The sequence below is a fragment of the Manis pentadactyla genome, chromosome 18 (genome assembly GCF_030020395.1).
Source record: "Manis pentadactyla isolate mManPen7 chromosome 18, mManPen7.hap1, whole genome shotgun sequence".
NCBI lineage: Eukaryota > Metazoa > Chordata > Mammalia > Pholidota > Manidae > Manis > Manis pentadactyla.
Genome location: NC_080036.1, coordinates 376,492 through 520,670, shown reverse-complemented (window position 1 = coordinate 520,670; position 144,179 = coordinate 376,492). Strand labels below are relative to the sequence as shown.

The window sequence follows — 144,179 nt, the reverse complement described above, 5'->3', positions numbered from 1 at the left end:
AAGTGGCATTACAATGGGACTTTGGGTCCTTGACAACCCAGCACCAATATCATTCTGTTACAGTCCTGGTCTCCTGACCTCTCTGCTCTTAAATTCACAATGAGCACTTTTCCTTTCATGACGCCAATGACCCAGGGTCCTGCCTGGGAGGGTAGGAAGTGTAGCGAGTGATCAGGAGTGGTGGTGGGTGTGGGGGCTGGAAAAGGAGACCAAACATTCATGTTACCACGTAATAATACATGCTTCTTATGATTAGAAAAAGTGTAAGCCTTCTAAATAGTAACTGTGGTTTCTTTTATTTCTCTTGGAAGAAGTACCAGGAAACTTTGAAAAAAAATGAAGAAGTACAGACTTGGCTCCTTGACAGAGAAGTGTAAGTTTTGGCAAAAAAAGGAACTTCTTGGTTTTAGTGGTAACTCCAACTCAGCCTGGATCAGAGCAAACATTTCTCTGACCAATTCGTACTTGGGATTGAGTGAGCCTCAATGCCACATCTCTCTCCCTTCTGTTAGTGATTGTTTGACTCCCACTAAACCACAACAACTTTAAAATGCAGGTCCTTCTCACATCCATCTTAAGAAACCACAGAAACACATCTCCCTTCATGCTTTATCACATTTTCAATTATTCAGGTTTATATTAAGGGCAGGAACATCTGATTTTAAAAGGGCTGGTGGTCAGGCACTCTGATGAGTAGGACATTCCTGCTTTCACAGAAAAGCCCTTTAAACTAATACCAGCCTCATTTCCCCAAAAACATAGAGACTCAGCCACAAAAGAGGCATGAAACTAACCTCTAGACACACGAAGGCTATCATATTACAAAACTCAAACTGTACACTGTATTAACTACTAAACTATGACCATTAAAGGTTAGAAATGGTAAGACAAAAGCCCCTCCTTTATGAGTTTTTCTAGAATTGAAACGGTGAGAAAACAAAGTCAAAAATCTCACTCCTATTTCTTGGCCCCTTTTTAGAAGTTAAATCTTAACTTAGTCAAGAAGTACTTACATTTATTAAATATTTTAGAATCTTGGGATCAAGGTAAAGAGACCCAAATTTCATACCACCTCTAAATAGCCCTGGTATGCATTGTGGCCTGGGAGGGGCCACAGGGTACCAGGACTTGGAATTCTGAAGGATACCTTCAAGTTTCCTGAGAACCTTCTTGAACATTAAGTATGGCTTCACTGCTAAGTTTCTAGAACAGAGCTGCCCAGTAAAACTTTGTGCCATCCAATAAGTAGCCACTGGCCACCTACTGAGTACCTGAAACATGGTTAGTGTGACTGAGGAACTGATTTTTTTTATTTTAATTAATTTTAATGTTCATAGCTACATGCAGCCACTGGCTTCCATAGTGGACAGCACAGCTTTAGAATATAAAACTTTTTAAATAATCATTATGTGGTATGAATATTTGAGTGTACTTTCTTCAATCCCTATCTTGGTTCATTTCCCCCTAGATCAAAAGTCTTGAGCATGAACTCCACAAGAAAAGAACATAACAGCCAAAATAATAAGGTGAGCGTTCCACCCTGTGTCCTCTCAGGGCCACTGCCTGTCAGAGTTTCCAAAATACTATAAGCCATGAAACATACACAAATCTTCCCATGTGCATTTTCCAAGAACAATACTAGATATAATTTCAAAGCATTCCAACCTGAAACAAAAAAGACAACTGTCTTCTCTCTCTTACAGCCATGTAAATGACATGTCCTCGTAGAAACTAGTCTAAGACCTAAAAGGTTCAGAATGCAAGCAAGAAGGAACATTAACTGAGGGTATGCTCTACAGGGAAGAGGCTAATATATGACACACACACCACACCGCCCACCTCCTGCAATCACAGAACTCTTTCCAGCTGATCCCAACATGGTCCCGAATCTTTCAAAATACAGAGCACCAGGGTTATCTGTCACTATCTGATCAGCGTTGCCCCATGAGTTAACATAAGTGTTGTCCCACGTGTTAACATAAGAAGTCAAAATCTGTTCATGTTTAACATCGTTACGTCACCAGTACATATGCAAAGGTCAAAAGGACATAGAATTGGATGCAGAGCATCACAGCTCTTTGCCTGTTTGGCATTTTGTGGCAGCAAGTTCACAGGGCTAAAAGATAAACTTTTATTTAGCTTTATTTTTGTAATGTATATTGGTTTTAGAGGCAAGGTTGACATTCACCAGAAATTTTTTGGCATGAAATATATGGTCTTGATAATCTCAGGAAAAAAAGAAGTCTTCTTTTCCTAAAAAGCAAACATCAATTATCCACCTTTGTCCCTAGGGTCATCCAGATGTTTGGGTATATGTCAGACATGCCCACAGTGACCATGACTCTGATTGTCCTGAGCAAGTTATTCTGGCCCCTCTCTTGCATATTCCACTCAGCGAAAAAATTAACTGGACTCCCCCTCTCTAGGACGAGGATTAGCATATTTTCTGACATGTCCCATCATCTATCCCCAGTGGTTCATCAAAGTATTCATATGACTACCCATCAGAGGAAAAACAGAGTGTCTTCATCAAGATTATCAGTCCCATGATGGTCCCGTGCTGTGAATTTGAGCCGTCTTTACAGAGACGCTCCCTGAGCACTGATTAGAGGACACTTCACCTCATCTGACTCAAGCTATAGAACCAAATTTGTAAAACACAAAGTTTCTCATGATTCCAATTCTATGAGCCTTATTTACACAATTTTAAAATGTGATCTTAATTCCTCTGTCTTTTTATCTCCCAAGGAAGTTAAAAGGAAAATGAAATAACCAAGAAAATATTTTGTAAAAGAAATGCCACAGAAATTCAGGATATATCTTCATCTTTACATTTTTATACCTTTTAAAACATCTCAGAATATATTTGTGTGGTTTCCATAGCTTGTTCATTCCTCTAAAGGTTGCTGGCTGAGCAGAAGGTAAGCAAAGAGTTGTGAGAGCCCAGAATGTAGATTCCCAGAGGTCCCAGGCTTCAGGCCTGGCCCTACCACTTACTAGCTACATAACCTTGGGCAACATACTTTACATTTCTATGCCTTCCTTTATTCCTATCAGTATATAAGAAGGTGATACAAAATTATATATAAATATGTAAGTGTATATATATATATGTATATATAAATAATGCACACATACATATATGCATATATATGTATATATACATTGTCTTTGAAAATTTCATCTGTTTATGCTTATGAAAAAATTTGTATGGTATCTAAACATAACATATAACTAAATGGCTCGCTGAATATTACTTGACAGTGATGACAGCTTCCAGAAATTGCTTATTTATCAATGTCCTTTCTTCTTCTCCCAGAACAATTCTCTCTAAAAGAAGGGAATATGGCTCTGTAAAAGGCAAGTAAATATCTTTGAGCAAACCTCCTAAAAACTGGGAGATCTACTAGCCATCCTGCAGACAACAAGGAGAACCTTGTATACACACTCACACACTCTCTCTCTCTCTCTCTCTCTCTCTCTCTCTCTCTCTCACACACACACACACACACACACACACAAAGTCAACAAACTAGTGTCATCAGTGACCACATTTCTCAGTTCTAATGCTATGACTTCTTGCCGAAAGGCAATTACTAATCTCATTTTCCAGTATTAGCAGCCAACAGCCTAGTAGTAATCAGAAACAGCAATCTTATCACCTAAAAGAGATGTGGCAAATCTCATACTTACACTCTCTTCCCTTCACAATCTGAATTCATTTGATGTATCTGGATCCCCAGTAGAATCAGTAGATTAGAAATGGGGTTCATAAGCATAGTGATTGGGTTTTCACCCTATTGTATGAGACATGCCTCCCTCAAACCTTGTTACAATGTCAGCTCTCTACCCCCGACATGAAAAATATATACATACATAGGGAGAGAACTTCTAAATGCAAGTATACTGCTGCCTAATAACAAATAAAAGAGGAAATGATTGTGAAAAAGAGATAAAGCACCTAACAGTATCCAGCACATCATAATTGCTCAAAGATATTTATTAACCTGAGTAAGAACTCAAGATTCCAAGAACCGAGTGCATATTAGTACTGAAGGAATCACTGTGACAGCAAAAATTTGTATTCATGTAGCCGTTGCTTTTTCAAGAAAAGGTCAAATTATGTTCAATACAATCTGTTTATGAAGGCATACAGAAACATGTATTCAAAGTGGTATAAAATATGATTTAGAAAGTATTCCATCAAAATGATTAACATAAAATTATTGGTGTTTAAAGGTAATTTCCAATTGTCTAGAATATTGGCTTAAGGGGGATATCCCTTCATACAAGGTAAATGAAGTACTACATATTTTGATATCCCTAAATATATCAAAATTGTTGATATATTCTCCTGGAACAACAAGGAGAATTTTTCCTAGAACTCCTAGGACTGCCTTCACCTATACTTCTAACACCAGTGCCCAGCATGGAATCGCCATGTGGACTCCCCAGGACTGTCTGCCTAAATGAGAGTTGGTAATCTGGAGGAGAATGTACAAGTTTAGTTCAGCAAACTACAAATACCTTCCCTCTTGTTTTACTCGACCATTCTGTGGGGCACCGGTATGCTGGTCGTTAACTCAAGAGATTAAAAAGTTGGTTATTCCTAAAATTTTCCCTGGGAATGTCATCCAGAACCTCCTTATGAATACTGTATCCAGCTTCAAGGAGATTTGCAGGAAGGAGGTTTGTAAAGGGCCTCTGATTCTAATTCTAAGATACTTTACTAGAATGGATCCTGCATCCTGGCCCTAAGATCAACTCTAGAGAAAGACTTCAGAGAACTGGTGGGGAAGGGGTTCTCTCTGACTAGTGAGTGCAGGTGGTAATGAATTTGTCCTGGGGCTGGAGGCAGCCCAGAACAGCTGGATAAGGTTAATGTAGGAAGGAAACAGTGGCGGTTTTCTCATGCAAATCATAGTAATACAAAAAGGGCAAAAAAAATCATCATTTAAAGAAGGATAGGTAGCCTTATTATTAGAAATATATCAGTTGTCTCCAGTTGATAGTCAATTCAATTCCAATCAGAGTACCCAAAAGATTTTTCATGGAATTGAATGAAATGATTCTAAAATATACTATATTTGGAGGAGTAAAGGGTCAGAGATAACCTGGAAATTTTAAAGAAAAGCAAGAGGTGAGGAATATGCCATTTCAGATATCAGAACTTACTATGAAGCCACAATAAGTATGATAGTGTGCTACTGGGACCAGACTAGGAAAACTGAACAATGAAACATAACAAAAAAAGAGCTTAGAAACAGTGTCCATTTAGACCTTTGATTTGTAACACTAATTATATGTCATAGGGGAAAGGAAGAATTGTTCAAAAATATGGTAGGGAAAAACATTATCCAAATAAGACAAAAAATGGTATCAGATCACTAACATTCAGCATATATAAAAATCAAGCCCAATGTGTTAAAGACTTAAATGTCCACAAAAAGAAAGGAATCTTTAAAATTCAGCATGAGTTATCTATTCCCAATTAACAAATTACCCCAAAACTTACTAGTTTCAAATAATAAACATTTATCATCCCATAGTTTCTGTGAGCCAGGAATCTTTGAGTCATTTAGCTGGGTAGTTCTAGATGAAGGTCTGTAGTGAGGCCACAGATAAGATGCAGGCCAAAGTTACAGTCATCAGAAGGCTTGGCTGGGGCTAGAGGATCTATTTTCACAATGGCTTTTTTGCTGGGTTTTGGCCAGAGGTCTCAGTTCCTTATCACGTGCCATCTCCACAGGGCTGGTTGTGAATCCTCCCAGTATGACAGCTGGTCTTCTCCTGAGAGTAAGGAAGGAGCTGCAGTGTCTTTAGTCCTAGTCTAGGGCGTCACACACCGTCACTCCCACAATATTGTATTCTTTAGAAATGAGCCGTTACGTCCAGTCCACATCCAATGAAGGGAAATCTCATAATGAGAGGAGTATCAAAGAATTTGTGAACGTATTTTTTTTAAATGCTACAAACTCTCAATGAAGATAGAAGTAACTTTCAGGCCTTGGGATAGGGCATGGATTTTTAACATGACATAAAAAGGATTGATTCTAATTAAAGGAAAGTTTGACAAACTAGACTTTATTAACTTTTGCTCTTCAACACTTAGAGCAAGTGAAAGGTAGAAAGTACAGGGAAGTTATTCAAAGTACACATGGAAAAGGATTCATATCAAGAACATATAAAGAACTTTTACCATTTAGTAAGAAAAGCTCAAACAACCTAGAAGATAAATGTGTAAAAGGAACACATCAGACCAATAAACCTATGCACAGATATTCAGCATCACTGTTCATCAGGGAAATACAAATCAAGACTGTAATGAGATATTACTTTACACCCATTTGATTAGTGAAACTTTAAAAATCTGATGCTAAGTGTTGGAGAGGGTGTAGATCCATAGAAATGTATACTGTTAGTGGGGTATAAATTGGTGTGACTACTTCACAAGATAATTTCAGATAATGAAAAATACTAAAAGAAAATAAAACACAGTGATGGAAGATAGTAACTAGCAAGCCAGCACAAGGGAAGGACCACATTTACAAGGGGTTGCTGGGAATGGAGACAAGATTTAGTGGGAGACATTTGAATATCAAGATGGAACCAGGTGTGCATTTAGGTATGACTTACTATTTTGTTCCTGGTTTTCTAACATCTGGCTAACAGTTTCTTGGCTTTCTCTTTTCAGGATTTTTCAATTTCTCTTTTTCATACCCTATTTTTCATCACACTGCTGGGCTACTTGTTTTTCCACATAAGCTTTATAAATCCAGATCTCCTAATCAACATACTACCCAAGATACTGAACAGGAGCACCTGGTGGAGGCTAAGAAGCTTCCTCTCTGCATCTCTCACACTTCAGACTGAGGACTTGTTGCCCCACTAATCCCCAAGAAACATCCTTGGAAAAAGAAGGTAAGTGGTACCTGACTGTGTACACTAGGAGATGGTGGAACTTGTAGAGGGAAGATGTTTTCTTCAGTTTTTCCCTTGAGGTTTGCCTACTGATTACCTTTCCTCCCATGTTGTCTTTCCAAGATCGACCTTGCCCAGTAAACAGCTCTGTCAATAGATCTCAGTGGCTATAGGATAAGCTAAAAAGTATGAAATAGTAAACAAAGTAGACCATTTTCAGAATAATGTCATAGATGCTAAGCAAAGTTAGAGTCCATCAATACTTCTAGTTTATCTTAAAAATGTAAGAGACTGGATCTCTGCAATGCAGATGGCTCACTACTGATAATTAGAACTCTATAGCAGCAAGTGACCTTAACTTAAACTAATTTACAAATTAAAGCAAAATTTAAAAAAAGATATTGCCTTATGGAACTAAAAAAATGAGGTTTCAGGCATGGCTGAATGCAGAAGTTTCACCAGTGTCCTCAGGACTTCATCTCTCTCCCTCCTTTCTCTGAATGGGCATTGCTCCTTTAAGTGGCAATATTCTGCCAATAACCAGATTAGCAACTTCAGCACAATCAGTCTGTTCCAATAGCTACAGCAGGAAAGACCAAAGAGTCTGTATTGGCTGAGGTCAATTGCCTATCCCTGTCCCATAATGAGCTGATCATGTGTCAGCAAAGTCATCCTTTAATGAAAGGCTTAAAGGTATCTTGTACCACAGATAAATATTTCAAACAGAAGTAACCAAATGGAAAGAAATTAAGCAACTTTCTTAATCTGGTTAATTGCCTAGAATGAGTAAATTCTTTCTTAACGCCAGGCCTCAGAGAAAACAAAATCCTCTTCTCCTGGCAATTACTAGAGTAATGTGCAAATATGCATCATCTGACAACACAAGTCACGGAGTTTTTACCTGGCACCCTAAATGGAAACACCCTCCACCATCTCAAAGAGCAGCACTGCACGCATGGCTTATTCCCACACTGAGTGGCAGTGGCATTCTAGGGTCCAGTGGAATTCGGCAGTTTCTGCCCAGTAGGTGTGGCCTTAATAGGTGTTTCACTATACCAGACTTCGTTCTTGGCACAAGGGGAGGATAAGGTATGGCCAGCTCCCATTTACCAACGTCCTGCCACATGACAGAGCTGAGCAAGAAATCCACTCCTCTGCACTCATGAATTTGAGACTTAGAATCATGAAAGAAAAAGTATTTTCACACATTGTGATTTCAGAGTCACTTAAGAAAACTTTAAAAAATTTTTCCTTTCATGCATACTTCATTATTCATCACTATGTTTTCTCTGCTGTAGCTAAGTGAAATAATGCTGAGAAAACAGTTAAAGTTGTTAGGAAGGACACAAATCCCTAATGACATCTTGAAGTTCATAATTGCCCTTGTTGTTGGTTAAAGTAAAGGTAAATGTTAACTATATCATTCAGGGTCACACACACAATACAAAATTGAGAATGAGAATTCAGAGTGGAGAGAACCAGCAAAAACAGTTGTTAACAGAATGTAAAGTGAGTCAGCAAAAAAAAGTTTCCACTATGTGACATCATTCCTGTAGACGGAGATTCTGGCAACTTTAGATGGTTTTATTAAAAAGATGATGATGATGGAGGGGGTAGCAGGGAAGGGAGGAAGGAAAAAAAGGAAGAAAGGAAATGAGGCTGATCCCTTAGCAGTAAACTTCTGACAGTGAACTGCTGTTCTGTTCTACATGACTACTTCACTGCAGCCATTGACTGTGCTTCCTTTAATTTTATAATACTGAGAGGCAGAAGTTTTCTAAAGACAAGCTTCAGTGGTTAAAATGACTGTTGTAAAACTTCATTCTGCTAAGGAGCAAAACTAATGGAGGCTCTTCAGTGTTTGCAGCAAAAATAGGGAAGGAGCATTCACATGCAGTGATGCAGTGTGGGATTAGAGCCTAGGAACAGATGTAGGGGAGGTCAGCTGCTGTGGCTGGACTGTCTTGATTCTCCTGCTGAATATTTGCAGCTCAGACTGGCTGCAGGTGCCAGGAGTTGGCCTCCCAGTATCTTGACCATTGCAAACAAGGAGCAGCTTGCTTTGTCTCTGGAGCAATGCACTCTTCCCTCATGATCTGACTATGGCTGAATGGCTCCATCAGAAACAGCAGAGGGCACTGTTCCATGGAAAATGCAGGCTCGCAGAAGCTGTTTCTTTACCACAGGTATATATCGTACCGCTGCAAATTGCCAAGATGGGGGCAGCTCTGTGATAACAGCAAAACTGTCCCATTTTTCACAGGGTAATCGGCCAGATCTGGGTTTGAACATCAAGAGCACAGATGATATAGTCTCCTACCCCAGGTGCTGAGTCACTACCTACAATGATAATCTGCCTAATATCTTCAGAATATGTGTTCTAAGTGGAAGGATTTCCTCACACGGTCTCTGCCCTTATACGTATGCCCACCATGGAGCAGAATTCCACAGTTTGATAAATGCCAAAAAGAGATATCACTCCACAGTGCTATTTACATTGTTTTATAAATAAATAAATTTAAGATTCATGGAGACAGAAAAAGGATGTATGTTGCTATTTGCTGTACAGAAACTGAATCACACCCCCCTTGGTCATGTTTATTATTTCAAAATCCCCTTTACTCCTGACTCTGGAATCGATCTGCCTTCCTCTTCCTGCACACAGCTTTAAAAAAAATTGCTGCTAATGCCAGTCATCTCTCCCTCTCAGACTGTATTTTCCACTCAAAAAAAACCAAAGCTTAGGAGTTGCCCTGTAAAATAAGCTGAGTTCGTCTGACCACACACACTAAGATGTCTCAGCAGACCCAGAAATAGTTTGCCATGACACTTATCCAGTCCCTTTATAACAAACATGGTGTTAATGACTGTCAATTCCATTTATTGAGCACTTGTTATGTGCCAGACACATCACTAAGTGTGTTTCACTTGCATTATTATATTAAAGGCTCAGAGTCTTCCAAGGTAGATACTATTATGCCAGTTTACAAACAAGGAAGCCAATTCAGAAAGCAAATAAACAGAAGTCATGAGTTGAAAGAACCAGGATTGGTGCCTGAGTCTGGCTCCAAAGCTTCACCTGTAAAAAACCTCTATTGCTTTTTGACAGAAGACGTCAACCGGATAGCTGGCCAGGGCGAGGTTGGTATACAGTCTGGAGTAGTGGGATGTTCACCCACCTGTGAAGGGGGGAATCCCAGCCGTAGCTGCATTTATAGAATTACACACCAGAGAAACTCTCAAATCATTGAGTTGTAGGATTGACAGGGAATTTAGAGACTGTTCGTTCATTCAGGCCCAGTAAGATACTTATTTACGCCCCCCCTCAAAATCATATAACTTGCTAGTGACAGAATCAGGATAAGAACCTGGTCTCTTGAGTCTTTTTTCAGTAGCCCTTCTAGTAAACTAGCATTACCCATCTCTTTATGCTGGGGCACTAACATAATGGAGATTTTGTTGCAATTGTTAATTAAGCCCAAACCAATTGTACCCTCCTGTCTACTAAGGTAAAGTCATAATTCTTACCTCTGGGGAAATAAACTTTATTTCTCTCCCTGCTTCTATAGAAACTAACTGGGGACGGGGAAAAAAGTAAAGGTGACACATGGAATACATGAACCTTTTTTTAGCAAAGCACATTAATAAGTCTTGAGTTATGCAAAGTGTGAACTGTGGGGGAGGATGAGTGCTAGAGCACAAATGCTCTTTATAATAATAAAATATGAGAAATTTTTGTCACATCTGGGAAGAGGAGAAGCAGGAGAGAAAGCTGAATAACAAGATGAAACACTGAGATCCAAGTTGGTAGACATGGACAAGAGAATCCTGGACACCAAGAAGCCAATATTCAATTTTAGATTATTTTCCAAGTAGCACTGCAATGTATGCTCCCATGCACTTACTTCAGTCAACAGTAAAATCTACCACACACAGTTGTAGATATTTGACCCTACAAGTTGCTTTTGTTGACTCTTACAATTGAATTTGGGGAGAAAAGCAGCAGTCATGCCTCAAGTTTGAATGAATGTTGGATTAGAAATAAACAACCCTAAATTATTTAGTGGAGAGGTAATTAGGAGAAAAGATTTGCAGAAATAGGAAAAGAACAAAAGGCAATCATGGCTAGAATTCAAGAATGTGGAGGCTCTTGGTGACACCTAGATTATAGAAGAATCTTCTCCAGTTCTTCTTCCCTCTTAATTCTCTCTAAAGAGACCAATGGCAAGGAGCTTTCCCCTAAGTTTTCTTCTAAAAGCTTTATGATTTCAGGTCTTACATCTAAGTCTTTTGAGTTGATCCATTTTGAGATTATTTTTGTGTATGGTATAAGATAAGGGTCCAATTTCATTCTCTGGCATGTGGATTCCAGTTTTCCCAACATTAGTTATTGGCAATACTATTTTATTCCCATTGTGCATTCTTAGGGCCTCTGTCAAAAATTAGTTGACCATATATGTATAGGCTTAATTCTCAGTCCTCTATTTTGTTCCATGGATCTGTGTGTGTTTTTATGTCAATAACTCATGGTTTTGATTATTATAGCTTTATAACACTGCTTGAAATCAGGATGTGTGATGCCTCCAGCTTTGTTCTTGCTCAAGATGGCTTGAGGTATTTGGTGTCTTATGTGGCTCCACATGAATTTCAGGATTGCTTGTTTCTTTTTCTGTAAAAAATGTCACTGGAATTTTGAATAGAGATTGCACTGAATCTGTAGATTCTTTTGAGTATTAATTCTCTAACCCATAAACATGAGTTTACTTCCATTTAACTGTGTCTTCTTCAAGTTCTTTCATCGCTGTTTTAGTCTTCAGAGTATAGGTCTCTCTCCTCCTTGGTTAGATTCATTCCTAAATAGTTTATTCTCTTTGATGCTACTGTAAACGGGACAGTTTTCAAAATTTCTTTCTCAGACAGTTCATTGTTAGTGCATAAAAGTGCAATTGATTTTTATATATTGATTTTGTATAATGCAACTTTACTGAATTTAGTTAAACAATTTTTCGGTGACATTTTTAGGGTTCTGTGTATATAAAATCTTGTCACCTATAAATAAAGACAATATTCCTTCTACCATTCTGATTTAGATTCCTTTATTTCTTTTCCTTGCCTGAATGCTCTGGCTAGGACTTCCAGTACTATGTTGAATAAAAGTGGTGAGAGTGGGCACATTGGTCTTGTTACTGATCTTTAAAGAAAATCTTTCAGCTGGTCACCCTTGAATATAATGTTAGCTGTGGGCTTGTCATGTTGGCCTTTATTATGTTGAGGTACATTTCTTTCATACCTAATTTGTTGAAAATTCCCACGAAAGGATGTTGAATTCCATTAAATGCTTTTTCTGCATCAATTGAGTTGATCATATGATTTATCCCTCATTTTGTTAATGTGGTATATCATATTTATTGATTGGCATATGTTGACCCATCCTTCTATCCCCGGAATAAATTCCATTTGATCATGGTGTATGATTCCTTTAATGTGCTGTTTAATTTGGTTTGCTCATATTTTATCAAGGATTTTTGCGTCTATGTTCAGGAGGGATATTGGACTATAATTCTCTTTTCTTGTAGTGTCCTTTTCTGAATTTGGTATCAAGGTAACGTTGACCTTGTAAAATGAGAAGTGTCCTCTCCTCTTCAATTTTATAAGAGTTTAAGTTGATATTAATTCTCCTTTAAATTTAAATAGTTGGTAGCATTTGCCAGTGAAGCCATCAGATCCTAGGCTTTTCTTCATTGTGAAAGTTCTAATTACTGATACAATCTCCTTACTTTTTATCGATCTACTCAGATTTTCCATTTCTTCATGATTTAGTCTTGGTAGATTGTGTATTTTTAGAAATTTATCCATTTCTTCTAAGTTATCCAATTTGTTGGTATATAATTATTCATAGTAGTCCCTTTGATTCTTTATATTTCTATGGTATCACATAGTTTTAATGTCCTGTCTTTCATTTCTTATTTTATTCTAGTCTTCTCTCTTCTTAGTCTAGCTAAAGGTCTGTTAGTTTTGATTATCTTTTCAAAAATCAACTCTTAGTTTTGTTGGTCTTTTCTATTGTCTTTCTAATCTCTTATTTCATTTATTTATGCTATTTGTTATTTATTTCCTTCATTCTACAAACTATGGGTTTTGTTCATTCTTTTCCTAGTTCCTTGAGACACTAAAAGCACAGACAGCAAAAGCAAAAATAAACAATTGGGACTACACCAAACTCAAAAATGTGCATAGAAAGGGAAACAATCAACCAAATGAAATGGCAACCTACAGAATGGAATTACTTTTGCAAAACATATATATGATAGAGTTAATATCCAGAAATTTTTCTAAATTTAAAAATGGGCAAAGGACCTGAATAGACATTTCTTCAAAAAAGACATAAATGGCCAACAGATATATGAAAAGATGTTCAACAACACAAATTATCAGGGAACTGTAAATCAAAAACTTCATACCTGTTAGGATGGCTATTAGCAAAAAATCAAAAGTACTGGTGAGGATGTGAAGGAAATAGAACACTTGTGCACTGTTGATGGGAATATAAATTGACAGAGTCATTATGGAAAACAGTATGGAGATTCTTCAAAAAAAAACTAGAACTACCATGTGATCCAAACTGACTTCTGGTTACATATCCAAAGGAAATAAAATCATTATTTGAAATAGATTATCTGAACTCCCATGTTCATTGCATGGTATTCACAATAGCTAAGATACGGAAACAAAACCTAAATGTCAGCCAACAGCTGAATAGATCAAGAAAACGTGGTATATACATAGAATATTATTCAGCCTTTTTAAAGAAAGAAAATCCTGCCATTTGAGACAACATGGATGAACCTGGAAGGCACTGTGATAAGTGAAATAAGCCAAACATGGGCAAATATTGCATAATCTCATGTGCATATGGACTCTAAAAAGAGAAAAAGAAGAAAGTTGAACTCATAGTAACAGAATAGGATGGTGGCTGTCAGGAGCTGGGGTACAGGGAAAGAAGAGAAATTTTTTTTTAATTCAGAAACTGTTCTCTCTCACATCCCTCACATACACAGCAAGTGAATCATATGGATGGTTATAGATTTCCACCAGACATTAACTGTGAGGTTGTAGGGGACAGTAGTGTTAATTTTTCTTCTAAAATTAGAATGATTTTCCCTGGTTTTTATCATTGGTTTCCATGCTCCTGTAAAAATATTTTAATGCAAATATTTTCTTTCATCCAAAGCTCATAGTATTCATAAATACCTACTGGAGTTCTAGCAATACGTCATAATTTTTTTTAAGTTCTGTGGATAACTGTAAGAAATGTTGTGCTCTACCATGACATAGAAATTTTTTATAAACTTGAAAATTCCTTTCATTCTATTTTTTAAGAAAAATTTGAGTAGGTTGACTTTTTCACCTCTAGGGACATCACAGAGAACCACACAATTTCAGGGCAGAATAATGATCCATATTACCTTGGGTCCCTTTAAATTCAGAACCTGTGTCCATTCAGATGTGTGAGACTAAAGGACTGCCTTGCTCATTCCCATCCATTCACTGAAACATGGCTTCAACTCAGCTACCCTGTTATCCTCTCTAAAATCTAAGTGTTGAAATTGCATTTTTCTAAAATATATCCTGAAAATCAATTTCTCATGAATTTATATTAGGCTTCAATGTTAATCCAAATTTTACTACATTCTCTGTAGAAAGAATATGTATTGTCTGGAGCCTCTTCTACTCAATTGATTATTCAGGAAGAAAGCAATAAATACACCTTTATCATCCTTCAGCTTCCAAAATGTGTAGGATTTTGGAACTAGAAAAAAATTCCAGGACAATTGAATACCAGAGAAGTTATGTGATTTACTTTAGTTTACATAGATAACTAGTACTGGAAGGTAGAACTCACAGAATCATAGAAATTCAGCTATAAAAAGCAAAACATTTTTTATTATAGTAAAATACACATAACATAAAATTTACTATCAGCCATTTTTTAATGTACAATTCAGTGGTATTAAGTACATTCTTGTGCTGCCACCTACACAATCAGAACATTTTCTTTCTACACCAAGATTTTCAGAATTCTTTTGATCTTGAAAAACTGAAACACTATGCCCAATAAACAATAATTCTCTATTCTCCCTCATCTCTAGCACCTGGCAATTCTAGGGGCCTTATATAACTGGAATCATACCACTTTTATCATTTTGTGACTGGTTTATTTCACTTAGCATAATGCTCTCAAAGTTCATCCATGTTGTAGCATTTTTCAAAATGTCCTTCCTTCTTAAGGCTAAATAATATTCCTTCTTATGGATATACCACTGTTGCTTATCTATTCATCCATCAATAGATATTTGAGTTGTTTCCACATTTTAGCTATTGTAAACAATGCTACTGTGAACATGGGTGTACAAATGCCTCTTCAAGACCCTACTTTCAATTATTTTTGGATATATACCCAAAAGTGGAATTGCTAGATTATATAGTAATTCTATTTTTAATTTTAAGGACCTGTCATATTGTTTTCCACACCAGTTACACCATTTTGCATTCCCACCAAGAGTGCATAAGGTTTCTAATTTCTCCACATCCTTGTCATCACTTGGACCTTCTGTTAGTATTTTTTATATAGTAGCCATCTTAATGGATGTGAGGTGGCATCTTTTTGTGGTTTTGATTTGCATTTCCCTAAAAATAAGTGATGTTGACCATCTTTTCATGTGCTTATTGGTCATTTGTATATATCCTTTTAAAAGTGTCTTTTCAAGTATTTCATCCATTTTTGAATTAGGTTATTTGCTTTTCTGTTGTTGAGTTTTAGGATTCTCCATATATTCTAGGTATTAATCCTTTTTCAGACATATGATTTGCAATTTTTTTTCCATTCTGTGGTTTGCCTTTTATTCTATTAACAGTGCCTTTGATGATAAAATTTTAAAATTTCCTGAGGTCTAATTTCTCTCTTTTTTCTTTTGCTACCTGTGCCTTTGGTATAATATCCAAGGAATCACTGCCAAATCCAATGCATTGAAGCTTTTTTTAGTACATTTTATTCTAAGAGTTTTACAGTTTTAACTTTCATGTTCAGGTCTCTGATACACTTAATTAATTTTTGTATATGATGTTAGATAACGGTACAACTTCATTCCTTTGCAATTGTGTAATTGGTTTTCCAGACATCTTTTGTTGAAAAGACTGGCCATTCCCCATTGAATGATCTTGACATTCTGATGAAAATTATTTGTGTATATATTCAGATTTCTGGGCTCTCTCTTCTGATTCATTGGTTTATATGCACGTTTTTATGCCAGTACCACACTGTTTTCATTGCCATAGCTTTGTAGTAAGTCGTGACATCAGGAAGTGTAAGTCCTTCAACTGTGTTGAAAATTTCTCAAGATTATTTTGGCTGTCCACTGTCCCTTGAGATTCTTCATAAATTTTAGGATGGATTTTTATATTTCTCAAAAACAAATCATTGAGATTTTGGCAGAGACTGCACTGAAGGTATATCTCTTTGGGAAATATTGGCATCTTAACCAAATTTATGAACATGAGATGTCATCCAATTTATTTTGCCTTCTTTAATTTCTTTCAGCAATGTTTTGTAGTTTTCATTGTATAAGTTATTCACCTCCTCCATTAATTCCTAAGTATTGTGTTATTTTGAAGCTATTGTAAATGGACTTACCTCATTTCCTTTTCAGATTGCTTTATTGTTAGTGTTTAGATATGCAACTGATTTTTGTGTTGATTTGATAATTCTGCTACTTTGCTGAATTTATTAGTTCTAGCATGTCTTGTATATGTGTATGTGTGTGTGTGTCTGTGTGTAATCTTTAAGATTTTATAATCTATAAGATCATAGAATTTGGGAACACAGATAATCTTACTCCTTCCTTTCCCATTTGGATGATTTTTACTTCTTCTTCTTGCCTATTTCTCTGGCTAAAATGTCCATTACTATATTGAATGGAAGTGGTGAAAGCCACATCCTTGCCTTGTTTCTTATTTTACAGGAAAAGCTTTCTGTCTTTCACCACTGAGAATGATGTTCTCTGTAGGTTTTTCATATATTGCTTTTAATTCTGTTGAGATAGTTTCTATTCCTAGTTTGTTGAGTGTGTCTATCATGAAAGGATATTGAATTTTGTCAAATGCTTTTTCTGTGTCAAGTGAGATAACCATGTTTTCTTCCTCCATCCTGTTAATATAGTATATCATACTGATTAATTTTTATATGTTGAGTCATGTTTGTATTCCAGGAATAAATCCCACTTGGTCATGATATATAATTATTTCAATATGCTGTTAGATTTAATTTGACAGCATTTTGTTGAGAATTTTTGTGTCACTTTCATAAGGGAAATTGGGCTATAGTTTCCTTATAGTGTCTTTGGTTTTGATATCAGGTAAATGATAGCCTCAAAGAATGAGTTAGAAGTGTTTCTTTCTCTTCAATTTTTGGAAAAGTTTAAAAAGGATTAGTGTTAGTTTTTCAATATTTGTTAAAATTCACCAGTGAAGCCATCGGGTTCCATGCTTTACTTTGTTGGGACCTTTTTATTACTGATTCAGTCTCCTGTTATATTTCTTCATGATCCAGTCTTGGCAGGTTTTGTGTTTCTAGGGTTTGTTCATTTCACTTGGGTTATCCAATTTTTTGGCATACAGTTGTCTGTAGTATTTTTTCATAATACTTGTTATTTATGTAACATTGGTAGTAATGCCCCCACCTTCACATTTTAATTATTTGATTCTCTTTTTTTTCAGTCATCTAGCTAAAATTTTGTCAATTTTGTTGACCTTTATGAAGAACTTTTGATTTCATTATTTTTCTCTATTTTTCTATTTTCTGTTTTATCTCTGCTCTAATCCTAAATCTGTATTTCACGTATCAAATGGCTCATCAAGCTTCCTGTCACAGTTAAGTTTAATAAATAATCTTCTACAGAGGAGAGCTCCACAGCATGTCCCTGGAAACTCCTTCGAGATTGGCAATGGCCCATATTCAACCACAAGAAGCTCTTTCAATATGAATTTCCAAATATATTAATGTCTACAGCTATAGGAGCCAATCTGGTTATGGGAAGGAGTCAAGTGGATGTATAAAGGAAATAGTGACTGGTGGGTGGCAATCACTGTTCTGTACATTTTCTTATCACTTTAGTAACTCATCAAAGAGAAGAAATGTTAGCATATTTTGATTCTTTTTTTTTTTACTTCCCCAAATTTCAACAGGCAAAGCTTCCTCTTTTAAGCATTGATAAGTTTTTTTTCCTTTTGTGGTTAGGGGACTAGCAAAGGAAAGAATAAGACTGGAAGAGTGGCCTACATATTAACACATTAGATATTAAATGGTGCTAGATCTTCATAAGCAAGAGCTCTCGCCACCTCTACCTATTAAAGCCTACTACCAACATATACTATCAGTCACTTTGGAAATGAAGAGTCAACCTCTCCAGGCCTCACCCCTCTCCAGAGATACTGGTGCCAGCTACACAGGAAAGACTGCCATAGAGGTAAAAATCTTTCTTCTATTTTTGCCAGCCACTCCCTCAACCATCTTAGAACTTAAAGACAGAGTCAAGAGAGCATTCTTCTATCCTCTTCATTCTCCCAACAGCAAAAAAAAAAATTCCATGTAATTTTTACTCCCCACAGGAGGTAAACTATATGGTTTAGTAAAATTCTTTTGAATGTTACAACCAGATTTTCTTTCTCTTTCCTTCCTCTGATTCAGCTTGCATCCTTAGCAATAAAGGTCAGAAAATTGCCTCAGTAACAGGTCTGGGCATTTCTCACAGGTCCAATTCAGTAACTTCCACTTGTGAACTCACTGGCTAATGCCAAATGAGATATATAACTCATACTCCACTCTGAGAATATTCCACTGTTGTTTTCCTGCATGCAGTGCAGCCATTTTGTAGAAGCACAAGATCCTTGAGAGCCCAGCAGTGTATGACACTGCTACAAAAAGTATTTTTATCACTATGATGCTCTGTGATGATTCAGAGAAGACATAAGAAACAGGCAAGAGATGGTAATTTATCATAGAGATCACTTCATAACATATATAAGTATGGAATCCCTATGTTGTACACCAGAAACTGATATAATATTGTATGTTCACTTCAGTTAAAAAAAGGAAGAAATCGCCTAAGAGATAGCAAAGGCACATTTCCAGAGACACAATCCTGGCCTGTTATGCAAACAGAAGAAAAGTCTGTATGCACTTTATCCACAGGGTGATGCTATCCTCAAAACAACTGCCCAAAAGGGAAACAAAACCAGTTCCACTTTGCTCTCCTGAATGACAAAGCTGACACAGACAAGGTGGTGCTCAGAGGGAAGTATATTGCAATACAGGCCTACCTCAGGGAAGAACAACAATCCCATATGAACAGTCTAAACTCACACTTATCACTACTAGAAAAAGAACAAATGAGGCCCAAAGTCAGCAGAAAGAGGGACATAATAAAGATTAAAGCAGAAATAAATAAAATAGAGAAGAATGAAACAATGAAAGCAGGAGCTGATTCTTCGAGAAAATAAACAAAATAGATAAACCCCTAGCCAGACCAATCAAGAAAAAAAGAGAGCCTGCACACATAAACAGAATCAGAAATGAGAAAGGAAAAATCACTACAGAAACCACAAAAATACAGAGAATTATTAGAGAATACTATGGAAAATTATATGCTAACAAACTGGATAACCTAGAAGAAACGGACAACTTTCTAGAACAATGCAACCTTCCAAGGCTAACCCAGGAAGAACAGAAAATCTGAACAGACCAATTACCAGCAACTATATTGAAAGGGTAATCTAAAATCTACTGGAGAACAAAACACCTGAATCAATCGCATGGCTTCACCACTGACATTTAGTGAAGATCTACCAACATCCTACTTAAGCTTTTCCAAAAAGTAGAAGAGGAAGGAATACTTCCAAACTCATTCTACGAGGCCAGCATGACCGTGATACCAAAACCAGGCAAAGACACCACAAGAAAAAGAAAATTACACACCAATATCGCTGACAAACATAGATGCAAAAATACTCAACAAAATATTAGCACACCAAATTCAAAAATACATCAAGAGGATCATCCATCATGATCAAGTAGGATTTATTCCAGGGATGCAAGGATGGTACAACATTTGAAAATCCATCAGCATCATCCACCATATCAACAAAAAGAAGGACAAAAGCCCCACAATCATCTCCATCAATGCTGGAAAAGCATTCAACAAAACTCAACAACCATTCATGATAAAACTCAACAAAATGGGTATAGAGGGCAAGTGCATCGACATAATAAAGGCCATATATGACAAGCCCACAGCCAACAACATACTTAACAGTGAGAAGCTGAAAGCTTTTCCTCTAAGATAGGAACAAGACAGGGATGCCCACTCTCCCCAGTGTTATGCAACATAGCATACTGAAGGTCCGAGCCACAGCAATCAGACAAAACAAAGAAATACAAGGCATCCAGATTGGTAAAGAACAAGTCAAACTGTCACTATTTTCAGAAGACATGAAATTGTACATAAAAAACCCTAAGGACTCCACTCCATAACCACTAGAACTAATATCTGAATTCAGCAAAGTTGCAGGAGACAAAATTAATACACAGAAATCTGTTGCTTTCCTATACACTAACGATGAACTAACAGAAAGAGAAATCAGGAAAACAATTCTGTGCACAATTGCATGAAAAATAATAAAATACCTATGAATAAACCTAATCAAGGAAGTGAAAGACCTACTATACCCTGAAAACTACAAGATAGTCTTCAGAGAAATTAAATAGGACCCTAATAAATAGAAACTCATTGCATACTCTTGGGTAGGAAGAGTTAATATTGTCAAAATGCCCATCCTGCCTAAAACGATCTACAGATTCAATGCAATCACTTTCAAAATAACAACAGCATTCCTCAACGAACTGCAACAAATAGTTCAATAATTCATATGGAACCACAAAGACCCAAACTAGCCAAAGCAATCCTGAGCAGGAAGAGAAAAGCAGGGGGATCTTTCTTCCCAACTTCAAGCTCTACAACAAAGCCACAGTAATCAAGACAATACAGACCCACAGACCAGGGGTACAGAATTGAGATTCCAGATATTAACCCAAGCATATATGGTCAATTAATATATGATAAAGGAGCCATGGATACACAATGTTCCGAAATGACAGCCTCTTCAACAGCTGGTGTTGGCAAAACTCGACAGCTACATGTAAGAGAATGAAACTGGATTATTGTCTAACCCCATACACAAATTAAACTCAAAATGGATTTTAAAAAGACCTGAATGTAAGTCATGAAACCATAAAACTCTTAGGAAAAAACACAGGCTAAAATCTCTTATACATAAACATGAACAATTTCTTCATGAGCATATCTCCCCAGGAAAGGAAACAAAAGCAAAAATGAACAAGTGGGACTATATCAAACTAAGAAGCTTCTGTACAGCAAAGGATACCATCAGAAGAACAAAAAGACATCCTACAGTATGGGAGAATATACTTACAAATGACATATCCAATAAGGGGTTGACATCCAAAACACATGAAAAGCTCATGCACCTCAACAAACAAAAAGCAAGTTATCCAATTGAAAACTGGGCACAGACACTTCTCCAAAGAAGAAATTCAGATGGTCAACAGGCACATGAAAAGATGCTCCACCTCGCTAATTATCAGGGAAATTCAAATTAAAACCACAATGAGACATCACCTCACACCACTTAGGATGATCAACATCTAAAAGACTAGGAACAACAAGTGCTGGTGAGGATGCAGAGAAAAGGGAACCCTCCTACACTGCTGGGGGGAATGTAAAGTAGTTCAACTACTAGGGAAAGCAGTATGGAGGTTCCTCAAAAAACTCAAAACAGAAATACTATTTGACCCGGGAATTCCACTCCCAGGAATCCGCCCAAAGAAAACAACTTCTCAGATTCAAAAAGACGTGCACCCCTATGTGTACTGCAGCACTATTTACAGGAGCCGAGATATGGAAGCAACCTAAGTGTCCATCAGTAGATGAATGGATAAAGAAGATGTGGTACATATACACCATGGAATACTATTCAGCCATAAGAAATAAACAAATCCTATCATTTGCAACAACATGGATGGAGATAGAGGGTATTATGCTCAGTGAAATAAGCCAGGCAGAGCAGACAAGTACCAAATGATTTTCCTCATTTGTGAAGTATTCCAACAAAGAAAAACTGAAGGAACAAAACAGCAGCAGAGTCACAGAACCCGCCGCCTGGAGGCCACATCCCACTACACACACAGCCCACCGGCCTGCACCTCAGGGGGCCCCGCGCCCACGCCCCACCTACCTTGAACCAACGCCTGGAGCAAGTGCAGCTGGAAAGTCACAGGCGGCCATCACCTGCGCCGCCAGTCTGCCCTCAATCGCGGCGCCGCCCCACGTCCTGCAGGGGCTCTCGCGCACTGCGCGGGCTCCGCAGTGCAGCCGCCGCCGCTGCTCGGGGTGGGGCAGGGACCCGGGCGGGCCATACTGAGGGGCCGCCACCTACCCATGGCCTAGGGCCCTCACGTGCTCCCAGAACGGCCTGTTAACGGGGGGCAGCGGGCTTCAAGGGACACAGTGGCGGCAAAGTTGTCGGCATGGCAATTCCTGTCAGACCGCCTTCAGCAGGTCCAACATCTGGTCTCCGCCAGTCCCACCGTGCAGAGGGGTCGGCTGGACTGTGGCGCCGGGTCGCTGCTGCGGACAGGGCCAGCCGACCAAAGAATGGACTGGGCCCTCAGAAATCCCTCTCCTGGCGGCGCTCGCGACGCTACTGAGTACTGAGTATGGACTCGGCGGAGCCTTCAGCTACTGCGCAGCCGCCAGAAACACGTTTTTTGCGGGCACGCCCATTGTCGGCCTGCATCGCGTCAGCGCTCACTCAATGGTTGCAAGGGATGCCTGTCTGGGGCGGGCCTGCGAGTGACTCCACGCACTCATTGGCAGGCAGCGCCATCAGTCGAGGGCGGGCAGCCAGTGGGCGCGCACACAGAACACATTCGTTCGATGACTGCGCAGTAGCTCCATATTCAGTTTTGTAATTTTTCATTTTATATGTAGTTCTGTGATCCACTTTTGAGTTTAATTTGTGGAGGGTATAAGGCCTGTGTCTAGACTCCCTTTTTGCACATGATGCCCAGATGTCTAGCACCATTTGTCGAAAAAACTAACTTTGTTCCATTGTTTTACTTTTGCTCCTTTGTCAAATACCAGGTGACTAAATTTATGGGGTCTGTTTCAGGAATTTTATCATGTTCCACTAATCTATTATCTATTGTTTTGCCAATGCTAAACCATTTTGATTATGTAGCTTTATAGTAAATCCTGAAGTCAGGTAGTGTCAGTCCTCCAACTTCATTCTTCTTCAATATTCTGTTGGTTGTTCTGGGACTTCTGCCTCTCAACATAAACTTTAGACCCAGTTAGTTAATACAGACAAAATAATTTGCTGGGCTTTTGATAAGGAATGCATTAAATCTTAGATCAAATTGGGAAGAACTGATATCTAGACAATATTGTGTCTTCCTATGTGGATACATGGAATATTTCTCCATTTATTTAGTTCTTTGATTTCATTCATTAGAATTTTATGGTCTTACTCATACAGGTATTAAACATATCTTGTTATATTTATGTCTATTTCATGCTGGGGTTGCTATCGTAAATGGTATTGTATTTTAAATGTCGTATTCTACTTACTTGTTTCTGGTATCTAGGAAAGTCCCCGAGTCCTGCCTCCTAACCTTGTGCACTGCCCCTTGCTATAAACTCCTTAGTAGTACTGGGAGGGGTTTTTTTGTTTATTCCTTCAGAGTTTTCTAAACAGATAAAACACAAAGACAGGTAATTTCTTCTTCTTTGCCAATCTGTATACCTTTTATTTGTTTTCCTTGTCTAATTGTATCAGCTAGAAATTCCAGTACCATGTTGAAGAGAGGTTGTGGGAGGAGACACCCTTGCCTTGTATGTAATGTGAAATGGAAAGCTCTGAGCTCTGCTCCAAGTTAATTTTGTATCCTTCCACCATTTAAATGGTGATTCCTACAATTTTGAATTTAATTTTTCCACATTTAATCCCATAGATTACATGTATCCACACTTTCCTTTATATATTGTGGATTTTGAGTTATTTTCATGACCTTTACTGAATAATCATTAACTACAACCACACTTTTAGGGTATTGATTGTATTTGTGGTTATAGGACAGCTTATGCTTGACAACAGTCATTGAATTGTATATTAAACCTTAGTGAATGTATTGTGTATAAATTATGCAGCAACAAAAGTGATTTTTAAACTTGAATAGAGATGTATTTCATATTTGTCTGTGTATGTGTGTGTGTTGTGTGTGTTGCAAGTGGCAGGTAGAGATCGATGAGGAGAAGCGTGGCGAATGGGGAGATCATGGTGAGATGATGTCTGTCTCTTGGCCATGCCTAAGGACAGACTTAGACATCTGATGGGGACCAGAAGTCACAGGAGCAGTGTTCACAGTTAAGGTGGCTTCAGGACTTTTGTTAAAATGGAAAACAAAGAATTAGGGGAAAACGCAGACATACAAAAATATTAACTTTTCCCTCCTGATCCTTGACACTGTCCTCTGTCCACTGAAGCTTATGAAGCCACCAGGAGAGGAGAGAGGAGACTAGAACAGTAGTGATAAAAACAGAAAATTAAACCAGCCAAAACCAAGAAAGTAAGCAGATTCCATATTTATTGTTTCAAATGAGGCAGCAGTCTGCAGTATCAGAAGTTGTCTAAGGACATAAGGTCTGCTTTGGAATTCCCAGAGAAGGCACAGATAAGGCAAAGGTCAATAACTGGCATTTAGAGAGATGATTTGGGCTTTTGGACACCAAGGTAGAGAGATCTTCTGGCGGCAGCTCAAGTTTTTGCCCAGACCTGTCTGCATTCAGGGGGCTCAGAGGAAGAGGAGGTCAGGTCCACTTCAGCAGCAGCCTCTGGAGGACTGACCCACATCCTCTCCGCAGAAGCTGGAGGCCCCCAAAGGCTGGCTGCAGCAGTAAGCAGGTTTGTGGAGCCTGTGGTGGCTCAGAAAGCAGCTGGAACCCACAGAGCTGGGGCCACAGCAGCCCCCGGAACTGGGGCAACAGCAGCTCCCTAGGCTGGGGCCACAGCAGCCCCATGAGCTGAGGCCAGAGCAGCCTCCAGAGCTGCCACTACAGCAGGAAGAGGCTGGAGGGCACTTTGGGGGACACTTTGGGGGGCATTTAGGGTCAGGGAACTTAGGAGGGGGCTGGCAATGCTGCTGGATCTGCTGGCAGGACATCTTGGTGGACAGAGTACCAGAGCTGGTGTTAGTGTTAGTGTTACGGCTATGTCTAGGGCTTGTGTTAGGGCTAAGTCTAGGGTTAGGTTTAGGTTTAGTGTTATGGTTAGTATTAGGGTTACATTTAAGATTAGGACTACAGCTAGGTCTTGGGTTAGGTTTAAGGTTAGGTCTAGGCTTAAGGTTAGGGTTATCATTAGTCCTTGGCCTTGGCCAGGGGTTACAGTTAGGGTTAGGTTTAATGTTAGGGTTAGGGTTTGGGCTAAGCTATTGCTAGGGTTAGGGTTAGGGTTGGGCTAGGTCTAGGATTAGAGTTAGTGTTAGGGAATGTGTTAAGTTTATAGTTACAACTAGGGCTAAGGATAGGGTTAGGGCTAGGGTTAGTATTATTATTAGGGTTAGGGGTTGGCTTTCACCTGGGTTTAGGATTATGTTTAGAGTTAGAGTTTGGGTTAAGGCTATGGCTTGGGCTAAGGTTAAGATTAGGGCTAGGTCTAGAGGTAGGGTTAGTGTCAGTAATAGGTTTAGTGTAAGGGCTCTGACTAGGAATAGTGTTAGGGTTAGCATTTGGGTTAAGATTAGGGCTATGACTAGGTCTAGGGTTAGGGTTAGGCTTAGGATTTAGGGTTGAAGTTTGGGTTAGGGTTTGGGTTAGGTTTAAGTTTAGGTTGAGGGTGACGGTGAGGGCAAGGATTAGGGCTAAGATTAGGGTTTGCATTATCTTCAGGGTTAGTGTTAAGGGTAGGGGCAAGATTAGGATTAGGATTAGGTTTAGGGTTAAAGTTAGTGTTTGTGTTATGTTTGGAGTTAAGGTAAGGGTGACAGTGTGGGTGAGGGTTAGGTTTAGGATTAGTCTAGGGTTAAGGTGTAGGGGTATGTGTAAGTGTTTGATTAGTGTTAGGTATAGTTTGAGGTTTAGGGTTAGGGTTAGAATTAGTATTAGTATTAGGATTAGGGTTAGCATTAGGGTTAGGGCTAGGATACAGTTAGGTCTATGTCTATGCCTTGGGTTAGTATTCGGGTTTTGGTTAGGTTCAGGGTTAGGCTTAAGCTTTGCTTCACAGTTAGGTATAGGGGTTGGGTTAGGGGTAGTGGTAGGATTAGGGTTAGGGTTAAGGCTACAGCTAGTTCTATGGTTCGATTTTGGGTTAGGGTGTTAGGATTAGGGTTAGGGTCAGGGTTAGGACTTGGCCTAGATGTGGGGTTAGGATTAGGTTTATGGTTAGGGGTAAGGGTAGGGTTATGTTTATGCATAGGATTAGTTTTAGGGTTAAGGTCAGGTTCAGGATTACTTTTAAGGTTAGGATTAGGGTAATGGTTGCTGTTAATGTTTAGGCTAAGGCTTGGGCTAGGGGTGGTGCCAGGTGACCTCAGATATCAGAACGTCCTGAGAAGTTGGGAAAAATTAGTTTCATCCTATTTGCAGGCAACCTCAGGCAGAGGAATGCCCTGAAAGACTGGGGATTCCCCTTTTCAAGGTTTTTTCGGGAATGTGACAAAACTGTTAGTGTTTGAGCTTGTTAAGTGGTCTCAAGTATCATTGCTCTGATGTTGTTTCTTATTAGTCCTCTAGGTATTTTGCAAAATTAGCTTATCAAGACAGTCTGGCCTTCTTCAAAGTTGGGCAGAGTTATTTGTTTGCAGGAAAGTATGTTAAGAACCTTTCTTCTTAAACATACTTGTTTTTTTTCAAAATGCAATTTTGAATTTAAGGTGGTATCTGAACTTTTGAGCTTTAACTGATTAACTCTGAGTCTCTTCAGGCTTTTTAGTATTAACTGGTAAACTGAGTCCTTTCTAGGGTGCTTTACTGACCTTGTTCTCTTTCCACCCCTCTCAGATCTATTTTCCTCCCTAACACTCAGATGGGACCCTGGTGACCCCACCCAGTACACAGCCAGCCTCCAATTCCCTGTTGCGAAGGGTCTCCATCTCACCATGAATCTCGCCTGTTTCATGGAGAGTCTGGGCACTTCAGGGAGAAGCTGTTACCTTTGGACTTGGGAACTCACAGCCCTTTCTCCCCTGGACCTGGCCGTGTCCAGCAGAACCCAGACACCTAGGATGCAGTCCACGAAAATCAGCTGGGTGGACACGCCCTCTGCGATGCTCCAGGAAGCCCCGCCCACCCTGGACCCTGACGGGCAGGCCTCTCGGCAAATCGGAGTGGGGCGGGGCTGGATGCCCAACCCTCCGTCATGTGCACCCAATGGCAGGGTGCGACTAGCTGACGGACGGGTACAAGTTTGCGTGGGCTTGGCGAAGTTTCTGCCTCCCACATCAGGAGCCGTGTCCAAAGCCACACCTGCCACGGACGAAGCAGATTCGCCACGCGAGCCATGCTCCCTGGCCACGGCCCCCAATCCCGACCCAGCTTCGGCCCCACCAGCAAATGGTGAGTGCAGCAGAGCAGCTTGTGCGGGTTCGGTGAGCCCAGGTCATGCGGTTGGATGGAAAACCTGCTGTCCTTGCTGGGCATGTGTGCCGGCTTGCAGGGGCGCAGGTGAACCTTGGGTGGTGGGCGGGGCTCTGTGGCGGGGTCAGGGGATGCAAGCAGTGGGGCCTGGGCATGCCGGTGGTGGTTCGTTCTGCCTCAACCAGACTCACTGCTCAGTCTCAGCATCCCAGGCTGTTGCTCCTTTGGGCCAACAAGTGCCTTCAGGCCACATGTGGGTGCCACTGTGGCCATTGCTCTGGAAGGCTTGCTCACCTGCCGGGATCCCAAGGTTCCCGTGGAAAGCACCCACACCAAGCAAGTCTGTGTTTAGGAAGTAATTGCATGCAGCCCCTGCATACGCACTCTCTCATTAAACATCACAAATCGCAAACACTCCAGCTGGTGCCCCGGGCCTTTTTTTTCTACCATATTTGTTTCTTTTTATTTTGGTCTCATTAATCTACAACTACATGAGGAACATTATGTTTACTAAACTCCACCATCACCAAGTTACCCCCACATACCCCATTGTAGTCACTGTCCATCAGCATAGTAAGATGCTGTCAAATCACTACTTGTCATCTCTGTGTTGTACAGCCCTCCCCATGTTCCCCCCACACATTGCACATACTAATTGTAATGCCCCTTTTTCCCTCCCTGTTATCCCTCCCTTCCCACCCATCCTCCCCAGTCCCTTTTCTTTTGGTAGCAGTTAGTCCATTCTTGGGTTCTGTGAGCCTGCTGCTGTTTTGCTCCTTCAGTTTTTTTCTTTGTTCTTAAACTCCTCAGATGAGTGAAATCTTTTGATACTTGTCTTTCTCCTGGCTTATTTCACTGAGCATAATACCCTCTAGCTCCATCCATGTTGTTGCAAATGGTAGGATTTTTTTTCCTCTTAGGGCTGAATAATATTCCATAGTGTGTATGTACCACATCTTCTTTATCTATTCATCTACTGATGGACCCTCAGGTTGCTCCCATTTCTTGGCTATTGTGAACAGTGCTGCGATAAACATAGGGGTGCACGTGTGTTTTTCAAACTGGGCTACTGCATTCTTAGGGTAAATTCCTAGGTGTGGAATTCCTGGGTCAAATGCTATTTATATTTTGATTTTTTTTGGAACCTCCCTACTGGTTTCCACAATGGTTGAACTAATTTACATTCCCACCAACAGTGTAGGAGGGCTCCCGCTTCCCAGGCCCTTTTTCTTTCTTACCTGTTCCCGTGGGCCCATACCTCCTTATGGTCTTTTCCTGCTAGTCTGTCTGCTTAACTGGAAATTTCTCCCCCAGCTAACCTCCCCATGTGCCCTATTTTGTACAAAGTTCTTAGGTCAACAGGGCACCAGGGGTTCTCTAACTTGTGCAGGAGCACAGGCCAGTCCACCAGGTTAGGGGGTTCTTTCTCTGCCTGCTTGTCATCCTGTACCTGGAATGGTGCCTGGCATGCAGTTGGTGCTCAGTAAATGCTTGTTTCAGGCACCAACATGGCTGATGGTGCCCAGAGCTGGTTGTTGGCTGGCACTGGACTGCCTGGACACTCCACTGTGTGCTCCACTGTGGCCAGACCTGTTCTTGTCAGGAGCGGTACTGGCAGCCTCAGCTGGCAGCACCTCCAGTTCAGGATTTGTGCCCACATAGCAACTTCTAATTTGTGTGCGTGATTTGCAAGCTGCTCTCAGCTGTCATCCTTGTCTTTGGGGGAGGCCTGCTCCCCAACTCTTTCACACATTATATGCAGCTGGAGGATAGACCCCTCTCCTAACACTGGCTGGAAGTGCTGCAGGTGAGCCGCTGTGCCACCATGCTTGCTGAACCCCTGTTACCTGGATGTCATGGCTAGGCAGGAACTGGGAGCTCTGGGGCCTGGGCATGGATGAGTGCCACTTCCTTGCAGGTGAGACAGGAGACCACCACATTGCTTCGTACTGTAGCGCCTTGAGGATGATGGAATATAAGCTCGCGATGGTGGGTGCTGCGGGTGTGGGGAAGAGTGCCCTGACCATCCAGTTCATCAAGAACCACTTCGTGGAAGAGTATTACCCCACCATCGAGGTGCGTGGAGCTGCTCATGTCTGTCCCCAGCCCTGAATTGTGACCTGGGCTTATCTTCTGCCTGCTCCACAGGAGGAGTTCCCCATCATGGTGGGGGCATGGGAGAAGGAACAAGGGAATAGTTGGCATGTGAGTTGCCCATGCCAGGAGGGGTAGGGCCCTTGAGCAGTGTCCTCCCACAGGATTCCTACCAGAAGCAAGTGGTCATTGATGGAGAGCCATGTCTGCTGGACATTCTGGACACGATTGGCGAGGAGGAGTACAGCTTCATGCGGGACCAGTTCTTGTGCACTGCGGAGGGCTTCCTCTGCATGTTCGCCATCAACAACACCAAATCCTTCAAGGACATACACGAATACAGGTGAGCTGACCCCAGGCCCTCAGAGGCCCTGTCTTATGTATGTCCTGGGTACAGCTGTGCCTGCAGCCCACTAACCAGCACACTGTCCTCCCAGGGAGCAGATCAAGCAGCTGAAGGACTCAGATGACGTCCCCATCGTCCTAGTAGGGAACAAGTGTGACCTGCCTGCACGCACTGTGGAGTCTCAGCAGGCACAGGACCTTGCCCGAAGCTACGGCATCCCCTACATAGAGACATCGGCCAAGACGCGCCAGGTGAGCAGGCTCCCCACCCAACAGCTAGCCAGGGACCCACGCTGCCCTGCCCCACCTGGCCAGTGAGCAGTGCCCATTGCCCCTCTTTCTTGACACAGGGCTGTTGCTCTGGCCCTGGCTCCAGGTCCGGGACCCTCTGGGACCCTCAAGGACCCCTGTGACACAGCAGCCCCTTGCGCTCTAAGTCTCCCCAGATGGCAGGGCAGTGAGGGAGGCCAGGGCAGGGTTCTGTGCTGACAGCTGTTGGGGGAGATGGAGGTCCCTGGAGAGAGCTGCCCTGAGCCAGGCTGGAGCAGGCACCCTGCGGCGTCAGACCCTCTGCCTCCAGAGCATCCTGTGGTCCCTTTAGCCCTGACCCCTTAGTGGACTGTGGTGGACAAGGTTGGTGGCTCATACAGGAGCTGGGTACAGGTGGTCAAGCTTGGACCCAGACCAGCAGCTGCCCTGTAGTCCTGGGGTGGTCATAGGGTTGTGCGGTGAACACCTAGAAGTTTGCAGATAGTGGGAAGGACCGGGCAGATTCCTGAGCCTGCCCTCCTTCCAGGGCATTGAGGATGCCTTCTACATCCTGGTGCGTGAGATCCGGCAGCACAAGGCGCGCAAACTGAGCCCACCGGATAAGGGTGGCCCGGGCTGCAAGTGCCTGCTCTCCTGACTACGCTGCATACACTCCTGCTGTGGATCCATGGTGTCAACACTGGATGCAGAGGCCTGATGCGGGAGGAGGCACCGGTGGAGGGAGGAGAGGGAAGGAAGGGCTGCTGAGCTTGGCGGGGATCAGGGGGCTTGGTGAAAGGCAGAACTCAGGGATGCTTTGCACAGTAAATTATTGCAGCAAATTAATTGATGGTCTTGACCCTGGAATTTGGCCGATGACGGGGGCTGTGGTACTTGTGGTCTCCACAGGCAGCTGACGGGAGGGTGATCACAAGGCCTGGGCACCCCACCCTGTGCCTTGGGGGTTGAGTGTAAGGCATTTGGCATCTTAAGACAAAAAATGATTTGTTGACATTAATCAGTAGTGTGTGGTTAAGAGTAAGGGTGGTCACTCCCCACTTCAAGAGAGGCCTAATTGGGGAACCCCAAAAACCCCTGGAGGGCAGGGAGTGTCTCCACCACCTTGGAGTTTTTTTCTGGGTGGGATCCTGTTTCCTGAGTTTTAGGGGCCCTGGAGGCAGTTGCTGTTGGTAATGAAAGGCCCTGCTTGTGGGGTCGAAGCCTGATGTGGAGCAGAGGCCTGCCCAGAGGTGCCAGATGGCTGCTCAGGGTTGGTGTCCTGGCTGAGTGTGTGTGTGTGTCCAGCCCACCTGCCCCTACTGCCTTCTAACTGGGTGGTCTGTTGCTCCCATAGCTTCCTCAGGTCACCGGTATGGCCTTGTGGGGTGTCCACAGGCCCCAGGAGCCCACATACTGCTCTGCCTTGGGCCCACATCCAGAACTGGCCACAGGCGGCTTGGTCCTCTCTGTGTGCATCCTGATCACGGGCTTGCTCGTGGTGCACCTGCCCTCCCAGGGCCCTGGTTCAGGCCTGGCCAGGCCCTTCTGTTTCAGGGACTTCTGTCATGTGATGGGGAAACCATCCACCAGGGTCAAGGGGCAGGCATGCTGCTGGCTCCAGGACACCCCTCACCATAGGCCTCCAAGCATCTAGCCTCCCCATGGACACAGGTTGGGTTGGCAGGTACGTGCAAGGCCTCTGGGCAGCTCGCCAGATGCTGCCCTGTCTCCATCTCCACCCTTCTGGTCACTGCCTGCTGTGGGGTGCTGGCTGCAGGGCCCACAGGGCATGAGCCATATCCTGGGCCCTGCACCACCATCTTTAGTCACTGGGCCTGTCACGTTGCAGGGCCAGGCCTGCTGTGGCCCCAGGGGAAGCCCAGAAGGTGTTAAAGGGAAATAGATCCAGCATTCTGGCTTAAAGCCATTGTCTGGGTCCTCCTTCCTGTGGCTTCCCTACTCACTGGGAAGTTTGGGCGGGAATTGCATCGCTGGGGCTACAGACCCTGGAGAGAAGTGGGCGGTCTCGGGCCCTGTGCTTGCTCCCTCGTACTGCCATCCCTGGGTGCTGGCAACAGGGTGGCTGGGCGAGGTGGACCAGGGAACGTCTCAGTGCCAGGAGTGAGGAGGGTCATGGGTACTGGGGATACTTGCTCCAGGCCCAGGAGCTTCCTGGGAACTCCTCAGGTTTTGCTAAGAACAAACAGTGAGGTGAGCTCCACACCAGGCCATCTGGCCCTGCAGGCAGGTCTTTGTGTGGCCCCCTGGCCTGACGCTGAGGACAGTCTCCAGGCTGCTCATCCCCTTGTGTGGGAAGCGCCTGCCCTGGGCTGGTGATTGGGGTAATGTGCGCTGGAGCTCCCTTGGGGGGCAGCTCAGCCACAGAGACCTGAAGGCACCTGAGCACCACGTCACCCTCCAGGTATGGGTCTGAGACAGCACACCCTGTAGGAACTCGCACAGCTTCAGGAGGAGCTCTCCGTGTGGGGATGCGTGTCAGGGCCCCGAGGGCTGCTCAGGTGGGTGGCTGCTATAGCCGGGTGTGTGCCACATCTAAGGGTCCACCTGTGCCAGTAGTCCCACAACAGGGACACCCTCCTGGGGGCCTGCATGCCTGGGGCGCACCTGGGCCTGTGGGCTCACTCCTGTGCACCTTAGGGCTGTGTGCCGTTTCTATCAGCATGCACTTGTCCTCCTGTAGGTGAGATGTTCCAGAGCCTCAGGGTGAGTCAGAAGGGCGTCTGTGGGAACAAAAGGTGTGAAAAACAAGCTAAGCAGGGCCCATGGGTCCCACTTGGACCTAAGGGTCTGGTCAGCATGTCACTTACCTGGGGGGGCAATAGACACCTGCACCACCTCCCCCACTACACCCACCAGGACATGCTCACAGACGGGGTGCCCTAGCCTGGGGGCAGGTAAGCAGTGCTCCAGGGACAAGGAGTTAAATCTAAAAAGGGATATAAGATGGGTATTCCTGTTCTGGGGGGAGGCCTGGCCTGCGGGGCACTGTGGGGCGACCAGGTGTCCGGGCTGAGTGGGGCAGCTCTTGCCAGGTGGGTGACTGCCGTACCCAACCTGGGGATCAGGCTGTCCAAGACCCTGCCTTCCTTGATGTCCTCCTTCACCACGAGTCAGTCCTGGTCCAGCTTCCAGGAGGCTGGCAGGTCTGTGTGTATGGCAGGCATCTCATCCAGGACCTGCAGCTGGGGGATGAGCTTCCTCACCTCTGCTCAGTAGTTGTAGCCCAGGGATGCCTGCATGGTGAGGGGCAGGCATGAGTCCAGTGGGCCCCTCAGGACAGCTTTATCCTGTGGCTGCTTCCCCTAGACCTGCTGTGGGGCAGGGCAGACGAGGAGGGAGCGTCAGTGCTGCTGTCCCACCCTGCCAGGGCTGGCCAGGGCACTCTGCACTCACCCACATGTGACCTCATTCTCCAGGCTCACCACCAGGCTCCAGCAGTGCCGTCTGGCCTGCGGAGCTACACTGAGCACCTCTTGGGCCAGGTGGGAGGCCTCCATGTACTGCCTCGACCAAGCTCCGGATGGAAGGGCAGGGTGAGCGAGCTTGTGGCGTGCATGGCAGCTGTGTGGTATGCAGGCCTGTGATGTATGAATGCATTGCCATGGAGAGCACGCAAAGCCTGAGGCAGTGGGGGCTCTGCTGGGGCATGCACAGGGGTGTGTGAGCATGTGTTTGTGTTCACGGTTCTGTGTGGAGACTATACAAGGCATGCACATGCCTCCGTGGACTGGGGGCATGTAATGTGTGCATTTAGCCCGGTGGGGTTTGCTCCAGGCCCAGGATGATGCACCAGCACCTGCCAGGCCTCCAATGACACAACAGAACGAGTTAATGGGAGTGAGCCACAGCCTACTTGCTGTTCCCCAGATATGCATGCTGCCCTGCCTGGACATGGGCAGTGCCAGGGTTAGCATGCAGGCTGGGTGCCTACCTTGTTGCAGGGGCTGGGTCGCAGGCACACCAGGTTGCCCTGCAGGGTGAGCGTGGCCAGCCTTGGGCACAGCTGCAGGTAGCGAAGCTGCCCCAGACCCTCCACGCTGTTGCCCTCCAGGTCCAGCACCTCGAGCTGCTCCAGCGGGCTCAGATCTGAGATGTCATCGTAGGAGACGTAGAGTTCCTGGGGCAGCATGGGGGCCTCAGCCAGGGTCTGGCCTGGTGTCCTCTTCCTAGACCAGGGCTCCCACACCCACCTTTAGGGCTGGGAATGAGCCAATGCCATCTGGGTTGGTCAGGCCGCATGCGGATGAGGTCACTGCTTGCCAGTGCTGGTCCTGGTGCTCTCTGGGAGTGGCCAGGCTGCACCCAGTTCCACCCTGTCCTGTTGTCTGGGGCAGGGGCTGAGACGGACTATACCTCTGTGCCTGGGGCTCTACTTTAGGCCAGTTGCTGCATCCATCATGACTCCAGCCTGTGCAGAGCCCCTTCAGTCAGGCTGTTTCAGTGCATTCTGCTCTCCCTGTGGCCACAGGAACTCCTGTGGCAGGACCACCAGCCAGGACCCCAGGAACATCATCTCCTCCAATGCCTCTCTCTACCTGCTGTCTGAGCACCCAGACTTCATAAGCACTGAGGGCCGCAGGACCCCAGAACTGGCCCACCTGAAGAGGCTTACAGCTGAGAGGATGTCTGTTACCTAGTGACTACCCAGGAACAGATGGGTGGACCCATCCTGATGTGAAAGTTTTACACTGGACCAGGGTACTGGGGAGGTGTGGGCGCTGCAGGTATGGGGCATGGCAGGGAGGGAGTTTCCCTCCACCGTCAGTGACCTGTCATCACAGTCTGTTTTCTGAGTTGGTTGGGGAGGTGGGTGGGGACCTCTGGCTGCCAGGCTTCTTTCTGCCATGTGTTAGTGGGTGCACCTCCTCAGGGTGTCCAAGAAACCCGTCCGCGTTGGCATCTCACTTGGGTGCAAGCATACATGCAGGTGGACAGGTACTGGGGGAGGGTCTGAGTAGGGCCTGCGCCATGCGGTCTGCCCCCTCTACATGGCCTAAGGTGGTTGAGGGGCATGGCCAGGAAGGGACCTGAGGCTGGAGCTGGGAGGTACAGAGTTCCCAGATGGGTACCCAGAAGGGAAAATACTCTGAGGAGAGCTCTGCAGGTCCTGCTCAGCCTCAGAGTGAGGGTGCAGGTCACAGCGAACCCCACCCCAGATTTGGGAGAAAGTCTTCACCTGTATGACAGAGTGATCCCAGATTGACCCCACCTGACTAGTCCATTCCGGTGCCTGGGTCAACCTTCCTCTACCCACCACTTATTTCCAGCATGGCCAGGAAAGCTGGGGACAGAGGGCAGGCTGGACATTGGTCTGGGAAGTCGCCCTATACAGGACCCTGCAGCCAGGGCCCCCTGCCCCCAGCACTCACCAAAAGGGCAGGTGACAGGTACTCCACCAGCGGCTCGCAGTGACTGCCCCCATGGCTTCCCCAGTCCTTGCTCTGTGGGCAGGGGTTGTGCAGGCCCTGCCAGCTCAGCTCCTGCACTAGGACACTGGCCATGCTGGGCCGAGGCCCACAGGCTCTGTCCCAGGCCTGGTCCATTCTTACCCGACCTGCTGAGAATAGGCAGAGGTTAAAGCTATCAAGCCTTCACTTTTCCGATCTGCAGCCTGGCTGAGACCCCAACACATCCCTAAACACATCTCCGCCCACAGAAAGCCCCTGGAGCCCACCCTCCAGGGTCTGTGAGAGGGGTGCAGCTCCAGGCCTCATTGTCTGAGACCCCATGTAGGTTGTGAGCTGCAGGGGGGACAGGGCGACAGGCCACATGTCATGCTTGCTCAGCTGATGTTCAACACCAGCAGCAAGCTCTCTGCTGTGCATCCCTCTCCACCTATGGTCTCTGTGCCTGGAAGGACCAGAGCCAGGATATCAGGCACCCCCACACTGTCCCTGTGCCCACTGAACCGCCTCACCTTGAGGCAGCTGCCTTTTCCCACTGTGGATCAAACATCCAGGCAAGGGGGTAGCATCTGGCTCCAGGCAGCACCTGCAAGGGCATCATGCCTACCGCGTTCGCCCCTTGTGGCGGTGACGACAGCGATACGTACACAGACCTGGTTCACTTCAGTTGTTTATTGTTGCTCGGAAGGCCGGGAGAAGGTGAGTGAGAAGAAGCAACAGCCGGGGGGAGCAAATGAGAGGAAGAATGAGAGGAGAGAGAGACAGAGAGTGAGAGACTGAGAGAGTGAGAGAGAGAGAGAGAGTGGGAGAGTGAGAGAGTGCTTCTCTTTCCTGCTTATGCCTTATATAAAGGAAGCTGGCCTATGGTGATCAAGATCATGCAAGCCTATAGGAGCAACTTCCTTATGCTAATGCCACCTAACCAGGCAGGGTGGCGCCCATTAAGCGTGCGCCATCTTAGGGCATTGGTCAACTAGAGTGGAAGGGCGGTGTTCAGCCATAGTGGGACTCAGCCTCGGCCGTAGGCCGGCCCCTACACATGCCCAGGAGACTCAGGACAGGCTGGGCCAAGATCAAAGGCCCAGAAGCAGGTGTAGTGGTGGTAGAGGCTAGGCCTGGCCCTTTGGTCCTTTCAACCATCCTCATAGGGGACCAGGCCCAGCTAAAGAGAAAGACAGCAAGGTGGGTGACTGACTCCATCCTCTCCTAAAAGGGATCCTAAGTCTGTGCTCTGGACCATCTCCCATGTGCTGGCCTCCTGGTCACCCTGTCCCTCCTGCGCCCCAAATCCAGGCCCCATGGTGGCTGCACCAGCTTACCTGGCATTGCTCTGCAAAGACTTGGGTGCCTGTGTTCTCCCCAAACCCTGGAGCCATCTCGGCATGTAGAGCCAAACGTCTGCCCTGAATGTCCTGGCCTCCTCCTTTCATCTTGGCTTGAGGCCTCCCTGACTCCCCTCTCCTGCATGCCCTCCTGCTCTTCCCAGATCTACTTTCCCACTGAAGCTGACCCTGCTACAGCACTCTGTGTTTTTTGACTCACTCGCTGCCCCAAGACAATGTGGACCCTGTGCCAGCAGGGCACTCGACTGTGAGTCCACAGTGTGTGGAAGAGGGGCCCTAAAATAGTGGCCCCTATGGGATTGGCCCCCTGTGCACACTCAAGATTCTTCCTCCCCATTGGGGCTGGAGACACTCCCTCCCACCCCCAGCCAGGAGTGTGGTCGGCTGGGCTTTGACACAGGCCAAGGGAAGAGATGCTGGGCCCTGGGATAAACTGCCTAGGCTCTGTGCCCAATGTGTCTGGAAAGTGACCTATCCACCAAGGATCCGGGGTAAGGCTGTGGAAGTGATCCCCAGCATGGACACTCATTGGGTTTCTGGACAGGACTTCTTTCCGAAAGTTCCCTGTGCTGTCTGCCTTCCTCCTGCTGGATAAAGGTGCCAAGACTCGCACGACTCCACCACCATGACCCCTGGGAGGATGGTGCCCATTCTCACACAAGAGGCCTGCCAGCCCCAGGCCATGGGGAGAGTGAGCTGGCTGGGCTGGGGCCCTGGACACCCGTGGGCGGCATCCAGGGCAGAGCTGCTACCCTCCTCCCTCTGGGCCTGAGAGCAGCTGACCTGAGGTCCTGCCCACAGCTAGGCCCAGAGTATCCATCTAGTCCAGCCCAAGAGTCTTGGGGACCAAGGAGCACAAGCAGGGCCTGGGTGGGAGGCTGCAGCTCCCAACTGGACACCATCCCTCAAGTTCATGTACCCGCCCATACCTCTCCTCACGGCCTTCATGGCCCTGCTCCCACCCTGCCCAGCCAGTTTATGGGCCACGCCCCCCCCAAGCAGGAACACTGCGGGACGTGTGTCTCCGAAGCCCAGGCCAGTGCCGATCCCCGGCCCGGCTCCTCGGCTCCCTGGGTCCTCCAGCCCTCCATGACTTCTGCACAGCCGGCGGGGCTCTGAGGGCAGGGCCTGCTCCGCTCCTACTCCCCACCGTGGAAGCTCCCAGAGCAGAGTCGGGGTCCCTGCTTCTGTCTGTTCTCCCAGGTGCAGGGCTTGGGGCCCATCCTGTCTCAGTGACTGGGACGCCCTCAGAGCACGGCCAGTGATCGCGGGCTGCTTCCCCAGGGGAACATATTTGACACCTGGGGACACCACTGAGTCCCCAGCTGGCTTTGTTGCTCCATCCTGACGTCTACCCCTCCGCCTCTCGTTTCCCCCGGGCACTGGCGAGATAGCGAGGCCTGCGGCCTTGGACGCAACGTCGCGCACGGCCCACACCTGAGGGTCGCCCTGGCGACGAGGCCCTGGGGCTGGGCCCTGGGCGCCCTCTGCCCCAAGCCTTCTCTCAGCCTCAGGGTAGTTATTTCAGCAGCGCGGTTGCGGGTCCTGGGTGCCATGGCAACGGGGGCGAGGCTTATTGAATGCCCAAATAAGAGCCGCGGGGGCTCCCAGGTTCCTCGGTCCAAGCCACGCCCCCTGGCGCCTGTTGCTAGGGCAGAGTCGTGGGGGCGTGTCCGCAGCCAGTCGGGTGGGTGCTCCCGCGTTGTTCTCGGCAAGTGGGCTGGGGAAGGCCTGCCGCGCACGGAATATGCAAGACCCCAGCCCAGGCGGCAAGTAGAGAGACTCGCTTCCCCCTTAGATCCCTGGAGCGGGGCCCTGCGGGATTGACCCCACCGGCCAGTGCGGCCCGCGCATCGGCAGAAGGAAACGCCTTGGGAAAGAACCCTCTGAGCCCGAGAGATTGCGGACTCTAGCACCCACAGCGGTTCCGAGGGTCCGCCTGTTGGTGCCTTTTTGCCACTGCGAGGGTGCGCGACTCGTGTTGGGGCGTTGCCAAGGTGCCTTGCAGGGTGGCCAGGGTCAGCAGGCGGCCCCGCGGTCAGAACCTGCAGTGCGTGAGATCCGGGTCGGTACCGCGCCCGCAAGCTTGGGCCTTCCGTACTGCACCGCTCTTCCTTGTGAGGTAAGGAGGATGCGTTTATGCGCTACTTTGAAAATTAAGAGACACTAATAAAACACGTGTTTTTAAGAAGAGATAATGTGTGTGTTGTGCTTGCAATTAAGAGGTCTTCAGTTCACCCTCCTATGGCGACTTTTGGGTTGAATTTGCTGGTACCGTTTGTTAATGGGGCTTCAGTGAGCTTTTGCAGGACTGGAACCTTGAGTTTGGGGGTGCTGTGTGAGTCAGTGGTCTGCAGTCTACCCAAGCCGGAGGAGACTGGTGGTGAGGGGTGATGCGGGATGAGGGACAGGCACCCTTCTTGAAGCCCCGTGCGGGGTCTCCCTAGGTAAATAGGAAACAGGATCCCCATACAGGGTAAAAGGGTGAGCATTGCATGGCCAGGGACGCAACTGCTGAAGTTGCCAGGCGCCTGGGAGGGGCTGCACTCGTCTTGGAGTAAATTCCGGGGACGGTGGTGTGGGGAAGCAGGGCCCAGGACACTGGGAGCCCAGGTTCCTGGCTCAGCCTACTCCCATCATCTGACCCTCAACCCGGTGCCCCTCCGCCTTTATGCAGCCACATGCCCGGAGGTCGTCCTGGGTGCTAACCCTGAGCGCCCGGAGGCTCCACCTCTGGCTCTTCCTTCCACTCTGGGGACCCTCAGTGGGCTGCACGGCATGGCGCGGTGCATAGAAGGCGCACACTGGGGACCCGAGCGCTGCTGTTGAGACAGGGACCGTGGTGTAGTCAGGGTAGCATGAGGGCCTCCGGAAAAAGCGAGTCAGGGTATTTGCAGTCAAAACAATGTAACTACATGCAAGGAAATCCCTCCACTAAAACTCTGTTAAATCTTCAGCTCTAGAGTCATTCTTCAGTGAGATCAGTTGTTGTACCCCAGATAAAGAGTAGCACATGTTTATTTTATGCTAATTATTTATAATCATGTATAAGATTCACTTTAACATGGAAAAGGTCCAAGCCTATGTGCTGTCTTTCCTTCTTCAGATCTCGTGAGGTGATTTTGCAAACTGGGAAAACTAATTTAGCATGCAAGCCAAGCCGTAACACAGTAAAAGGCAAGAAGGATTCCACCTAAAGATAAGATTTCACTTGACTTAGACTTAATCTTTAGCAAACAATACCTCAGCCCACCTTGGGGTCAGGCTGAGCAGCCTTGTTTCATATGCCCCCAGACCAAGATGCTGGTATCTCCGGAAGAAATCAACAAAGCAGGAAATTACTTGTATCAAGTTACTTGTAAATATCCTAGGACCACTTAGTAAGTCCACATCCCTAAGCCTTTTTTTCCTGTTCTTGAAAACTCATCATCTGCCTATAAAACCCCTACACAACACACCACCACGGGCTCTCTTTTCCCCTCCTGGTGTGAGCAAGGAGCTCTTTCCTCTTTATCACTAAATAAAAGCTTGTTCCTTGCTCTCCTACATTGAGTGTTTGTGAAGCTCATTCTTTGGCTTAATGAACAAGAACCCCAGCATCAAGGACAGGTTAGGGCCCTTCCCAAATAGGCTGCAATTGAGATTGGGGTGACCCATCTTCCCAAATTTTGATGAGGATATGGATCCCTGGGCTATAGAGAGGTTTGTCTTCTGATGGGTCAGGCTATGACCTGAGTGAGTCCAAATTCTCAAAGCCAGTTGGAATTTATGTGTTGATGTGGCACATTCTGATAAGGCACTGGCCTTAAGAAGTTGGCCGATAGTATCAGTTGGTAAGGGCTTGAATTTTTCAGGACAACAGGACCTTAATCTCAAGGGACTGTAATCTGGAAGAAATCAATTTAGTTCAGAGGTTTAGTAAGCACGGTTCACACGGTGGGGCTAGTAAAAGTATTAGAAGTTTAGCAAGGGTAGAAGCCAGGATGCCCATCTCTAAAAGTGGAAGTGAACTCATGATTCTGAGAGCCTCTGATGAATCTGAGAGACTTGATCAGCTAGTTTCTTCCGCTATTTGTCAGAGACAGAGGTTGAAATCCTTGTCTGAGTAACATGTGGAGTTGGACTTTCCATTCTGGAAGAACAAACTTGACAAGGAGATTAAATGCATGGCCAAATATGAGGATTAGGAATAGGAAGATTGGGATGGGAGAAAAGTGGGAACACTTGGAGAGTCATAGATAGCTATTTGAGGAAAGTAGAATTCAGGATTTAGTCTTTTTCACACTGACTGGTATTAGAATCTAGCTGCATTATAGAAACAATCCTTTTCTATCTAAGGTTACCCTCATATTTATTAGATGTACTCATATCAAGAAAATAAGTTTAGCTTCTGAACACCTGGCTTGATTATTTACATAAATGCAGCAAGAAGAGCAGTTGATCACATAGGATCTTTTAAATGTGCTCTGCTGGAACTTTTTGTGAGGAATTTCAGATTGAGCTGTTAATGGCCTCTTGAGGGCAGGAAAGCCAAGCCAGACTTGCCATCAGGTGTTGCCTGCAGTACCTGTAGATTTGGGTGAATCCCTCTCTTTCTGAGTTTCCCAAGATATTTTGAGTTTCCTGCACCTTCCAGTAAGTGGCCTTCCTTACTCACCTGGTAAGGCTGCCGGGAACCCTGAAAGCAAGGTACCAGACCAGTTCTTCCAAGGGGCTTTATTGGCTCCATAAAGTCAATCTCAGTTCCTTAAAGCTGTCTGGTCATATCTGTGTCTATGCATGTGTCTCAAATGTGACATTCCAGTCAAAGCCTTGGTAATAACCAGTGTTTTCAATTGTGTCCTGTTACAAGGAGAGCAGATTCTTATTGAACTTTTGCAAATAATAATGTTGCCATAAAATATGAAAATAGTTACTAAGAGTTTTTTAATTCTGGAGGGATCAGGTAGAGAGATAAATATTTCAATTCTGCTTACAAAGGTATTGCCATCACTAAACTGTTGTCAGCTTAAGAGAAAAAGCTTAGAACACTGAATCAGAAACATTTGAATCCAAAAGCCTCAAAATCACTTCCCTCAGTTTACTCAGTCTTAGGTAATTAATTCTTGCTTTGCTTGAATCTAGGTTTTTACTAGTTTTGGAATAAAAGAGCAATTATAAATGACAAAAGACTTAGAAATGGCTATGGTTAACACAATTGACAAGGAGATTTGGCTATTTCTGTAACCTGTAACAGTTTAATCATCTAAAATTTAGCATCATTCACTTGACAGTGGTTCCCAAGTAATTGCATATCAAATGTACAAGCTGAACTAGCTAAAACGTTTTCTTGTATGAGGAGGAAATTTTATGATCTCTGGAAAATCTTGGAGTTAACTAGAGGTAAAAGTACCTTTTGAATGTGATTTTGGGAAGAAAGTGTTTAAGGCAATTGCTTAAAACAAGATTGCAAGTCATTAAGAAACAATATTTAGTTTCTCATTTAACCAAAGTAACGAAGAATTTAAAAGGCAGATACAGAAGGTCACATAGTTGTTAGCAGAACTTAGCGCTTTTAATATTAAGGTTTTTGTCTTGAGTAAGCAAACATTACTGAGACATTAGGCACAAGAGTGAGCTGCTGTAAACTGTTATGCTGGCATTCTTAGGCTTGTCTTTATGCACAGGAGAAGAGGTTTCTTTCCACAGACCATCTTTGTCATTATCACTTCAGTTAGGATCTACTGAGGGAATAGCAGTCTTTCTTTTTATCTTAATTTTTTATTTTGATATTGTTAATGTACAATTACTTGAACAACATTATGGTTACTAGACTCCTCCCATCACCAAGTCCCCCCCACATACCCCATTACAGTCACTGTCCATCAGTATAGTAAGATGCTGTAGAATGACTACCTGTCTCCTCTGTTATTCTTTTCTTTTTTGGCATAATCCCCGGCCGAGTCCAACCAAACCCAGCCCCCTAGGCCGCCGCCCACGAAAGCCAACCGTGACGATCCCTGAAACCCTGCCAGGCCGTGGCCACTGATGGGCGGGCCTCTCGTCCACGCGGAGCGGGGCGGGGCGGGATGCCCACAGGAGGGATGCCCACCCCCTCCCCCCCACACCCCTGTGCGCGCTCCCAATTGCAGGGCGCGCTTGGCTAACGGACGGGTGCGGGGGCAGGTTCTGTGCGGTCCAGCCAAGTGTCCGCCCCCCCCCACCCCGTCTCCGGAACCGCACCCGCCACGGACGTAGCGCATTCGCCGGGCAAGCCGCGTGCCCCAACCCCGCTCCCCTCTCCTGACAGGGATTCGGCCCCAGCCCCGGGGCCAGTGTCACCAGCGAGCGGTGAGTGCAGCAGGGCGGCGGGAACGGGACTGGCGGGCCCCGAACGCGCGGCACGGGCGGGGATCCCGCTGTGTCTCGCCGGGCGCGTAGGCGGGGGCGCGGGGGCGCAGGTGAGCCTCAGGCGGAAGGCGTGGCTCTGCGGCGGGGTCGGGGGCCGGAGGCAGCGAGGCTGGTCGTGCCGGCGGCGGGACACCTCTCCTACCCCTGGCTGGAAGTGCTGCAGGTGAGCAGCTGTTCCACCATGCTGGCTACACCCGCGTTACCTGGATGTCACGGCCCAGCAGCCAGGCAGGAACCGGAGCGCGGTGGCCTGCTCCGGGGGCCTGGGCCCGTCTGAGTACTGCTTCCTTGCAGGCGGGACAGGATACCTCTGCAGTGCTTCGTACTGTAGCGCCTTAAGGATGACAGAATATAAGCTCGCGGTGGTGGGCGCCGAGGCTGTGGGGAAGAGTGCCCTGACCATCCAGCTCACCCATAACCATTTCATGGAAGTGTATGACCCCACCATCGAGGTGCGTGGGGCTGCTCCGGTCCCAAGCCCTGAATCCTGACCTTGGCTTATCTTCTGCCTGCTCCATGGGAGGGGGTCTCCTCACTGTGGGGCATGGAAGGGGGTACAAGGGAACAGTTGCCAGGTGAGTGCCCCATTCCAGGAGGGGTAGGGCCCTTGAGCAGTGTCGTCCCACAGGATTCCTACCGGAAGCAAGTTATCATTGATGGTGAGTCATGTGTGCTGGACATCCTGGACACGGCGGGCCAGGAGGAGTTCAGGGCCTTATGGGACCAGTACATGCGCACTATGGAGGGCTTCCTCTGTGTGTTCGCAATTGACAACACCAAATCCTTTGAGGACATCCACCAATACAGGTGAGGTGCCCCGCTGTCCCTCAGAGGCCCTGTCTTATGTATGTCCTGGGTGCAGCTGTGCCTGCAGCCTACTAACCAGAACACTGTCCTCACAGGGAGCAGATCAAGCGGCTGAAGGACTCAGATGATGTGCCCATCGTCCTAGTAGGGAACAAGTGTGACCTGCCTGCACGCACTGTGGAGTCTAAGCAGGCACAGGACCTTGCCCGAAGCCACGGCATCCCCTACATAGAGACATCGGCCAAGACGCGCCAGGTGAGCAGGCTCTCCACCCAACAACGAGCCAGTGTTGGGTGCCCCGACCCACCTGTTCAGTGAGCAGTGCCCATTGCCCCTCTCTCTTGACATAGGGCTGCTGCTCTGGCTCTGGCTACAGGTCCGGGACCCTCAAGGACCCCTGTGACCCAGCAGCCCCTTGCGCTCTAAGTCTCCCCGGATGGCAGGGCTGCAAGGGAGGCCAGGGCCGGGGTCTGTGCTGACAGCTCCTAGGGAAGATGGAGGTCCCTGGAGAGAGCTGCCCTAAGCCAGGCTGGAGCGGGTACCCTGGGGTGTCAGACCCTATTCCTCCAGAGTGTCCTGTGGTCCCTTTGGCCCTGACCCTTTAGTGGGCTGTGGTGGACAAGGGCGGCGGCTCATGCAGGTGCTGGGTACAGGTGGTCAAGCTTGGAGCCAGACCAGTAGCTGCCCTGTAGTCCTGGGGTGGTCATAGGGTTGTGCTGTGAGCAACTGGCAGTTTGCAGATAGTGGGAGGGATGGGCAGATTCCTGAGCCTGCTCCCCTTCCAGGGTGTGCAGGATGCCTTCTACACCCTGGTGCGTGAGATCCAGCACCACAAGGCGCGCAAACTGAGCCCACCGGATGAGGGTGGCCCAGGCTGCAAGTGCCTGCTCTCCTGACTATGCTGCATACACTCCTGCTGTGGATCCATGGTGCCCACACTGGATGCAGAGGCCTGATGCAGGAGGAGGCACCAGTGGAGGGAGGAGAGGGAAGGAAGGGCTGCTGAGCTTGGCGGTGCTCGGGGGGTTGGTGAAAGGCAGAATTCGGGGATGCTTTGCACAGTAAATTATTGCAGCAAATTAATTGATGGTCTTGACCCTGGAATTTGGCCGATGACGGGGGCTGTGGTACTTGTGGCCTGGCACAGGCAGCTGACAGGAGGGTGGTCACAAGGCCTGGGTGCCCCACCCCATGCCTCGGGGGTTGAGTGTAAGGCATTTGGCATCTTAACACAAAAAATGATTTGTTGACATTAATCAGTAGTGTGTGGTTAAGAGTAAGGGTGATCACTCCCCACTTCAAGAGAGGCCTAATTGGGGAACCCAAAAAACCCCTGGAGGGCAAGGAGTGTCTCCACCACCTTGGAGTTTTTTCTGGGTGTGATCCTGTTCCCTGAGTTTTAGGGGCCCTAGAGGCAGTTGCTGTTGGTAATGAAAGGCCCTGCTTGTGGGGTCCAAGCCTGATGTGGAGCAGAGGCCTCCCCCAGAGGTGCCAGATGGCTGCTCAGGGCTGGTGTCCTGGCTGAGTGTGTGTGTGTGTGTCCAGCCCACCTGCCCCTACTGCCCTCTCACTGGGTGGTCTGTTGCTCACATAGCTTCCTCAGGTCACCGATATGGCATTGTGGGGTGTCCAGAAACCCCAGGAGCCCACATACTGCTCTGCCTTGGGCCCACATCCAGAACTGGCCACAGGTGGCTTAGTCCTCTCTGTGTGCATCCTGATCACGGGCATGCTCATGGTGCACCTAGCCTCCCAGGGCCCTGGTTCAGGCCTGGCCAGGCCCTTCTGGTTCAGGGACTTCTGTCGTGTGATGGGGAAACCATTCACCAGGGTCAAGGGGCAGGCATGCTGCTGGCTCCAGGACACCCCTCACCATAGGCCTCCAAGCATCTAGCCTCCCCATGGACACAGGTTGAGATGGCAGGTATGTGCAAGGCCTCTGGGCAGCTCGCCAGATGCTGCCCTGTCTCCATCTCTACCCTTCTGGTCACTGCCTGCTGTGGGGTGCTGGCTGCAGGGCCCACAGGGCATGAGCCATATCCTGGGCCCTGCACCACCATCTTTAGTCACTGGGCCTGTCACGTTGCAGGGCCAGGCCTGCTGTGGCCCCAGGGGAAGCCCAGAAGATGTTAAAGGGAAATAGATCCAGCATTCTGGCTTAAAGCCATTGTCTGGGTCCTCCTTCCTGTGGCTTCCCTACTCACTGGGAAGTTTGGGCGGGAATTGCATCGCTGGGGCTACAGCCCCTGGGGAGAAGTGGGCAGTCTCGGGCCATGTGCTTGCTCCCTCGTACTGCCATCCCTGGGTGCTGGCAACAGGGTGGCTGGGCGAGGTGGACCAGGGAACGTCTCAGTGCCAGGAGTGAGGAGGGTCATGGGTACTGGGGATACTTGCTCCAGGCCCAGGAGCTTCCTGGGAACTCCTCAGGTTTTGCTGAGAACAAACAATGAGGTGAGCTCCACACCAGGCCATCTGGCCCTGCAGGCAGGTCTTTGTGTGGCCCCCTGGCCTGACACTGAGGACAGTCTCCAGGCTACTCATCCCCTTGTGTGGGAAGCGCCTGCCCTGGGCTGGTGATTGAGAGAATGTGCGCTGGAGCTCCCTTGGGGGGCAGCTCAGCCACAGAGACCTGAAGGCACCTGAGCACCACGTCACCCTCCAGGGACGGGTCTGAGACAGCACACCCTGTAGGAACTCGCACAGCTTCAGGAGGAGCTCTCCGTGTGGGGATGCGTGTCAGGGCCCCGAGGGCTGCTCAGGTGGGTGGCTGCTATAGCCGGGTGTGTGCCACATCTAAGGGTCCACCTGTGCCAGTAGTCCCACAACAGGGACACCCTCCTGGGGGCCTGCATGCCTGGGGCGCACCTGGGCCTGTGGGCTCACTCCTGTGCACCTTGAGGGCTGTGTGCCATGGTTGTCAGCATGCACTTGTCCTCCTGTAGGTGAGATGTTCCAGAGCCTCAGGGTGAGTCAGAAGGGCGTCTGTGGGAACAAAAGGTGTGAAAAACAAGCTGAGCAGGGCCCATGGGTCCCACTTGGACCTAAGGGTCTGGTCAGCATGTCACTTACCTGGGGGGGCAATAGACACCTGCACCACCTCCCCCACTACACCCACCAGGACATGCTCACAGACGGGGTGCCCTAGCCTGGGGGCAGGTAAGCAGTGCTCCAGGGACAAGGAGTTAAATCTAAAAAGGGATATAAGATGGGCATTCCTGTTCTGGGGGGAGGCCTGGCCTGCGGGGCACTGTGGGGCGACCAGGTGTCCGGGCTGAGTGGGGCAGCTCTTGCCAGGTGGGTGACTGCCGTACCTGGGGATCAGGCTGTCCAGGACCCTGCCTTCCTTGATGTCCTCCTTCACCACGAGTCAGTGCTGGTCCAGCTTCTGGGAGGCTGGCAGGTCTGTGTGTATGACCGGCATCTCATCCAGGACCTGCAGCTGGGGGATGAGCTTCCTCACCTCTGCTCAGTAGTTGTACCCTGGCGTGCCTCGAGGGTGAGGGGCAGGCATGAGTCCAGTGGGCCCCTCAGGACAGCTTTATCCTGTGGCTGCTTCCCCTAGACCTGCTGTGGGGCAGGGCAGATGAGGAGGGAGCGTCAGTGCTGCTGTCCCACCCTGCCAGGGCTGGCCAGGGCACTCTGCACTCACCCACATGTGACCTCACTCTCCAGGCTCACCACCAGGCTCCAGCAGTGCCGTCTGGCCTGCGGTCCTACCCTGAGCACCGCTTGGGCCAGGTGGGAGGCCTCCATGTACTGCCTCGACCAAGCTCCGGATGGAAGGGCAGGGTGAGCGAGCTTGGGGCGTGCATGGCAGCTGTGTGGTGTGCAGGCCTGTGATGTATGAATGCATTGCCATGGAGAGCACGCACAGCCTGAGGCAGTGGGGGCTCTGCTGAGGCATGCACAGGGGTGTGTGAGCATGTGTTTGTGTTCACGGTTCTGTGTGGAGACTATACAAGGCATGCACATGCCTCCGTGGACTGGGGGCATGTAATGTGTGCATTTAGCCCGGTGGGGTTTGCTCCAGGCCCAGGATGATGCACCAGCACCTGCCAGGCCTCCAATGACACAACAGAACGAGTTAATGGGAGTGAGCCACAGCCTACTTGCTGTTCCCCAGATATGCATGCTGCCCTGCCTGGACATGGGCAGTGCCAGGGTTAGCATGCAGGCTGGGTGCCTACCTTGTTGCAGGGGCTGGGTCGCAGGCACACCAGGTTGCCCTGCAGGGTGAGCGTGGCCAGCCTTGGGCACAGCTGCAGGTAGCGAAGCTGCCCCAGACCCTCCACGCTGTTGCCCTCCAGGTCCAGCACCTCGAGCTGCTCCAGCGGGCTCAGATCTGAGATGTCATCGTAGGAGACGTAGAGTTCCTGGGGCAGCATGGGGGCCTCAGCCAGGGTCTGGCCTGGTGTCCTCTTCCTAGACCAGGGCTCCCACACCCACCTTTAGGGCTGGGAATGAGCCAATGCCATCTGGGTTGGTCAGGCCGCATGCGGATGAGGTCACTGCTTGCCAGTGCTGGTCCTGGTGCTCTCTGGGAGTGGCCAGGCTGCACCCAGTTCCACCCTGTCCTGTTGTCTGGGGCAGGGGCTGAGAAGGACTATACCTCTGTGCCTGGGACTCTACTTTAGGCCAGTTGCTGCATCCATCATGACTCCAGCCTGTGCAGAGCCCCTTCAGTCAGGCTGTTTCAGTGCATTCTGCTCTCCCTGTGGCCACAGGAACTCCTGTGGCAGGACCACCAGCCAGGACCCCAGGAACATCATCTCCTCCAATGCCTCTCTCTACCTGCTGTCTGAGCACCCAGACTTCATAAGCACTGAGGGCCGCAGGACCCCAGAACTGGCCCACCTGAAGAGGCTTACAGCTGAGAGGATGTCTGTTACCTAAGGACTACCCAGGAACAGACGGGTGGACCCATCCTGATGTGACAGTTTTACGCTGGACCAGGTCCCTGGGGAGGTGTGGGCGCTGCAGGTATGGGGCATGGCAGGGAGGGAGTGTCCCTCCACCGTCAGTGACCAGTCATCACAGAATGTTCTCCGAGTTGGTCGGGGAGGTGGGTGGGGACCTCTGGCTGCCAGGCTTCCTTTTGCCGTGTGTTCGTGCGTGCACCTCCTCAGGGTGTCAATGAAAACTGTATGCGTTGGCATCTCACTTGGGTGCAAGCATACATGCAGGGGGACGGATACCTGGAAGGGGTCTGGGTAGGGCCTGTGCCATGGGGTCTGCACCCCTCTACATGGCCAAAGGTGGTTGAAGGGCATGGCCAGGAAGGGACCTGAGGCTGGAGCTGGGAGGTACAGAGTTCCCAGATGGGTATCCGGAAGGGAAAATACTCTCAGGAGAGCTCTGCAGGTCCTGCTCAGCCTCAGAGTGAGGGTGCAGGCGATAGCGAACCCCACCCCAGATTTGGGAGAAAGTCTTCACCAGCTGTCCCGGTATGACAGAGGGATCCCAGAATGGCCCCACCTGACTAGTCCATTCCGGTGCCTGGGTTAACCTTCCTCTACCCACCACTTATTTCCGGCATGGCCAGGACAGCTGGGGACAGAGGGCAGGCTGGACAATGGCCTGGGAAGTCACCCTATACAGGCCCCTTTGGCCAGGGCCCCCAGCCCCCAGCACTCACCAAAAGGGCAGGTGACAGGTACTCCACCAGCAGCTCACAGTGACTGCCCCCATGGCTTCCCCAGTCCTTGCTCTGTGGGAAGGGGTTGTGCAGGCCCTGCCAGCTCAGCTCCTGCACTAGGACACTGGCCATGCTGGGCCGAGGCCCACAGGCTCTGTCCCAGGCCTGGTCCATTCTCACCCGACCTGCTGAGAATAGGCAGAGGTTAAAGCTATCAAGCCTTCACTTTTCCGATCTGCAGCCTGGCTGAGACCCCAACACATCCCTAAACACATCTCCGCCGACAAAAAGCCCGGGGGCCCACCCTCCAGGGTCTGTGAGAGGGGTGCAGCTCCAGGCCTCATTGTCTGAGGCCCCATGTAGGTTGTGAGCTGCAGGGGGGACAGGGCGACAGGCCACATGTCATGCTTGCTCAGCTGATGTTCAACAACAGTAGCAAGCTCTGTGCTGTGCATCTCTCTCCACCTATGGTCTCTGTGCCTAGAAGGACCAGGACCAGTGTCTCAGGCACCCCACACTGTCCCTGTGCCCACTGAACCGCCTCACCTTGTGGCAGTTGCCTTTTCCCACTGTGGATCAAACATCCAGGCAAGGGAGTGGCATCTGGCCCCAGGCAGCACCTGAAAGGGCATCATGTCCAGGGGACTCAGGACAGGCTGGGCCAAGATCAAACGCCCAGAAGCAGGTGTAGTGGTGGTAGAGGCTAGGCCTGGCCCTTTGGTCCTTTCAACCATCCTCATAGGGGACCAGGCCCAGCTAAAGAGAAAGACAGCAAGGTGGGTGACTGACTCCATCCTCTCCTAAAAGGGATCCTAAGTCTGTGCTCTGGACCATCTCCCATGTGCTGGCCTCCTGGTCACCCTGTCCCTCCTGCGCCCCAAATCCAGGCCCCATGGTGGCTGCACCAGCTTACCTGGCATTGCTCTGCAAAGACTTGGGTGCCTGTGTTCTCCCCAAACCCTGGAGCCATCTCGGCATGTAGAGCCAAACGTCTGCCCTGAATGTCCTGGCCTCCTCCTTTCATCTTGGCTTGAGGCCTCCCTGACTCCCCTCTCCTGCATGCCCTCCTGCTCTTCCCAGATCTACTTTCCCACTGAAGCTGACCCTGCTACAGCACTCTGTGTTTTTTGACTCACTCGCTGCCCCAAGACAATGTGGACCCTGTGCCAGCAGGGCACTCGACTGTGAGTCCACAGTGTGTGGAAGAGGGGCCCTAAAATAGTGGCCCCTATGGGATTGGCCCCCTGTGCACACTCAAGATTCTTCCTCCCCATTGGGGCTGGAGACACTCCCTCCCACCCCCAGCCAGGAGTGTGGTCGGCTGGGCTTTGACACAGGCCAAGGGAAGAGATGCTGGGCCCTGGGATAAACTGCCTAGGCTCTGTGCCCAATGTGTCTGGAAAGTGACCTATCCACCAAGGATCCGGGGTAAGGCTGTGGAAGTGATCCCCAGCATGGACACTCATTGGGTTTCTGGACAGGACTTCTTTCCGAAAGTTCCCTGTGCTGTCTGCCTTCCTCCTGCTGGATAAAGGTGCCAAGACTCGCACGACTCCACCACCATGACCCCTGGGAGGATGGTGCCCATTCTCACACAAGAGGCCTGCCAGCCCCAGGCCATGGGGAGAGTGAGCTGGCTGGGCTGGGGCCCTGGACACCCGTGGGCGGCATCCAGGGCAGAGCTGCTACCCTCCTCCCTCTGGGCCTGAGAGCAGCTGACCTGAGGTCCTGCCCACAGCTAGGCCCAGAGTATCCATCTAGTCCAGCCCAAGAGTCTTGGGGACCAAGGAGCACAAGCAGGGCCTGGGTGGGAGGCTGCAGCTCCCAACTGGACACCATCCCTCAAGTTCATGTACCCGCCCATACCTCTCCTCACGGCCTTCATGGCCCTGCTCCCACCCTGCCCAGCCAGTTTATGGGCCACGCCCCCCCCAAGCAGGAACACTGCGGGACGTGTGTCTCCGAAGCCCAGGCCAGTGCCAATCCCCGGCCCGGCTCCTCGGCTCCCTGGGTCCTCCAGCCCTCCATGACTTCTGCACAGCCGGCGGGGCTCTGAGGGCAGGGCCTGCTCCGCTCCTACTCCCCACCGTGGAAGCTCCCAGAGCAGAGTCGGGGTCCCTGCTTCTGTCTGTTCTCCCAGGTGCAGGGCTTGGGGCCCATCCTGTCTCAGTGACTGGGACGCCCTCAGAGCCACGGCCAGTGATCGCGGGCTGCTTCCCCAGGGGAACATATTTGACACCTGGGGACACCACTGAGTCCCCAGCTGGCTTTGTTGCTCCATCCTGACGTCTACCCCTCCGCCTCTCGTTTCCCCCGGGCACTGGCGAGATAGCGAGGCCTGCGGCCTTGGACGCAACGTCGCGCACGGCCCACACCTGAGGGTCGCCCTGGCGACGAGGCCCTGGGGCTGGGCCCTGGGCGCCCTCTGCCCCAAGCCTTCTCTCAGCCTCAGGGTAGTTATTTCAGCAGCGCGGTTGCGGGTCCTGGGTGCCATGGCAACGGGGGCGAGGCTTATTGAATGCCCAAATAAGAGCCGCGGGGGCTCCCAGGTTCCTCGGTCCAAGCCACGCCCCCTGGCGCCTGTTGCTAGGGCAGAGTCGTGGGGGCGTGTCCGCAGCCAGTCGGGTGGGAGCTCCCGCGTTGTTCTCGGTAAGTGGGCTGGGGAAGGCCTGCCGCGCACGGAATATGCAAGACCCCAGCCCAGGCGGCAAGTAGAGGGACTCGCTTCCCCCTTAGATCCCTGGAGCGGGGCCCTGCGGGATTGACCCCACCGGCCAGTGCGGCCCGCGCATCGGCGGAAGGAAACGCCTTGGGAAAGAACCCTCTGAGCCCGAGAGATTGCGGACTCTAGCACCCACAGCGGTTCCGAGGGTCCGCCTGTTGGTGCCTTTTTGCCACTGCGAGGGGGCGCGACTCGTGTTGGGGCGTTGCCAAGGTGCCTTGCAGGGGGCCAGGGTCAGCGGGCGGCCCCGCGGACAGAACCTGCAGTGCGTGAGATCCGGGTCGGTACCGCGCCCGCAAGCTTGGGCCTTGCGTACTGCACCGCTCTTCCTTGTGAGGTAAGGAGGGTGTGTTTATGTGCTGCTTTGAAAATTCAGAGACACAAATGAGACACGTGTTTTTGAGAGGAGGTAATGTGTGTGTTGTGCTTGCAACTAGAGGTTTTCAGTTCACCCTCCTATGGCGACTTTTGGGTTGGATTTGCTGGTACTGTTTGTTAATGGGGCTTCAGTGAGCTTTTGCAGGACTGGAACCTTGAGTTTGGGGGTGCTGTGTGAGCCCGTGGTCTGCAGTCTACCCAAGCCGGAGGAGACTGGTGGTGAGGGGTGAGGGGGGATGAGGTACAGGCAGCCTTCTTGAAACCCTATGCGGTGTCTCGCTAGGTAAATAGGAAGCAGGATCTCCATACAGGGTAAAAGAGTGAGCACTGCACAGCCCAGGACGCACCCGCTGAAGATGGCAGGCACCTGGGAGGGGCTGCACCCGTCTTGGAGTAAATTCCGGGGACGGTGGTGTGGGGCAGCAGGGCCCAGGACACTGGGAGCCCAGGTTCCTGGCTCAGCCTACTCCCATCATCTGACCCTCAACCCGGTGCCCCTCCGCCTTTCTGCAGCCACATGCCCCGGGGGTCGTCCTGGGTGCTGATCCAGAGTGCCCAAGGCTCCATCTCTGGCTCTTCCTTCCACTCTGGGGACCCTTAGTGGGCCGCACGGCATGGCGCGGTGCAGAGAAGGCGCACACTGGGGACCCGAGCGCTGCTGTTGAGACAGGGACCGTGGTGTAGTTCAGAGTAGCGTGAGGGCCTCCGGAAAAAGTGAGGCAGGATATCTGCAGTCAGAACAATGTAACTACATGCAAGGAAATCCCACCACTAAAACTCTGTGTTAAATCTTCAGCTCTACAGTCATTCTTCAGTGAGATCAGTTGTTGTACCCCAGATAAAGAGTAGCACATGTTTATTTTATGCTAATTATTTATAATCATGTATAAGATTCACTTTAACTTGGAAAGGTCCAGGCCTATGTGCTGTCTTTCCTTTCAGATCTCGTGAGGTGATTTTGCAAACTGGGAAAACTAATTTAGCATGCAAGCCCAGGCATAACACAGTAAAAGGCAAGAAGGATTCCACCTAAAGATAAGATTGCACTTGACTTAGACTTAATCTTTAGCAAACAGTACCTCAGCCCACCTTGGGGTCAGGCTGAGCAGCCTTGTTTCATATGCCCCCAGACCAAAATGCTGGTATCTCCGGAAGAAATCAACAAAGCAGGAAATTACTTGTATCAAGTTACTTGTAAATATCCTAGGACCACTTAGTAAGTCCACATCCCTAAGCCTTTTTTCCTGTTCTTGAAAACTCATCATCTGCCTATAAAATCCCTATACAACACACTACCCCGGGCTCTCTTTTCCCCTCCTGGTGTGAGCAAGGAGCTCTTTCCTCTTACTTTATCACTAAATAAAAGCTTGTTCTTTGCTCTCCTACATTGAGTGTTTGTGAAGCTCATTCTTTGACTTACTGAACAAGAACCCCAGCGTCAAAGACAGGGTAGGGCCCTTCCCAAATAGGCTGTGGCCTGCTCGGGGGGGCCTGGGCCCGTCTGAGTACTGCTTCCTTGCAGGTGGGGCAGGAGACCTCTGCAGTGCTTCGTACTGTAGCACCTTAAGGATGACAGAATATAAGCTCGCGGTGGTGGGCGCCGAGGCTGTGGGGAAGAGTGCCCTGACCATCCAGCTCACCTATAACCATTTCGTGGAAGTGTATGACCCCACCATCATGGTGGGTGGGGCTGCTCCTGTCCCCAGCCCTGAATCCTGACCTTGGCTTATCTTCTGCCTGCTCCATGGGAGGGGGTCTCCTCACTGTGGGGCATGGAAGGGGGTACAAGGGAACAGTTGCCAGGTGAGTGCCCCATTCCAGGAGGGGTAGGGCCCTTGAGCAGTGTCGTCCCACAGGATTCCTACCGGAAGCAAGTGATCATTGATGGTGAGTCATGTGTGCTGGACATCCTGGACACAGCAGGCCAGGAGGAGTTCAGGGCCATCTGGGACCGATATATGCACATTGCAGAGGGCTTCCTGTGTGTGTTCGCAATTGACAACACCAAATCCTTTGAGGACATCCGGCAATACAGGTGAGGTGCCCTGCTGTCCCTCAGAGGCCCTGTCTTATGTATGTCCTGGGTGCAGCTGTGCCTGCAGCCCACAAACCAGCACACTGTCCTCCCAGGGAGCAGATCAAGCGGCTGAAGGACTCAGATGATGTGCCTGTCGTCCTAGTAGGGAACAAGTGTGACCTGGCTGCACGCACTGTGGAGTCTCAGCAGGCACAGTACCTTGCCCGAAGCTACGGCATCCCCTACATAGAGACATCGGCCAAGACGCACCAGGTGAGCAGGCTCTCCACCCAACAGCCAGACAGGAACCCACGCTGCCCCACCCCACCTGGCCAGTGAGCAGGGCCCATTGCCCCTCTCCCTTGACACAGGGCTGCTGCTCTGGCTCTGGCTCCAGGTCCGGGACCCTCAAGGACCCCTTTGACCCAGCAGCCCCTTGCACTCTAAGTCTCCCCGGATGGCAGGGCAGCGGGGGAGGCCAGGGCCGGGGTCTGTGCTGACAGCTGCTAGGGAAGATGGAGCTCCCTGGAGAGAGCTGCCCTGAGCCAGGGTGAAGCGGGTACCCTGGGGCGTTGGACCCTCTTCCTCCAGAGCGTCCTGTGGTCCCTTTGGCCCTGACCCCTTAGTGGGCTGTGGTGGACAAGGGTGGTTGCTCATACAGGAGCTGGGTACAGGTAGTCAAGCTTAGAGCCAGACCAGCGGCTGCCCTGTAGTCCTGGGGTGGTCATAGGGTTGTGCTGTGAGCACCTGGAAGTTTGCAGATAGTGGGAGGGACCGGGCAGATTCCTGAGACTGCCCTCCTTCCAGGGCGTGGAGGATGCCTTCTACACCCTGGTGCGCGAGATCCAGCAGCACAAGGCGCGCAAACTGAGCCCACCGGACGAGGGTGACCCGGGCTGCAAGTGCCTGCTCTCCTGACCGTGCTGCAGGCACTCCTGCTGTGGATCCGTGTTGTCCACACTGGATGCAGAGGCCTGATGTGGGAGGAGGCACCGGTGGAGGGAGGAGAGGGAAGAAAGGGCTGCTGAGCTTGGCGGGGGTGGGGGGGTTGTTGAATGGCAGACCTCGGGGATGCTTTGCACAGTAAATTATTGCAGCAAATTGATTGATGGTCTTGACCCTGAAATTTGGCCGATGATGGGGACTCTGGTACTTGTGGCCTGGCACAGGCAGCTGAAGGGAGGAAGGGAGGGTGGTCAGAAGGCCTGGGCACCCCACCCTGTTCCTCGGGGGCTGACTATAAAGCATTTGGCATCTTAAGACAAAAAATGCTTTATTGACATTAATCAGTAGTGGGTGGTTAAGAGGAAGGGTGGTCACTCCCCACTTCGAGAGAGGCCTAATTGGGGAACCCCAAAAACCCCTCAGGGCAGGGAGTGTCTCCACCACCTTGTAGGTTTTTTCTGGGTGGGTCCTGTTCCCTGAGTTTTACAGGCCCTGGAGGCATTTACTGTTGGTAATGAAAGGCTCTGCTTGTGGGGTCCAAGCCTGATGTGGAGCAGAGGCCTCCCCCAGAGGTGCCAGATGGCTGCTCAGGGCTGGTGTCCTGGCTGAGTGTGTGTGTGTGTCCAGCCCGCGTGCCCCTACTGCCCTCTCACTGGGTGGTCTGTTGCTCCTCCCATAGCTTCCTTAGGTCACCGGTATGGCCTTGTGGGGTGTCCACAGGCCCCAGGAGCCCACAGACTGCTCTGCCTTAGGCCAACATCCAGAACTGGCTACAGGCACCTCGATCCTCTCTGTGTGCATCCTGATCATGGGCTTGTTCGTGGTGCACCTGCCCTCCCAGGCCCTGGTTCAGGCCTGGCCAGGCCCTTCTGGGTCAGGGACTTGGGTCATGTGAGGGGGACACCATCCACGATGGGCAAGGGGCAGGGCGTGCTTCTGGCTCCAGGACATCCCCCATGAAAGGCCTCCAAGCATCTAGCCTCCCCATGGACACAGGTTGGGTTTGCAGGTTCGTGCGAGGCATCTGGGAAGCTCATCATATAGTGCCCTATCTCCATCTCTACCCTTCTGGTCACTGCCCTCTGTGAGTTGCCGGCTGCAGGTGCCACAGGGCATGAGCCTTGTCCTGCGCCCTTCACCCCCATCTTTAGTCACTCGGCCTGTCACATTGCAGGGCCAGGCCCACTGTGTGGCCCCAGGGGCATCCCAGAAGGTGTTAAAGGGAAATAGATCCAGCATTCTGGCTTAAAGCCATTCTCTGGGTCCTCCTTCCTGTGGCTTCCCTACTCAGTGGGAAGTTTGGGAGGGAATTGTATGGCTGGTGCTACAGCCTCTGAGGAGTAGTGGGCAGCCTCGTGCCCTGTGCTTGCTCCCTCGTACTGCCATCCCTGGGTGCCAGCAACAGGGTGGCTGGGCGAGGTGGACCAGGGAGCATCTCAGTGCCAGGATTGAGGAGGGTCATGGTTACTGGGGATACTTACTCTGGGCCCAGGGGCTTCCTGGGGACTCCTCAGGTTTTGCTGAGAACAATGAGGTGAGCTCCACACCAGGCCATCTGGCCCTGCAGGCAGGTCTTTGTGTGGCCCCCTGGCCTGACACTGAGGACAGTCTCCAGGATGCTCATCCCCTTGTGTAGGTAGTGTCTCCCCTCGGTGGGTGATGGGCAGTTGAGCCCCATGGACCCTCGATGGTGGGTTTATGTGACTGCCGGCCAGACACCCCTTTGCTCCTGCCCTCTGTGCTCCTCTCGGGTCCACTGCAGGATGCAGAGCAGGTCTGTAGCGGGCCAGGCTGGCGCCCAAGGGAATAAGAACTCACCTGTGTGTTCCACATCAGTCTCCCTTTCCTTCTGCTGGGGGTCAGCTTGGAGAACTCCACCAGCCGACCGGAAGGCTTCCAGTTTGGGGGAAGGGTTACACAGCGGGCCTCCAGCAGCTACCTGCAGGCAGAGGAACACTAGGCCTCACAATTCTGAGCAAGGTATGAGGAAGAGTGGCTTTGTTTCCCTCTTTTTGGAGAAGGAATCTGTTGGCTGGTGGGATGCAAGGTCCTGGAGCAAGCACCCCCAATAGGACTGCTCAGCAGGGAGCATTCCTAGGGAGCTGTAGCCGGAGACAGAGGGCCAGGGGCAGGGGCTGTACAGGTGAGCCTGTGCCCCAGCCCCAGCTGCAGGCCGGCGGTCCGTCACTAGCCAGGTGTTCTGAATGTGGGACCGGCTGGAGAGCATGGCAGTGAGCAATGAGGCCCTCCTGCACGCACGCCCAGTCTCTGACCTCAGCCTGCACAGCTGCACACAGGGGAGCCCGGGGAGGCTAAGCCACTGCCATCTGTCCCCAAAGGTTGGAGGAAGTGATCACACTCACCCATCTGACCCATCCCTCACTGTGTGAGCTGCACCTCTAGACTAGAAATGGACACCTGGTTCGAGCGGGGCCGTGTGAGTGTGGCAGAGCTGGGCTCATTGTGCAGGTGCCTCTAACTGGCCATGGATATGAAGCACAGTGGTGCCAGGCAGTGGCAGAAACTGGGGACACAGCCATTCCAGCCAGTAGGGCTTGGTTCCATGCATGGCCCTTAACCTGGGCGTGGGCCCTGACACCACACAGGGTGCCAAGGGGCACCTGACTCCAGCCACTTCCACCCCCCCCAAGGCCCGGGGCCAGGGTCACAACCCATCCCCTTCTGTAACATGCTCTTACAGTGCCTGATTCTGGGCTCCATCAGTCTTTCACTGCACATCACAAGCGGACCCCATCCCCAGAGGCCCCTTCACCTCGTCAGTGGCTGTGTAATGTGGCTTTGTGGGTCCACTGGGATGCCCTTTGGACCCCCATGGGTGGGCACCAGGGCAGTGGCCTGGCGGCTATGACATGTGCCCACGGCAGGGGCTGCATGCGCCGGTCCCCCTCAGGCCCCACCGGACCTCTGGGGCTGCCTGCCTCTCAGGCCTCTGCCGCTGCTGGCCTCCCGGCTCTGCCAGGCGAGAGGTGCACTGCAACATGGTTCTGGTTTCTGCCCACGTGGCCCTCAGGAGGAGGTGAGCAGCCTGTTGCCATCACTTGGGAGCCATTGTGAGCTCTCTCTTCACATCATTCCCCATTGTTCGGCCTTTTAGAAACTTCTCCCACGTTAAGAAAATTAGAGCTGTAAATGTCCCGTTTTGTGTTTTCCTTGGTTTAGGTGATAGATTGTTCCCAGGATGCTTGATTTTTGTGTGGTAGAATTTGTCACTTTTTGTAAGTGCTTTCTGGGATGTGTCCCACTTAGAAAGGCTTTTCTCTGTATTCTGATAATATAAAAAAGTATGTGTTTTCTTTGTACCTAATTCCATTTTTGTGAACAATCTGAATCATTTGGAAGTCATCCTGGCATGAAATGTGAGGTGGGGATCGGTTTAATTTTCCCCCATCTGTCTACATCCTGCTTTCAGAATGACTTGCCTCTGACTAGAAATCCTCAAGATGGTCACATCCCATGCATGTTTGGGGACTGTCTTAATTGTTAGAGCATCACAGTTTCATTTAGGGTTTCATAGCTGGTAGGGTTACATCCTCTTGGGGCTCTACTACAGGCTTTCGCATTTTTCCACAGGTATGTGAGAGTAAGTTGTCTAGACCCTACCCCCCTGCACACCTCCCCTGGCCTCCGTGGGCACTGACTCATCTCGATGCAGCATCCTGGGGGCGTCCTCGAGAAGACATGACTGCTGGGGACCTGTGAGCTGGGTGGGCACTTGGAGGCCCTCGCCCTCCCTGTGCCTGGAGTTGGGGTGCTACCTGCTCCATTCCCATAATCATTTACACTGTGTCTCATAAGGCTCTTGGGGCTTCCTGAGTCTTGGCCTACCACCCAACAAAGTAAACCAAGCAATGAGCTCACGGAGCCTTGAAGAGGCCTCCAGGGTGGCGTGTGCTCACGCCTGCCTGCATCTGTCTCAGCTTACCTCCTTGGTGAGCCTTTCCCAGCCCCTCCGAGGCCCCAGCAGCTCACAGCCACACAGGCCCAGGTGGACTTTTATCAGACCCCAGAAATGCTTTATCATAGGCATTTGTTGTTATATCTGCATCTACAGAGTGTAAGGTGCAAATTGTTTTACCATCTCTGAATCCCCAGGGCTTAGCATTTTGTATGGTGGTTACCTGCAAATACTTATTGTTAGGCAGGAAAATAGATATGAAGGGGGATGGAAAGGGAAAAAGGCCAGAAAGTCCACTAAAAAAGACCCAAAATGAATCAATTAAGCTCAAAAAGCCAAGAGCAACTTGGCCTGGAATGTTTGAATATTTCCCAGATAAAGGAAGGTACCTCAGCATAGCCCAAGTCTTTATTGTGTTAATCATGCAGGCCTAGCTTACTTTCTTTACCTTTACCTCCATGCTGTTTTTTACTCCTTCTGGCCCAAATTAAGTAGTTTGTAACCTAGGCAACTACTTTAGCATGCAGGCCCAACCATAAACAACACAGTGAAAGGCAGGAAAGATTCCATCTTAAAGGTTGTATTTTAATACCCAGAAAGTTAAAAATGTAAGATTCCTAACTTACTCTTTAGCAAACAGACAATAGCTCAGACCCCCTTGGGGGCTGGACAGGCAGCCTGTTTGATCTGCTCCCAGACCAAGAGGCCAGTGTCCCAGGGAGAAATCAGAGCGGGAACTTCCTTGTGTTAAGTTCATTCTAAGTATTCAAATCCCACTTAGCAAGTCTGCATCCCCAGCCCTTAGTCACATTCCTAAAGAATCCTTAAAAGGGGGAACCCCCAACCTTTTTGGGGCTCTTCTCTCTCTGAGGTCACCCGCACTGAGTGCGTAACCTTTTAACTTTAAACTCTCTTTTCAACCTTTCTGGGTGTGCTCCTCTCTCTGAGGTCACCCACACTTTCTAAGTGTGTAACCTTTTAATCTTAACTTTCTCTCTCCAACCTTTTAGGGTGCCTCTCCTTGGCTGTACTTTTTCTCTCTTTAAGTAACTTTAAATAAAACTTTTACTCTTCTTCACTTCTGTGTTTCTGCCCTTCCATTCTTTGTTGTGGTGGGGACAAGGGACCGAGCAAAATACACACAGTCCCCCAACATTTATAAAGTGCCTGAATGAATGAATGATTTCCTGCCCTGTACCTAAAAACACTTTCTCCACCCAGCTGAACAGTGCATACAATTATAATAGATATTATAATATGTTTTCTTCTTTTGGTTCAAGAAGTTGTGCTTATTAATGGATGAAGGCTCTAAAGATGTTTCAGCCTTAGGGGAGGTGTATGGATGTTAAGAGAGATGATCGTTTAGGGGCCTAATAACGGGTAAAGGAAGGAGAAGGTGCAGAAAGGTAATCAAAAGATGAGAGATGCTTTCCTCCAGTTTCTTCGCAGAAACTCATTGTCATAGCAATAGCAGCCATTTGTGGTACTTCTTCCAGCTTCCTACTTGCTGTTGAGGAGGAACTGAGAGCCACAACCTCTTCACACAGCAGGGCATTCTCCTGGCATCTCAGAATGGAGCTGGGGTCAGACTCGGGGAGATGCAGCCTGAGCTGGACCAGCACAGGCGGCCAAGGGAAAAAGCTGAGCTGCCAGGAGGTGAAGTGAAGGCTGCTGGGAGGTGGAGGCTGCCAGGAGATGGAGGCCAACTCAGCACGAGTTTCACAGGAGTTGGGGAGTTGGCTGCTGTGATGGCAAATAATCACAGTTGGGCAACAGCCCTCAGAGGTGATTTTTCAGAGATTTTCTGACTTCATTGACTCTATATGACCTGCTGACTGCAACATGGGGAGCCTTGAACAGCAATGGCAGTTTTCAAAGGCAGCTGCTGACTCCAGTGGACACCCCACACAGCATTGTTTGCCGGAGCTTCCAATGACTTGCTCTTGACAACAGGGCCAGAGAATACTGTTCTAAACAGGAAATGAGAAGAATGCCAGATCTGTGAATAGGAGATTGGCATGAGGAGGAGTCTGTGTCCATATAGTGTGGAATTTTTAGTCCTCCTAATTACATCAACAGTTTTATTGCAAGATTTGCCAATTTCTGCAGCAGAAATATGACTTAAAAATGCCAAAAAACAGTTATCATCTTTTTATTGTCTCCTTTCTGCTTATTCTAAACCATCTTGAACCAATAGTCCTTTATTTGCAAGGAGTGAGGAAAGGCAGGAATTGGGGTAATCATAAATTACATTTGACAGATTTATTGATCAATATTATTTATTGCAGTGTAACAATAGAAATTGAAGACATAAGGAAATTGTGAATTCACAATAATATTGGACGTTATAGAAGTTTTCTGTTAGAGTCATCTTTTCTATCAACACCAAAGGAAAACTTATCCACACAATTCCTGGAGCTGATCACGGCTCCCTGAGGAGCATCACAGAAGAAACCTGCAACTCCATGGCAGCTCCCACCAAGTGCAGCCTCTCATTATCAGCAGCAAGCCAAGGAATCTACTGAGGAACCCTGATGTTGGCATTTATCTTGGTCATTCTCACATCTGCTTCTCCAAGTATGATGCATTTAATAAACATGTTTATAAGCCAATGATTTGTTTCTGGCACTATTTTTGCTTCTTTTTACACAAAAATTCATTCATGGGGAGAAGATATGTTCATTGTCTCATTGTTAAGTGACCTTTCTTACTATGTTGTTATAAGATTGTACAGAGCATGCGAATAAGCACGGTCTTAGAAATCAAGCTGCAGGTTGGCATTTTAAACCACAATAGTCAGAAGTGAAGCATCCAGCCAAGGGGTGGGGGAGGGAGACCCCCCTCAGAGCATTCCCTAAGGACATCCCAGAGTTAAATAGCATCAGGAAATTGCTCTGATGTGTCTCATGATCTCCAGATGACAATGTGGTGTTTCATTTTAAGGCTATGTGTTAAGATGGAAAACCAAACAGAGCTAATTCAATTTGGTTTATAAAATAGTCTATGATTGAGGGGGGATAAAAAGGAGGGAGGCTGAGAGGGAGGGAGGACATGGTCTCTTGAGACCAGGCTGGAGCACTGCTCTGGCTCACCCACCACACTCTCGCCTACCCTTTTCATGGGGTGTCTTGAGTAATAGATGACGTGGTCTCTGTAGAATTCATACAGCAGCTCACAAAATCTCCTGAAGCAGATACATGATGTAATAAGAGGTCTGCCGCTGAGCCCTGTCTTGGCACTGTCCTTCATAAGATGCAGACTCAGACCCTTCCTACAGAGGAAGCCAGTACTGACACGGGGAGCAGGGAGTGTCACATGAGATATTTGAGGTATTTATGTTCGGTGCCGTGTTCCACACAGCTTGCTACAAGAAAGCATACACAAAAATGCCAACATACTGTAGTAATAACAAGGAATCAGGGCTAGAAAAAACATAACTGATAGGAAAGGGACAAGCCAGAAGGGTGAGGCCATGGCTACACTCAAGTCTTGTTTGGTCCTGTATTTCCTGGCAGGACAGTAAAGCAGGATCTGTTGCCCACGTGTGGCACAAACTGACTGGTGGGGCCGGTCTGCTGGCACACACCTGCCTCCCACCTCTGTGCTGGCTGTGGAGGGTCCCTGCAGCAGGGGGCCCCAGCCTCAGGCATCATGGCCTGTGAGAACTTGAAGGTGGCATTTCAGCAGTGGCCTACTGGAGGCAGTGGCTAGGGACAGAGCTTCAGGTCAGGGGCAAAGGTCTTCAGGCATGCAAGGGTCTTCTGGTGCTCCAGGAGCAGCCTGACTCCCTCTGGTCCTGGCCTGCACCCTGTGTTCATGTGAGCACATGAGGAGAGAGAAAACATAGGGCTGCTTGACAACATAGCCCAGGGCCTTGTGATAGCACAGGCCCTTTAAGAAGCTTCTAGAAAGAAATGGCCTCCTGGTGGGACCTCACCCCCCTAGTAACTCAGGGGCCAGGAAGCCTATACCCTGAACCCCAGAGTCAAGGGTCAATCCCATTGCTCCACTGACGACACTCCATTCTGTCTGACTTTTTATTTAATGTCCAGCCCAAGACTGACATGATACACTTCTGGAGAGCAAACAAATACAAGTCTTTGAACAAGAGAAAACAAAGAGATAAATGTGGCTATTGTTCCTCATCCAGAGTTAAATAACATCAGGAAATTGCTCTGATGGGTCTTAGAGTGTCAGGCTCTAAACCCCAAGGAAGATGCTGAGGCCGTAACGGTGAGACAGGGACCATGGATGTAGTCAGAGTAGGGTGAGGGCCTCTGGAGGGGGCAGGGCAGGATATTTGCAGTCAGAGCAATGTAACTACATGCAAAGAAACCCCCCTGCTAAAATTCTATGTTAAACATTGAGCTCTAGAATCATTCTTCAGTGAAATCAGTTAATGTTCCCCAGATAAAGAAGAGTAGCACATGTTTTATTATGCTAACCATTTATAATCATGTGTATGGTTCTCTTTAGCATACTAAAAGGCCCAGGCCTATGTGCTGTCTTTCTCCTTCAGATCAGATGAAGTGATTTTGCAAACTGGGCAACTAACATAGCAAGTAAGCCCAGGCGTAAACAACACAGTAAAAGGCAGGAAGGATTCCACCTTAGAGATAAGATTGCATTTTAATATCCAAGAAGTTAAGAAGTTAGAAATTCTTAACTTACTCTTTAGCAAACAATACCTCAGCCCACCTTGAGGACAGGGCAGATGATGCAAGTCCGCTCCCCTAAGTTTTTTTTGTGTTCTTGAAAAATCCTAAAATGCCTATAAAACCCCCTAGACAATGCACCACTATGGACTCTCTTGTCCCCTCCTGGCATGAGCCGGGAGCTCTGTCCTTCCACTTTATCTCTAAATAAAAGCCTGTACCTTGCTCTCCTACCTTGACTGTTTGTGAAGTTCATACTTCGGCTCCGCAAACAAGAACCCTGGCATCAGTGGGAGACTTACTTCCCAGGAAAGGCAGGGAGAGGTGAAGAGAAGCATGGAGGCTTTGCCCGTCTCTCCCTGACATTTTCCAGGTCTTGCTGTGGGGATCCCGGGCTGTGGCAGGAGTTCCCATCATGTGCCCAAGGCCACGTGTCACCCTGCAGGCCCGTTACTATGTCCCAAGGCCCTTGGTCTCTGCCTCATTCATGCCAGGAGGGATGACGTGGGTCCTGTCTGCACAGGGGACCTGGGGAAATATCGCAGACTCACCACTAACAGAAACAAAAATGCCTTATCTCATTTACTCTTCACTCCGACCCATTGTAAGGGCCTCTCCATCCCCATTTGGTATGTGAGGAAACTGAGATGTAGAGAGATTACATAGCTTGAAAGTGATTTACAACTGTTCGGGGAGTGTGTGTATTTCCTCATTCTTGTCCCACAGCAACAAAGAATGGAAGGGCAGAGACACAGTAGTGAAGCAGAGTAAAAGCTTTATTTAAGGTTACTTAATGAGAGAAGAAGGGCAGCAGGCAACCTCAGCAAGGAGAGGAACCCCACAAGGCTGGAGAGAAAGTTTAAGATTTAAAGGTTACACACTTGGAAAATGCAGGTGACCTCAGAGAGGAGTACCCCGAAAGGCTGGGAGTTCCCCCTTTTAAGGATTCTTTAGGAATGTGACTAAGGGCTGGGGGTGCAGACTTGCTAAGTGGGCTTTGAATACTTAGAATGAACTTAACACAAGGAAGTTCCCACTCTGATTTCTCCCTGGGACACTGGCCTCTTGGTCTGGGAGCAGATCAAAGAGGCTGCCTGTCCAGCCCCCAAGGGGGTCTGAGCTATTGTCTGTTTGCTAAAGAGTAAGTTAGGAATCTTACATTTTTAACTTTCTGGGTATTAAAATACAACCTTTAAGATGGAATCTTTCCTGCCTTTCACTGTGTTGTTTATGGTTGGGCCTGCATGCTAAAGTAGTTGCCTAGGTTACAAACTACTTAATTTGGGCCAGAAGGAGTAAAAAACAGCATGGAGGTAAAGGTAAAGAAAGTAAGCTAGGCCTGCATGATTAACACAATAAAGACTTGGGCTATGCTGAGGTACCTTCCTTTATCTGGGAAATATTCAAACATTCCAGGCCAAGTTGCTCTTGGCTTTTTGAGCTTTAATTGATTCATTTTGGGTCTTTTTTAGTGGACTTTCTGGCCTTTTTCTCTTTCCACCCTGCGCATTTCTATTTTCCTGCCTAACACAACCATTAAAAGATGACTCAGGACGCAATCACGGTGTCTCCTGTCGGGGGTGGGAGTGGAAATGGCAAAAGCGCCCCCTTTAAAAAGACGTGCGTTTCCTACATTTTCGAGTTGCTCCTGAGTAGCAAGGGTGTGGAAACCTCCAGGAAGTGTGAGGTAGTGGATGGAGGCGGAGTGGCCCTGGGGGCACCAGGTGGATGGGATTTGCCATCAGTCCACATGGCATCCCTGGGAGGCATCAGCATCTTCCCCATTTGCACACAATGGGCTGAGGCTTCTGGTCCACATGGGCCTCAGGCCATGCAGGCAGGAAATGGAGTTGCTGGAAGGGGAGACCTGCCCCTGAACTCTCCCTCTCCTGGGATATGCCCCAAACTGCACTACGTGCCTATTATTTACTTAATGCTCACTGCAGCCTGCCTACCTGGTGTGTCATTGTGCATTTACAGTCCCCTAGTGTTAGAGCTTTGATAAGGCCTCATAAAATACAGTCTCTTTATTTTTCAATCCTTGCATCATTTCAAAGTTTTGGGCATTCTGAGAACAGTCATGCAGGGGACACATTGTCCATTTTCACAGTATTTCAGTTCTGTGTCTGAAAGACCTAGATTAGAAGAGGAAAAAAAGTCAAATAAAATTCGGAGATTAAACTTCTGGTTTTTTTAAAAAGGAAAATGGAGAAAACCTTATTTCTCAGTTGATTCAACTAGCCTAGGTAACAAGCAACACCTCAGGTCACCACTTTACATCACTACACATGACTGCAGACAGCCTCCCCAACATTACCATTAGTCATTAGAGGCTAGCACTGAGGTTATTCTAAATAAAGTGTAATTTTTTCATCCCAGCATGATAGAATTATGCGTTTGCACCTTTTATGACTTTATGTTCTTGAAATTAGCTGTGAATCAGGAATAAGCTTGCCTGGAGATGCTGCATTTACTTGATATTGTAAAGTGAGAGTCACATGTGTAATACACATGTCTGAGTTGTGCTGTTCTGTGAAAGTTTGCAAATAAATCTTTCTGAATCAAACTGAAAATGTAGGATCTTCCTTTTGTGGGGCAAGATAATGCTCAGAAGAATGTTGGGGGCCGGGTTCTGAACTCTGCCTCTGCTCCTCACAGTGGCATCTGAGGCCTGCTCTTGGGGAGGATGAGGAGGTGAGCGGGGGCCTGAGAGACTCCTGGCTGACGGGCAGGACTCTGGGTCCTGTGGGATGTGGGAGTGTTACCACCTAACAATTCATTAATCTGTCCATGTGTTTTAGGCAGTTTTCTGGGTTTGTGTTATATTTAACAGTTTTAAAAAGTTGGTTTGCTTTAAAGAGGCCTACTGTGGACAAGGGAGGGTGACAAGCTCCACAGGTTTAGGATCCTTTGTGTATGTTTTGTTCAGAGTTGAATCTTCAGCACCTATAAAAGTTCCTGGCCTATTGTAGGGGCCTGATAACTATTTGTTGAAAAAGATTACAATAGATGAAAAAGTCATTCATTCACTCTGTCCTACATTGAGATGGGATATTTGGTAAAATATAGGTGCCAGCAAGGATTTAGATTCATTCATTAGGTCTGGGTTGGGGCCTAGGGATCAAAATTACTATTAATTCTTTATCATAAATATTTTCAAACAGACAGGAAAATAGAGTATAGTGATTGCACATATATTCATTACCTATATCAATAGTTATTAATAGTTTTGCCATGTTTACATCATCAAATTTTTAGCCAAAATATTAAAAAAATATTAAAAGGACACCATAAAAATCAGAATATTTTCCTTCTTAAAATCAATACCATTGTATAGTTAACATAATTAATGGTAATTTTCTTTCATCATCATCCAATACCTGATCCATATTTAAAATTTGCCAATTCTTCCAAAAAATGTATGTTACTCCCACTTTAGTCATACTCCCCACTGTGTTTGGTTGTTACATCTCTTATGTCACTTATGATCTAGAATGGTGCTCCCCTGCCCCTTTCTCTGGCATGACATTAACTTGGTGAAGAGACCAGGCCAGCTGTCCCTCAGAATGGCCTAGTTTCTGAATTTGTCCAACTTCTGAATTTGTGGTGGCATTTACCTTATTTCACTTACCCATGAATTCTCTGTACCCTGGAGTGTGGATACAGAGGATGGATTACATTCAGGTTAAACATTTCAGGCAAGACATCATCATTGATGCTGTATGATTTTACATTACCTCATGAGGTACATCTAACTGACTCTTTATCAGTAGCAAACAGCCTCATCTCTCCCTCATAAATTTCTATTTCTATTTTTAAACCATCAGATAATCTTTGCAGTCAGACTTGAGCAGCACTAGGGGCTGCAGTTCTCCATCAGTGTATCACCTAATGGCTTAATCATCCATTGATGATTCTTGCCTCCACCAATGACTTCACCAGGGCTTGCAAAATGTTGATTTCTTAATTTCTATCATTCCTTTTGTATTCATTAGTTGGCAGTCTTTGTCAGAAAGAAAGAACAAGGGAGAGATTAATCTCATCAACTGCTTCTTCTGGAAAGGCAAGGTATATAGTTATGTATTTGAATTGTTCCTCTAATAGTAAGGAAGAGACCTCAAATGTGTTTTGCCTGTTTTGTTTTTGGTTTTATCTTTTCTGAGTATCATTTTATAGATTTACTGGTTTGAATATAGTCAGTGGATTTCATTCATTTTGAGGCTGCAATTTTCCCATCTTTGGCCTGTAAGAGCCCCTTCAAACTGCCTCTTTTCCTGGCCCAGGAAGGTGTCCCCAGCTCACCAAGTGCACTCCCTCACCCAGACCCAGACCCAGCCACTTCTCTAAAGAGCCCTGGTTCCTTTCTTGGGGAAGCTAGTTAGAGACAGAACTCTGGCTGCTGAAGGTGCTCACTGCCACTGGGTCGTCAATGGTTCTAGGCCCATCAATGGGCAAATATAGGAGATGTGCTGCCAATGGGCTTCAGCCCTGGGCAAGTTCTCTATGGATTCAATGTGACCCAAGAAATTGACAGCTAAACGATCTTGGGGTGGAAGGGTTATACCCAACTTTATTTCCAGGTAGCAAGTCAGTAACTAAAATCCTGTTCACTCAGAGCAAGTCTGCATGCAGCAAGCCAGTCTCTGCCTCTGGGCCCCTCTGTCCCCACAGCCATCCTCTGGGCCTCTCTGCCTGTGCAGCAATCCCACACAGCCGTCCTCTGGGCCTCTCTGCACAGTCATCCTGCACAGCCATCCTCTGAGTCTCTGACCTCGGCACTGCCACCACTCTAGCCTCTGCTCTGCACTCCTGTAGCCTAGAAAGAGAAAGTGAGAAAATAACCAAAAAAGAGGCTTGGGGACCACAAGGTAATCTAAAGAGCTTCATGGGAAATCAAATTCCCGAGGCCTCACAGAAGACCCCAGGTATTAGAAGAAAATGTAACTTATTTTTCAGCTTTAAGACAACTTTTTTCATGACCCAACCAATGGTGTTAGGGAATTGTTTACCATTTTATATGCAGATGGGTTTGCACAATACAGCTTCAAGTTAGCAAATGTTTATCACAGAATAAGAAACTGTATCTGACTTGTGAATGCTATATTGTTTCAAAGGTGTTGTTTGTATTAAATGTTTTACTTGTGTATTTTATATACTTGTGTATATTTAGATTGCATCTGAAGAAATATGAAATTTAAAGACATGACAAGCACTTCAACTGAACAAAAAAGCAAAAAATTACTCCCAGGGTGTATCTTACATGTCAGTTCATACCGAGTCCCTTGATTGACTTGCGTCTGCCTATTGCCCTTCAAGTGCTATAAACAGATACTTCTCCACTCCACACCCAGCACATCGGTTCCAGGAAAGGCACAATTATTTCTTCAAGCAAACCTATGAAATGTTAGAAATGAGTTAGGAGGCAGCAACATGGAGATTGGGTTGTAAAAGTTTTAGGATGGAAAAGTTGGTAAAGAAAACAGCAGAGAGAAAGAGAGAAAAGACCATAAAAATTCTGCAACCCAAATCAGGATGGGATCAAGCTGGAGAGGAAAGCTGAGTTTTCCATTTGTCTGATAGCTGCCGTGTCTGAAGCTGTCATTTGCTTATCAGCTCACTTTTCCATTAAATCTCTGAGGTCCCTGACAGGTCAGCACTGACGGTACAGGAGATGCAGCTGTACAAATATCCATGTATTTTAAACACGCTCAAAAAATGTTTAAAACTGAAACTGCTGCCACTAATACCTAGCTGTGTTTCCACCTTTCTGTGTGGTTACATCTTAATGCTTTCCTGTATTAAAAGCCTTTCCTGAAATCCCCTGACAGGCCCTGTTTGATTAATTCATTCTTCTCCTCGGCCATCAGGGATCCAGGGAAATCCAGCAAGGCCAGCTGCGATTGGATGATGCTGTGACCCAGACTGAGTCAGCTTCATTTGATAAGCAGGAGGAGTCTTAGCCTCGGCCGGTAGTACATCTTAGGCTGCAGTGAACCCACTGTTTGCTGATGAGGCATGTTTTTGCCTCTGGTAAAACGTAGACATCAGCTGTCAATTCCTTCTGAGCTTAAAGAATGGGCTAAGATTCAGGAAAATGTTTTATACCCTTCAGAAATGATCAAAAAGGTGTTATCTTTGTCTCTTACATATTCAGGAATATTTGTAAATGTCTTCTCCATCTAAACTTGGCCATTTCTGTCCCTTTCTGATAACCAATGGGAAGGACAAGTATTGCCCATGAGCACTTAGTGCTGAAATATGACTCAGTAAATTATCCTCAGTTCAATGATTCATTTCCAAGTTTCCTCAATTCATTTTGATGATATTTTATCATATTTGCACAACTGCAGGAGTAACTAGGTATTATTCATTAAGCATTTATAATGTACCATGCTCAGGACTACACGTTTTACATTCATGACTCATTTAAGCCTCATAAATATAATTTGAGGGAGATACTATTATTATCTCACTTTATGGATATCCAAGAACTATTGCAGAAATATTCTAGGAGTGCCTAAGACTACAGAGTCTAGGTCATCTGAACCACTGTAATGATGGGGTCCAGGATATGCTACCCCAAATTATGGTAACTTGGCATGTTGAATATTTTAAGCTGAAGGAATTTGGTAAAATCAAGGAAGCAGGAAGTTCACTCTGACCTTCTCCACATCCTTCTCCCCTGAAAAAGATCATATACCCCTTATGTGAGAGGTACCCTCCCATATACAGAGGAAAGGAGGATCCTTTTATTTGAAGACAAAGGGACACAAAGAAGAATCCTAATGAACAGGCCTTGGTAAGTTCCCCCTGTTTACTACACTACCTCATACCCCTTAATCTGTCATATTTCTCCACAACTGTCCACTCCATATCAAACCAATCCCAAAAATGCTCATGGCCAAATGCTTCTCTGGGTCTTCATTTCCTTGTGAAGTCTCCCATATTATTTAAAACTTATACATAAGTGGGTGTAATTTTCTCTGCTTAATCTGTATTTGTCAGTTTAGTTTTCAGACCTAGCAACCCTAAGATGGTCAAGAACAACTCCCCCAACCCCTGCAATGGTCCCAGTTGATGCTAAGCACAGCACTCTACAGTGAGCACCATTCTATCATTCAGATGAGGAAATTGAAGCTCCAAGCATTTACATGACTGGCCTAAGATAGGGCTACCAGACTTGTGGTAAAAACACAGGATATAGTTCAGATGATAGCAAAAAATAGTTTAATATAGTTATGTCCAATAAATTATTCATTCTCTGAAATTCAAATTTAACTTGTATTTCTATGGCAACTTTAGACCACAGTCCCAGTTCTGGTGTAAGATAGGCTTCCTCTCTGAGCCCAGGGCTCTTTCCACCACCCCAGGGGGGGTGCCCACACTCCCCACCCAGAGCTGTGAATGGGCAGTTATAGAAATTGCCTCGGTCAGACCCTCAAATAGCCATGGAAGTTAATACTTGTCACTACAGCCACATCAGCCTTTTAGTTGGAATCTAATCCTTACACCTTGGGGTCAAACATTATAACATTTTTAATAAGTCAACTTAGTTTTGTTGTAAATCCTTCTTATCATGGGATAAGGAGATGCACTGAGACCAGGCAAGAGATTCTGGAAATACTGCAATTTTACCCACAACACTTTATACTTTATGATGCAGTTTTAAAGGGCATTGCTTTCTTAATCTCTCCAATGGTTGGTTATTAGTGAACACAAGCAACCTACTTTTGTATGTTGGTTTTGTCTCTTACAACTTTATTGAATTCATTTTTAGTTCTAACAGGTCTTTGGTGGAGTGGTGTGAGAAATTGGAATTCTAAAATCCCACTGTTTATACAGCAGGTCGTCCCAAGGCCCAGTGGCTACAGGGGATCCTCCCACGTGCCTTATAATGACTCCTGAACCCCTACAAGGTGAGTAGCACCCCCTTTCAGTGAATTGGATGTGAGGGCTTGGCCCCTGTTGATGCGGTGTGATTGATGACTGCTCTACTTTTCTCATGGTTGTTTTGCAAAGTTATTTACTATCCAGCAATTTCAAGCATACAGAAAACTTGCAGTGTCAGTAAAAATTCTCTTTATACTGAATTCCCCAGCGCCTCACTTTACCACAGTTGCCACTTCACACAAAATTCTGGAGCATCTACCCCAAACAGGGACACATTCCCAGGGAACCACCACCTGACCCCAAATGAGGGAAGTCTTAGGGTCTCCACATGATAATCCAATGCACAGACCCACTGCAGCTGTCACCATGCACCCCAGCTGTGTGCACACGTCTTTCTATCCTGAGGCAGTTTCCTTTTTCTGGAACTGTTCCTGAGACTTTCCCTCAGTTGAACTCTCTGAGACCTCACATAAATGGGATTACATAGTATTTGTCCTCTTTGAGGGGTGCATTTCATTGAGCATAATGGCTTTGGGGTCCATCTGTGCAGCAGGTGCCAGGACTCCCTTGTTTACTTCACTGTGTAGAGAATACATTTTGTTCATCTGTTTGTCTGTGGACACCCAGGTCGTCTCCACCTTTTGGATGTTGTGAATCATGGAGCTGTGAACATGGGTGTGCAAATATCTAAGTCCCTGCTTTCGTGTCACTTGGGCAAATGCCCTGAAATTGAATTGCTAAATATGTTAATTCTATGTTCTAGTTTCTAACCACCACCCCCCACAATGTTTTCAATGCAGCTTTGGACCATTTTTCTTTATTTCTGTATTTGGCAGAATAATGCAGTTTATGGGTCAACTCTGTTTTGTTCATCCATTTATGTCTTGATGAGCATTTGAGTAGTTTCTAACTTTTTGTTGTGGTGAGCAGTGCTTCCAAGAATTCACGGGCCAGTTTCTGTTTGAACAGCGTTTTCATTTCTTTGGGGTATTTATCTAGGAGTGGGTGTTAACCCACAATTAGGTAATTGTATTATATATTATGAGGAAACACCAAACTGTTGTATGCAGGCTGCACGTTTTACATTTCCACAACAAAGGTTAGGGCCTCCAATTCCTCTACATCCTTGGTAGCATGTGGTTTTGAATTTTCCTGAGTATGGCCATTGCTGTGTGCTTGCAGGGGGGTCACTGTGGTTTAATTTTCATTTCCATAGTGGCTAATGCTGTGTGATACCTTTCCACTGGTATGGCAAGAAGAAAAGGTGATGCTCTGGGATACCAGCTCCATCACTTTCTTCCCCTTAGTGAATCCAACTGATGGTTTGGGCTTAGCAGCAGTGCTGAGATAGCTATAAAAGAGCCAAGAACCTGGGGCTAGTTCCCCACTTTTCCGGTATAAAGTGCCTCCCAGGGAAGCTCTGCATTTAATATGGCATCCTGTCAATCAAGACATAGGAATAAAGGGGAATGTTTGGAAATTGCAAGAGAAAATATTTGTTTCTCAGAGGTTGCACAAGGTCTTATTGGAAGTGCCAGCCACTTGCTGGAAAAACTAGTGCTGGCAAGACCTGGAGGAGGGACCTCAGGCCCAGAGGCAATGTCATCAGCGTGTTGGCCCACACCTTAAGGATCAGTGGGTCCAGTGGACTGCATAAGTAGCAAGCCCATTCCCAGAGACAAGAACTACCAGTGGCATCCTGGCAAGAGTAGTAAAGACCTGAAAAATGCAAGATGATAAAAGCAGAGTTCAAAATCTTTATAAAATATGATATCGATTCTATAAGACAATTTTCAGGCAGATCTGCTGCTCAAACCTCCATTGCCAGAAGGCCACTAAGATTTACTGCACACCTCCACTGGCCAGTATGGTATCCAGTAACCACATGAGGCTATTTTGCACTTGAAGTGTGACTAGTCCAAGTTGAAATGTCCTGAAAGTGTAAAATGTGCAGCAGATTTCAAAGAAAAAGAGAATGCAAATTATCTCATTAATGATTAATGCAAACAGGCATGACAGATCTTTCTGGGTTGATGTAAGAGATCTAAAACTGGACTATAGCTATGGTTGTACAACTATTTAATTTGCTAAAAATCATTTAATTGCACACTTAACATGGGGATTTGTAATATATAAGTAATAAATGGACAGGTTTTTAAAGCAGAGAAATATACAAGAGCTAAGGGATGACATCTGGAGGGAGATTACAGAAATGAAACAATCTCTGGAAGGATTTATAAGCAGAATGGATAAGATGCAAGAGGCCATTGATGGAATAGAAACCATTGATGGAATAGAGAACAGGAATGCATAGAAGCTGATGCAGAGAGAGATAAAAGGATAAAAGGAAACACAAAAGAGCACAGAATAAAATAACCAACATACAAAGAATGGAGGAGGAGGAATAAGAAGGGAGAGAAATAAAGAATCACCAGACAGTGTTTATAACAGCTTAATAAGCAAGTTATGTTAGACAGTAAGATACTAAAGAAGCTAACCTTGAACCTTTGGTAACCACAAATCTAAAGCCTGCAATGGCAATAAGTACATATCTTTCAATAGTCACCCTAAATGTAAATGGAATGAATGCAACAATCAAAAGACACAGAATAATAGAATGGATAAAAAAGCAAGACCCATCTATATGCTGCTTGCAAGAAACTCACCTCAAACCCAAAGACATACACAGACTAAAAGTGAAGGGATGGAAAAAGATATTTCATGCAAATAACAGGGAGAAAAAAGCAGGTGTTGCAATACTAGTATCAGACAAAATAAATGTCAAAACAAAGAAAGTAACAAGAGATAAAGAAGGACCTTACATAATGATAAAGGGCTCAGTCCAACAAGAGATATAACCATTCTAAATATATATGCACCCAACACAGGAGCACCAGCATATGTGAAGCAAATACTAACAGAACTAAAGGAGGAAATAGAATAGAATAACGGAGACTTCAACACACCACTCACTCCATAGGACAGATCCACCGGACAGAAAATAAGTAAGGACACAGGGGCACTGAAGAACACACTAGAACAGATGGGCCTAATAGACATCTATAGAACTCTACATCCCAAAGCAGCAGGATACACATTCTTCTCAAGTGCACATGGAACATTCTCCAGAATAGACCACATACTAGGCCACAAAAAGAGCCTCAGTAAATTCCAAAAGATTGAAACTCTACCAACCAACTTTTCAGACTACAAAGGTATAAAACTAGAAACAGTACAAAGAAAACAAAAACACTCACAAACACATGGAGGCTTAACAACATGCTCTGAAATAATCAATGGATCAACCACAAAATTAAAACGGAGATCCAACAATACATGGAAACAAACGACAACAACAGCACAAAGCCCCAACTTCTGTGGGACGCAGCAAAAGCAGTCTTAAGAGGAAAGTATATAGCAATCCAGGCACACTTAAAGAAGGAAGAACAATCCCAAATGAACAGTCTAACATCACAATTATGAAAACTGGATAAAGAAGAACAAATGAGGCCTAAAGTCAGCAGAAGAAGGTACATAATAAAGATCAGAGAAGAAATAAACAAAATTGAGAAGAATAAAACAATAGAAAAAAATCAATGAAACCAAGAGCTGGTTCTTTGAGAAGACAAACAAAATAGATAAGCCTCTAGCCAAACTTATTAAGAGAAAAAGAGAATCAACATACATCAACAGAATCAGAAACGAGAATGGAAAAATCACGACAGACTCCACAGAAATCCAAAGAATTATTAAAGACTACTAAGAAAACCTATACGCTAACAAGCTGGAAAACCTAGAAGAAATGGAAAAATTCCTAGAAAAATACAACCTTCCAAGACTGACCAAGGAAGAAACACAAAAGTTAAACCAAATTGAAGTGGTAATCAAAAAACTACCCAAGGACAAACCCCCGGGCCAGATGGATTCGCCTCAGAATTTTATCAGACATACAGAGAAGATATAATACCCATTCTTCTTAAAGTTTTCCAAAAAACAGAAGAGGAGGAAATACTCCCAAATTCATTCTATGAAGCCAATATCACCCTAATACCAAAACCAGGCAAAGACCCCACCAATAAAGAAAATTACAGACCAATAACCCTGATGAACGTAGATGCAAAAATACTCAACAAAATATTAGCAAACCGAATTCAGAAATACATCAAAAGGATCATACACCATGACCAAGTGGGATTCATCCCAGAGATGCAAGGATGATACAACATTCGAAAATCCATCAATATCATCCACCACATCAACAAAAAGAAGGACAAAAACTACATGATCATTTGCATAGATGCTGAAAAAGCATTTGAGAAAATACAACATCCATTCATGATAAAAACTCTCAGCAAAATGGGTATAGAGGGCAAGTACCTCAACATAATAAAGGCCATCTATGAAAAACCCAAAGCTAACATCATACTGAACAGTGAGAAGTTGAAAGGTTTTCCTCTGAGATTGGGAACTAGACAGGGATGCCCACTCTCCCCACTGTTGTTTAACATAGTACTGGAGGTCCTAGCCACGGCAATCAGACAAAACAAAGAAATACAAGGAATCCAGATTGGTAAAGAAGAAGTGAAACTGTCATTATTTGCAGATGACATGATATTGTACATAAATTACCCTAAAGACTCCACTCCAAAATTACTAGAACTGATATCAGAATACAGCAAAGTTGCAGGACACAAAATTAACACACAGAAATCTGTGGCTTTCCTATACACCAACAATGAACCAATAGAAAGAGAAATCAGGAAAACAATTCCATTCACAACTGCATCCAAAATAATAAGATACCTAGGAATAAACCTAACCAAAGAAGTGAAAGACCTATACCCTGAAAACTATAAGACACTCTTAAGAGAAATTAAAGAGGACACTATCAAATGGAAACTCATCCCATGCTCTTGGATAGGAAGAATTAATATAGTCAAAATGGCCATCATGCCCAAAGCAACATACAGATTTGATGCAATCCCTATCAAATTACCAACAACATTCTTCAGCGAACTGGAACAAATAGTTCAAAAATTCATATGGAACACCAAAGACCCCAAATAGCCAAAGCAATCCTGAAAAAGAAGAATAAAGTGGGGGGTATCTCACTCCCCGACTTCAAGCTCTACTACAAAGCCATAGTAATGAAGACAATTTGCTACTGGGACAAGAACAGAGCCACAGACCAGTGGAACAGACTAGAGACTCCAGACATTAACCCAAACATATATGGTCAATTAATATTTGACAAAGGAGCCATGGACATACAATGGGGGAAATGACAGTCTCTTCAACAGATGGTGCTGGCAAAACTGGACAGCTACATGTAAAAGAATGAAACTGGATCACTGTCTAACCCCATACACAAAAATAAATTCAAAATGGATCAATGACCCAAATGTAAGTCATGAAACCATAAAACTTAGAGAAAAACAAAGGCAAAAATCTCTTGGACATAAACATTAGCAACTTCTGCATGAACATATCTCCCCGGGCAAGGAAAACAAAAGCTAAAATGAACAGGTGGGACTACATTAAGCTGAAAAGCTTCTGTACAGCAAAGGGCACCATTAATAGAACAAAAAGGTACCCTACAGTATGGGAGAGTATATTCGTAAATGACAGATCTGATAAAGGGTTGACATCCAAAATATATAAAGAGCTCACGTGCCTAAACAAACAAAAATCAAGTAATCCAATTAAGAAATGGGTGGAGGAGCTGAACAGACGGTTCTCCAAAGAAGAAATTCAGATGGCCAACAGACACATGAAAAGATGCTCCACATTGCTTGTCATCAGAGAAATGCAAATTAAAACCACAATGAGATATCAACTCACAGCAGTAAGGATAGCCACCATCCAAAAGACAAACAACAACAAATGTTGGTGAGGTTGTGGAGAAAGGGGAACCCTCGTACACTGCTGGTGGGAATGTAAATTAGTTCAGCCATTGTGGAAAGAAGTATGGAGGTTCCTCAAAATGCTTAAAATAGAAATACCATTTGACCCAGGAATTCCACTCCTAGGAATTTACCCTAAGAATGCAGCAGCCCAGTTTGAAAAAGACACATGCAGCCCTATGTTTCTCCCAGCACTATTTACAATAGCCAAGAAATGGAAGCAACGTAAGTGTCCATCAGTAGATGAATGGATAAAGAAGATGTGGTACATATACACAATGGAATATTATTCAGCCATAAGAACAAAACAAATCCTACCATTTGCAACAACATGGATGGATCTAGAGGGTATTATGCTCAGTGAAAGAAGCTAAGTGGAGAAAGACAAATACCAAAAGATTTCACTCATATGTGGAGTATAAGAACAAAGAAAAACTGAAGGAACAATACAACAGCGGAATCACAGAACCTAAGAAGGGACTAACAGTTACCAAAGGTAAAGGGACAGGGGAGAATGGGAGGGTAGGGAGGGATAAGGGTGGGGAAGAAGAAAGGGGGTATTATGATTCACGTGTATAATGTGGGGGCTGGGGGACCGTGGGGAGGGCTGTGCAACCCAGAGAAAAGAAGTAGTGATTCTACAACATCTTACTGCTCTGATGTATATTGACTGTAATGGGGTTTGTGGGGGGACTTGGTGAAGGGGAGAGCCTAATAAACATAATGTTCGTCATGTAATTGTAGATTAATGATAACAAAAAAAATGAAAGTTAGACACTTAGGTCATCTCACTCATGAAAATAAATTCCAGATGGTTAAATTTTAGAAGAAACATGGATAATGCATCATGTTTTAAAATAATTATGTAGGTCTATTTACAGAGATACCATGTATCATTTTGAAATTTGTCCTTTGTAAAAGTGAAGCCTGACCAGCAGTATAAATGGGGAATGACGTCGGCCTTTGCTGCTGCTTGTCAAGTTGTGTGCCCTGGCTCGAAAAGGGGGTATTTTCTTTTCCTAATTTTACTTCCGTTGGGGGCTTTATGCACTTTGCCACTAGAAGAGGGCACCTTTTCCAATGGGCACAAAAACCTTGCATGCTAGCAGCAACCAATAGTTATTAGTAGTAAACAGCTAATATGTACATATGTGATTTTTTTTTTAAATAATTATTTTTTTTATTGAAGGGTAGTTGACGCACAGTATTACATTACATTAGTTTCAAGTGTACAACACAGTGATAAAACATTTATATACATAATTCTAGGTTCCAGCTATCACCCTACCAAGCTGTTACAATAACTTGACTATATTCCTTATGCTATACATTACATCCCGGTTACTTATTTATTTTACCATTGGAAGTCTGTCCTTTTTTTTTTTTTTTTTTTTTTTGTGAGGGCATCTCTCATATTTATTGATCAAATGGTTGTTAACGACAATAAAATTCTGTATAGGGGAGTCAATGCTCAATGCACAATCATTAATCCACCCCAAGCCTAATTTTCGTCAGTCTCCAATCTTCTGAGGCATAACAAACAAGTTCTTACACGGTGAACAAATTCTTACATAATGAATAAGTTACATAGTGAACAGTACAAGGGCAGTCATCACAGAAACTTTCAGTTTTGCTCATGCATTATGAACTATAAACAGTCAGTTCAAATATGAATACTCATTTGGTTTTTATACTTGATTTATATGTGGATACCACATTTCTCTCTTTATTATTATTATTTTTAATAAAATGCTGAAGTGGTAGGTAGATACAAGATAAAGGTAGAAAACATAGTTTAGTGTTGTAAGAGAGCACATGTAGATGATCAGGTGTGTGCCTGTAGACTATGTGTTAATCCAAGCTAGACAAGGGCAATAAAACATCCACGGATGCAGAAGATTTCTCTCAGAACAGGGGGGGTGAGGTTCTAAGCCTCACCTCTGTTGATCCCCAATTTCTCACCTGATGACCCCCCTGCGACTGTGCCTGTCTTAGGTTGTTCCTCCCTTGAGGAATCTTACCCGTCTCTGGCTAACCAGTCATCTTCCGGGGCCATACAGGGAAATGTGAAGTTGGTAAGTGAGAGAGAAGCCTTATTGTTTGAAATGGTTAGCTTTTTATTTCTTTGCATATTTATGCCCTGTAGCTTCTATGCCCAGCATTTGCCTTGAGGTATCTTTACCACTTGGAGGAGTTATGATACTCGGTAAATTTGATATGAGGCACGAATTCTATTTAAGGGTTGTAATTAGGAAGGAAGAAGAAAAGCTATAGAAGTAGCAGGTGGAAGAAAACCTGGGAAGATTGATTATTTCTTTGACATATCTTCTTGTAGAGTAACTTCAGCATGTATAGGTTTTAAGCTACTACTTAAATTGCGCACACACATAAACATAATAGGAGTATAGTTACATAACCAAAGCATCTCTGTAATTACCAGCCATCTCCAGTGAAACCAAGAAAACCAGTTAGGCACCTTAGGCATTTGTGAAAACTTATCTATGATAGGGTGGATATTGTCCAACTGAACTTGAACAGTCTGAGAGAAATCAGACAAATTAAGACAACCCATTCCTGGGGAATGTTCACATCCCTTATGTTCTTTTAACAGTAAATAGTCTGTAGGTGTAAGATTTTGGAGCGCTACAATTTGCACTTCTCCTAATTCTTGGTTGAGTTCCAACAGTATAGATCCAGTCAAATTTGTTGTTTTACTGTATGCACAGGCCAGCTTAGATATCTCCTTTTTCATTCCCACGGCAAGTCCAGGAGCTGGTGGGATGAGTGCATCTACAGCTGTAGCAGTGCGTGGATCTTTGTTGAGGTTTTTTGATGATCATCTTCTGGCATGAGTCTTCCCGAGAGTGCTGATGTTGGAAGTTCTCTTTCATATCGTATCTTAGTTCATTTTCAGGGTAGCCCAATTAGGCTTTGATCTTCTGTATAAACGCAAACAGACCCTTTGCCTACACTTTTATGTGCCCTTTATACCCTTGTGTAGAACTCATTGGAGGTTACCACACAGGAACTGCCCTTTTTGTTTTGTTTTGTTTTGTTTTGTTTTTGGTATCACTAATCTACACTTACATGACAAATATTATGTTTACTAGGCTCTCCCCTATACCAGGTCTCCCCTATAAACCCCTTTACAGTCACTGTCCATCAGCATAGCAAAATGTTGTAGAATCACTACTTGCCTTCTCTGTGTTGTACAGCCCTCCCTTTTCTCCTACCCCCCCATGCATGTTAATCTTAATAACCCCCTACTTCTCCCCACCCCTTATCCCTCCCTACCCACCCATCCTCCCTAGTCCCTTTCCCTTTGGTACCTGTTAGTCCATTCTTGAGTTCTGTGATTCTGGTGCTGTTTTGTTCCTTCAGTTTTTCCTTTGTTCTTATATTCCACAGATAAGTGAAATCATTTGATATTTCTCTTTCGCTGCTTGGCTTGTTTCACTGAGCATAATACCCTCCAGCTCCATCCATGTTGCTGCAAATGCTTGGATTTGCCCTTTTCTTATGGCTGAGTAGTATTCCATTGTGTATAAATACCACATCTTCTTTATCCATTCATCTATCGATGGACATTTAGGTTGCTTCCAATTCTTGGCTATTGTAAATAGTGCTGCGATAAACATAGTGGTGCACTGATCTTTCTCATACTTGATTGCTGCATTCTTAGGGTAAATTCCTAGGAGTGCAATTCCTGGGTCAAATGGTAAGTCTGTTTTGAGCATTTTGATGTACCTCCATACTGCTTTCCACGATGGTTGAACTAACTTACATTCCCACCAGCAGTGTAGGAGGGTTCCCCTTTCTCCACAGCCTCGCCAACATTTGTTGTTGTTTGTCTTTTGGATGGCAGCCATCCTTACTGGTGTGAGGTGATACCTCATTGTAGTTTTAATTTGCATTTCTCTGATAATTAGCGATGTGGAGCATCTTTTCATGTGTCTGTTGGCCATCTGTATTTCTTTTTTGGAGAACTGTCTGTTCAGTTCCTCTGCCCATTTTTTAATTGGGTTATTTGTTTTTTGTTTGTTGAGGCGTGTGAGCTCTTTATATATTCTGGACGTCAAGCCTTTATCGGATGTGTCATTTTCAAATATATTCTCCCATACTGTAGGGATCCTTCGTGTTCTATTGATGGTGTCTTTTGCTGTACAGAAGCTTTTCAGCTTAATATAGTCCCACTTACTCATTTTTGCTGTTGTTTTCCTTGCCCGGGGAGATATGTTCAAGAAGAGGTCACTCATGTTTATGTCTAAGAGGTTTTTGCCTATGTTTTCTTCCAAGAGTTTAATGGTTTCATGGCTTACATTCAGGTCTTTGATCCATTTTGAGTTTACTTTTGTATATGGGGTTAGACAATGGTCCAGTTTCATTCTCCTACATGTAGCTGTCCAGTTTTGCCAGCACCACCTGTTGAAGAGACTGTCATTTCGCCATTGTATGTCCATGGCTCCTTTATCAAATATTAATTGACCATACATGTCTGGGTTAATGTCTGGATTCTCTAGTCTGTTCCATTGGTCTGTGGCTCTGCTCTTGTGCCAGTACCAAATTGTCTTGATTACTATGGCTTTATAGTAGAGCTTGAAGTTGGGGAGTGAGATCCCCCCTACTTTATTCTTCTTTCTCAGGATTGCTTTGGCTATTCGGGGTCCATATGTGATTTTTTTTAACACAAATCATTGTGATTAATGGAATATGTCCCTCCAAAATTCGTATGTAGAAGTCCTAACCCCTAGTGTGGTGGTATTTGGAGAAGAGGCCATTAGGAAGAAATTAGGTTTAGATGAGGTTATGAGAGTGGGCCATCAGGATGGCATTGTGCCCTTATTAGAAGATAAAACAAAAAGTGTGCTGTCTCTCTTTCCTCCTTATGGGTGCAAAAGGAGAATGCATTGTGTGTTAGCCAGAGAGAATTCTTGCCAGAAACCAGCTATGCTGGCACCTTTCCTGTGGACTTCCAGCCTCCAGAACCATGAGAATATAAATTTCTGTTGTTTTAGCCACCAGCCAGTCTGTGGTATTTTGTTATGGCAGCTGGAGCTTATACAATGGTATTACATTGCAAAATGGATTGGTTTTCTGTTGTTGTTCTTAAATTCATTTTTATGTAGATATATGTGGATAGTACCTATGTATATGTATTAAACAACTAGTAATATAAAGGGCCTCTAGAGAAGAGGTTGCATGGGGGTGGTGATCAAGAGGATCTTTTGATTTTATCTTAGTTCTTACTTTTTTTACAAGAATGTCCTCATTATTGCATTTTTAAAAAATACTCAAAATGCTTAAACATTTTGATAAAAAATATGTTAGAAGTTATCTTATGTTTTAAAAGGCAATTGATAGTAAATATTCATTTAATGTAAGTGATTATTATGTGCCAGGGGTCAGTGTATACATTCAATATCTTACTTAATCTTTGCAACGTTCCTATGAGGTTGACATATGTCCTCATTGTACAAATGAAGAGATTGAAGCACAGAAGTTAAATAACTTATCCAAAGGTCACACAGCTGTAAAGGATAAAGCCGACAACCTGACTGTAGAGCCTTTCCTCTTAACGTCTATGGCATTTTGAGAATGAAAATACAGCATTAAAAAATTAGAAGATTAGTGAAAACTTTGGCAAAAACAATTTCAATAAAAAGATTGTAATCAACTGAGGAGGGATATATAATTAATAAATGAATTGTTATATTTTTTATTGTGTTGAGTCACATGAAATTGCCAGTATTAACCATTTTGGACTCCTAGAAATGGAATTTTCTTATGGTTCAACCTAATGTATATGCTTATTTTTGAATGTTTCTAAAAAACTTAATCTTAGAATTAAAAGATAGAAGAAGGAAATAAAAGTTTCAAATCCTCAAGACTGTGTGTGTGTGTATTTTTGGAATACACACAGATCTGGAAACTTTTTAAGCCTTCTTATTATGATATAAGAAAAGTGTGCCTACAGCTAAATATCAAACATGAGAGTTTTAAATTGCATTTTCTAGTAGAGGAAAGCATTTTAATCAATCAATAAAATTTCTTAGCGTCAGGATGGTTAAGAAAGAACACAACTTCCGGTTCTTGTCAGAGCAAAAGTTACCAGCAGTTTTTACATGTTGAACTCCATCTCCCTAAATCAGAGAATGAGGCCTATGCTTTTATTTGCAATGTTATCCAAAATTTTCTGATGATTATTTCCTGACACATCATCTTGCTATTTTAATAGCCTTTCTCACTGATATACAAGCACTGGATTCATAATTATCTAAATCTACATCTCCCATGAGTTGAGCACATAGATTGTAAAGCCTTGAAAGCTGATAGCCTACTTACCTGCCAGAAATTATCTAGCTCAATTTTATAAAGGACAAAACAGAACCTTGTAGAGGTTAAATGAATGACTTTAGCCAGGTCATACACTATTCAAATATTTAGGACTAAAACCCTGGTCTCCCAGTTCCTGGTCATTAGTATTTTTTTCACTATAAAATGCCTGCTTTTCCTGTTATGGAATGTAGATTAATCTGATTTTCCTTTTCTTCTTTTCAACTGGAGTTCAGAGTCAGCTAATCTTGATGACTATTGGGACAGGAAACACTGAAATGGCTCTGTAATCAAAGAAACTCCTTGGCTATGAGAGGAGATTCTATTAGAAACATGTCTCCTAGAGGCTGGGATTCTCACATATGTTCTATCTTTCCCTCCCCCTTTAATTCCTGACTCTTTTTTGTTGCCCCAGCATAACTTCAGGCTATCCAACCAGTCTTGGGACCCCTACCTCTGCCTGGCCCTTAAGTATTTAGCTGTTTGTGGGGTTTGTCTCTGATCCATGGCATGGCGTGTCTATGGGTATCCACTTACATCTTGACTTAATATGTAACTGGTTTCTCATTGGCTGTTTCACCTCTTGGCCTTGAGCCCTGGCTTTGCTATATCCTTGGCTCTCTCCATAATAGAGTAAACTAAACTCTAAAATACCTGGAAAATAATGTACATTTCATCCAGGAAATCATTAGTAATTTCCTGGCATCTATGTGGAACTTCAGATTTCTCTGCAAGCTTGGTAACTGGAGTTTGAGGTAACTGTCCACAGGTCATAGAGGAAGCTTCCTAGATTCAAGAGGACCTTGTATAAAATGGTAATGTTCTCCAAGGTTATGTATGAGTCTAAAGGGAAATTTTTTAAACACACTATTTTCTTAAAGCAGTTTCAGGTTCACAACAAAATTGAGCAGAAAGTACAGAGAATTCCAGGCAATTTGTTTAAAGAACAACTAATTGTAGAGGAAACTTACTGCGATTTGTGTTACAAAATTAAAGATCTAGCCTTAATTTCTTTTGTGAAAATCTACTCAGAAGATAGCTAAACTAGATAACTATGCCAGCTACCAGTTTGTTTCAGCTCCAAATCCACCCTTCCTTGTATGCTAGATGAAAATAGAGTTGGGCTGTATAACTATTTCTCCCTTGCACCTGGAACAATGTTAAGCTCTGTCAGAAAGGGGTGCTGGAGGAACATGGAAGAAGAAAATGGATTTCCTTTCCGGTTCCAGTGTTTACCCCTTCCTGCTCCTTCCACCACACATAGCTGCCGGCAGCATGTGTGGGTGACACCCAGTGGCACTTGGACCAAGGGAGTTCTCATGTTCCCCACGGTCTCCTCTGTGGTCAGATTCCCACTGATTCTTGCAAGCATCCCAGTGATGCACACAGTGGGCAATCAAACACTATGTAATCCTCTGTGAGCGTTTTAACTAGGAAGCTATGTAAGGGACAAAATGGAAAACTAGAGATTCATATATGAACATGAGGGTTTCAAATATATCATAAATATTATGTCCATTTGTGAATATAAATATTTTAAGGATATATTAAGTTTAGAAAAAAATGATCCTTCTGATATCATGTATTCTAACGCATTACAGAAGACTCCCTTCATCACCTCCATTATGACACTATTTAAAATTTTTCTTTTGCCTTTCTCTGTCTTTTACTGACTGGTCAGCTATTAATTTCTTCAATTTTTCTAGACACCGAAGATCTCTCATTTCCATTTCTTGCCATCTCTGTTCTTTTTTAGTCCAGTATTTTTCTTATCTATGGTATAAATGTTACATAAAATTTGAGTTAGCAACAGATATGTGAAAACAAGGAGAAATGTTGTAACACCATTTACCCATTGGTTTGTAGAGGTAAGATTGAATTTAAATGGCACTCAATCTTTTTTGTTTCTTATGTCTGCCTATGATACACTGCCAACAGAAAAAAATAAATTAAAACACGAAGGTACATGTCCTAAGAAACCACATAGTTTACCAATTTCTGGAGTGGAAATGTGATGTGCTGAGACCTAAGGTTTTAACCTACACCTAAAATAATTGACTTTCAGGAAACCACAATAAAAGCATGTTATTGTCTCCAAAGTATATGATCTACCTGTTACTCAAGAATATTTTTATACTCTTTTGGTAATTTGGTCTTTAACAAATATAGCATTCAACCTATTTTTACCTTGAAAGCCATAGTTTATTTATGCTGAAGGACATCAGGATGTTGACAGCTTTATTCTTCTGGGGAAGTGGCAGGAGGTAGGTGGGAGGAAGGAGGAAAAGAAAAAATTAGCAGGGTTGTGATATATAGCAGTTCTGACTTATGTGGTAAAATAAAGGACAAATTTATCAAGCTCATAAAGGTGAAAGCATTGTTCTTTCTAGACCTGGTTGACTTCCCTTCTCTGGAAATGGAGGCAGAAATGAGAAAACCAGAAGTACACATTGCTATTTTCAGGGGGCTGGAATCATTATTCAGGGTTCGCCTACTGATGCTGCAGTTGAAGTCCATGCTTACTTGACAGAGTCCCGTTCTGCCTTGTGGCCTGCCTCCTGCGCGCGGGCCAAGAGACTAAATCTCGCTGGGAAAACAGGGCTGCTCAGTGGTGTCTGACGGTGAGTGAGTGCCAGCAGAGGCTTTGATACAGAGGATGTGTTAGCCTCGCCCCAATGTGGCATTTTTCCTTTTTGAGAAGCGAATATGAAAAGCTAAGTATATTCTAGACTTGTCCCAGCAGCGTGGCCTCAGCCGTACAAACTGGCAGCAGGGTCTGCAACACCAGCAGCCACGGCCATGACGTCCATTCAGCGCTTACTGGACAACTACATGAGCTGCAGAGATGACTGAGATCCGAACTCAGGGAGAGCAGAGGTGAAGCCAGGAAGGGAGCAGAACAAAGATGATCGGAGAGGGAAAGAAGGGAAACGCTGGCTGGTAAGGTACATTTCAGAGTCCTAACTGCTAAGTTCCAGGGCATTCTCTTAATGCCAGATATGGAAATCTTAACAATGATTATACTGTCTCCCTCTGGGGCTTATAAGTGACCTTTACTTTATTCTTTATGCTTTTCTGTTACATTATTTTTTTTGCAAGGAATATAAGTTCTTCCATAATCAGAGAAAATAAAGCTACTTTAAACTAAATACTGAAGGAGAACAGACAATGGATTAAAGAGCATTTTCCTCCGGGTTCCACAGACCAGTGATGTTCACTTCCTCCCAGCACTGGCCTTGGAGGGAAGTTAGTGGCCCTTTTGCTCACAATCCCTTGACTACACAAGGAGCAGCACCAGGTTGCTGGGATCCTCAGATCGCTGACACCACCATTTGGTGCACTGTTCTGTGCAGGCACCAAGGACGTCACACATGAGGGCCTTTGGCATCCCAGAACCAGGCATTCCCATCCTTGACTCTGGTATCCTTGGCCATTGCTGCAGCATAAACTTTCTATCTCTCTTTCTCTCTCTCTCTCTCTTTCCCTCCCTCTCTCCTCCATGCACTCTTGCATGAGCAAGGTTTCCCCCTTCCCAGTGCTTTCTTCTTGGACCTCTGAAGCCTTTGTCATCACGCACAAAGTCTGCTGTATCTTCCAACTTAAGAATACTATGTGACTGTTTTGACTGAAATTATCTTGAGGGAAGAATGCTCATCTTCTGATGCTTCATGTACCAGGAGGCTGGGGAATGGCTTGGGCATTTTCCTCCTTGGTCCCTGCTACTTTCAGCCCTGTGAGATCCCTCTCTCGTGTACAATGCTTTCTTCCTTTGATGTGTACACTATCCGGCTCTGTCAGCCTCTGCCTGTCCTTATCACTGGCATGTGTGGATTTCCAGGTCACTCTCAACTATTTATCTAGAATTTGGATATGAGAGTCCCAGCCTCACAGGAATTATTGTCCAAAACAATTCCTCCCTGCTTCCTAGGTAACTTAAGCGTCTGTCTGACTATGCCTCCAACCTGCTAATCTCAGTTTTCTGACTTCCCCTATTGCAGTGAGCTACCTCCTCCTCCAGGACTCGATACTGTTGAATTCCAAATGTGAAATCTTCAATTGTAGCCATCAGTTATAGGAGCAGAATCGTCCCCTTCCTGTGTTCTGGTCATATAATTTTATTACTCTAGTATCAGTCTCATCACAAGGCTTTTGCTAATTAGTATAGTTTTTCTTTCCCCACTGGACTACAGAAACTGACTTATTTATCCTGGCCTTCTACCGGCAACTGAAGTATCTGGAATATAGTATATACATAATAAATATTTAGTTCATGAATGAATTACACCACTGTAGAAACTGGCAGCAGATTTATAGTTTCAAGTGAATTTTCATGGACAGCATACCTTTTGTGAATTCCTGGTCAATGCCTCTCAGTTTCTCATGTTGGTATTCCAAACCCGTGTGCTCAATGAGCTCCATACCTGCCTCTGCTTCTTCACTTTTATAAGAGGAAATAGAAACTCTAAAAGACACCTGCCCTGACGTCCTGACCCTAGAGGAAGAGGTATCCTTCCTTCTGTCCAAGACTCGTCCCTCACCTGGCCTCCAGATCCAATTCCCCAATTCCATCATTTCCACAATCTTACTCCATCGTATACCCTTGTCCCCCTCCACCCTCCCTACCTTCAACATCTTGGTCTTTGCTGTTTCCTTATCACATGGAAATACACACAAATATCTCCCATGAACAAAAACTTAAAAGGAATTTCTTTAGATTCCCAAGACTGTAACTCCACACCCTTCATTGTTCCCTTTTCAATCAAGCATCTTAGAATTCTTAATATTCTCCAATTTCACATCTCCTCTTTTATTACTCATTCATCGCATTCCTGCCTCTGCCTCTCACTCCAAATCACCAGTGACCTGCAGTGACCAAACCAAACTATCTTTTTCAGTTCTCATTTTACAGAATGTCTCTGTGTATTTGATTATACCAACCCTTATCTATAGTCTTACAAAATTACTGACTTGGGCATTCATTTGTTCAACAACTATTTATTGAGCACACGCTTTAAACCAGAAACTGTGCTATGTACTTGGGACGTTGTGCTTAAAGAGAAATAACGCCTCTGCCTCACTGAGCTGGGACTTTCTAGAAAGAGAGAAGGATAATAAACACATAAACAAATGGACAGAATATTGCATGTTAAGTTTTATGATGGAAATAGGTATGGTAATGATTTAGAAACATTTGGGTAGAACTATTAGAAAACATTTTTTAATGGCATCTGAATCAAAATTTGAAAGATGAGAGTGAGACAACCATGGAAACAGATGGAGGGCATCACTACAGGAAGTGGATGCCTTAGGTGCAATAGCCCCGGGAAAGACCTTGTACATGTTCAGAATTGGGAAGAGGCCAGTGCAGCTAGAGCAGGTGGTTTGAAATAAGACTGGAGCTGAGATGGCAAGCTAGATGGAGGCTAGATGATTACACAAGGATTTGGTTCTAGAAACAAGGAATAGCTAATGGAGCATTTAAAGCAAGGAGTGACATGATCTGACTTGGATTTTTGAAAGAGGCCACTGAGTGGAAATGCACAGCGGCGGAACAAAGCAGAAACAAGGAGACCAAATAGGAGAATAAGGCAAAAATGATCACCTGGACACTGAAAATGAAGTGCTCACATGTGACATTGTTCTTGAGTGGAGTCAGAGTTCTCACTGAGGGATCAGTTATGAAGGCTGAAGGAAAAAGGAATCAAGGATGATTCCTAGGTTTCTGCTAGAGTAACTGGTTGTATGATGATAACAATAACTGAGATGGAAGATTGGAAGTTAACAGGTTTGGAAAAGAAAGACAATCAGGAGCTCAGTGTTGAACATTAAAACAGTTGACATGACTCTAAGACTTTTAAGTGGAGAACTCTAGATAAACAGCTAGAAGGACAGATGGATGGCTCAAGAGAGGATTCATGGCTCGAGGTCTAAATTAAGGTGATATCCACTTCCAATGGTATTTGATGTCACAGGACTAGATGAAATCTCTTAGGGTGAGAATGTAAACAGAAGAGAGGGTGACCATGCGCCTTCATAATTATCTATTCTTCACAGAATTTTCCAAACTGAATGACTTCATTTCCCTCCTCTACCTGTCAATATTACTCCACCTTTAAGACCAGAACAAATGCCATCTTCTCCTTAAATCTCCCTCCAAACCCTCCAGGAAAAAATGTTACCTCCTTTACTGGAACCTTGATTAAGGCTTATTCCTCTCCATTCTTTGTTCTGCCTGTGTTCCATGATTCTTCGCCATGAGGATCTGCCACTGGCTTGCTACTGTTATGTTTGGGTATTTACTACATGCCTGGCATGTTATGCCCTGCCTTGTTGCCTGCCAAATCCCTCCTGTCCATCCTTTAAGGCTCAATTTTAGCATTGTTTTCTCAGCTCTCTTCCCTCTGCCTCTTCTCCAGACATAGTTAGGTGTACCTTCTAAGACACTATTTATGTATCCTTAGCATAGCACTTTCCATTTTGATCTGTATTCTTATCTTTATTTCCCTAGTAGCTTGAATCATGTCTGAGACAAAATAGGGATTAACTGATCATTGTTAGCTGAGTGGAAGCTTCATCTGGTCTCTGGTCTGAGAATAACAAAGTTGTGGATGGGAACCAAGACAGCAGTTTTATCTGCAGGATGGTAAAGTTTCGACTATGTAAGCACTCCCCTAAGGACATTTCCATTCACTTTTCATCAATTTATAGGAGCAGGAAGTGTGTGTCAAGAATTATTGGCTTTGTAAAGCTCAAACTAAATTTAAAGCTAAGGATATTTAACTAGCCCTTTGGGACATCTGTTGAGACATTTTAAATGCTCTCTTCTTTAGACTTCATGAGTGATTCTTGCAACATTCCAATGATAGGGGAATCAGAAAGCTCATACAAGTGATAACAGGTGAATTTAAATCTTGTCTCTTAACTTTCAGATGAGGTTTCTAGGGAAAGTTTGCTTTCTGAAAAACAAAACAGGCCTTTCCTTATTATCCTCCATCTCCTCTTATTATCTCTGATTTGTATTAGATGTTCCTCTTTCATAATCCAAATTTTGCTAATTTTGTTAAAGTTGAGCCAGTACAAGTGTAAATAAACTCAAGAAACTATTCTCTACATAGATTTATGAACCAAAAGAATGCTATGCTGTATCTTTTTAGAGAGTTGAAGATCATTTTTATATCTCACTTATTTTTGTAATCTTCCCAAACAATTCATTTCTTATTCAAAACTCCACCAGTAAACATGATGGTTATGGTATGAGAGTAAAGATGAATTTAATTCTTAAAAACTTGGACTAACATTATATAACCATTAAATTATATTTTTTCACTCCTTCAGTCCAAGCATTATTATAATTCAGCATGAAATAAGAATTTCTTGTTTACATATAGAAAGCAGAAAGTTAGGGCTAAAGCATTACAGTAGGAAGACAGTTTGCTCTCTGATTTCAAGCAGTCTGTGTGGTGTTGAATCTGAACAGACTTCTGTACCTTGTTCCCAGGCCACTATTTCAAAGACTTCAATGACTTATTCAGGAGATGGTCATGATTCTTAACCAGATACACAAATTACATGAAATGTGAAGTTCTGAATATCTAGTTCCATTCCACATAAATCATTGAGATAAAGCAATTCTGATCCCACTTTCTAGGTTCTAATATACTTAGCTAATTCCTTCCATCTTATGGATCTGTTTTATACTTTTGGCCTGGAATGTGCACCCCCACATACAACAGGTGCTGTTGCATTTTAAAAACATAACAGGACTTGTCAACAAAAACATATTCATTTTTTTACTTTAATTTTTTCCATTTGTTTCATTTAGATCAGTCTGTATCACATAAATCACCACAAACTGAAGAATGAGTCTCATTCTATATGATCAGTTTGAAAATTATCTATGTTTTATCACATATTGTTCACACATTTGTGTGAAATTCTGGAAGGAACATGCTTTACACCATAGTATTTATTTTTATTTTGTGTTGCACCTTTCAGATGAGAGGTGCAAGATACACATTTGCTAAACAAATCCAGTGAAAAGCAACAGTGCACAAAGTACTTTTCTTTTATTAACTCATATAAATCCAACATACTAATAAAACATCAAGAATACAATAACCATAGGCCATGACAATCCGTGGGCCAATTCATTGAGTCATGAGGGGTGTGGAGGTACATTTAATCCCTGCAGAGCATGGGAACATGGTACTTCTCTAAACCAAGCTGTCCATGGGAGCCAGACTAAAGGTTTTCTGTGCTGCCGATGGACACTTAGTCACTTCTATCCTCAAAACCTCCAGCCAACATTATCTCTTCCATACTGTGTTACAGAGGTCTCTGTGGGTTTCAACCCGGGACTTGCTGAAGCTTCTGAATAACAATTTGCCTCCAAATGAGTTATTTTCAGAACATTCATTATGTGAATATGGGAAAATGCTCTGCATGGGTAAGAAATCAAAGCTAAGTCTTTGGTTTGCAAAGTAGAAAGTCAATTTTATCAACATCCTGCCTGGTATTTTTAAATTTAATGGATCTTTTTTTAGCCCACAGTTCAGACTATTTGTATTTCAGCTAGGTATCTGTGTCCTAAACTTGAATATTTTTGCCACCAGTCTCTAACTCGATAAGCAAGCACATCAACCACAGGCACGACAGTCCTTTATCATAATGCTCTTTCTGAAGAATAAATAAGATAATAACTAGCAAAAGCCTTAAGGATTAAGAAATAGAGTTTAAGAATAAGCAGGGACATATGCAGAGATTTATATACAGCTATGTTCATCACATCTTTAAAAGGATGAAAAATTAGAAATACTATTATACTCCAATTAAGAAGTTTGATTAAATGCAGTATTTCACATAATGAAACACTATGCAAACACTAAATATTATCTGGTAGGAAAATAAGGAAACATATTCAAGATCCATTGATAAATGGAAAGAATCAGGTTAAAAATAATATATGTAGTATGATTCTAGTTAAAATAAAGTATATATGGAAAATATTAAGGCCAATGTTAATTTTCTTTTGGTAGTGGTTTAGGATTTTGGGTGATTTTTATTGTATTCCATGTGCTTATTTATATTTTTGAAACTACAATGGACATAAAGTACTTTATAACTGTAACTACAAAAGCATGTCTTCTTAAAGCCTGGCCAAGAAAAATCAAATGTTAGAAGGAACATCACAGGACATGACTAATATTCACTCCTGAAGCCTCCAAATTCTATTCCTGTATCATCAGATGACAAGAATACTGTATACATAACATTTTTACTTTTTTTATCACCTCGTATGTGGCATCTCCTTTACTTTCTATAGAGAAGTTTCACAGTACTATAATTTTTTGCCATAGGCATAAAGGTTGATGCAATATCACATGTGGATTGATTTAGATTCTTCTTCAAAACTACTGAAAGTTCTACCCACTGGGCGATTTCCTTTCCTCCCCTCAATACGTGGTGCCAACTTCTGATGTGCTGGGATGTTGTCTATTATTAGCAAATAAGAGCTAATTCCTTTTTTTAACTTCAACCATGTTCAGTTATAGCACCCCTTTCTAGTCTTGACTTGCTGACATAACAGTATTCCCATCCTATTAATTTTTTGTCTCTCATTCCCTTACTACTTTTCTATTTTAATGATCCCTAATAGGAAACAGATGGCACACACAAAATTAGGATAAATCCAGAGGAATGTAATAATGGGATAGTTGGCAAAGGGACTGGAATGCAGGGCAGCCACAGGGGACCACACAGTAGGCAGGCTGCGTTACCAATCACGGGTCAGTCAGAGGAGGCTGTGTCGTGGGGGGCACCTGACAGGAGCCAAGACCCTTGGTAGAGGGTACAACCCGTCAACACAACCCTGCAGGGCAAGGAGCTAAGGGAACAACTCTCCCAACCCCACTCTGCAGCCTCAGCCTCATCTCTACATTCCACTTCGACCAGCTCAGCCAGAAGCCAGAGGGTGAGGGAACCACACAGGACAACTCTCTAGGACACAGAGCAGAATGGAAAGGGGAGGACAGCCAGCACAGCAGTATTCATGCCTTTTATGATAAATTGTTGGGAAGTGGATGATGTCTATGTGCATAGACAAATAACATGAATCACTTGTAGATGGCGTTCACTTTGGGCACTTACGTGAGGATTTTTCCATAGCAGAGCTGCCTATCCAGAACGGCAATAGCTATTTTCTGCCATGATATAGTCTTATATGCCCCTAGAGCATGATGAGCCAAGAGAGTATTCTGGGGTAAACTCATTAGTTATCTCCCTCTTAATTGAAATGTCAGGTGGATTAAAAAATAATTGTCATGTCTTCTTTAGGAGTAAGGCCTATTTTCAGGATGGACATTGAAGTTTTGCCTACTGATAATGTAATATGTTGATAATGCTAAAATGAATTGGTGTGTAATCTTGTTTAATTTCTCTCTCTTCACTATTCCTTAAGAAGGGGGTGCATATACTGAGGACTTGAATTTCACAGCCTGAAATGTCAGGTAGAGTGAAAAGTGAAAGGTACTCAAACCTCAGAGTCTTTCAGTCATGACGTCTTAGAGCTGGGGTGATTCTAGCAATCATTTAATTGGAACACCCCATCGTACAGTTGAAGAGTCAGAACCTCACAGAGCCTACATACCTTGTTCAAGGTCACCCACCTTTGCAGGGCCTCCTAGTTAGGCATGCTTTTCCCTATAGCTCAACATCGAAGCACAGTTGTGTGCTGCTTGCCTATTCAATTCATTCACACGACCAGTGTTTACTGAGTGCCTTGTGCCAGGAACTGGAGATAAGACAAAGAAGAAAGAGAAACTGTTTTCTTATGGGGCTTGCACTCTAGGAGAGGAAGAGAAGACAGTCAATAAATAAACAGATGTCAGGGGGATGATAAATGCTAAGAAAAAATAATGTGGGGTTAATGGATTGAGTAACAGGAAAGGAGGCTGATATTTTAACAAGTGTTCTCTGTCATAAGATGACATTTGAGTAGGACTCTGAATGAAGTGCAAGAGTGAGTTATGCAGACATCTGGGAGAGAAGTATTCCAGGAAGACAGAGTAGCCAGTGCAAAAGGCTAAGGGGACATGTGCTGAAGTGTCTATGAAGGAGGGAGGTGGCTGGACTGAGTGGAGCAGCATAAGTGAGAGGGGAAAGTGGTAAAACATGAGATCCAAGAGATACTGAGTGTAGTTCAGGGAGTGACCTAATCTGACATGAATTTTAGTAACTATTCTGACTGCTGTGCGGGAAATAGACTGGAGGTGGAGGGTAGGAATGGAAAAGGACGAAGCAGAGCAATTAATAAGGAGATTAAGATGTTATTGTAATAGTTCTTATTTGAAAGGTAGACCCTTCTGTTCGTGACAATAGGTAAGGGTATGAAGTACGTGGAGGGAAAATAAGGGTCAAAGATAATACCAAGGCTTTTGGCCTGAACATTGGAAGAATAGTTTTCCACTTGATGAGAAAGAAATACGGGGGAAGGAGTAGGTTTGGAGAGAAAAACAATACATTTGGGGCATATTAGATTTGAAGCAGTGGGATGTGTGAATTTCAAGAGAAAAGTCTAGGCCAGAGATACTAATTGATATCAGCATATAAATGGGATGAAAATTATATCGGATTAGTGAGACATCTAGAAAGTATACATACTTAGAGGACTGAGTTCCCAGGACACTCCAAGTCTGAGCATTTAGAATGATGAGGATGCACCACCCAAGTTTAATGAGGAGGAGAAACCAGTGGGACAAAACAACCCAGAGCAACTCGCTTCCCAGAGGCCCCAAGTAACAAGTTCTCCAAGGAGGAGGCAGTGATCACTTCCATCTTAGTAGTGCCAAGAAAGTGAGGATGAGAGCTGATTCCTGGAGGTAGTAACATGGAAATCAGTGATGTCGAGCAAAACATAGCTTTGCTGGAGTGAGGGGATAAAACTGCACTCCAGGTCAAGGGAGAATGGACAGAAAGAAGTTGGAGACAGTGTTTAAAGGCTATAGAATGGTGTGATTTTCTTAAGGGACAGGGCATGGGGTTAAGGGAGAGTGCCTTTTTTAAAAAAATTGAAGTCACAATGGTATATTTGTAGGTTAATAGAAAAATCTAGAAGAAAAGGAGGACCTCGAGTAGGAAAGAGGGGACAGGATGCAGTGCATAAATGAAGGGGTAAACCTTCACCAGGAGCACAGACAGTCCATGTAGTGTCAACGGAGGGAGGTGGGTAAATGGTACCGAGGTGGGAGATGTGACATTGGGAGCCTGGGAAAATTTTCTTCTTGTGAAATAAGATGTTGATATGTTAAAAAACCACATCAAAAGCATCAATATTTTCTGCAGTCTACTTAATAAAAGGATAGCCCAAAGAAGCAATAAAGGTTGTTGCTTTTTTCTTTTTGTCCATTTATAGCACGTTATAATTAACATCTCAAATGTTATCAAACTGTAATCATCTGGCTCCTTATAAAGTGTTTAGCCGTAGTGGTACATTAACCCAAAGAGAAAAATCCTAACAGGATATTAAGAAGAGTAAGGAGACAGACACAGTGAGACTGTGTACACCTGTAAAACACAAAAGGACAAGTCCAAGTAAGCAGACTACCTCAGCATTTAAAAAATGTTTATTACCTATTTAAGAAATATGAGTAACTAGGACAGGACTAAAGCTGTGAAAATGAACCTAAAACAAATAGATTAAAGCCAAGGTTTCTCAAATTAATTAATCACAAATTTACCAGCAAACAGCAATCACAATGAATGGCAGTGTAGCATAGTATTTAAAAGCATTAAATATGGAATTAGACCTACTGGGTTCAAGCACTAACTGCACCTCTCAATGATCATATGGCTTTGGGGAAATTATGCAGCCTCTCTGTGTCTCACTTTCTTCATTTATAAAAATGAAGATCACATTCATTAGCACCTATCCTTTAAGGTTGTTAAGAAGATTAAATGAACATAGAAAGAGCCTTGCATACAGCGAGTACTGTATGAGTGTCAGTTAATTAAATCAAATCACTGTGAGTAATCAAGACCTAGCCAGAAAATATAGCCAAAAATTGACACCTGGAGTTAATTTTTAAGACTCTTCTTCTAAAATTGCCTATTAGGAAATCTTTTCTAGAACAATGGATACATCTGGATCTTGATCATCCATGCTTTTTTATCCTCCATCTGACTTTTTCTTAAAACTGTATCCTGATAAAGAGTAGGAAGGTTTCATCATCAATTTTTCCACTTTTAGAAAGTTCTAATGGAAATTTCCACATTTTTTCAGTTCTACTGAGAAATAACTGACATACATCACTGTATAAGCTTAAGGCATACAACATGATCGTTTGATCTGCACCCACAAGTTTCAGCTAACATCCATCTTCTCATATAGCAGAATAAAAAGAAAAGAAAGAATAAAGGTAAAAAAATTTTCTCCCTGCGAAGAGAACTCTTAGGATTTACTCTCAACAACTTGCCTCTACACATACAGCATTGTTAGCTGTCAGCATATTTTACATTACATCCCTAGTACTTATTTATCTTATAACTGGAAGTACCTTTTGATCACCTCCCTCCAATTCCCCATCACCCCACCTCCTGCCTCTGGCAACTATATGTACTCTGATCTCTTTTCCTACAGTTTGGTTTAGATATCACAAGTGAGATCACACAGTATTTGTCTTTCTCTAATTTATTTCACTTACATAATGCATTTAAGGTCCATCCATGTTTTTGTAAATGGTGAGATTTTCTTGTGTTTTTTTATGGCTGAAAAATATTTCACTATATATATACCACAACTACTTTATCCATTCATCCACTGATGTACACATATGTGGTTTCCATGTCTTAGCTATTGTAAATAATGCTGCTGTGAACAGAGGGGTGCTGTATCTTTTTGAGTTAATGTTTTCATTACCTTTGAATATATTCCTAGAAGTAGAGTTGTTGGGTCATAGGTAGTTCTATTTTTAATTTTTTGAGTCTCCTGCATACTGGTTTCCATAGTGGCTGTACTAACTTAAAATCCCACCAACAGCACACAAAGGTTTCCTTTTCTCCACACTCATGCCAGCATCTATTACCTCTTGTCTTTTTGATGGTGGTCATTCAAACAGGCACCATATCTCATTGTAGTTTTAAATTGCATATCCCTAATGACTAGTGGTGTTGACCATCTTTTCATGTACCTGTTGGCCTTTCATATATCTCTTTGGGAGAAATGTCTATTCAGGTCCTTTGTCTATTTTTCAATTGGGTTGTTTGGCTTTTTGCCATTGAGTTGGATGCGTTCTCTCTATATTTGGATATTAACTCCTTATAAGATATATGGTTTGCAAATATATTTTTCTCCATTCTGTAAATGATTGTGTTTTTACTTTGTTGATGGTTAATTTTGTTGTGTAGAATCTTTTTGGTTTTGTGTAGTCCCACTTGTTTGTTATTTTGTTGCTTGTGCTTTAAGTGTTATATCCAAAAAATCATTAGCAGGATCCATGTCAGGGACATTTGTTTCTATGTTTTCTTGGAGGAATTTCAAGGTTTTAGGTTTTACATTTAAGCCTTTAATCCATTTTGAGTTCATTTTTGTCTGTGGTTAAGATATAGGCCCAGTTTCATTCTTTTTACTTGTGAATATCCAATCACTCTAGCACCATTTATTGAAGAAACTCTTTTCTCCATTGAGTATTCTTGGCTCCCTTGTCAAATCTTAGTTGACTGTATAGGCTTGGATTGATTTCTGGGCCCTTGTTTCTATTCCATTGGCCTATTTGTCTGTTTTTATGCTAGTGTCATACTTTCTGATGATTATAACTTTATAGTATAGCTTGAAATATAGCTTGAAATCAGAACATGTGATACCTCCTGCTTGTTCTTTCTCATGATTTCTTTGGTTATTCAGGGTCTTCAGTGGTACAGCATAAATTTTATGAATATTTTTCTACTTCTGTGAAAAATGCCACTGGATTCTTGATATAGGTTGAATTGAATCTATAAATGGCTCTCAGTAGTATAGACATATTAAAAATATTTTTCAATCCATGAATATGGGACAACTTTCCATTTATTTGTGCCTTCTTCATATTTTTCATCAACATTTTATAGTTTTCAGGATAGAGATCTTTCACCTCCTTAAATTTATTCCTAAGTGTTTTATTGTTCTGATGCTATTGTAAATGAGGTCAAAACCTTTTTTCAGCAATTTAATTATTACTGCATAGAAATGCTATTTTTGTATGTTAATTGTATAACCTTAAACTTTACTGAGTTCACTAATTAGATTTAACAGTTTTTTGGTGAGTCTAGGATTTTCTATATATAAAATCATGTCATCTGCAAATGGAGACTATTTTACTTCTTCCTTTCCAATTATGACACTTTTTATTTATTTTTTCTGCCTGATGCTCTAGCTAGAACTTCCAGTACTATGTTGGAATAGGAGTGGTGAGAGTGGACATTCTTTTCTTGTCCCTGATTTTAGAGGAAAAGCTTTCATTCTTTCACATTGAGTATGATATTAGCTGTGGGCTTGTCACATATGGCTATTATTATGTTGAGATATGTTCCTTCTATGAAAAATTTGTTGAGAGTTTTTATCATGAGTGAATATTAAATTTTGTTGAATGGCTTTTTTGCATCTATTGAGGTAATCACATGATTCTTTTATTTTATTCTATTAATGTGGTGTATCTCATCGGTTTTGCATATATTGAACCATCTTTGCATCTGAGGGATCATCCCACTTAATCATGGTGAATGGTCCTTTTATGTGCTGTTAAATTGAGTTTACTAAATTCAGTATTTTGCTGAGAATTTTCACATTTATATTCATCATGAATATTGGCCTGTAGTTTTCTTTATTAGTAGTGTCCTCTTTTTGGTTTTGATATCAAGGTAATGCTGCCCTCATAAATTGAGTTTGAGAGTGTTTCCTACTATTCCACTTTTTGGAAGAGTTTGAGGACTGGTATTAATTCTTCTTTAAATGTTCGGTAAAATTCACCAGTGAAGACATCTTATCCTGGAATTTTCTTCATTGGGAGATTTTTTTTATTACTGAACTGATTTGTGATCCATGACATTGATATCTGTACATTTGATTAATTGGACTCCTCTTCCAGATTTTACAGGTTTGCCTTGGCAGAGACAGTTCTCCACCAGTCAGTTCGGTTGGGATTTCTGTGTGTGTCTGCTGGTAATGTCCTTTGGCAGGTGGGGGTGTCCTATTACAGACTATTTTTGGGTGAGGCAAATGTTTGAGCTCTGAGGATGGGGATGGGGTGCCACAGGCTAAGAACAGTTGAATAGGTATACTGGCTTGGTTCCCCATGTAGGATGGTTTCCATGATTGCTTGAAATTTCTGGTCAGGAGTATGAGATGGTTGGGACTAGGTACTCTGCTCAATAGTACCTGGGGTTAGGAGTTAGATTCTCTGCCCTGGCAGGGAAGCAGGCCATGATCCAAGGCCTATGCAGCTTATTGTTTTGGGGCCCAAATCAGTGCTCACTGAATTCCCCAGTCTGGTGAGACCACCAGTGTTGCTCTGCAGATGGGGAAAGCCACAGTCTACACACTCTGTTCAAGTGCTACCGTGCATAGACTGCTGAATGGGCTATGTAGTTTGCTGTGTGCTCTGCTTGGGTTTTCCCTGGTCAGACAAGATGAAGGATATATTCTGATAAGCAGGGATATGAATCAGATTCCCTGCCCAGGTACAGTGGGAGAAACAGCTCTAAAATTGGTAAAACTCTTTGTTGTCTCAACTCAAGCTGACCCATAGCCCAAGTTTCCTGGCCAAACAGGGTCACTGGCTTTGCTGTGCAAACTATAGGCCCTGTCTGCCCTTCTCAGCTTGAACACCACTGGGTCACATAGCTTTCAGGTGGTTCCACCAGCCTTGTGGTCAGATGAGGCTGGGAGACCCTCTCCACAGTACATGGGGCTCTGTCTCAGCCACTGCTCCAGGCCACACTCAATTTCCAAAATAGCCTCTTTGGTTGGAAGGGGCCAGGAACCAGGAAGTACCCTCAACCTTGGCTATGAATTAATCCCCCTGCCTGTACATAGCACAGAAGCCTCCACACCCAGTACTGGTTTTACTCTGTGGGTGATCAGCTGTGACTGCCCACCTCTCAGCTAGAGTGCAACAGGCCATTCAGTTTCAGAGTTGTCACCTGCTCTTCTGTTTCTTTGGGGCTGAAAGGCACTCTAGAGAGAGTGGCTGGGCCTATGACTCAGCACCTTTCCTGGACATGGGAAAATGGGGCTCTAGGTCAATCAAACTCATTTGAGGATCTGAATCAGGCAAATATGCACTCCTCCAAGTTCCCAGGGCAGAGTGTGCCCCAGGCTTGGTTCTTCAGATTAGCCAAACCACTGGTTGGTTTTACTCCTTGGGCCCTGCAGGAATGAACTCAGTTGGACAAGATCCCAGTGCTGGTTCTTGCAAGCTCCTCTCCCCTGTCATTGTCAAATGCCTGGTGGCTGGGCCCCAGAGAATCCCCTGCAATCTCTGTGGCACAAGAACAGAGTAGGGGCTCTCAAAAGTGATGCACAGTGCTGGGGGAGGCTGGTTGTTGCTCTGCAGATCTCTTTGCCTACTAGAGGAGCTGGGGGTTAGGAGGAGACCTCTCTGCATGGTGCTGCACTGTCCTGGGGGACGGGCAATGCAGTCAGTGTGTAGCTGTTCCTTACCCTTCTAATGCAGCTGTCCTGGTCTTGGAGTACAGGGGGTGCTTCAGCATCATCCTGTGTTCTAGGATTCTCTCAGTGGTGTCTTGTGTTTGAATAGATGTTAGTTGTTGTACTTGTGAAGGGGAGCAAAGTCAGGAACAACCTATATTGCCATCTTGCTGATGACACCTGGAAATTTTTACTTTTAAAAGACAGTTGAAACCAGAAAAGAGCTTCTTGGACCACCATCCTACCTGTCACCTATTAAGTCATATACTGAGAATTGAGTTTATGTTCAGTATCATATCAGAAGGTTAGAATTTGTTAATGAGCCTATGATCATTATCAATTCTAATTTTTAATAACAAAATAAGGAAAATTATGAATATTTTTAATTTTATGAACCTTGATTTACTTACTTTAGATAAATACTCTTATATAACATTGATTTCTTCAGTCATCTAATATTATTAGAAGACTGATATTAAATATTCAGGAAATAAACTCTGAAACACCCTCCCCAGTTTATTTTGGAGTCACTTCTACATAAACTATACATTAACTATGTTCTTTAGAGCATTATAATATCCTAATTTAGCCATTAGATTTTTATTGGCAAAAAAAATGTACATGTTTAATGTGTACAACTTACATATAGATATACATATGAATTATATATATACTTACACAAAGATTGTGAAATAATGACCACAGATAATTAATACATCCTTTAGCACAGCTGGTACTATTTTCCTTTATCCCTACGATTTTTTTCCCCTTTCTTTTTCCCCGCCCTTGTCCCTCCCTTCCCACCCATCCTCCCCAGACCCTTTCCCTTTGGTAACTATTAGTCCATTCTTGGGTTCTGTGATTCTGCTGCTGTTTTGTTCCTTCAGTTTTCCTTTGTTCTTATACTCCATTTATGAGTAAAATCATTTGATACTTGTCTTTCTCCACCTGGCTTATTTCACTGTGCATAATACCCTCTAGCTCCATCCATGGTGTTGCAAATGGTAGGATATGTTTTTTCTTGTGGCTGAGTAATATTCCATTGTGTATATGTATCACATCTTCTTTATCCATTCATCTACTGATGGATATTTAGGTTGCTTCCATATCTTGGCTATTGTAAATAGTGCAGCGATAAACATAGGGGTGCATCTGTCTTTTTCACCCTGGAGTGCTGCATTCTTAGGGTAAATTCCTAGAAGTGGAATTCCTGGGTCAAATGGTAAGTTTATTTTGAGCATTTTGAGGAACCTCCATACTGCTTTCGACAATGGTTGAACTAATTTACATTCCCACCAGCAGTGTAGGAGGGTTCCCCTTTCTCCACAACCTCACCAACATTTGTTATTGTCTTTTCAATGATGGTGATCCTTACTGGTGTGAGGTGATATCTCATTGTGGTTTTAATTTGCATTTCTCTGATGACAAGCGATGTGGAGCATCTTTTCATTGTCTGTTGGCCATCTGAATTTCTTCTTTAGAGAACTGTCTTTTCAGCTCCTCTGCCCATTTTTAATCAGATTAGTTGCTTTTTGTTTGTTGAGGTGTGTGAGCTCTCCATGTATTTTCGATGTCAGCCATTTAGTGGATCTGTCATTTATGAATATGTTCTCCCATACTGTAGGATACCTTTTTGTTCTATTGATGGTGTCCTTTGCTGTACAGAAGCTTTTTAGCTTGATGTAGTTCCACTTGTTCACTTTTGCTTTTGTTTCCCTTGCCCGGGGAGATATGTTCATGAAGAAGTCACTCATGTTTATGTCCATGAGATTTTTGCCCATGTTTTTTTCTAAGAGTTTTATGGTTTCATGACTTACATTCAGGTCTTCGATCCATTTTGAATTTACTTTTGTGTATGGGGTTAGACAGTGATCCAGTTTCATTCTCTTACATGTAGCTGTCCAGTTTTGTCAGCACCATCTGTTGAAGAGACTGTCATTTCCCCCATTGTATGTCCATGGCTCCTTTTTCATAAATTAATTGGCCATATATGTTTGGGTTAATGATTGGAGTCTCTATTCTGTTCCACTGGTCTGTGGCTCTGTTCTGATGCCAATACCAAATTGTCTTGATTACTGTGGCTTTGTAGTAGAGCTTGAAGTTGGGGAGTGAGATCCCCCCTGCTTTATTCTTCCTTCTGAGGATTGCTTTGGCTATTAAGGGTCTTTGGTGGTTCCATATGAATTTTTAAGTATTTGTTCCAGTTCATTGAAGAATGCTGTTGGTAATTTGATAGGGATTGAATTGAATCTGTATGTTGCCTTGGGCAGGATGACCATTTTGACGATATTAATTCTTCCTAGCCACGAGCATGGGATGAGTTTCCATTTGTTAGTGTTCTCTTTAATTTCTCTTAAGAGTGTCTTATAGTTTTCAGGGTATAGTTCTTTCACTTCCTTGGTTAAGTTTATTCCTAGGTATTTTATTATTTTTGATACTATTGTGAATGGGATTGTTTTCCTGATTTCTATTTCTATTAGTTCATTGTTGGAGCATAGGAAAGCCACAGATTTCTGTGTGTTTATTTTGTATCCTGCAACTTTGCTGAATTCTGATATTAGTTCTAGTAGTTTTGCAGTGGGGAGTCTGTAGGGTTTTTTATGTACAATATCATGTCATCTGCAAATAGTGACAGTTTGACTTCTTTACCAATCTGGATGTCTTGTATTTCTTTGTTTTGTCTGATTGCCATGGCTAGGACCTTCAGTACTATGTTGAATAACAGTGGGGAGAGTGGGCATCCCTGTCTTGTTCCTGATCTCAGAGGAAAAGCTTTCTGCCTCTCATTGTTCAGTATGATGTTACCTGTGGGTTTATCATATATGGCCTTTATTATGCTGAGGTACTTGCCCTCTATGCCCATTTTGTTGAGACTTTTTATCATGAATGGATGTTGAATTTTGTCGAATGCTTTTTCAGCATCTATGGAGATGATCATGTGGTTTTTGTCCTTCTTTTTGTTGATGTGGTGGATGATGTTGATGGATTTTTGAATGTTGTACCATCCTTGCATCCCTGGGATGAATCCCCACTTGGTCATGGTGTATGATCCTTTTGATGTATTTTTGAATTCGGTTTGCTTATATTTTGTTGAGTATTTTTGCATCTACGTTCATCAGGGTATTGGTCTGTAGTTTTCTTTTTTGGTGGGGTCTTTGCCTGGTTTTGGTATCAGGGTGATGTTGGCTTCATAGAATGAGTTTGGGAGAGTATTCCATCATCTTCTATTTTTTGGAAAACTTTAAGGAGAATGGGTATTATGTCTTCACTGTATGTCTAAGAAAATTCCAAGGTAAATCCATTTTTCCTGGGGGTTTTATCCTTGGGTAGTTTGTTGACTACCGATTCAATTTCGTTGCTGGTAATTGGTCTGTTTAGATTTTCTGTTTCTTTCTGGGTCAGTCTTGGAAGGTTGTATTTTTCTAGGAAGTTGTCCATTTCTCCTATGTTTTCCAGCTTGTTAGTATATAGGTTTTCATAGTATTCTCTAATAACTCTTTGTATTTCTGTGGGGTCCGTCATGAATTTTCCTTCCTCGTTTCTGATTCTGTTGTTGATGTGTGTTGACTCTCTTTTTCTCTTAATAAGTCTGGCTAGAGTCTTATCTATTTTGTTTATTTTCTTGAAGAACCAGCTCTTGGTTTCATTGATTTTTTCTATTATTTCATTCTTCTCAATTTTATTTATTTCTTCTCTGATCTTTATTATGTCCCTCTGTCTGCTGACCTTAGGCCTCATTTATTCTTTTTCCAATTTCGATAATTGTGACATTAGACTATTCAATTGGGATTGTTCTTCCTTCTTTCAATATGCCTGGATTGCTATATACTTTCCTCTTAAGACTGCTTTTGCTGCGTCCCACAAAAGTTGGTTCTTTGTGTTGTTATTGTCATTTGTTTCCTTATATTGCTGGATCTCCATTTTAATTTGGTTGTTGATCCATTGATTATTTAGGAGCATGTTGCTATGCCTCCATGTGTTTGTGGGCGTTTTTGCTTTCTTTGTACAATTTATTTCCAGTTTTATACCTTTGTGGTCTGAAAAGTTGGTTGGTAGGATTTCAATCTTTTGGAATTTACTGAGGCTCTTTTTGTGGCCTAGTATGTGGTCTATTCTGGAGAATGTTCCATGTGCACTTGAGAAGAATGTGTATCCTGTTGCTTTGGATGTTGATTTCTATAGATGTCTCTTAGGCCCATCTGTTCTAGTGTGTTGTTCAGTGCCTCTGTGTTCTTACTTATTTTCTGTCTGGTGGATCTGTCCTTTGGAGTGAGTGGTGTGTTATAGTCTCCCAAAATGAATGCATTTCATTCTATTTCCTCTTTTAATTCTGTTAGTATTTGTTTCACATATATTCGTGCTCTTGTATTGGGTGCATATATGTTTATAATGGTTATGTCCTCTTGTTGGACTGAGTCCTTTATCATTATGTAGTGTCCCTCTTTATCTCTTGTTACTTTGTTTATTTTGAAGTTTATTTTGTCTGATACTAGTATTGTAACACCTGCTTTTTTCTCTCTATTGTTTGCATGAAATATCTTTTTCCATCCCTTGACTTATAATCTGTGCGTGTCTTTGAGTTTGAGGTGAGTCTCTTGTAAGCAGCATATAGATGGGTCTTGCTTTTTTATCCATTCTATTACTCTGTGTCTTTTGATTGGTGCATTCATTCCATTTACATTTAGGGTGATTATTGAAAGATATGTACTTATTGCCATTGCAGGCTTTAGATTCGTGGTTACCAAAAGCTCAAGGTTAGCTTCTTTACTATCTTATTGTCTAACTTAATTCGCTTATTGAGCTATTATGAACACTGTCTGATGATTCTTTATTTCTCTCCCTTCTTATTCCTCCTCCTCCATTCTTCATATGTTGGGTGTTTGGTTCTTTTTAGGAGTGCTCCCATCTTGAGCAGTCCCTCTAAAATACCCTGTAGAGGTGGTTTGTGGGAGGCAAATTCCCTCAACTTTTGCTTGTCTGGGAATTGTTTAATCCCTCCTTCTTTTTTAAATGATAATCGTGCTGGATACAGTATCCTTGGTTCAAGGCCCTTCTGTTTCATTGCATTAAATATATCATGTAATTCTCTTCTGGCCTTTAATGTTTCTGTTGAGAAGTCTGATGATAGCCTGATGGGTTTTCCTTTGTAGGTGATCTTTTTTCTCTCTCTGGCTGCCTTTAATACTCTGTCCATGTCCTTGATCTTTGTCATTTTAATTATTATGTGTCTTGGTGTTGTCCTCTTTTGGTACTTTCTGTTGGGAGTTCTGTGTACATCCATAGTCTGAGCAACTATTTCCTCCCCAATTTTGGGAAATTTCTCAGCAATTAATTCTTCAAAGACACTTTCTATCCCTTTTTCTCTCTCTTCTTCTTCTGTTACCCCTATAATGTGGATATTGTTCCTTTTGGATTGGTCACACAGTTGTCTTAACATTGTTTCATTCCTAGAGATCCTTTTATCTCTCTCTGTGTCAGCTTCTATGCGTTCCTGTTCTCTGGTTTCTGTTCCATCAATGGCCTCTTGCATCTTATCCAATCTGCTTATAAATCCTTCCAGAGTTTGTTTCACTTCTATAATCTCCCTCCGGACTTCATCCCTTAGCTCTTGCATATTTCTCTGCATCTCTGTCAGCATGTTTATGATTTTTATTTTGAATTTTTTTTCAGGGAGACTGGTTAGGCCTATCTCCTCAGTTGTTGTCTCTGTGATTTTCGTCTGTCTCTGATTTTGCCTTTTCATGGCGATAGGGATAGTTTGCAGAGCTGGGATGAGTGACTGCTGGGAGAATGTCCCTTCTTGTTGGTTTGTGGCCCTCCTCTCCTGGGAGAACAGCGACCTCTAGCGGCTTGTGCTGGGCAGCTGCGTGCAGACTGGGCCTCTGATTCTTGCCCAGCCACTATGGAGTTTAGCTCCATAGTAGCTGTGGGTGTGGTCTGCCTCTGGCTGCTGCTCCGATATGGCAGAGACGTGTCAGAGCGGAAACGGCTGGGAGGCTGTTTATCTCCATGAGGGGCCTCTGAGCCACCCTGCTGCACAGGGGATTAGGGTGCCCAGAGTTCCCCCGGATTCCCAGCTGCTGGGCTAAATCCCAGGGCGCTCCCGTCCAGCTGTGGGGTCCCTGTCCCTTTAAGACTTTCAAGAAGCACTCGCTTTTCTTTGTCCCCAGGGTGCCAGCTGCGGGGATCTGCTCACAGGTCTTACTGTCCTGTTTCCCTACTTTCCTGCACCGCCCCCACACACTGTGTCTGCGCTCTGGTACGGATGGCTAGGGATGGCCTGGGCGCCCTCTCCCTCCCTGCTCCAACTTCTCTCCTCCTGCCTGGAGCTGGGGTGAGGGGTGCTCGGGTCCCGCCGGGCCACAGCTTTTATCTTACCCTCTTCGTGAGGCACTGGGTTCTCACAGGTGTGGATGTCAGCTGGCTGTTGTCCTGTGTCTTCTGGTCTCTCTTTTAGGAAGAGTTGTCTTTGTTGTATTTTCAAAAATATATGTGGTTTTGGGAGGAGATTGCCGCTGCTCTACTCACACCACCATCTTGGCTCTGCCAGCCATTAGATTTTATAGCTTCCATGTTTGGGCTATTTCATGAGATCCCCAAATAAAAAGACCAATAAATAAAAGGAAAACAGACCCTCACACTTTGTGTAAGATCACAGTTCCAGGAGTTAGTAACTGAGAGAATGACACACCAAGGATGGGAAGTAGTTCAACAAGTTTGTCCTCAGCCAGATGCCAATACTTCATCTCTAGTGGCAGGTGGTTCCTTTGAAAAAAGGATGTTTGCAGTGTGAGATTTGTGTGGGTGGATGTTAGAGCAGAGGTCAAGCTCGTGTTCAGAGAGGTTCAAAGACATGTTTCTAGGGCCCAAGGTGTCTGAAAGTTCTAGTTCATAATCTCCATTTTATGAAAATGTAAAGAAGCGCTGTCAGCCGATTTTAGATCACCTGAATGTCACCGCATTACTGAGTGGTGTTCCACAGTGTTTCTGTTTGCGTTCACAATTCAGTTGGTCCCCAGTGATGTACTACATAAACTGACAATATTTTTTCTTAAATTATTTTAATGTAAGTGGGATCCAGTTAATGTTTCCCTCTATCCCTCTCTCTCTCTCTCTCTCTCTCTGACACACACACACACATGCACACACACACACACGCACACATCTTTCCTTTACTCAAGGTAGAGAAGGAGCAGTATGAGGGAAAAAGGCCTCAAAGAAACAGAGGATCTGAACCAGGAGGTACCATTTCTGAGGGACATGTCTGCCAGGGGGTGTTTTTCAGATAGTGCTCTTAATTTAAAGATCATTTTCCCCACAACCTATCACCCTCCCTCTGTAATAGCAGAAAGGAAATGAAAGTCAATCAGTCACAGGCATTTGAAGGAAATTTCAGAAGACAGTTCCATAGCCTGCAGTTCCTGTGGTGCACACATATACAATGGCAATTAAAGGCCTAAACAAAAATAAAAAAATAATAGAAAGAGAGTTGATAAATCCTATTGGAGTCAGTCAGGGCAACAGAGTTCTACTCTAAGGCTTGAACATTGATCAACTGTGGAAAAACTAAAAACTTTTGTTGGCATAAAAGCATTCACACTAGGAAGCAATCAGACCAGCAGGGGCATGGTGAGCACAGATGCCCAAAGCATGGTTGGGTTTCATCATACAGGACCAGGAAAGAAGAAAAGAGGAGCTCTAGGCATGAATGAGGACAAAGGCCCTCTCCTAACTACCCCAAGCTAAAACCTTCATCAATACCCACTTAAAGGGGCAGGCAATTCACACTGTAATCAGGAGTATGTGTGTAGATACACAAATATACACATTTTTATTTACTGTGTACATGTGCATATATGTTTAATATACTATATGTAGTCATACTTAATTTAACTAACTGAAAACTCTATATAGTTCATTCTATAATGTATTTTTAGGTTTTATCTATTAACCCTTTTGTTCTTATGAAGTTCAAAGCTAAAAGAGATCCTTCTGTATTACTAGTAAGAGCTTCTACTGACCGTATCAAGAATTGCATATTATCTTTGTGGTAGAGCAGGTAAACACATCCCTTTAAAAGGATACCAGAAAAGGAGCAATTTCTGTTTGAGTGGGGTGGCTCTTTACAAATGCAAGAAGGACTGGGTGTAGTATGTGTCACATTAAAGGCACTCAGTCCATAGTTATTGCATAAGTGAATAAGTTAATGAATAAATGATCATCTCATTTGGACCTTTAGTGACCCCTTTGGGATTATATACAATTTTGCTATCAACATGTCTTACTAGCAGCTGACACAAAAATTCGATGTATAAGGTGGTAAGGAGTGAGCCTGATGGGAGCCCGATGAAATGGTGGCAGAATTAGGCATGCCTAATACCTGAGTTTCATCAGCCTGCTTCCTGCCAATAGGATTTTAAGGATTTCATTTCCTACTCTTTCAGTCCCTTTCAGTCCTAGCCGGCAGTGTTTACAGCAAAGTTTTCTCAAGAACCAAGTGTGCCTTTGTGGATTTTATGAGGTGAGGATTCACTCCATTAGACACAAGGAACACCTACTGTTACTTTTTGAGAAACTCCCTTCTCTCTCGGCTTCCTGTTGAGGTGGCTGAGAGAAATTGCCCTTAAACTTCCCAGAGGTGCTCTAGTTTGAGAGGATCTCTATAGAGACACCCTTAACCTCCTATAAGCAGCTTTTACGTGATGGATATTCTGACCGTTTGGTCATTTCAGAGCTATAACAAAGGATTATATATTCACACACTAAGCTTTTTCTTCCATTCCACGCTGTCATCAATATCCTCAACTCAAGAGCCTGTTGTTGCCATTTGGGTAGGTTGAGAATTCCAAAAGCATCAAGTTATGGCTCCTTTTTAACAGTTCTTTCCTCAATTTCTACCTCTTCCTTTTTCAATAAGTAGCAAAAAAAAAAAAATGGAAATGAAAGAAAAGAAAATTAACAACAGGTGGCAACTTCCACACTTTGGAAATCATCTTAGTTCATTACATATGAAGTTCATTACTTAGCAATATTTTCCATGGAACTGCAGGACAGAACTCCTAGAGGTTTTCTGCCACCACATAACCGTGATTCTGCTTTCTCCGATTTCTAATAATATGTTCATTGCTTCCTTCTGAGCCCTCACCAGCCACATCTTCACTATCCACATTTCTACTAATAGTCTGTTCAAGGCATTCTAGTCTTTTTTGTGTCAGGCTCCTCAAAATTCTTCCAGCTTTGCTCCACTTACCAATTCCAAAGCCACGTCCACATTTTCAGTATTTGTTATGGCAACATTTCAGTCTTGGATGCCAAAATCTGTATTAGTGTTAAAGAACTGTTGTATATCAAGTTACCACAAATTTAGCAGTTTAAAACAACTCTCATTTTTTAGTTCAGAATCCTGTAAATTGGAAGTCCAAGCATGGTGTGGTTGGGCTCATGACATCACAAGGTTGAAATCAAGGTATTGACAAAACAGAGTTCTCATCTGGAAGCTTTAAGGAAAAACATGCTTCCAAGCTCATTCTTGTTTTTGGAAGAATTCAGTTCTTTACAGTTACAGAACTATCAGCTACAGTTTCCCACTTCCCTTCTGGCTGCCAGCCAGGCCACTTTCAGCTCCTAGAGGACACCCACATTCCTTGCCAGGTGACCTCCTCACTCTTCAAGCCAGTAATACTGGGTCACATCCTATTCATGCTTTTCATGCTACTCCTCTAGTCAAAAAAATTCTCAGCTTTTAAATGGCTCATATGATTAGGCCAAACTCACTTAGGTAATCTCCCTTTCTCAAGGTTGTCTATGCCATAGAATAAAATCTAATCCATGATATTTACAGTCCTGGAGATTACACAGGTCATGTATTCCAGGGGGAAGGGGTACCAGGAAATCTTGGGGCCCATCTTAGAAGCTTATCATAGGTGTTATTCACTGGTCTCTTTAAGTCCCACCAATCCTGAAGAAGCAAAGTTTAAAGTCTGGGAATTTATGTTTTATCATTCTGTGTCCACCCTTTTCTTTTCTCACTCTAAGCTCTTTAGACCAGTATATTATTAGATTAAGAAAGATGGAGAAGAGAATTTCATGATTTCATGGCAAATCGCTCTCATTGGAACCCACAAATTCCCACACCAAGATAATGGGGATTTATTTTATCTGTATCGGGAAGGTACTCTGGATTGCTCACTCAGCACAGAGCTGGACTCTTCGAGAAGCAGCACAGTTCCAGCCTCAGCCTGCACTCTGTCTGTGAGAGCCTGCTCCCTTTTATTTTAGACTCTTTCCTTCTTTCCACATTATCTGTAGGATGAACGTAATTCTGAGTATTTGCCAGGTCACCTCAGGACAAGTGGGAAAACCCAAGGGCCCTGGTTCTAGTGAAAACGGTCTGTCGGTATTGACTGGGGTGATGTCACTTGAGGCTAAGAAATCACAAAATGTTAAGATTACTCCCCAGAAACAGCTCCCAGGTAAGGCTGAAGGTCACATGGTCAATAGCATTATTCTGACTTCCTGGTAATTCTCCCCACCCCTCAGCAGTACAAAGGAGGTGGTTTCAATGCTGGATTAGGAGTTGGCCAAAATTAAAAGAGAGCTATGATGTGCTAGACCAAGGAAGGGATATGTCTCCTTTCCATGCAACCCTTGCTTGAAATTTCCATTTGGGGAGCAAGGCTGAAACTTGGATGGCACAGGACTCCAGGCATCATACAGCAACAGAACTTTCATGTTATTCAAGCCACCCGTAGAGCCACACCCAAGGAAAGGGTGATATCGGGACCAGTATTACACAGCAGGTATCTTAAGGCTTGCACAGTAATTTTGTTTCTTACAATAGCTCCTCGGGATAGTTTATGGAAAAGCATCATCTTTTGATTTTATTGTGACAATAATTTCAAAAGTGGAGAGACATTTCTGAAATATTACCATTATTACCTAACAGCTTAGGAATCAAAACTTTCCTTGAGTCTTAAGATGAAACTATGAAAACTGAATATTGTGTTCAACTAGAATTTTAAAGCATAGAAGAAAAAAGTGACCTAATAAAGTTACATCTGACAGGAGCTGAGCATCTACCAGGGTAAACTTTGACACTGGATACAAACTTTTTCTAACAAAAAGATGATGTTATTCCCTAAAAGACAAATTGCTGGGAAAAAGAATTAGGAGAAAGATGACCTCTTGTTCAGAAATCTTAAGATGGTATTTTACACATGGCATCATTTATCAGTCTCCATGGCCGCTGTCTCATGAGCAAGCCAGGCAAGGAGGATAGGAAATGGGGAAAAGCACCACCAGCCAAGAAAGCAACCAGGATCAAGTCTGGGGAGCTTCCACTAGGGGTTCTGCCAGGCTGGTGCTAAACAATGAAAAATGAAAAATTGGTTCCAACAGATAAAGCAGTTAAAAACAAAAAGAAGCTAGATTTGTAGTTAGTGTACGCAAAGGTAGCCAAAACTTTGGCCAGTATATCCAAATTGACATGTAAATCCCCATCCCCACTTTAAACACAAAGAAATTTGGACAAAATGTAACACAACTACACACACACATGTGTACACAATGCCCCAGTGCTGAAAATACAGATGGAACTCCAAGTCAGAGCAGTGATGGGGAACCAAAAGCCAAAGGACTCTTGGGGCAAGCGTGATTTGAGATCGGCCTGAGGAGCTGGTGGCTGGGCCTTTAATTAGTTGCAGGACATGGACACCCAGGAGCTGGAACCAAGCTATGTATGCAGAGCAAGAAGTCACACAGGGCTTGTCCATACACAAAATGGAACTAGAAACACCATGACCACTTTGCAGGAAAGTGCCCTGGGGGCTAACTTCCTGCTTGGGACCGGAGGAGGAAAGAGGCTTACTGCGGGTCTCAGGCTGGCGCTGTGCATGAGGGACTGAGTCAGTGCACGCTCCAGATTGATTGCACAGGGCCCCAGCCTCAAAGCTGATAAGCAAACTGTCCTGGGCCAGTGGAATGCATTGCACCCCTTGTAGAGACAAACATAAAAGCTCATGGGTCACAGTTCATAAAAGAAAACACATTTCACAAAGGAAAAGTTTAATAGTAACTTGGAGTACTTGATCACTTAAAATTTCTGTGAAATTGTAGACACTATAGACAAAATTTAAAGGCAAATGGTCAGTGGGAGAAAAGATTTTCAACCCATATAACTAACAAAAGAAATAGTATGCAGAATTTATAAAGAACTACAGATTAAGAAAAAATAGAACAGTGGACAAAGATTAACAATAATCAATTCTCTGAGGAAGAAAGCTGCCCAATAAACATTGGGGGAGAATTTCAATCTCAGAAATGATCAGATAAACCCAATGTAAAACCTTCACATTTATCCTATTGGCAAAAGTCAAATAGAATATTTGTAATATATTATAAAGTCAAAAAATATTTTAAAATAGTACTAATTCCCCTTTTGGGTGTCCCCTAGAGAATACCTTGTGCACATGCCCCAGTCAGCATGTACAAGGTGGCTGCTATAGCCTGGTGGCAGGAACAAAACTTTAGAAACTTAAATGTTGACCACGAAGGGAAGGGATAAACCAAGCGACTTGGGAAAAGACGGCAGAGCAGGAAGGCAAGGCAGAAACCACCTCCCTCATACACACCAAGGAAGCATCTACAACTAAGCCTGAAAAGGGCCTGAAGACAGCAGAATAAACCACCTACACCTGGTGAAAAAGGGAAGCCCACACAGAGAGGGGTTAAGTGACTGCAGCGGCCTGTCAGGACCCAAGCCCTTCCCCCATCGTGCCCCGAGCAATTTACAGATTTAATGCAATCTCTTATCAAAGTATCAATGATGTTTTTCAATGATCTAGAGCAAATGATCCTAAAATTCATATGGAACCACAAAAGACCCGAAATAGCCAAAGCAATCTTGAAAATCTAAAATAAAATAAAATGAACAAAACAGCAGTAGATTCAGAGACACTGAGAAGTGACCGGTGGTCAATGCGGGGGAAGAGTTGGGGTAGGCGAGTGGGAAGTGTGAGGGGGATAAAGGGGCACAAAATTCTCAATCATAATATTAGTTGGTCATAGAAATGGAAGTGCAGCATGGAGAATATGGCCAATGGTTCTGAAACATCTTTCTATGTTGACAGATAGTAACTGTACTAGTTGGGGTGAGGATTTAATAATGTGGGTAACTGTTGAAGTACTGTGTTGTATACTTGAAACCAATGTAATATTTTGTATCAAAGATACTTCAGTTAAAACGAGGGGATAAACAGTAGCCTCATTTTACAATGGAGTAGAATTGTAGTTAAAAGGAGTGACCTAGGTCTCTATGTATTAACATGATATATCTCAAAAATGGAAGGTTGAATGAAGTACATGCTACAGAATGATACCGTGTGATTGTATTCATGAAAAAAATGTAAAAGTCTCAAACCACATATTAAAATATGTTAAAAGCAACAGATGGCCTAGAAAGATAGAAATAAAAAATAAAATTGCTGATCAAGATTGCCTTTGGGAAAGTAAGAGGGAAATGGTACTGAGTAAATCCTCAAAAAAAGACTTTGACTTTATCTGTAAAATAAAAAATATCAGAAATAGAATGAGAAATACTAACAACTTTAATGCTAGGTGATAAGCACTAATGTGTTTATTATCTCAACCTGTACTTGAAAAACTTTCTGAATATCAGAATTAATTTTATAAAATTAAAATTAAACATATATCGTGGTCCTATATAATTGCAGAAATGGACAATGAATTGGGCTTAGAGCCTAACTGTTCCCTTCATTACTGTTTATTCTGCTGTTGTTTTGGCTTCAGCCCAAATGTCAAGAGCTTACCTGAAAGCTGTTGAAGATGAAGGTCTCTCTCTAATCTTTCAGAAAGTCTTTCTCACACTTCCAGAAATATTACAGGCTGCAAAAACAACTAGCAATGTCCCTCCATCCCCTCCCCTGTATAACCATGCCGGATTCACAACTAATTTAACAATTACACGCACATATTTCAGTTCTCAATATTCAAGTTATTAATTTGTATATTCTCTCACTGTCTTTGTAAGCCTGAAGGTGGGACTGTATCTAAATCTCTTTACATGACACTTAAAAAGATATGACATGCAAACAAATGCTTACAAATACATTACTTTTCATGGTCATACCAATTCATAGTGAGGAAGTGTTATGAAAGGGGCCCAGGTAGATGACAAAACTATACAGACAGGCTTTCCCAATATTGTAGTTTCATAACAGTAAATTATTGGTAAGTTTCTCTATAGAGATGTACAGTTCACATATATTATTTGAGTATGATTGATATTGATGAGTTTCTATTTTTATGGGGACTTGAAACTACACAACTTACTTCCTTAGAAATTAAAGTGTGAATTTACATCTTAGCAGTTGACTTTCTCAAATGATCATATAACTTCTGTATATATATTGTTTTCACACATGCTGACTCTACAGCAATTTGCTGATATAAGAGCACAAAACAAGCAAGAAAAATGACAACCAAAGTATAATAAAATGCAGAAAACAGGCTTATAACTAAAAAACAAAAAACCTGATAGTGCTTTTATTTTCCACCAGTTTTATTTTGAAGGAAAAACTTCTTGATAAGAAGTTCATAAATCTAGTTGGTCAAATATCCCAAAGTGTAGATTGTGTTCACAAAAACAAAATTTTATCCATCAAGGAGTATGAATTAATCAGTTATTTGTAGCAATTTAGGCAGCTTCACAAAAGAAAATATCACACAGATCTATAGGTATATAGTATAGGTTAATGAAAATTCCTTTCATTTTGCTATGGAATTGATCATAAATTGCCTTTTCATGAATTATTCCACAGAAGTCAGCAATTCAATAAAAAAGACTAATAAATCTCATGCAATCATCAAGTACAACATTTTACTGCAAATTCTATAATTTCTGTGGTGTGAGCAAACAAAAATGTCTAAATAAATGTTCCATATATATTTTTAAAGCCCCCCTCAAGTATGTTTTATCTTTCACAGTTATCAGAAATCATTTTAAAGCTGTTAATAAGTGTTTTGATAAATATTTTGAAGATTGGGAAATGTCTGCTCAAATGCAGAATGATGAATTTGTGTCAGTAAATGAAAAACCAAAAAATCTAACAGATAAGAAATCAATAAGTAAATGCTTTTAGGATTTCTTGGTATTCCATGAATTCCACTGACCCCACCACAATGCATTTATCAAGAACATCTTTTGACAGCCATTTACTCTGCTGCAGTCAACCAAAATGCTGTTCCAGTACCCTCTGGTCTTTTCCATGTCATATTTAGTACAAGATTTAACAATACTCACAAACCCTGTCTTTTCTTTACCTACGGCATTTCTTCTATCACTGTATCCATGCTCATGCAGTCAATAAAAAGTGGGCTCTTCTCCATGTCCCCAAATCTTTGAAGCTCCAATGAACTGAAGCAAGACTGTACTAGAATTTATGAATCTCTCTAAGAACTGTGTATGGTGAATCTCTATGTTGTATACTCAAAACCAGTATAATATTCTATATCAACTTTACTGCAATAAACAAAAATAACTGCCTATGAGAATTTCATGCCAAACACCAAGATCAGTCAAAGCTCAATCAGGCACTTAAACATTCATTCATTCATGCACTCACAGCAATAGCATATTTTTATATATATTTTTTCTTCTCTTTGTAACAATTCCTTTTTCTTCCACAGTTTCTCTCTCTCCTCTTCCTTTTCTCTTCTTCTGGCAGAGATTTCCATTTCCAGTCTTGCTACCTCTTCCTGGTGGGCTCCCCATTGAAGAACCTGAAATAAACAGAAATTCACTCCAATAACTATACACACTCAAGTGATTTTATATATCACAGTGACATTAGGTTCTGTATCAAGGAGATGTCAAGCTTTTTCCAAATATACATTAAAATTCTATGTGCAAAAGTGTGCGGTGTGTCATGGGGGCAAGGTGTGTGGGTGTCAATGTTCAACAGAGAAAGCAGCATTACAATCAGTTCATTTAGAGAGTCTTCACTTAAACTCATGGAGTGGAATCCTAATGAGTGTATGAACTGACTTCAAAGGATCTGTGAATTCTCATAAATGGTATATAAAAATTAATGTGTTTTTTTTCCACAGGTGGGTTTTTCTGGAATAACATTTCCAGTTTTTGCTCAGCAGCTTAAAAAAATTCCCAAATGGTCCTAAGATCTAAAAGTTTAAGAACCATAGATATATTTCATCTTTATTTAAAAGTGAGGAAAATGAGCCCAAATGAAGACAAAAAATAATTTAAGACATTAAAATGAACTTTCTGGGTACCGATAAGTGCTGCTGGTAGAAGTGTAATTGGCACAGCACTTTTAGAGACACTGGACAATATGTAAATAGATATCACAATATAAAACATGCATAGCCTCTGACCCACAGCCCCACTTTCAGGAAGTTATTCAAAGAGGACAATCAACTGAACAAGTACACAAAAATGCACCCACTGGAATGTTCACTGCATTAACGAAGGAACTGGAAAGGACCTGAATATCTGGCAACAAGAGATGGCTTAAACTAATTATGGTACTTTCATACAGTGACTCTCATTGAAAAGTGATGCTATAAATCTATATTCATTGACATAGAAAATGCCCACAAAATATTATTAGATACAAAAAATCAGGTGCAAAGTCACATTTATAGTATGATCACATTAATAAAAAGTATCATCTATGTATCTACACATAGAGATTTAGAACACCAAAATAACAATATTGGTTATCTCTGAATGGCACCATTTCATGGAATTTTTAAAATTTATTCTTTAAGCCTTTCTGTGACAAGTGACATTTTTACAGTGGACATGTATTATCTTTATAAGCAGAAAACCAATGAAACTAATAAAATAAAAAGAAACACATTTTCCATGCACACATGTAGCTAAAGAGGCAGCAAGGAGTGAGATGGAGAGGTGTGCAGAATTCTTTTCTGGAAACGAATAAACTAGCATTCCTAATTTAAAACCTCATATCTTACATATTTGATGTAAGCATGACTCATTATGGAAACATATAAAATGAAAATAGAATAAACAAAATGTCCCAAAAATATGCTGAATTAAAGTAACTAGTTAAGCTCTTTCATTTTGTACACTTTCACTATTAAAAGTTTGTTTTCTAAAAATATATTTTGCCCAATTTACCAAAACAAGCAAAAAAATTCAGAACTATTGGTTTTTAAACACACTTAGGCTCCCCCATCTGCTATTATCCTGGCCATCATATTTGCCTTCTTTGGCACCCCATTCCTAGAAGGAGATCATCTATGTCTTTCGTCCTGACCTCCTGCTTCCAAACAATTCCTTCTGTAATCTACTGTATCAAAGCCAGGGGTCCTGTCAAGTGCTATCGGTGACCTCTCTCCTGAACACCCAAGGGATAGTTCTCAGTCCCGTAACCTCGTGGTGGTACCTGACACTGCTGGCCATCTTCTCACGTTTCCAACTCCTTCCTCAGCCATAACGTTGTTCTCCCCTGCTTTTCCACCAATGGCTACTACTCTCTTCTTGCTTTCTGTGTCCACCCTCCATCTCCACCTCTACTGCTACCCTTTCTCTTTGACCTCAGCCACTCACTCTATGTCTGTTATTTGATGTGTTCATCCTCTCGTATGAGTTAACCTGTCACTTCTGTGTGTCTGACTCTAAGACGTACAGTATCAGCTCTGTTTTCTTATCTGAAATCCCATCCTAACAAAATCTGAGAGCCTTTGGTTTTTCTGTGTGCCCAAAATACAATGTTTCCAAAATTAAATGCAGCATCTCTAACTTTGCCACAGCTTCACACCAAGCCCTGTGCACCTTTTTTATCTTTCAGTTTGTTCTATGGAAACACAAGTACCTCTGGAGTTTGTATTTTTATTTTACTACTATGTACACTTATCAACATGACTAATTCTTTGTATTTTACATCTAATTTGGGAAATATTATATTTATTAAGCTCAGATGAGCTTTTAACTTACCAATTTCTTGCAAATCCACTTCTAAACTATTGAATTTCCCTAGGCCATTTTTCTGAAATTCCCTAATGCCCCCAAAGTCTATCTGCCAAATGTATTTAGAACAATATCAGAAAGTTACTGGGGTGATGTCAATTTCTCCAAGTAGAACCTTTAATAATTTAGTTTTCTCAGCCCCACCCAGTGCCCACTCTAGCCCAGCTAATGTGTAATTTCTAGGTACGTTTTTTCTGTGGCTTCCCTGATATGACCATTCTTGTTCTTAACTTCATGTCAGGGTCCAGGCTATTCCTCCACCTAGAATACCTCTCTCTTTCTCCCTATTTCACGAAAGGGTTCCTGGCCCAGCACATGTCCCATGTCTTCCATGAAACATTGCACATCTCTCTTTTCTTATTACACTTACTATACCATAACTGTTCTCTGTTTTGAACATAATGTTTCTATTTCCAGTTAGAGCAGGGTTTTCTCCTTATACTGTCTAGCACAGTGTTAGCACATTACAGGTGCTCAATTACTCAATAATTTCTATTTAATTTACCAAAATAAACATTTTAAAATAAAATTTAGTAGGTGAAGAAGACATGACAGTATTAGAATATATCATTTGGCAACACATAAAGAAATAATGTGTCCTCGCTCACGATCTTCAGTGGCTACTAAAATGTTCATGCCCAACAGCTGATGGGAAACTTTCAGTGGATGGATCAGGCTGGCATCAGTTGAATACACTGAACAATCGTAACATCACAGAGCAACAAGCAGGTATTTTGGTCTCATGATGGAAATATAAAACATTCCCCTGAATTACTCTTGACAAAAAATAAAAATGAATACGATAAAATCTCTAGACCTATCTGTCATATTACAGAGAATCAGCCAATGGAGAAACATAGTAAGCAACAATATTGGCATGCAATCAGCAGAATTAAAATTTGAAAAACATTAAAGGACTTTAACAAATTGAAAGAAAAAAGGAAGGAAGGATAACTAAAAGAGAAACGTTTAAGAAACGTAGCAACCAAATGTAAATGTGGATCATATTTGGGTTCAGATGTTATCAAATGTAACAAGAATTATGAAACAATTTGAGATATTTAGTATCAATTAGTTGAGGCTAGTAAGAAATTATGGTTAAGGTTGTTAGGTATGATTATGCATTTTAAAAAGGATCTTTTCTTGGGGTGGTAACTTTGGCTCAACTTTATTTTATTTAATTTTTTTTTGAGAGGGCATCTCTCATATTTATTGATCAAATGGTTAACAACAATAAAATTCTGTATAGGGGAATCAATGCACAATCATTAATCAACCCCAAGCCTAATTCTCAACAGTCTCCAATCTTCTGAAGCATAATGAACAAGTTCTTACATGGTGAACAAATTCTTACATAGTGAATAAGTTCTTACATGGTGAACAGTGCAAGGGCAGTCATCACAGAAACTTTCGGTTTTGATCATGCATCATGAATTATACACAATCAGGTCAAATATGATTATTCGTTTGATTTTTATACTTGATTTATATGTGAATCCCACATTTCTCCCTTATTATTGTTATTATTATTATTTTAATAAAATGCTGAAGTGGTAGTTAGATGCAAGATAAAGGTAGAAAACATAATTTAGTGCTGTAAGAGGGCAAATATAGATGATCAGGTGTGTGTCTATAGACTGAGTATTAATCCGAGCTAGACAAGGGCAACAAAACATCCACGGATGCAGAAGATTTCTCTCAGAACAGGGGGCGTGAGATTCTAAGCCTCACCTCTGTTGATCCCCAATTTCTCACCTGATGGCCCCCCTGCGACTGTGCCTGTCTTAGGTTGTTCCTCCCTTGAGGAGTCTTACCTGTCTCTGGCTAACCAGTCATCTTCCGGGGCCATACAGGGAAATGTAAAGTTGGTAAGTGAGAGAGAAGAAATATTCTTTGAAAAGGTTAGCTTTTTATTTCTTTGCAGATTTATGCCCTGTGGCTTCTATGCCCAGCATTTGTCTTGAGGTACCTTTACCACTTGAAAGAATTATGATACTCGGTAATTTCGATATGAGGCACGAATTCTACTAAAGGGTTGTAATTAGGAAGGAAGAAGAAAAAATATAGAAGTAGCAGACAGAATCGGACCCCGACAGCCTGACTGGGAATTCATGAGGAGTGTCTTTCTTTCTGTCTCTCTTTCACTTCCAGCCTGGTTCTTCAGGCCGCCATGGACTCTGAGTGAGGCAGGGGGCATCCCTAACTCTTCTAACTTCACCAACATCACAGAACCCAATGCTCACCACCACAAGGTAGGAGATCTATGCTCCACTCTTATTGCTGATGAAATGCTGTACTTTTTATCTCATAAAAATATGTCTGGTTCATTGAAGAATGCTGTTGGTCTTTTGATGGGGATTGCATTGAATGTGTAGTTTGCTTTAGGCAGGATGGCCATTTTGACAATACTTATTCTTGCTAGCCAAGAGCATGGGATGAGTTTCCATTTGTTAGTGTCCTCTTTAATTTCTCTTAAGAGTGTCTTGTAGTTTTCAGCATATGGTAGGTCTTTCACTGCCTTGGTTAGGTTTATTCCTAGGTATTTTATTCTTGTTGATGTAGTTGTGAATGGAATTGTTTTCCTGATTTCTCTTTCTGCTAGTTCATCATTAATGTCTAGGAAAGCAACAGATTTCTGTGTATAAATTTTGTATCCTGCAACTTTGCTGAATTCAGATATTAGTTGTAGTAGTTTTGGAATGGAGTCTTTAGGGTTTCTTATGTACAATATCATGTCATCTGCAGTTAGTGACAGTTTGACTTGTTCTTTACCAATCTGGATGCCTTGCATTTCTTTGTTTTGTGTGATTGCCATGGCTAGGACCTCCGGTACTATGTTGAATAACAGTGGGGAGAGTGGGCATCCCTGTCTTTTACCCGATCTTAGAGGAAAAGCTTTCAGCTTCTTGCTGTTAAGTATGATGTTGGCTGTGGGCTTGTCATATATGGCCTTTATTATGTTGAGGTATTTGCCCTGTATACCCATTTTGTTGAGATTTTTTTATCATGAATGGATGTTGAATTTTGTCAAATGATTTTTCAGCATCTGTGGACATGATCATGTGGTTTTTGTCCTCCTTTTCATTGATGTGGTGGATGATGTTCATGGATTTTCTAATACTGTACCATCCTTGCTTCCCTGGAATAAGTCCTACTTGTTCATGATGGATGATCTTTTTGATGTATTTTTGAATTTGGTATGCTAATATTTTGTTGAGTATTTTTTTTTTACTCAGTACCACTTTTATTCTTTGTCTTTTCAATATACAAAGTGTTTTTCCCACTATACTTAAAGCGCGTGCGTGCGCACGCACACACACACACACACACACATATATATATATGCATAAAGATAGATTTTTCCTTTAGAGAACACACAAAATACAAAAAATTACCATTGCAAATCTGAACTGTTAGCATCTGGAGCATATAAAATGTGTGTTCACCTGCTTTTTTTTTCACAAGGCTCCCCTGATCTCAGTGAGGTGGCCAATTGGAGTTTGTCTCCTCTTGTCTCTGGTCCATTGATTTCAGCTTGGACATACTGATTCTAGACTTTCTAGGTGGGTCACAAACAGCTCAGGTTAAATTAACTTGAGGACAGTATTTGAAAATGCAGAATTACTCACACTTTTCATGCCTGTTATTAAGCATTGTTTCCAGAAGATCAATATTTTAATTACAGTGAGCTTCCCAACTGGTGGGTCTCAGTAACAAGAAGTGTGTTGTGTGAGCTGACTGGAAAAATAAAGAAAAGGAAAAAAATTCTTTATAGCACATTGCCTTTGCGAAAGTAACATCTCCAGGGTATTGAATAGAGTCTGGTCTTCACCAGCCTATCTAAGGTTGGTCCTATAATCTCCATAAAAAATTTACCTTCATGAGTTCATGTTTGATGGGAAGAACTTATAATAGATATATGCTAATACTTATTGTGTATTTTCTGTGCAATTGGAATTGTGCTAATCATGTTAAATTATATACTATGAGGTTGGCTCTGTTATCCTTCCCTGTTTTAGAAGTGAAGAAACTAAGGCTATTGAACAGTTAATCTGTGGCCTTATAACAATAACTGGAGCACTATGTTAAGTTTAGCTCTATCTTACCACAAAGGTAATGGTATTAACTCCGATGATCTTCTTTTATTTATTTAAAAATTTAAAAAATTTTGTTATCATTAACCTACAATTACATGAAGAACATTATGTTTAGTAGGCTCTCCCCTTCACCAAGTCCCCTCCACAAACCCCATTACATTCACTGTCCATCAGCGTAGTAAGATGTTGTAGAATCACTACTTGTCTTCTCTGTGTTGCACAGCCCTTCCCATGCCCCCCCCACATTATACATGCTCATCGTAATGCCCCCTTTCTTTTTCCTCCTTATCCCTCCCTTCCCACCCATCCTCCCCAGTCCCTTTCCCTTTGGTAACTGTTAGTCCATTCTTGGGTTCTGTGATTCTACTGCTGTTTTGTTCCTTCAGTCTTTCTTTGTTTGTTTTACTCCACATATGAGTGAAATCATTTGGTGCTTGTCTTTCTCTGCCTGGCTTATTTTACTGAGCATAATACCCTCTAGCTCCATCCATGTTGCAAATGGTAGGATTTGTTTTCTTCTTACAACTGAATAATATTCCATTGTGTATATGTACCACATCTTCCTTATCCATTCATCTACTGATGGACACTGAGGTTGCTTCCATTTCTTGGCTATTGTAAATAGTGCAGCGATAAACATAGGGGTGCATCTGTCTTTTTCAAACTGGGCTGCTGTATTCTTAGGGTAAATTCCTAGAAGTGGATTGTTGAGTATTTTTGCATATATGTTTGTCAGTGATATTGGTCTGTAATATTCTTTTTTGTGGTGTCTTTGCCTGGTGTTGGTATTAAGGTGATGCTGGCCTCGTAGAATGAGTTTGGAAGTATTCCTTCTTCTACTTTTTGGAAAAGCTTAAGGAGGATGACTATTAGATCTTCACTACATATTTTATTAAAGTCAGCGGCAAAGCCATCTGGTTCAGGTGTTTTATACTTAGGTAGTTTTTGATTACCAGTTCAATTTTGTTGCTAGTAATTGGTCTGTTCAGATTTTCTGTTCTTTCTGGGTTAGCCTTGGAGGGTTGCATTTTTCTAGAAAGTTGTCTATTTCTTGTAGGTTATCCATTTTGTAAGCATATAATTTTTCATAGTATTCTCTAATAATTCTTTGTATTTCTGCGGTTTCTGTAGTGATTTTCCCTTTCTCATTTCTGATTCTGTTTATGTGTGCAGGCTCTCTTTTTTTCTTGATTAGTCTGGCTAGGGATTTATCTATTTTGTTTATTTTCTCAAATAATCAGTTCCTGTTTTCATTGATTCTGTGTATGGCTTTTTCTTCTCGATTTTCTTTATTTCTTCTCTAATCTTTATTATGTTCCTCCTTCTGCTGACTTTGGGCCTCATTTGTTTTTCTGTTTCTAGTTGTGATAATTGTGAATTTAGACTGTTCATATGGGATTGTTCTTCTTTCCTGAGGTAGGCCTGTATTGCAATATACTTCCCTCTTAGCACTGCCTTGTCTGTGTCCCATAGATTTTGCATTGTTGAATTATTGTCATTTGTCTCCATGTATTGCTTGATCTCTGTTTTTATTTGGTCATTGATGCATTGGTTATTTCGGAGCATGTTGTTAAGCCTCCATGTGATGGTTGGCTTTTTCATTTTATTTGCACAATTTATTTCTAGTTTCATACCCTTGTGGTGTGAGAAGCTGCATAATTTTTGAGGGCTCATCCGGGATCACTTCGGAGGTGAGTTTAGGCATCCGAGCCTGCCTTTTCTTTCACTGTCCTTATAGGAGAAAGCCGTCTATGGCACAGAACATCGGGCGCTTGTCAGCCACCTTTGTGGGACTAGCCTGGCTGCTGATCTCAAAGACTCAAGTGACAGGTTCCCCTGCGTCTCCCTCAGTGGATCCCCCATCTCCCTTGGGAGCTGGGAAAGTCACCTGAGTGGAGGCCAGGATTCCCTTTCAGAGGCATCTCCTTGTATGCGACGGACTAAGGAAGGCCATGGGCAACTGCGAGAGTCTAGGCTGAGGCTACACTTCAGTGGCTCCTCAAAGGCCCACGTGTCTGGAATCGGACCCTGACAGCCAGACTGGGCAGACACCGCTGTGCTCATGGAGCTTAGCGAAGTCTACCACTGCAGAAAGCTCAGGGGACATTAGAGTCACCTGGGGGGCTTATCCCCTAGCTTTTAACTGTGAAAATGTTAAAGCAAAGAAAATGCAAATAATAGTACAGTGAGCACCAGTATACCTATCACCTAATTCAAAAAGTGTTAACATTTCACTATATTTGTTTTAGTTACACCCACACATAAGTAGTGACGTCATGGAACAGTTTGTAAACAGGTCGCAAACATCATGACACATCACCTCTGAATCCTTCTGTCTGCATCTCCTAAGAATAAAGGTGTTTTCTTCTATATCCACAATATTGTCACATTCAGGAAAATTAATAATAACTCCCTAATTCATTTTAACCTAGCTAATTTTAGAAAATTACAGATTCTTGGTCCCAAACTTACCAAATTGGGATTGGGGAGATATGACCCAATAGCCAACCACCTATATTTGTAGTTCTTCTGGTGGTTCTTATGCATCCAGGCCGTGCACTGGTTTTGAGGGGTCTGGGGGTAGAGAGGACAAGGCAGGGGCAATCCACAGCTGTTGCAGCAGTTAGGGCTGATCAGGAGCTAAAGAGAAGGCATCTCTGCGGTGCTCAGAGAGGGGACAGCTGCAAGCTGCAGACCCCATGCAGTACAAAGTGAGGGGCTGTGTAACAGGGAGAAGTTGGGCAGAGCAGACTCCCTGTCAGGACGCAGCAGAACCCTATGACAGAGGTGTCTTCTCTTCAGTTCTCAGCTGCCCTGGAACAACCCATTAGGGTGAATAGGTTTTTGCTACATCTTCCTGGATGCCACCCACAATGCTAGGGCCTTCAGGCAGCAACAGGGACATTAGGCAAAGCTAGTCCAGAGCAGGGGGCATTGTCACCCAAGTTCCAGCTCTCTTCCTTTCACTGTCCAGGAAGACATTTTCTCCCTGTTTCCTCCACCATGTCCTTCGTCACCCAGGTTCCCAGCAAGAGTGGAAAGATACTCAGAACAGGAAATGCAACCTTAAAGTACTATTGCAGCAGGTGCTTCTGGCCCTGAAGGCTCTGCTTGTCTGCCTTCTGACCTGAGCAACCCTGGCTGCTTAAAACTAGCTCTCTGCTCCCCAGTCTCACAGATGGCACAATTTAGTCCTGTAATCCCTCTCCCTGCCCCTGCCACACACACCACAGACACACATGCGCACACACACACACAGTATAAAACAGCATGAGCAGAACAGCAGTAACGCCATTTTCAGTCTGCCACAGCATTGCACAACTCCATTAGGTGCCATTTATGTACGTTTCAGTGTAAACGGTACCCCAAGGAAGGCTTTAATCTGATCTCCTCCCACAAAAGGACCCAGAATGGATGGCAGCTTTGAAGTCAGGGGACCATCCATGCATGGTTCTAAAGGGAGGGTGAGAAAGGGAGCACTCTGGAAGTGGAGCCTGGCATGTGGATCCTAGATTCTTAAATGAATCTTTAAGGCTATGTGGTTCAATGCTCTGATTTTGTAATAAAGAAAGTGGGGAACATATAAGGAACCCCAACCCAGAGTCCTCACACATCCACCCACCCATCCACCTGTGCATCCATCATGCAGATGCCATAGGGCATTTTCCATATGTAACCTGGCACAGAACCTGGCACCATCCTCCTCCTCCTCCCTTCATTCCCTGCCCCATGCTTTACACACAGTACTGGACTGCCCGCTGGCGGCCCACCCCTACCTCCTGCTCGGCACCTCCAGGCTTTTGCTCATGCTTCTTTCCTACCCACACCTGAAACGTCACTTCCAACTTGGTTTTTCCAATGGGCTACCTCTCATTCCTCCCTTAAAACTGAACTCAGGGTGCTCTTCAGTCAGAGGGCGATATTTATGTGCTCCTCAGCCACCGCAATTTGTCACTTGGTCCACATTAGGAAAAATGAGCCCTTTCCTTTAGCCTGCTGTCTGCTGGGAAAAACATATAATAATTAACCATATGAAAGTGTCCAGTGTCTCCAAGGTGAATGGCATCTGCTGCAGTTGTGCAGTATACAACCTGCCCAACCGTAGCAAAGGTCCTGTCCTAAGTGTTCATTGTCTGTGGCCCCCTAATACCCACTGGTTATCTGTATGGGTCTGTCTCTCACACTAGATGCTAAGCTAGACCAGTATTAATCCAAGTACCTAACACAGAGAGGTTCTGTTAGCCAAACAAGCACTCACTGAATGCCTAGTAACATTTTTCAAATCAAATGTTAATTGCTCATTTGTCTGTGTTCTTCACTAGTCTACAGGCTCCTTAAGAGCAGAAACACTTACCTTTTCATCTCCAGTGTCTAAGACTCAGTAGGTGCTCAATAAATCTTGATTGAAGGGCTGGGTGAATGAATAGAGCAAGCCCTGAAGGCTCTGATTAACTCAGTTTCAAGTGCAGCTGGGGCAAACAGGAAACTCGGCCACAGGAAACAGCGACTGTTTTCCAGTGAAGATCCTCAGAGTCCTTACACCAGCTTGACTCTTCATTCTAGAGGCCCAGATGGCAGGGGAGAGGACGGCTCAGCTGTTTCCTCAGTTAAACTCTATCTCCTGTTACTACTAAGGGTTCTCCCTAATGATATCCAAGCAATAATAGTAATAAAAGCAGCAATAGTATCTAATTTAATAGATGTCAGGAATGCTTTTAAGCCCTTTATGTACATTAACTCATTTAATCTTCTGAACAACCCTATGAATCAGATACTATTGACATTTCACTTTTCATATGAAGAAACTAGATATGCAGAAGTTAAGCAACTTATCACCCAAAAAGCTGAGGTTCTAACATGGACAATCTAGCTCCACCATCCACTAGTTAATCTCCAATCTGATAATCTGGTCTCCAGAGGACCCCCTTCAAACCGAGAAGCCTGTAATTCACAGTCCTACTCTGTGTCCCTATTGGGCTCAATCCTCTCCATCTTCAGAAAGCCTGCCCAGAGCTGCTGGGTTCTGCCTTTTGTCCTGGAAGATGATACAGAACGAGAGGGTGCAGAGCCCTCTTGCCTCTGACAGTTGGCTCAGGGTCATCATCACCCTCTAAAACTGATACAGGGGTCTTTTCTCCCTTACTGTGTCTGAGTGCTGTCCCCCAGGGCTCCCTCCGACAGCCACTCTGGTGAGCCATACTTCACCACATTGAAAGTAGCGAAGCAAATGAACTCTGCAGTGGCCTCTCTTTAATGGATTTGCCAAGTGGAGAAATCTCTCTGTAGCCAAAGCAGAGTCTCTGGGAGTCCTTCCCCAATTATAGAACCAGAAATAGAACCCACCTAGTCCCTGGGTCTATAGTCGAATTGTTTCTTTCCTATGTGATAGATGAGAGAAATGACACAGGGGCATGTCAGATAGGGTCAGCCATCAGTACAGCTGGTCAGGTGCCCATCATGACAGTGGAAACTAACAACAAGTCACACCTTCTTTCATCTACCCTCTGGTTTTGCCTCCAGCAATGTTCACTAGCCAAATCAGTGCTGTCATGTTTATCTCTTCATACCTTTTACTCAGGGGAGCTTTTTCAGTTTTCCTGGTGAAGCAAAGGGTGACTGGGAAGCTCTCTGCCCTGAAGTGCATCAAGAAGTCCCCTGCCTTCTGGAACAGCAGTCTCGAGAATGAGATTGCTGTGTTGAAAAGGTGAGTGGCTCTTAGGGTGTTGGATACAAATGTGGGATCAAAACATTTCCTTCCCAGATTATCTTCGAGAAGGACTGGCACTGGATTTCCATATTCAAAAGTTTACATACCCTCTTTGATTGAGTTGGTGGATCAGTTTGGGTCAGTGTGATCAATCGGCTAAGTTTGGCCAGACAGCTATCTTGGCTGATTTTTTTTCCAGCTCAATGACTAGTGAAACAACCAGCAGCAGCATCTGGTTTGTGCACACAGACCAGAGAGTAGTAACCTTAAGGTGGCAAGAATTGATGGAGAGCCAACACCAGGAAGAATCAAAAGTTAAGCAAGCAGCATACGATTTGGAAATTATTCTCAATTTGGACCAAAGCAACTGTAGGTTCAGCTTCCTAACCATCATGATAGAGTCTATGCTAACAAAGCATCAAATGTTTACAGCAGAACTCAAACAATACAGCCTTGTGGAACCCCTGTGGTGTGCCCAAAGTGTAACAGCCATCAGTGCCATGAGGATGAGGCCAACGAAATCCCTCACCCTCAGGAACTCACATGTTATGGGCAGAGACAGAGGTAGCAGCCACAAACTCTAATCCCATTGCATGTGAGCCACACTAGCCGAAGGCAAAGTTTGGAGGAAACAGAGATTCATTTTGTCTACACATGTGTTCCCATGAATATGGAGTATTAGGTACATTTTCAAAGAAGAGGGACCTTGATAGATGAGTAGAATTTTGTGCAGGCAGGAAGGGAAGTGCTGAAAGGCAATTCAGGTCAAGAGTAGCATAAGTTTTAACATAAAATCATGAAAGTACAAAAGATGCTAGGGCAGAGTTAGTGTTGGGAGTCCCAGAACTCAGAGTGTGTACCGTCAAGGGACAGAAGATGAAATTAAAATGGTCAAGGGAGACCTTATTAAAAGGGGTCTTGGATGCCATGATAAATAATGTCAATGAGAACAAGGAGTAGGGTCATCTTTCTTATTGCATTGTACCATCTGTCCCACACAGCATAGGTGCTCAATAAACATGTGTTCAGTGAGTAAACCATTGAGAAGTTCATCTTAGTATTGTCAGCTTACAAGTGTAGTTGAATCCATCAGGTAACCATTGTTAGAGGTCTATATTTTTAGAAATACCTTAAGGATGACAGTATTATTGATTATGTATTTACTATTTCCCAAGCACTGTACTAGGCATTTTTCATGCATTATCTCTTTTAATCCCAATATAACCCTTTGCGAGAGGTGCACATGGAAAGTGAGGCTTAGATTTGAATAAGCCAGCCAGTTACCCCATTAGTGCCGAGCTGGATCTAAACTCAGACCCAACCAATTTAGAGTCTAAGTTCTTAACCCATGTGCTGCACAGCCATGATTAAAACATCTAGAAATTTTCCTGCTGGACAGATATGCACAAAATTGCTGCCTGGGAAGAATGGGAAGCGAAGCCCCCCAGCTATTGTGGTTATTCTGCTTTACTGTGCTATTACTCTGCTCTGAGTAATCCTAGACAGAGGTCATCTACAGCAAGGTTTTCTGGCCACAGTGCTATTACCATTTTAGACCAGATAATTCTGTATTGGGTTGGGGGCTATGCTGTGCAGTGTAAGCTGTTCAGCCACATTCCTGCCTCTACCCACTAGATGCCAATAGCACCTGCTCCCTCCCTAATCGTGATGATCCAAAATGCCTCTAGATATTAGCAAACATCCCTTGAGGGACAAAATAGCCCTGAATGAAAATCATTGATCTAAGACATCCTACAGAACTGACGCCCCAAATGATCATCTGTCCTGCTTCTCACAATATCCTCAAACAATGATTTTGTGGCACTTCCCCCATGGTGACCAATGAGGACACTTATCAGCCCTAAATCACTCCTCTTATGGCCCATGTTCTTCATGTGATGCTTCTGAAGGAGATCGGGGCACCCATTGTGTGAAATAATCTAATTTTGGGCACTCCCTTAGCCTTCTTCATTTCCTTTACCTTTTACTTGGTAAAGTTTAGAGACATTCCCGGAGTAACAAGAAAATATTTGTTCCCTGTAGGCAAGATGATCAATTATCCATTAAAAAATAGGGACTAAACACCACTCTGGGGGCCTTTTCTCCAGGATTTCATTGGGATTGCCTACCCAGTAGGAAAGCTGCATGATCTTCCTAAACGTAGTCATCAAAAGTCTCTAACAAATAAAAGTCCAGTTGGGCTGGGTCTGCATTCTCTGTCCGGACAACCTAAACCACATGGGTTTCACCATGACCCTTACTTTTCCCAGGATCAAGCATGAGAACATCGTGACCCTGGAGGACATCTGTGAGAGCTCTACTCACTGCTACCTGGTCATGCAGCTGTGAGTGAAGGGGACCCACTTCCTCCACAGACATCTCACGGGGCCTGGGTGGCCTAGAGGAGGCTGGTTAGTGGTGAGGGAAGGATGGTCATTAAAAGACAACATCAAGATTAGTTCAAGAGGCCCTGAAATGCCAAGAGTTCTGTGAAATACAATACGCCACTGGTCATGCTCGTGTTCTATGTGGATGGAGGAGTAAAGCTTGAGCTGATAATTGAGTTGGTATGTACCAGTCCAGGCTTACCAGTCATTAAAATATTAACTACCAGCCGGAAAATAGCTGTGACCCCAATCCCTGCATCCTCCCCTGCTGTTCAGCCTCTCCCCTCAGACTTTTTAGACCCCTCCCCACCCCCACATACACACACCACCCTATAAGACAAGGGGTAATGCCTAGTGTAACTGGAGGCCTCAGAACCCTTTTCTGGCCCACAGCTTGAGTCCATTTTGACCAGTCAATCTGTGTCCATCCAACTGGATATTAAATGCTTTAACATTACTTCAGGGTAAAACCATTGTAGGATTAGAAGACAGGTAGATATATTGCAAGATCAAGACTTTCCTATATTTAAAAACAGGCTGTAATTGTGTGTGTCCATCTGGACCAGAAATAGTACCTCATTAGAAAGGTTTCCATATCATTATCATGTGTAAATAAGAGTTCTGCCTGAGAGTGACAGCTGCAGGGATCGGCCAGTGCTCCTGAGGGCTCAGCCTTGGGCCCAGAGATACTTCTATTTATCAAGTACACACACACACATCACTGTGTAATCGTATTGTGGCTGGATTCATGTTATTGACTGATGGGCTGATTCCTCAGAAACTTTAATGAGCTGACTCAAGCCTAAACAGCCTAGTAACTTCTAGGCTCGCCTGAGTCCCAGTGACTATCAGGAAGTCAAGAGAGTGAGGTAGAGGGTGCCCAGAGCAGGACTAACAAGTCAACAGGGACCACGCGGCCAATTCAACAGAATTCCCACCGTCATTCAGACAGCCCAGGTGAGGCGGGGAGGTAGGCAGATTCAGATGTCACTGAAGAGTGGCCACACCTAGGAGAGGACCAGCTCCAGGACCCAGGTCAGTCTGAGTCAGGAATTCACAGCTGTGTACGCAGAGTACCTTTCTCATGGACCTGCTGCTCCTGGAGCAGAGCTTGGAGCTTCAGGACAGAAGCCAAAGGAGAAGATGGTGTGCATGTTGATTGAAGAAGCTCTGTTGCCTCATCACTGCATGGCCCCGTCCTGTGTGCATGTTCACATCCAAATGTCATGGAACCATGGGGGGACACCTGGGATAGAGAGATCAGAAACCCGGGCTCATGGCTGAAGTTGTCAGGGCTGCTGATCCCAGAGAAGGCCTCAGGAGGGCATCTCATTGTCTTTACATACTTACAAAGGCTCATAGGAAAGGACGGTGTTCTTTTCCTGGGTGGCCCCAGTAGTATGTGCCGGTAGAAGCTACAGGAGTCAACTCCCCATTATAATTATAGAAATACTAAGAAGGTGACAAAAGATAAAGCAGTCTGTCTTAAGAAGTCATGAGTTCTTTGCCACTAAGCTATTCCACTACTGACCAGAAAACTTCTTGGCAAAATAGTATAGATGGCATTCAAGAGAGGAGGGCCAGTCTCATCTTAATGCTCCTCTGAACCCGAACGTTCCATTTCACTTGAGCCTTAAAACACCACTCCACCTCCACCCCGTAATTCCCACTTTAGACAGCTCAGGGTTGCAAAACAAGGAAAGAAATCGTGTCATATGCACTTTTAGCCTTACTGGAACACCTTCTCACTTTGCCTGATTTCAGTTTCACCATATTCAGTTTCTAGCATGCCTTCCTGTGCCATAGGCCAAGGAGGAAGGCAGCTAAGACATGTGTCCCCTCTAAGAGATTACTGGCTTCTTTCTAGACCCTAGCCAGGGGCATTTTGCATTTTAAAGGACATTTCCAGGGAGTGGTCAATGGTTGGCCCAGAAAAATGACTTCTTAGTGATACCACTCCAGCATGCAAAGGTGGTATTCTGAGCTTGGAGGGGTCCTCTCTGCACAGTCCCTGAGCACCTGCCTATTCTTATGCAGCTGTGTCCATGGCTACAGAGCAAATACATTCACATCCCTTTGACCTGAAATAAGAACTAGATTCCTGCACTTGCCCCTGTGCCCACAGTGTTTCTGATGGGGAGCTCTTTGACTGGATCCTGGAGCGGGGTGTCTACACAGAGAAGGATGCCAGCCTGGTGATCTAGCAGGTCTTGTTAGCAATGAAATACCTCCATGAGAATGGCATGGTCCACAGAGACTTAAAGGTACCAAGGCGGGACTCCTTGGTGGGACAGAGAATGACCCGTCAGGAGACTGCATGGGTCATGGGTAGTCTAAGGTCTGTAAAGCAGAGAGTTGTAATAGACTCCTGAGTCCCCTTCTGCCTTCGGATTCCTTAAACAAATCACAGATGACCAAGCAATCTTTGTTAATTTGCACCTCAACCTTTTCTTGAACTTTTCATTAGGCCCCACCCTATTAGGATAGCAAGATAACCACATGTCTTGAACCCAGCCACAGTCAAAAGCAAATGTAATATATACTTACTGAGGGTCAACATTGTGTCATGTGTGTACCAGACTTTAGAGAGATCAGAGATCATTAATAATTGGTTTCCTCAAAAAAATAGTGTTAAGGTGGTTGGGATGAGTGGATTAGTATGTTAACAGCTGTAAAGCTGAGCAAATTTGGCCATAAACAAACACGGATTGCTAGGATATGGGGGCAAGGGTTCAAGAAGGAGGAAGGAGGGAATAGTTGGAAGAAATGGGCCTGGCCTTGAAGTCAGGAGCCCAGGGTGCAGCTTTCTATGAAATCATTCATTAGGGGGAAGAAAACAAATGTGTGTTTCAGATGATTGTATCCCACACACTACATGATATTTCTCTTCCACAGCCTGAAAACCTGCTGTACCTCACCCCTGAAGAGAATTCTAAGATCATGATCACAGACTTTGGTCTGTCCAAGATGGAACAGAGTGGGGTCAAGTTTACTGCCTGTGGGACCCCAGGCTATGTGGGTAAGCAAGCCTGGGGGCAGGAGGGAGTTTGACCAGCTGTCTATATCCAACCACATGAATATTATTTAGAGAGGGTGGTTATGGGAAGATACTTTGGTTCAACTTCAGGAGCAATCCAGGTAGAACATTCATTTATGAGGTTTAGGGTAGATTCCATTTATCTCTGGAACTACCCCTATGGCTCCCAAATCCTGTATATTTAAAGAATCTACTCAGAACTCTTCCTATGGTCCCTGTCTATACTCTGTCAGTTATGAGGTCAGTCTTCCAGCCTTTGTCTTTTCAGCTAGACTAGGTACAGAGATAAGATCATAAACCCAGAGATCATTAGATTGCTGAGGAATTGACCACTAGTCACCCTTCTTTTCTCCCACTCTAGAGGAGACCTCAGCCCCCCAGTTGATAGTTCCTGGGGGCATAGCATTGACTTTGAATCTGAGGACCCTAGACCCAAATGTATACTCAAGGAAACACACTAGGAAGCTAGCAGAGGTCAGGCCTCCTGAATAAAGCCCCTTGGGGGCTTCTGAAGTACCCAAGAAAAGTAAAAGCCGGCAAGTTACTGGGTGAAAGCATTCCTGAGATCCATATGGGAGAAAGTAAAAATTCAGAGCACCAGTCCTGCCCCTTCCCTCTTAGCCAATCATCACCAAGTTGGGGTTGGAAAGTGGGAAGCAGAACCCTGACTCAGTAGCAGGAATCTGCTCAACCCCCCCAAAGAGAGATCAGTCATTTACCATCAGGCATCGGTTACAAAGCCCTAGAATCTGAAATAAATACAGAACGTAGCTCACTGCTGCCCAAGAGCTCCAAATCGGAGAAAGGTATGGCTCATTTCCTCATAGAGCTCTCCATCTGATATGGCCTCAGAGACAGATAGGACATTTACTACCTGCCCTCTGGGAGCTCCTAACTTTAACAGGGGCATTTCAGTCTCTGTCTTCAAGGAAATTCCAATCCAGTGGGAAAGAGACAACTCCTACCTTGCAGATTTCCTGTTGAAGGGAGATACACAGCCCCTGCCTCGGAGATCCCCCATCTAAGTGGGGAGACAGGCCCTACCTTCAGAGCATACTTATTCTGATGGCGGAGACATAGCCCTGGAGATCCCCAGTCTGATGGGGGATGCATAGGTACTGTTACAGGGGCCTTGAAGGCTGAAGGAGAAATATTAAGTCTAACGGGAGAGTCCCGCCCTAGGGAAGTTTCCAGTGTCATTGACACAACCCTGTCTCAGGTTTTCCCTGGGCCTCTTCTCTAGGCCTCTTGCTCACCTTCGGCCCTCCCCCCTTAGTCCTGTCCTCTAGCCCCAGCCCCAAATCTGCCTTTGGTTTGCTGCAGCTCCAGAAGTGCTGGCCCAGAAGCCCCACAGCAAAGCTGTGGATTGCTGGTCCATTGGCGTCATCACTTACATACTGTTAGTAGAAGTTGGCATTGGCTCAGTTCCTGAGAAATCTCAGAGCCTGCTCACCCCTTCCTCTCCCCTCCCATCTCAGCTCCCCTGGCAGCATTTATCTTCAAAGCACATGCATGTACATGTGCACGCACACACACACACACACACGCTCTTACTAATGCACACAGCTCCAAAGTTTCCTGTCTTGATCCCCACCGGGTTATAAAACCAGAGCTCAGTGTGATAACACTGTTCAGCCACAGGGTCCTCACTGTTCCTGCACAGCCTCATTTACAGTGTATAAATGTGTTGAATCCCACTCTGTGGAATGAGCAGCAGGAAAGAGAGAGTCCACGCCAAGCCTGGAAACCAAGTGGACCCTATGTTCACCTCTCAGATTTCTCTCCTGGCAACATCAGCTCAAGGCAAAATGATGGCCTGGATGAATGTGCTCATCACTCCCCTCCAGACATTCTCAGGCTCTCCTTGCCAAACCTCCTCATCGCCCCTTCTCCACCATCCCTCCTCACCGATAGCAAATTTTTGCTCTTAGGAAAATGACCTGCTATTAGTTATTTATCCCTTAGTGTGGATTCAGTTCTCTATTTCCTCCACTCATAATGAACACCTATTCTCATTCACTCATTTGCACAAGTATCTGTGGACTGTCTACTCTCTGCCAATCACTGGTTTGTGTGCTAAAGAATGAAGAACAAAATAGCCTAAAAAATATCCCTTATGAAATTTACATTCATTTCGACTTCCTGCCATCCTTCTTAAAGATATTTTCTACATCACCTAAGAGTTAGGGGAAGTACAGGGAGAAGTGGCAAGGGGTTGGGGGAAATATAAAAAACATGTACCCATCCATCAGCCTCCAGGACTGGCTGTTCCAAGCTTTGGGTCTTCATCAACAGCTGATGGTCCCCATGGTGCTCCTGAGTCAGAGGCAGGTCTATGTCCTGCTCACACTGCTGGTTGCCTGCCTGTATGTGTGGTGGGCACTGGGCAGAGGGGAGAAGCCAGCCCGGGGAGGACAGGGTTGTTCAGCAGCCTACCTCCTTCCTGTTTTCTGCAGGTTATGTGGGTATCCTCCTTTCTATGAAGAAACTGAGTCTAAGCTTTTTGAGAAGATCAAGGAAGGCTACTATGAGGTTGACTCACCATTCTGGGATGACATTTCTGCGTCAGATAAGGTCAGCGGCTGTGAAGGACAAGATAACAGGCTCAAGGCAGAGGCTGCCAAGAGAAAGAGCTTAACAAAGGATGACAGTCCTGGCTCTTGGAGGCCCCTGGGGAACTTTACAGAACAGGCTGCCAAGGAATGTGGAGAGATCTTCATCCAGTTCAAAGGCCAAATCAATTATTCACATCTAAGTTCGTGCTATTGTTTCCTGAGAGGCACAATTACAGTATGCCTGGTAGACGCTGGGGAGGTAATGAGGGCAGGGCTGCATCCAGGGGAGTGTTCCAGGCAGGACTGGAAAAACCAAGGCCAACTTTGGCCTTTTACATACTAAGACTGAGAGCATGTGATGCATGTGTGTGTGTGTGTGTGAGAGAGAAGGCAGTTATTACATGTTTTGGGCTCATTAAGAGGAGATTGGAGCTGTAATTAGACAGCACTCACATGTGTACCCATGTGTGGCTGCCAGCCCCTGACTGGTGCAAATGCACACACGTGTGATGTGCAGGCGCTTTGGTACCTCATGATGCAGTGCTGTGGGGGTGAGGCTGTGTAGAGCCTCTTTTTGGCGGTTAATGGTGCATTGTTGTAGGTGGCTCGGGTTTTTTTCCCCTCTTCTAAGACTCTTAAAATTGCCTCTTTGAAAGATTAGCTAAAGCTGCATTCACTGCCACCCACCAGCCCGGAAGTGAATTTCTATGAGTCGGGAAAGCTGCTCCTTAGTTGTTGTGTCTTTGATTGCTCCCCTCAGCCAAGGATTTTATTTGCCACTTGCTGGAGAGGGACCCAAATGAGCAGTACACCTGTGAGAAGGCCTTGAGGAACCCCTGGTGAGGGAGGAATGGGGTGGGCTCCAGACGCTAGCCATGCGGCACGCCAGATCCCATGCTGACTCGTTCATGTGGCGTTTGCCCCAAGCTCTTTCCTGTTGCAGCATCCAAGGAGTTCAGAAATGTTCATCAGGTCCAGGTGGAGATGCAAACAGCACTTAATGAAGCAGGTTCTCACCCAGGGGTGGCAGATGCAACTAGGCGCTGTCATCAGCACTAGAGCAGAGCACTTAACCAGGAATAGGCAACTCTGCCTTGTCCTTAGAGCATCATTTTATCCTGGGATCAAGCCCTGTTCCATGTGAGGTGATTTGTGAATAATTACAAAAGCAACCAATCAGCAAAGTAGGTAAATAACATCTTGAAACACTCCCTTTCTTCATGTTACACACCTGTTCAAGAATTCACATAGCTCCCCACTTCCTGCCAGAGCAAACTAGATTCCTTTGTGTTTCCAGGTTTTCCCTCTTCTGAGCCTGACCCTTTATCTCCAACTTCATTTCCCAGGATTCCCAACACACCTTCTCTATTCCAAAAAGGCCTAAAAGTTATCTTTCTCTCCTTCCCTTCCTCCACCCCATATGTGAAACCCTTTTCCCTTCCTCCACCCCATATATGAAAACCACACCTTGGGCCATGTCATTCTCACCACCTAGCATGTCCTGCCTCTTTCCTTGTATGTGGCATCCTTCAGGGTCCCGAGCAGCCTCTGCCCTTGTGTGATGCCCTGGCTCTCCTGCAGTGCAGGTAGGCCTCCCCATCTCTCTCTATTAATCACAGGTCTTACAATGTTCAATGTCTTACTCTAGTTCAAGGCAAGCAACATGGCTTAATACCTACTCTGAAATCCCGTGTGGATTAGGGCCATTCTGTTACTTCTCTGGGTAGCACTAAAGGTAGTACCTAGAAAGTAGCGTGCACATGGGGAGGGTCTGGGAAACACTTAGAGATGAGTGAATAAGAGTCTGAGGGTACAGGAAAAGGCAGCCTGTATCCGGGGCCTCATTCAGGAAGGCTTCTGGGAGGAGGTGGGTTTTGAGCAAAAGGGATATATTCTGTAAAAAGCCAGATAGTGTGTATTTCATGCTTTGCTAGCCGTATCCTCTCTATGGCAACTACGCAGCTGTAGTTGGAAGAACAAAAGCAGCCATAGCCCATTCCTGAATGAATGGGCGTGTGTCCCAAGAAGACATTATTTACACAAGCAATGGGTAGATTTGGCCACAGGCTATAGTTTGCTGACCCTGCTCTAAGCAAGTCTTTGGTTTTGCCAAAGCATAAGCCCCATCTGACCAGCCCAAGGAGACAGAGGAGCCCTGGTTCTAGCCCTTTCCTTCTGTGGACCACTCTTCTTCTGGGGCACTCCACTCAGCTTAACCTCAGCCTGCATGCACAGCCCCCAGGCCAACCCTTGGCTCCCATAGATACCCACTAGCCAGGCATCTGCTGTGCATCCATAGGATTGATGGGAACACAGCCCTCCACCGAGACATCTACCCGTCATCTATCCGTCAGCCTCCAGATTCAAAAGAACTTTGCCAAGAGCAAGTGGAGGGTAAGTCATCCTCTCCAGGAGGTGGGCATGCTGTTCTGGGCTGCTGGAGGCTGGGCTGGGGCAAGGGCTGGTGTAGGGGCTTCCTTGGGGCTCCCCAGCAGACACTGGAGATACCTTGGCCTTCTCTAAGATGAGAATTAAGCACAGAGATTTCTGGAGGGCACAGTCAATGGGAAACCTTGAGCCCTGTGGCCTCTGAAGCTGGAGACAGCCAGGGGTTGGTCTTGTGTCTCTTCAGCAAGCCTTCAATGCAGCAGCTGTGGTGCATCACATGAGGAAGCTGCACATGAACCTGCACAACCCAGGGGGCCACCCAGGGGTGGAGAACCGGCCACCTGCCATGCAAGCCTCAGAAGCCTCCAGCCCCAGCTACCCTGTGATCACCGTCACTGAAGCACCCACCCTGGAGCAGAGCGTGGGGCTCCCTGCCCTGTCCCAGCTGCCCTGCTGGCACAGCCCCTGGCCCAGCGCCGCTGGTGGCAGGTCCCTCAACTGCCTGGTCAGTGGCTCCCTGCACATCAGCCACAGCCTGGTGCCCATGCAGCAGGGGCCCCTGACTGTTGGGCCCTGTGGCTGCTGCTCCAGCTTCCTGAGCATCAGGAGCAAAGGGAAGTCCTCCCACTGCTCTGAGCCCACACTCCTCAAAAAGGCTAACAAAAAACAGTAAGTATTTACAGCCAAAGACAGAGGCCTGGCCCTGCTCAGCCTGGGTCTGAGAGACCTCGGGCAGTGGGGCTGAAAGGAATCGAGCAGAGTAGAGGCCGCTCTATGGGAAGAGCTCTGGGTGGAGGGCAGGGGAACTGCTTCCAGGCCTGTCCGTGCCGCTCACTAGCTCTGCAGCTATTGACAGTCAAGTCAGTCAGTGTTTCTGTTTCTAGTTTGCTCATCTGTAAAATGGTTTGATCGAATCACATTTATCTACCTAACCTGCCTCAAGAGATCCTATAAAGGTTTAGTAAGCAACAGGGATTATAAGTGCACATAGAAAACCAGGTACACGAGTGATGACTATTAGGCTCTTTGAGTTTCCGGGGTGTCCGTGTTTGGGGAGGAGGAAGGGTGCTGGATGGTTGTATTTTCTTTACTGCAAGGGCTTGTACATGCACAGCCTCCTGAAGGGGGCGCTGGGTGGGTGCCACAGGCACAGAGGAGCATCCCAGCCCCTCTTCCTTCCTCCGGCTCTCATGCCTGCTGCTTCATTTCCTTAGCAGGAACTACAAAGCAGAGGTCGTGGTGCCAGTCACAGCCAGCGGCAGCTCCCCCTGCCGGGCAGGGCAAACTGGAGTCTGTCTCCTCATGTGATCCCGGCTCATCCTGCAGTTCTCAGGTGAGGGGACTGAAGGCAGGAGGGGCTGGCGGGAGGGTCAGGAGAGCCTCTACCCAAGGAGGAAAGCCACATCCCAGAGTATGGAAGACGGGGTCTTAGGGGTGCCAGAGGCAGCAGCCCCACCCCCACCCTGAACCCCTTTGCCTTGCAGGAGAGATGATCCACTCTTTTCTGCCCCTCCAAACCTGGCACCTACTCTGCAGTGGGAGGAAGAGGGAGCAAGCAGAGCAGGGCCGGGCATGAGCAGTTTCTGGTCAGAAGCACCCAAGGGCTGCCACCTGGAGCAGATGCTCAGAAGGCCCAGGAGTGAGCCCCGGGGCGTGGAGGTCTCGCCTGCCGACAGGAGGAGAAGCATCTGAGGCTCCCAGGTCCCCCTGACCTGCCCGCCCTGCGACCCACACCCTGCGTGCCATGGCTCTGTGCAGTGCACCTAGGTTGCTCTTGCCAGGCCTGTGTTGTTCGTCATGAAAAGCTTCATGGGCTGGCCAGGCTGTGTCACCTTCTCCAAGCAAAGCCATGTGCACCACCTCCCCAGACCCCCTGCTCAGCACACCCTCACTCCTGCCGCTCAGGACTCCATCATGGCCAGAACGGGTTCGTGAATGTCGGCGCCTGCCCATCCGCATGAATGGCAGGCAGCTCCTGGTCTGTGAGCTCTCCAGCTCAAATGCTGAACTCGGATAGGCCCCTGACTGCACCGAGACCGGGCCACCCTCCTGCCAGCACACTTCCAGACCGCCTCCCTCCCTGCCCCCCTCCAAAAACAGCACCCAGCCTCCAACATGACAAAGAAAGAAATCCTAGGTACTGTAAGGAGTTACTGTCCTGGCCAGATGCCCTCCACACACACCCAATCTAGTAAAAGCTGGAAGTTGACTGGTTTAATTTCAGCCAGTAATTCCAATCCTGCTTCTGCTCCCTTCTCTCCACAAAAAGCAGGCACATTATTCTTGTCCCTTCCCCCTCCCCAGTTTTCTTGCCCCCTCCAGCCTCCTGCTTGGTGTTGTGCTTAATAAAATGTACATATTTTTCTCTATGAGGCTTCACTTTGTTCTTCTCAAAGGCAAAAGCAGTTCAGGGACTTCTGAGCCTATGCAGCTGATGTGGACTGGGAGCCTATGGGGCCAGGCACCCAGGGCCAGGAGTTACACCTGCTGACGCATCAGCTCCTCAGCAGCCCCTTGGGTGGGGTCTGTTGGAGTCCAGGCAGTTGGCTTCAGAGTCCTTTGTCCTAATGACGGTACTAGATGAACATGAATCTGAGGCCCAGCTCTGCTCTGCCTTACCACATCTGTGGCCTTGGGGGAGTGACTCAGCCTAAGGGCCTTGGTTTCCTCACTTGTCACATGGGGCCACCAACACCACGGACATCCTGAGATGACATAGACGGCATGTCCAGCACAGTGCGCTCAGTAACTAACATGATTATCAATCAAGAAGTTAAAGTAAATGAAGTCCTAGCACAGTGCGTGCCTGAGCCACGGTTATCACACAGTCATGCCTTTTCCATATTTGCCCGCCCCCCCCACACCATACACACACAAATACACTTTCCTTTACTTCTCTTTGAGATCCCAGAAGACACAGATTCTGGTCTGAGCTCTGCCTCAAGAAGCTGTGTGAACTTTGGACATGTTACTTTCCTTCCCTGGACTTCTACTTCCTCGTCTGTAAATGAGAAGTGGGATCACTGTGGACAGATGAAAATGGCTCCTCTGGTTTCTCAAGGATGGATGCATCAGGTCCTGGGGCAAAGGGGTCCAGTCTCCCTAAGTTCGGGAGGTCAGCAGCCTGGACTGGGAGTGAGGCAGGCTATGGCTTCATACAGTTCTAAGCCAGCCTTGACCGTGGGCAGAGGAGCACCCAGGAACCCCAAATGGGAGACAGAAACAAGTGATGAAGCTATATTTAATGGGGAGACAGACCATTTTCCCTCTTTCAACCTCCAGGGTTCTTTCCACACATGTTTATTGGGCTTTTCATTTGTATATCATTTTCTGTTAAGAGTTTGTGTTGATCCAGGATTCAGCCTCAGTGGAGGATGAAGGGCAGGAACACTACTGCCCAGCCAAGCTTCCCCCGCATGACACGGCCCACCTCCACCATCTGGGTCCCATCAGCTCAGGCTCAGCTGCAGCCCAGAATGATCTCGACAGGTGCACACCAGGGGTTGGCCAGGCTGTGCTTTGGGCTGCATATAAGTCTCCCAGAGATGAAAAATATTCCAACC

General features: G+C 44.5%; 3 protein-coding genes and 2 pseudogenes across 4 annotated transcripts; all 5 read left to right on the top strand.

Annotated features, from left to right (window-relative positions):
• Positions 1 to 3,747: 3,747 nt before the first annotated feature.
• Positions 3,748 to 3,858, top strand: LOC130681520 (small nucleolar RNA U13; annotated as a pseudogene).
• A 25,796-nt stretch (positions 3,859 to 29,654) lies between these two features.
• Positions 29,655 to 31,035, top strand: LOC130681447 (GTPase HRas-like). 2 transcript variants are annotated; one of them, XM_057494665.1, is made up of 4 exons: positions 29,655 to 29,765; positions 29,948 to 30,126; positions 30,221 to 30,380; positions 30,925 to 31,035. In XM_057494665.1, the coding sequence occupies exons 1-4, from the start codon at positions 29,655 to 29,657 to the stop codon at positions 31,033 to 31,035; spliced, it is 561 nt and encodes a 186-aa protein (XP_057350648.1). The 2 variants fall into 2 exon arrangements, with proteins under 2 accessions (XP_057350648.1, XP_057350649.1); XM_057494666.1 differs by lacking the exon at positions 30,925 to 31,035 and adding an exon at positions 30,479 to 30,541.
• Positions 31,036 to 43,877: 12,842 nt separating this feature from the next.
• On the top strand, positions 43,878 to 45,239 carry LOC118914753 (GTPase HRas-like). The gene is made up of 4 exons (XM_057494664.1): positions 43,878 to 43,988; positions 44,165 to 44,343; positions 44,439 to 44,598; positions 45,129 to 45,239. Exons 1-4 carry the CDS (start codon positions 43,878 to 43,880, stop codon positions 45,237 to 45,239), a joined length of 561 nt encoding a protein of 186 aa, XP_057350647.1.
• Positions 45,240 to 54,647: 9,408 nt separating this feature from the next.
• On the top strand, positions 54,648 to 56,013 carry LOC130681455 (GTPase HRas-like). Its single transcript, XM_057494690.1, has 4 exons — positions 54,648 to 54,758; positions 54,935 to 55,113; positions 55,209 to 55,368; positions 55,903 to 56,013. The coding sequence occupies exons 1-4, from the start codon at positions 54,648 to 54,650 to the stop codon at positions 56,011 to 56,013; spliced, it is 561 nt and encodes a 186-aa protein (XP_057350673.1).
• Positions 56,014 to 59,039: 3,026 nt separating this feature from the next.
• On the top strand, positions 59,040 to 141,937 carry LOC130681508 (calcium/calmodulin-dependent protein kinase type 1G-like; annotated as a pseudogene).
• Positions 141,938 to 144,179: the final 2,242 nt, after the last annotated feature.

What these genes read in the sequence shown, in the direction of transcription:
- LOC130681447 (XM_057494665.1), top strand. Translation starts at nt 29,655, where the DNA reads ATGATGGAATATAAGCTCGCGATGGTGGGTGCTGCGGGTGTGGGGAAG. An exon ending in AGTATTACCCCACCATCGAG is followed by an intron (nt 29,766 to 29,947) that starts GTGCGTGGAGCT and finishes GTCCTCCCACAG; the next exon opens with GATTCCTACCAGAAGCAAGT. An exon ending in CATCGGCCAAGACGCGCCAG is followed by an intron (nt 30,381 to 30,924) that starts GTGAGCAGGCTC and finishes CCCTCCTTCCAG; the next exon opens with GGCATTGAGGATGCCTTCTA.
- LOC118914753 (XM_057494664.1), top strand. Translation starts at nt 43,878, where the DNA reads ATGACAGAATATAAGCTCGCGGTGGTGGGCGCCGAGGCTGTGGGGAAG. An exon ending in TGTATGACCCCACCATCGAG is followed by an intron (nt 43,989 to 44,164) that starts GTGCGTGGGGCT and finishes GTCGTCCCACAG; the next exon opens with GATTCCTACCGGAAGCAAGT. An exon ending in CATCGGCCAAGACGCGCCAG is followed by an intron (nt 44,599 to 45,128) that starts GTGAGCAGGCTC and finishes CTCCCCTTCCAG; the next exon opens with GGTGTGCAGGATGCCTTCTA.
- LOC130681455 (XM_057494690.1), top strand. Translation starts at nt 54,648, where the DNA reads ATGACAGAATATAAGCTCGCGGTGGTGGGCGCCGAGGCTGTGGGGAAG. An exon ending in TGTATGACCCCACCATCATG is followed by an intron (nt 54,759 to 54,934) that starts GTGGGTGGGGCT and finishes GTCGTCCCACAG; the next exon opens with GATTCCTACCGGAAGCAAGT. An exon ending in GAGGACATCCGGCAATACAG is followed by an intron (nt 55,114 to 55,208) that starts GTGAGGTGCCCT and finishes CTGTCCTCCCAG; the next exon opens with GGAGCAGATCAAGCGGCTGA.